General features: G+C 40.4%; 6 protein-coding genes across 21 annotated transcripts in view; 4 read left to right on the forward strand and 2 right to left on the reverse strand.

Annotated features, from left to right (window-relative positions):
- Positions 1-812: 812 nt before the first annotated feature.
- Positions 813-16384, reverse strand: crtc1a (CREB regulated transcription coactivator 1a). 3 transcript variants are annotated; one of them, XM_058633000.1, is made up of 15 exons: positions 16235-16384; positions 13030-13146; positions 11823-11950; positions 11557-11616; positions 11094-11188; positions 10327-10412; positions 10186-10226; positions 9673-9863; positions 9418-9563; positions 8671-8763; positions 8111-8206; positions 6114-6218; positions 2545-2628; positions 2269-2437; positions 813-1069 (listed from the first exon to the last, which is right to left on the reverse strand). In XM_058633000.1, exons 1-15 carry the CDS (start codon positions 16358-16360, stop codon positions 864-866), a joined length of 1743 nt encoding a protein of 580 aa, XP_058488983.1. In that variant the 5' UTR covers positions 16361-16384; the 3' UTR covers positions 813-863. The 3 variants fall into 3 exon arrangements, with proteins under 3 accessions (XP_058488983.1, XP_058488974.1, XP_058488992.1); XM_058632991.1 differs by having other exon boundaries at positions 8111-8209; XM_058633009.1 differs by lacking the exon at positions 6114-6218 and having other exon boundaries at positions 8111-8209.
- Positions 16385-25140: 8756 nt separating this feature from the next.
- On the reverse strand, positions 25141-27559 carry LOC131466658 (inhibin beta C chain). Its single transcript, XM_058640059.1, has 2 exons — positions 27171-27559; positions 25141-26621 (listed from the first exon to the last, which is right to left on the reverse strand). Exons 1-2 carry the CDS (start codon positions 27511-27513, stop codon positions 25831-25833), a joined length of 1134 nt encoding a protein of 377 aa, XP_058496042.1. The 5' UTR covers positions 27514-27559; the 3' UTR covers positions 25141-25830.
- A 5186-nt stretch (positions 27560-32745) lies between these two features.
- On the forward strand, positions 32746-61756 carry mast3a (microtubule associated serine/threonine kinase 3a). 7 transcript variants are annotated; one of them, XM_058633093.1, is made up of 28 exons: positions 32746-33033; positions 35068-35099; positions 39596-39684; positions 40384-40456; positions 42826-42846; positions 43056-43134; positions 45520-45677; positions 48489-48564; positions 48827-49036; positions 50497-50598; positions 50850-50982; positions 51994-52079; positions 52374-52459; positions 52681-52889; positions 53068-53206; positions 53443-53575; positions 53671-53836; positions 53955-54056; positions 54932-55054; positions 55211-55323; positions 55474-55652; positions 55837-55958; positions 56053-56241; positions 56632-56873; positions 57121-57243; positions 57465-57601; positions 57870-58045; positions 58419-61756. In XM_058633093.1, exons 1-28 carry the CDS (start codon positions 32995-32997, stop codon positions 59282-59284), a joined length of 4203 nt encoding a protein of 1400 aa, XP_058489076.1. In that variant the 5' UTR covers positions 32746-32994; the 3' UTR covers positions 59285-61756. The 7 variants fall into 7 exon arrangements, with proteins under 7 accessions (XP_058489076.1, XP_058489104.1, XP_058489049.1 ...); XM_058633121.1 differs by having other exon boundaries at positions 56650-56873; positions 57873-58045; XM_058633066.1 differs by lacking the exons at positions 32746-33033; positions 35068-35099 and adding an exon at positions 37031-37491.
- A 1323-nt stretch (positions 61757-63079) lies between these two features.
- Positions 63080-92027, forward strand: pik3r2 (phosphoinositide-3-kinase, regulatory subunit 2 (beta)). 2 transcript variants are annotated; one of them, XM_058633133.1, is made up of 16 exons: positions 63080-63338; positions 70612-71487; positions 81476-81568; positions 83493-83567; positions 83918-84070; positions 85556-85766; positions 86190-86275; positions 86366-86468; positions 86621-86719; positions 86814-86994; positions 87206-87325; positions 87546-87688; positions 87791-87967; positions 88064-88135; positions 88515-88685; positions 89012-92027. In XM_058633133.1, exons 2-16 carry the CDS (start codon positions 71169-71171, stop codon positions 89217-89219), a joined length of 2211 nt encoding a protein of 736 aa, XP_058489116.1. In that variant the 5' UTR covers positions 63080-63338; positions 70612-71168; the 3' UTR covers positions 89220-92027. The 2 variants fall into 2 exon arrangements, with proteins under 2 accessions (XP_058489116.1, XP_058489124.1); XM_058633141.1 differs by lacking the exon at positions 63080-63338 and adding an exon at positions 68912-69023.
- A 5967-nt stretch (positions 92028-97994) lies between these two features.
- On the forward strand, positions 97995-101347 carry LOC131456531 (gamma-interferon-inducible lysosomal thiol reductase-like). The gene is made up of 7 exons (XM_058624944.1): positions 97995-98251; positions 99434-99622; positions 99822-99896; positions 100018-100104; positions 100230-100382; positions 100681-100749; positions 101033-101347. Exons 1-7 carry the CDS (start codon positions 98090-98092, stop codon positions 101063-101065), a joined length of 768 nt encoding a protein of 255 aa, XP_058480927.1. The 5' UTR covers positions 97995-98089; the 3' UTR covers positions 101066-101347.
- Positions 101348-102207: 860 nt separating this feature from the next.
- The window catches only part of pde4ca (phosphodiesterase 4C, cAMP-specific a), a 50374-nt gene continuing 8402 nt past the window's right edge, over positions 102208-144179 (forward strand). Inside the window, exons 1-8 of one of the 7 annotated variants that reach the window (XM_058624855.1) lie at positions 102208-102667; positions 103625-103842; positions 140219-140410; positions 141612-141656; positions 142297-142333; positions 142921-142994; positions 143126-143178; positions 143587-143699. In XM_058624855.1, coding sequence (XP_058480838.1) covers positions 102545-102667; positions 103625-103842; positions 140219-140410; positions 141612-141656; positions 142297-142333; positions 142921-142994; positions 143126-143178; positions 143587-143699 — 855 coding nt within the window. In that variant the 5' untranslated portion in view covers positions 102208-102544. Of the gene's footprint in view, positions 102668-103624; positions 103843-109451; positions 110102-114849; positions 115926-124396; positions 125033-140218; positions 140411-141611; positions 141657-142296; positions 142334-142920; positions 142995-143125; positions 143179-143586; positions 143700-144179 lie in introns of those variants that run through there. The other 6 variants (XM_058624864.1, XM_058624874.1, XM_058624901.1 and 3 more) reach the window with 6 other exon arrangements.

A 144179-nucleotide genomic window follows, 5' to 3' on the forward strand; every position in this document is an offset into this window, starting at 1 on the left:
GGATGAACGGATGGATAAAGATGAGCACGCCTCAAAGTCTGACAACAGTAATGTGAACTGTTGACCAAAGCACCTGTGACACAGGACAGACCTCTTTTTTTCTCCCTCACATACGTATGAATCAACTTTGCATCGAAACCAAAACGTCAAGCTCTTAAGGCAAAACAAGTATGCACAGTGATTGTGATCTAATGCATAACTGATGAATGCTTTTTTACCACGTCGAAAAAAAAAAAATCTAAATTCTGTATCACCTAAAAATAACTTAAAACAATGACTCGTCATCATCATCATTATCATCGTCGGCGTCATCACTCGAGTCTTTACAGCTTCGCTCAAATCAAACGGGACCAGAAAGGGACCAGAACTAATATCTGTGCTGAGTGGACTACTGTGAATGACCAGCATGGCACAGAGCAAGGTTAAAATGAGCAGGTGCTTCCTCTGAGTGATTGAGCTGCTGAGATTCTTTGTTAAGGTTTTTGCTCTATGGTCAGTCATGAAAAGAGATGCAGGCTGCTTTTTAGACTCCCTTTAGTAAGTGAAATCAATCAAAATTCGACGGCTGAACCACAAACATAATTCATGCCTAAACAGAGGAGAGGCTGGCAGCAATGTCAATGCATTTTCTTAGAAAAGTCTTTCTTTTGGAAAGCTCTCGTGTGGAGCTCGATTGGGTTGCTTGGTGTGGAATCACTGCTAAAGCACAGACTTTGCCAACGGTTTCCACAAATGTGCTCTGTCTAGTTTTATCATCTCAGATGACAATCCTTCAACACCACCACCGCCACCAACCCCTCCCGCCCTCCCTCCCAGGGCAATAGCTTTCACACACCTGTGCATAAACGTACTGTGTCAAGGGGTTAGAGTCGATCGAGGCGGAATGCGTCCTCCGTGGCGGGGTCAGCGAGGACCATGTCTGGGTCGTTGAGCATGTGCAGTCCGTCGAGCGTCAGCGGGTCGATTTTGAGGTCGTCCAGCGGGAACTGGGAGTCGATATCAAAGCTGACATCTGTGGACAGGCAGCCGGTTAGGTCCTTAGGCAGGCTGGGTGGAGACTCTCCACTCACTGAACAAAGACATGTGGAAAAATAAAGCAATGAATGTTTTTTTTCATTGGTTTTAGATTTTCTTCAACAAACTGTGACTATATTAGGGCTGCAACCATCACTTGATTGATAAACGATTGATGATGATTACGTTCGAGCTGCAGCTCTGTGGATTCTTGTTTTGTGGAGGATGTTAATATTCCGCCTCTGAAACAACGTCACTGCTAAACAACCTGTTTTCATGGGCATTTCTTTGTGCTTTCAAATAAAACGAGTTGTGTGGACAACGGTTTGAATGTAACAAACATTTGTCGTCATTTTAAATGGATTCAATCAAACGGTTATCAGCAACTACATTAGCTGTCAATTCTTTTGAATGGAAACTAATTCTCTGATCTTGAAGGTGCAGTGTGTAACATTCAGGCGGGTTTATTGACAGAAGTTGAAATAGACTACGTCTTTTTTTTATATGTACTTCAGCAAAGAGCCTCGCTTTATGAAGGCCACCATCCTGTGCCTCCACGGTTCTACAGGAGCCCAAAATGGACGTGCATTTCACATTGGGAAGTGGCTGACTATACAAACGAAAACTATTTCTGCCTTCACAACAGAGCAAGTGGGAGAGTGGAAAGAGAGAGAGATGGTGAGCCAAGTCCTTTCTTTTGTTTTGTGCTCTTCAATCTCACCACTAGATGTCACTATTTGATGCAAATTCTTAAGACACCTGACCTTTAAAGTAGCACAATCTTGCTCTCGGGTTCCACCCACATTTGGTAAACGGTGTTGTTTGTTACACCTGCGGGAAAAATACACGTGCATGCATGTGCATTCGTTGACAAGACAACGACACCGCTGAAGCGGTTCAGACCAGCCTATGCATTTTATACATTATTTGAAGGTGGAGATCCTACATCGCTGTTTCTCTGCTCCTCTCTGACGACAAACACAAAGACATTTGAGAACATGGCTATTTTGTGGTTTCAGAAACATTAATATTGTATTCTTCTATATTTTTGGCATTAAGTGGACCAAACAACAGTCAATAATTAAAAAAACAAACAAAAAAAAAGCACGAGTTGCAGCCCTAGATTAAAAAGGGACATGCAAACACACTTCCGTTTACTCTGGGGCTTTACACATCCACACTTTAGATCTCTTTGCTGTAATAGGCCACTTGTGATATAGACTCAAGAAGCCACATAATGAGTTGAAGTAGCACCTGTGAGGATGATATTGGGGATGTTGCCATGGCTACTGTAGCCCAGGTGCTGTGCATCTTGAAGGTTGCAGTGGCCACCACTCAAACCCATCATAAGTGCCTGGGAGTAGTTGAGGGTGGAGGTCTGGTCAGAGCCGATGGGTGTTTCAAACATGTTGAACTGCTCCAACTGGTACTCACAGCAGAAAGAAGTGTGAGTACAGGTTCCGCCGCGACTGCACCATCACATGCGAGCGCAGGGAGAACGCAGAAGTAAACACAGACCCTTGACCGTACCTGTTGTGAGAGCGCACTGGCCTGAATGGACGGGAGCTGCTGGTCATAGAAGTCAGCGAACACGCTGCCCAGTATGGAGTTATGCTGCAAGACGACAACAGACAAAACCTGTTTATTAAACTGCAGGCACTAACGACTACGAATGTAGATGACAAACGAATATCTTGCCTCTCTTCAGATTCAACTGTATCAATTTCTTTTTTTAGAAAAATTACTGTTTACTAGGCTTCAATTTGTGAAACAAGTAGTCATGCGATAACATTTTAAATGTCTGTTTTCACAGTCATTGTTCTTTGTTCTTTTCATTAAAAAATAAATAAAAAATATGCAAACACTTGCACGCAACTGCAGAACAGAACACTTGGATTATTGAAAGGACACAGTCAAAGCAGTCACAACACGGAAACAACAAACTGCTGAAAATCACCTCAACACATCTGGAACTGTGGATGGATATTTTCTTTTTAAAACTTGAGTTTAAACTAAACATTTGAGACTAACTGGGCTCAGACGTGACACACGGCTACAACTGACTGTACTGACGTAAGAGGATGAAATGTACACAGGAGAGAAACATTTACATTGTTGCAGGATGTTTCACAAACATTCAACAGTCCACACGAGAATTTGGAGCCTGCTGTTTTTAATAATGCAGTATTTGCATAACCATATTATAAATATTTCAGTGAGTTACTTATAAGATACCCAAATGACTTTTTACATAAGCAATAAATAAGTAAATACGTAGATTAAAAAATCAGTTTGTTGAAAACTATTCACATGCCAATAAGCTGTTAATGAGGATGGGGTCGTTTCACTATCTCCTCATGAGCTTCCTCTGGTGCTTTGATCAACATGAACCACATGAAATTAAAACCAAAGAATAAAGTGAATGGTTGAGAATATATTCCCTCTGTGACTGTATTCTCCTCCACTGACTCAACGCAGTGCAAGCCGATTCTCTTGAAGTTTCTCGTTTGAGTTCCCTGCGAGAGAACCAGCATCAGAAACTCTCCTGTTTCACTGTGGCCTCTTAATGTATAAGTAATTGGATCATATTCCGAAGCCATGCTCCTCCTCGTTCAAAACCAAATTATCTGTGTGTGCCGCAGATGTCCCCACAGGGCAGAGCAGGATAATGGAGCACACAGCCTGTCAGCTGTGGTTCAGCCAGTGAATAATCTCAGGACTACGAGTGAGCCACTTCAGCTCAGCAAAGGAATTGAGTTGGCTGAGCAAACAGCAGGACAGACGCATACAAATGAACACAAACATACAGCAAAACGTCACTTTCACTCACCATGTTCCTTTTTGGTTGACAACGTCTCAAACATTCAAAATCACACAAGCAAATTCATTCACTCATCGTCTACCGCTTTATCCTCCACATGAGGGTCACGGGGGCCACTGGGGCCAATCCCAGTTGACGCAGGGCAAAAGGTGGGGCCAACACATAGAGACAAACAGCCATTTACTCTCATATTTACACCTACAGTCAATTTACAGTGTCCATTTAATGTAATCTGCATGTTTTTGGACTGTGGGAGGAAACTGGCGTAACTGGACAAGTGCACCCACGTGCACACGAGGAGAACAACTCCACTGTGTGTCCACAGAAGCACATTAAATTAAGCATAAAAATGCTAGATGATTATTATGTTGTCTATTTGTTTGTAAAAAACTAAATTTAACATACATCTTCAAACTGTAGAGCCTGAATTTGCCTCTGTGAAGAGGAAAAAATTTAACATTATTTGTATTTTTCTGTTCGGAGAATGACTTTTTGACATCTGCCCAGAGACTACAGATGGAAAAAAAGCCTATTAGCTATTCTGGCACGATTACAATGTTCACTGTCCCTGTTAAGAAAACCCATAAAATAAACCGTTTGCTGCGTCCTTCATCTGAAAACAGGCGCTGTCAAACAATACTATCAGACGTGACTGAGGGAGCATTTGTGTGTATACAGCAGCAGCGCATATTTATCTCATCAAACTGCTGGACAACTGGTGTTTTTTGAGCAGTAGAATGTACTTCTGAACATTTTAACGGGGGCTTCTTTGTCTTTTCAGTCATACACAAGCATGACTGCAGCTGTCTCATTCACTAACACAATGTTGCCTCGAAAATAAAACAAATGTCTTCCTGTGTGCAGCGATGGAGTATCAATGAGTGACACAGTATCTTTGAATGTAATTTGTTTATAGTTAATGGTTACACACCACATTTTTTAACCTGTAAGTCACCGTTTTATTGACTTAAAAGTACAAGGAGTGGGTGATTTACTGAATCAGACAGAGATTGCCAGTTACCATGTTTACTTTGGGTGTGTTCAGTTTATCTAAAAGCACCACCCAGCCAGTGTGTTGTTTTTTTTGTTCAGCCACAGAAATTCTCTGCAGCTTCTCCCCGAAATCTCCCCTTCGACGCTGATACAAAACCCCACAACGAACACAAATGTCTTATTCACATTCAAAGTGGAGCACACAGTCTAATACAGCAGGACTGCAGAGGAGACATTGGAGACGCAACGCACATACCACAGAAGCAGCAGGAGGGAGGTTAGGGACACAGCTACATCACAACACATCAGTGACACTGTGTGTATTTGAAGGGACTGGCAGTCAGATCTGGGCAAAAGAGGAACTACGGGATTCCCACTGTGTCAGTATTTAACATTAAAACCATCACTGTATAATCCTATCGTAAGGCTGTACAGATTTGTGATTTAAGCGGTAATGTCAGTATTTGACACCAGAAATTCACAGATGTGACCTGCAACCAGGCACCTATTGAATGATAGCAGTTGTCAGTCACTCTGGTATCCACTCATTTGTGCCATGCTTCATCATACAGTTTCCTCTAACTCCTTAGAAAATGTAAGCTGACTGTTAGAAATCAATTGAGACGTATTATCTCAGAGACTAATCCCACTTTTCCCACGACATGGTCCCGGCACGATTTGACACGCCTCGGCGCGGCTCAACTCTACACGGTTTGGTTGTTTTTTCATTGCAATATAGTACCTCCTCAATGTGGGCGGGGTCATCCCAGCACGGCAGGGTTTGTTTGTCACTTGGAACCTCGCCAAAAATACCAGGTACTATCGCTAATGGAAAAGCAAAAGAAAAACGTGCCATGCCGCACAGAGGCGAGTTGTGCCGGGACCATGTGGTGGAAAATCGGCATGATATTCAAATGTTCTTCTTGCAACCAGCGGAGTCGCCCCCTGGTGGCTAACCTGCTATTGCTATCCTACTTCCTAAGTTTCACTTATATACCTATGTCTTATATACAGTCTATGGTACACAGTCATATCAGATTATCTTAATATTATCATATATTATCAATATTTTTTTTTTTAAATAGCTTATCAATATGATTTGAAACATCTTGCACAAGTGCATGAAATAAATTGACATGCTTTACGTTTTTGCCCAGATCTACTTGTGTGGACACAATAAAAGCAGCTGCAGGGGTCAACAGAGTCCGACTAGGCAACCATAGAACTGCGATGCAGGGGACGGTGACGTTTATACGGAGCGAGTTGTTAGTTCACACGCCCTTACTTGAGGTGAGCCTCCAGGTGAGAATCCTTGATTGGAGACAGGGGAGGTTGGCGACTGATTGGCAGACGATCCGACCCTATTGCGGTACTGTTGGAGGGAGGAGGTCTGATACAAGAGGATATGTTTGAGTTATAGTCGACAGAGGAACTGAGGATGTGTGTTGGCGTCTGCGTGTGCTAATGTGCTCATATTAGAATTAAATAGATTTAGATAGGAGTTTGACCAATAGTGGATTTTTTCAGTTTGAAGAATTAGACCCAACAGAGAATTATTTGTGTATTTATTACTACATGGGGGCAGCAGCGGCAAGTATTTGGTTCCTTAAAGGCATCAGCAAAAGGCATTTAGTAAGTTAACTCTATGAAATGAACAAGGTTCGCTGAATGCACCTCGAAGCTCACCATGTGGCAGACTAAACATTACTCACTCTAGCTCTAATGCGCAAATTGATTCAGTCTGCACTGTTTCGTTTCATAGAGTCTGTTGTTTTTATGATTCTTCAGAAGAGAAATATCCCACAGCATAGTTTGTGCTACTAGTCAGCAGATTGTGTAGCCTCCATTCAGAGCAGTGATATGCATCGCCACATGGCAGCTGAGCCAGTGACCGTCAATTCCAATAGGGGTGTAAAATGACTTATCTGAGTCAGTTAATCAACTAAAACTATTAATTGGTTGATTTCTATACCAGTGTTTGCAAATTCTGGTCCACGAGACCCACTGCCCTCTGCAAAAGCCTGGTAGCGACCCATTTATTTCAATCAGGCAGTGGGTCTCGAGGACTGAGAAACACTTGTGTTCTTCCAGCATCAGTTCGAGCAGCAGGAACCCTAATTGCAGGAATCACTGAGTCACTACATTTAATCTTACAACCCCACACAGTTGCGCGAGTTAGGGAAAATAATGTGAATCACTAACACTAAAAGGGTCTAAGGAGATCTGGTTTTCTGTTAGTTCAAAAATCAACAGGACAAGAAAGTAAAAATAAATTCAAAGATAAAACAAAATGGAATTTCTATCCTGATAATTAAATCAAACTTAAATGACCCAACAAACAACAGCGAAATACAGATTTATTATCATGTAATTCAGAGTTTGAGGCGTATCAAATGAAAAAATACCTCTTATCACTCGATATCTAACAGGGGTTCGATTCACCACAGCCCTAATATGTGCATAGATATGTTAGTGGTAGCGCGGGATGTAGAAGTGATGAAGCAGTTCAAGGTTTCTGGATAAAGATAAAAACTAGTGCAATTATAATCACTGCAGTAGCTCTGAACTCTCAAGAAACTGAAAGAAACAATGATATTGTCCATCAGCGTGTTATAACTGAACAGCTAAGATTCACGGGGCTAAAAAGGGAGGGAACATGTTTTTAAACCACTTCTGGAAACAAAGCAGAAAAGAACAGAAGCTCGATGATTGTAGATGAGATGCTTATTCAGGGTTTATTAACACAATGATAGGTCTCCACTGCAGTGGAACTGGGATGAGGGAAAAAGTAGGGCACTTCATTTGTGCAGTAATCCAAACACATTTCTACTGCAACACAAGTAGAGCAGTGAGAGCCAAGATCTGAACGACGCACAGTGCCTTGCAAAAGCATTTACATTCCTTTATGTTTTTGCATTAATCCAGGGTTTTTTAGATCTGCACTAAGCATGCAAAGTAAGACAAATCATGTTTAAACATACATTTGAAATAAGAGAGAAACCACTCACTTATTGCTCTTATTCATCCTTATTTTAAGTGATTTTAGTACTGTCCAGAATAAGTATGAAATATAAGTTTTGACCCACAGATGGGATGTTTTTAACCTGTTACTGAAGCAGACTAAACCACTACTGTGCTCGATTAATAACATTGAACTGTGGCGTGTCCTTCAGTAAAGCAGCGTGTAGTGTGTGTGTGTGTGTGTGTGTGTGTGTGTGTGTGTGTGTGTAATGCCAGCAGGCAGAATCACGTGTGGTGCAGACAGGTGTGTGCGCTGCTCACCGTGCTCATGTCCATGATCATGTTTGTTTGCGAGGACGTGTGGTCGTCTATCGTGGAGCAAGAGTTCACGGTCGACTGGAGCTGGACCGGACTTGTCTGCTGAAAAGAAAAAAGGACAATAGATATTAATGATATACAGTCATTTTATATAGTTTTAATATGAGCTTATCACAAATACAGTCCATCACTCTCTGCTCTTATGCAGTATGCTGACCAGCCACAAATTTCCTCCGGCCATTTACCGTTGGCCTTCAGACAAAGCCAAACAAGGTTATACAAGGCCTAATTTTAACATATTTGACTCACACATCAAAGGGTTAGTTCTAAATCTTTCATTTGTCGTCTTATTGCTTAGCAATATATAGCTGCTCGTGCTTCTTTAGGAGGTTGCATCCTATCATGCATATACCAATCATGTTTCGATTTTGGCAGAACCAGAAAAATGTGATTGTTTTGCTTACTGGACTAATCTTGATATAATATAAATAATCATAATAACAATTCCTTCTTAAATCACAATAAGTCTACATACATATGTCAGCAGTTGAAGTGTTACTTACTTGCTGGTTCTGGTGCGTCTGGGACACCGGCTGCTGGCTAAAGAAGGCATACTGCGACAGCTGCTGCTCAAGGTTCATCGCGTTGATCGCTGCCTGAAAGGAACAACGTGACAGAAAGAGGGATGAAGTTCTCAAACACGGTGAAAACCACTGAGGTATTTCAACCCTGCAAACACGTACGGTACACGTACACGTACACGACATTCTCACTGTCTGGTTTATTTTTGTGGACAGTGAATTAGAATGAAATAAAAAAAAAAATACAACTTTACTTCATTTTCACATCAGCAACAGGAAAAGATTGACAGTGACATTATGAGAGGAGACAATAATAACCGTCTGTAAAACATTATATATTAAATATATATATTAAAAAAACAGCATATCTTCAACTTCCACTTGTAGCCATCTACACTTTAACTCCTCTCTACTGCAGACGCTTGGTTCTCTTCTCCTCTAGTTTTTATCACTTTGCTACAGGTCACTGTTTAACTAAGTCTGCTGTTGAAATGATACGAGGTGCATTTTATTGGGTTGGTGGCTGTGGGTGGCACACCACACCAAAGCAGAAACAGAGTTTGCTGCTCACAAATGAAACGGTCAATAAACAGTGAAGCCAGTACTTCGATTCAACGTTTCCTTAATCTCCGATGACACATCAAGGTCAATCTGTGACTTAATACAGTACAACACATTTCTTTAAGCTTGCGTGGTTCATTTCATTCAGGGTGGAGAGCAGGCCCGTACCTGAGAGAGACTGAGAGGTGGAGAAGAAGGGGAGAGTGTGAGGTTCTGTTGCTGGTGGGAGTCTCCTGTATTCACAATGAGAGGAACCATGTTGTCCTGCCCAGGCTCCATTTCCATGGTTACTGGGGACTGAGAGGCGTTCCCTCCTACCCAGCACACAAACAAACAAAAAAAGAAAAAAAAAGAAAATCATCTTTAACAGCAACTCGTCTGATATGCTGCATTTAATTACAGGGGAATCCCACATTGTCCAACCTTGTGTGTTTGCCAGGATCTGTATGCTGCTGGAGGAGCCGAACGAGGCAGCTGCCGTGTCGTCCGTGTCGAGCGGGGTGGGCAGCGGAGGAGGGAATTGGATGTTGGTCAGGTCAGGCAGAGAACCGCCAGTGTTGAGGGCTGCAGGTTTGAGTGTAGTGGTCAGCTGTTGGTCTGGAGATGGAAATATGCTGCAGAGCACAGGAAGGATGCAGTGAACACGAGAGAAATGTATTCACCTTGTTTTTGTCAGTAATGAAATAAAAGCACAGAAACACTGCGCTGCCTGTGCAGAATACTAAAAATTACTTGAAAATACACTCAAATTAAAGAAGGTTGGCTTCAGTTCAAAGCCATATTTATTCATGCTTATTTAAATTTATGTAAATACACACTTAATTTGAAGCTGATCATGTGCAGCTACAGCTACAACATCACTTCACTGCATTAATAAGGCTTTTGAGTACATATCCACAGGATGACTTAAATTAGAAGATAAAAAAAAACACTCACTTGATTCCGGGAACTTTGCAGGGCTTGGACCTTAAAATGTTCTAAAGGGGAGGGGTGGGAGAAAAACTACAGCTACAGTCTTGTGGAGGAAAAAAACTGCCAGAAAAGAAAACAATTATTTGTGGTGTAAGGATGGTTCACCTTTTTACAGTCCCATTCCTCTTCCTGTCCATCTTCATCAGCCTCTTGTTTAATTGCTTCGGAGCCTGGTACAGTGAGCAGGAGAACTGGGGATTTAAAGACAGAGAAAGAAAGAAAGAAAGAAAGAAAGAAAGAAAGAAAGTAAAATCTCCTTAGTCTCTTGGGTTTACAGATGTCCAGCATGTATGAGCTTATAATAAGCCCAGCCCACGTGTCCTCATTTATTTGTGGACGGACATTCAAAGACAATGCAGTGAGTGCAGTGTCTCCACTTTGAGATTTATGAAAATATAACCAAAGTGCTTCAGAAACTAAACCATATGTCTCACACCGCCATAAACAAAGAAGATCATCAAACACTTAGATTCGCCCTGCTCAATCGGACATTTTCCCTTATCTGAGCGTAAACCTTCACCAAACAGCACATTTTGTGCTGAGTCATTTCAAAGACATAATTGTCCAACTGTTTAACACATATTGCTCTCCCAAAAAGAAGAAATTAACAGCCCAAACATGACTAAAATGCTTTTTGCTTTTTTATCTGTACAATATCCGATCCAGTGATTTTGACCAGTATCGGACCAATACCGATTCCCATCCCTACCTCCATTCCTCCCCGGGCACAGATAAGCGCTGCCCACTGCTCCTGTGCCCGGTTTGTGTGTGTGTGTGTGTGTGTGTGTTCACTTCTGGTGCATAAAATAGGATGGGTTAAATGCAGAGGCCACAGCAACGTCTCAAATGTTATGTTTCTCTTTGACGTGTACCTCGTTTTGGCAGCAGCTCCTGGGATCCTCCGGTGAAAGCGGCCTGCTGAGCAGGTGTCAGTGTGCTCTGGTGCAGAGCTGAGTCAGAGTTTGTCCTGCAGCACAAGGAAGTCACACGGAGGACCGTGAAGTCCAATTAAGGACATTTCCAAATACTGCACTCATATGTGCAAAAATCAAATGAACCGCAAATGTATTATTCCTGTGGCATACAAAGCATTTAAAGCGAAATCTCTTGGTGAGCAAGAACAGCACTCATAACAACATCCAAAACACCAAAGAATAACAACATTTAAGCATTTAATTTAGCTTTTCATTTACCAAAAATATACTTTGGATTGTGTAAGGAAGTGTGTTCTGAGTTTTTCCAGTATCCAAACATGCACGCACACACACACACACACACACACACACACACACACACACAGACAGACTATGTTTCATCCTTAGAGACTTGTCTTACCTCCTCCAGCTGGTATCAGGTGGTGGTGAAAGATACAGTGATCCATATGGACAGCTGTCAATGTGAGATCTCAGGTTAAGACAAATACTGGCGCTGAGGTCTGGCAGCTGGAACATTCATTCCTGTGACTTCATTAAACATGAGCTTGCAGTGCTTAATTATCAAATATGTGTTTGGTCTCCTCAATAATAAACTACTACTCTAAACTATAAACCATCATAACATGATTTTAAAATGAGATGAAGAGGCAGACAACATGGAAGGATATCTGACGTCCATGTTTGTCAACAGACGGGGGTTTTCTGTGGGGCGACGTCATGCGGTTCCGATCCCGGTAGACTCTGTCCACTAACCCATGATGTCGCGTCAATCTATTTGTGTCCAGCACTGATTTCTGACAAGGACAAAAAAACAATTTTAATATTATGTGCCAGTTCAATACGTCATTGCTGTCTGTGACGGTTTCTCTGTTCAGTCCAGACTTTAGTTAGCTTGAAAGTCGTCCTTGTCCCAAGTTGCACTAACCTTGCGTTTGTGAGATCTTACGTCAGATGTTCATGTGAGTCAAGGAAAGAACAAGAACAGAAAGCTTGCAAAAGTAAAAATGTAAACTAAAAGGATCTGGTAAAGTGCCCAATTAGTTCTGTTTAATATCGGCAAAGGTCATCGTGCTGTAGCTTATTCTGGGGAAAGAAAAAAACTCTCACAGTCTATAAAAAAAAGGTTTTATTCAACTTTATCTGATTATTTTTTATTCTTTCTCATAGAAAGGAAAAAGGTTGTTTCCCTTTTTGCACATATGTCATAACAAGATAAGTTGTCCACAGAGATATGTATAATATACTGTATAAATTATGGTTGATTATAAAATAATACAGCTATATTGTTATTGTTTGTGGCACCAATCAAAAAAGTCTATATTTTATTTTGAAATATTAAAAACAAAAGCAAGCAGGTGTCTACAATGTACTTTGCGTGAACATAAATAGATAATAAATAAATAAATAAATAAATAAATAAATAAATACATACATACTGTATATGTCCACACACACAGCTTGTGGTGTAACTTGACTGCAAGTATAACAAATGATTTATTTAAGTGCCGGTCTGCAATGCATAACATTCGGTTGTGGGATATAATTAGGGTCAAACAGTTTACTGTCAAATCAAATTCGTAATTTGAAACAACGAAAAGCTTGTTCTGTGTTACATGCCAATGCTTTTGTATCTTTAGGCTCCATCCTTGCATTACTGTAGTAATAAATCATATTGTCATCTGGTAATAAGACATCACATTTTACATCTATTACGCAGTAAATATTGAACTTAATCTTCTCTTTAGAAGATTAAGTATGTACAGAAGAGGATTATCTGCTCTCCTGTACAACCAAACCTAACACAAATGAAATGTTGTGCACCTCAGCTGTTTTCTAAACTCCGTATAAAAGTCCAGAAATACCCGCTGCTCACCTGAAAAGGCCCATCAACGGTGCTGTTTCCGATCTGATTGACGTTTGGCAAAGACCCTCCGTAGTACTGGCCTCTGTTCTGTCCCAGCTGCAGATACTGGGTCGACTGTAGCTGTAACTGGAAACACAACAACGGCAGCTGAGGCACCATGAAATGACGTGAACTCAACAAAAAAAATAATAATAAAAAAATAAATCAGCCGCAGCAAATTCATGCTCTGGTGACGTGAACTGTTTACAGGAAAACAGCAAAGAAGATATTGTTGTTATTACCAGTGAGAGCCACTGCGAGCGTCTTACACTCTTAAACTCATCAAACCTCAATTGCAACGGTGTGATTATACACTACAGACGGTGACCCTGCAGTATAATACTGAAACCACAATACTGACCCATGTTGTCTTTATTAGCACAGTGTGTGAGGTGGCAAAATAACAGGAAATGACACGTTCATATAGCTCCAGTTGAAAATAGATGCGTTCTTGCAAACTTTCTGGCTAATACTAACCTGTTAGGGCTGCACGATACTATCGACAGGATATCGGTATTGGCAGATATTGGCTTTAGCCCTTAAAACCGAGTGTATGGCTGACGACACGTTTGCACAAGCGCACTTTGCATCGCCCTAGTTACACGACGGTTTGTGGCATCGGAAAATTCCAGTGGTTTCTGAAAGCTGAGAAGTTTCCCGTCAAAGCCAGTGTGTGGTTACTGCGGTAATTTCACTTGCGCTGTTGCAGGAAGCCAGAGAATCCGCATCTTTGTCGCCAGAGAGGTGAGAGTTGGAAAAACACCTGGAAACCTTTTTGGTTTTCTTTATTTTAAATTGTTAAAACAGTATTTCAACGTGCAGTAAATTGTAAATAACTGCCAGAGATAGGAAGTTATTCGGGGAAAATGGCCAAAAGCACTTACTCACAGGACATTCTTCATGTCGAGCGAGACGGGTACAACAGAAACAGTACACTAATAAAACGAGACCTGCACTGACACTGGATACAAAGAAACGTTACAAAGTCTGCCTAACACTGTGAGGCAAAAATGGAACTGAAGCACTGCGGAGGGAATTTGGCATTGACTGAACTTGCACTTTCAATGAGTCTAAACTCCCTAAAGCCTTGTGAAGGCTTTAATTTCAAAACAAACTCCAGTTCCATGTCCTAAAAGAGAACTCTGTAATCGTTCAATTAAATCCTCTCATGCAGACCCTCTGCTCACTGTTGGCAAGGTAGAAAATCTAATAAAAACCATTACTATGCGGTGCATCGGCGGTGTATTTTGATAAGCCTCAGACCTCAGACTGTGTTTGTTTAAATACATGTAAACCTACTCTGTTGACAAAAGGCTGCCTGCAGTAACATCCCAGGATCAGGAAGAGGCCACGACTAATCTTTGTAAACAGCAAGACAGGTACAGAGAGCAGAGAGACAAATGCTGAAGGGCTGACGGAGTCAACGGAGCCGGCTGAAACTCGACACCCAACGACCACTACTCACTCGTCTAAATTTGGCTCACACAAGAGCCTCCTATATTTGTGTATTCGTTAAGAAAAACGATAGGACTGAAGCCATTAAGAGGAGGAAACTCCTATTCTACGGTGTACATGTGCTATAGCAACTGGCTCATCCATTAGTTGATGTGAAACTTAAACTATACTTGTCTGGTCGATTCAGTGTCAGAAAATGGTGGAAAACTTGGATTTCATCCAAAAGAAGACATCCACAAATGTCTTGTATAGAAAATAATCATATTTAAGAAGCTGGAATCGGAGTAAAAATCGGAATTTGGTTATTTCGGTTTACGCTTTTCGCTTCACAGATTTTTGCCCTGTCACAGCAATGTTTACTATTATTTTTAAAGGTCCAGTGTGTAAGAATTAGTGCCATCTGGTGGTGAGACTGCAGATTGTAACAGACAGAGAACTCCTCTGTTCACTCCTCCCTGGGGTGTCAGGGAACTACGGTGGCCTTCATGTGCCATGTAGAATGTCCATTTGAGCTGCCGTAGAAACATGCTGAGCTCTGAAAAGGGCTACAGAAACCAAAACATTTTTTTGGAAAGCAGTTATTAAATTCAATTTAATAACTATTTAATTCTATTCAATTTCTGCCACGAAAAACTTTAAAAAAGGCCATATTTTGTTTACATAACAATGTATAGAAGAGTGAGTTCACAGCGGGATAATGATGGAGAAAGCTACGTTAAGAAACGCTCCATCCACGTTCAATACATACTTAATGCAATCCTGCACTTTTAACTTTTCACGTTGACTTTTTTTAGTTTTCTTCCGTTAGACAGATATCGTGATGTATCGCTACATGATTGCCGTGCGGTATATTGATCATCGCGGAATCGCTGTATCGTGATATTATCGGTATCGTGGACCGCGTACAGCGGGGTACCCTGTGATTCCCACCCCTAATAGGAGCGGCAGGAACAAACCCTCTTTTTTCACATGCACATTCCACTTCCACTCTATCAGCACACCATAATATAAGAGTATGAGCAGCAGCACTGCAGTAGCTCCGTGTCCACAGAGCATCTGCCCATCAGCTGCAGCAGCTGCCACAGCCCTGTCTGCCTCCATGTCGGATTTATTTTGGAGGCCTGTGCTGCATGTGGCTTATAGTCCTCATAATCTGGGCCTTCATCTTTGGTGTAAATGTCACCCATGCTGCAGTGAGCGCGGAGCACACAGGAAACTGTCACACAAGTTTGTACCAAACCACAGTGCACAGAGGACCAGACACACATTCACATGCAAACATTTAAATAATAACATTTTTTTCTTTAAATAATAATAATACTACACGCATGATGCTTGGTTTTGTGCGCGCGACGAGGAGACAGTCAGAGATGCAGGTGAACGCGCGCTGTCAAATACGCGCGCACGCCCCTTTAGCGTGGGACAAGGAAAAAAAAAAAATACAGCAACAACTTTTTCAGACGAGGGTCCATTTGGACATGACAGCAGCGTCTCCTCCTGCCAGCTCCGTCCCTCTGTCCCCGCAGAGGAGGAGGAGAAGGAGGAGGAGGGGGTAACAGCTGGCAGCAGGAGGCGTCGTTTGTTATTGTTTACCTCCTCTGCCCTGGCTGCGTGCTACAAACGCATATCTGACAGCTCGCTAAAAACAAACGGAGAAGAGGAGGTGGGGGAGGAGAAGGAGGAGGACGGGGTTAATCACAGGAGGAGCGGCGTAACTTACCCTCGCTGCCCGCGTAATGCTGAGCTCCTTCATCACCTCCTCGAAGGCCGCCGTCTCCTCCGCCTGCTTCTGGGTGTGCAGCGCGATCTTCTCGCTGAATTTCCGCGGATTGTTCGCAGTCGCCATGTTTCGCTCTTGTGCTCCGCTCTCTCTCACTGGCCAGTGTCAAGGTAACCGCAGTGAGGGAACCTCCACTTCCGGTTAGAGACGCTCAGCGAACCACCATTTAAAGGGATAGTTCAGAGTGCTTGTTGATGTAAAAGCAGAGGTGTCAAACTCGTGGCCCGCGGGCCACATGTGGCCCTCCAATCAATTGGATGTGGGCCACCACTAGAGCTGAACATTTAAGCAATTTACAGTATTTCTTAAACTATTGTAATAGTCTTTATACCTGTTTAAATAAGAAGGCACTTGACCACATTCAGGTCGTCCAGAACTCAGAACTGCAAGGCTTTTAACTGGCTTTTAACACAAAAGGGCTCATATCATGCCTGTTTTAGCCTCCCGTCACTGGCCACCAGTGAATTTTACAAACCATTTTAAAATCTTGACCCTAACTTTTAGAGCGTTGCATGGTCGAACTCCTCCATGCATCTCTGACCTGCTACAGCTTCACACCCAGTCTGAGGTCAGCAGGTCCATGATACATACATACATGATCTGGCAAACAAAGAAGAAGAACAGCCAAAGAAGAAGATTCTCACAAAAGAATGAACTCATGGATTAATAATAAATAAAAGTCATCCTACTTTAATAAGTCATAATGAAATCGTACTTTGTTTTTAATTTGTTTTATTGAATTGGTTAAAGGGTAATCACACTGTGATGAAAGCCTATCAGAGCAGTTTAAACTAATTTAATCTGACCTGCAGTCACTGCAGTTGAATATAGATATTATTCATTATTATATAATATAGATAAATTAAACACTGAATATGTTTTAATATTTAATATTTATCTTATCAGTATCATAGTATATATTTATTTTAAAATCATATTAATGATATTCAACTTTAATATTTATTTATTGCCCATGGCTTTTTTTTTCTCCTTCTCAAAATCAACTGTGCCAGTTGCGGAAGATACGTTTGTGCTTTTATTTTGAAGCCCAAACCGTTGTGTCTCCGGTGCGTGTTGACACGTCGCTGCACGGAGGCGCACCGCACAACTGGACTGCGGAACAACCGCAAAATCAGCTACATTTTTAGCAGAATATTCACATAGACCTCAAGTTGTTGTTATAACTGTGTTTGTTGTTATTTCATATGTGACCTTTCTTAGACGTTGAAGTGATGCTGTGGAATATGACAGTCAGTGACGTCACATGATGGATCGTAAATGATGACGAGACAATGTTTATTCATCCTTTATTCATTTATTTAAATTGGGAAGGGCCACTGGAAGCATCCAGACATGTCACATAGAAAAAAGACACTAACGTAACATATAAAAACAGGAACAAACACTGATGATACAGAACAAAGCTTACACACAGTGGAAACAACACACAGGAAAAAGTCCCACATTGACCAAACTGGATCACAAAACAACAAAAAGCAAGTTGTCCAATGTCATTGCCGGTAAGAACCCAGCGTGAAATTGATCTGTATTTAAAGCTGAATATGAACAAATGTTATGCCTGTCAGCTCCAAGGCACTCCCAGTATAGCAGTGTTTATATCTTTACTTATAAAAACAGAGTAGAGAGAGATGTCTAAACAGGTTGGAGTGTGACGGAAAACACAAAGAAGGGCCGACTTGAAGTTTCAAAAGTGAAGTCGTTCAGCAGTTTGACAACTGATAAATGCTCCTCACCGGCAGGTCAGTCAGGTCTGATAGGACACAAGACACACAGCATACAGTACATAAGGCTACAACGTGTGTGTTTACATCCGGGTATATCCTGGTTTGCTTTGTTTATCAATTAAAAACTGTTTCCAGCTGATTGCTCGCACCTGCCTCCATGTTTTTTTGAGAAGAACCAGTTTTCAAAATCTGACATGATTTTAAAAACGTGGGAAACCACAGACACAACGAGCTTTGAAATGCTTAGAAGATCTAGACGATCCAGCAAAGGCACAGGACCACACCCTTGGTGTTTAATCAAATGACTTCAGAGAGGAGATTCCAGGGATTTGGGATCTCACAGAAACTCGTGTGATGTAACGTGACTGCAGAATGTAAACAGACATGTCTCCGTTCAGTTGTGATATGTCTCCAAGGACAAATTAAACAACCATACTGTTGCTATAAATCCACAAGTTTGACCTCTTTTCGAGGTTTGTGGTGATGGTGTTCACATTCATCCTCTCCACATTGTGGGCAGCCCGGTCAACTTGATTATTGTGATGTTCTGTTCACGCCCCAATCCCGGGTTCAGTTTAATGCTCATGATTTGAAATCAGGAAGACTCTGATGCGTCCAATGACGTTAAAATCACGTTTGTTAATCCCTCACACTACAGGACACTCTGCTAATCTGTTCACGTCAGCCTAAAAGCAGAAGGCACCCACGATTGTCTGAAGGACCAGATTGCGACCGAAATCTGGCCAATTATCGTCTCGTGTGGGGTAGACTTTAGCTCACTGGCCTTTTCCTCTGTGGACTGAATTCACCTTCCTGCTCTGACTTGGTCTAAATTCTCCTGACATGAAAATGGTCCAGGTAGCATCAGAGTCTGCTTCCTCTGGGGTTGCGAGTGCACACATGCTGACCGATGATAAATGGTGTCACAACACAGTCTCTCCTCCTGCTTTGCAGCAGAATGCCCACACAGCGTGAATGGACTGCACTTCATTAATGCACGGACAAATGAGCTTTCAGTGGAGAGTTAAAAAAAAGAGAAGGGGGGGGGGGGGTTGCTTGTTATTCTCGCCTTTCCTCCCAGTGAATGATGTGATAAATGCATCACATTCAAGAACAAGAAGTTTATCTGCATGTTCACTCTTGTTTCCTGAAAGCAGGCGGTGGTGTTTTTCACAGCCAGGAAACCAGCTGCACACTGTAGAACTGAAAGGCCAGTGAGTTTCTACACTTGTTATACACGAACACCAGATTGTGCGTGTTCAATTTGAAATTTGAACAGTATAACACATATTTATTTGTACAAATAACATTTGATTGAGATTGGTCTAAATGTCCAAAAAACAGGCCAAAAAATGGAAACTTATGTACAGGCCATTTTTTTTTTTCAATCTCTCCTCTCTGGTGACAAAGACGCTGATTCTCCGGCGTCCTCCAACAATACTTAATGTACGTAATTAATACGTAATTGCAGTAATACAAATTGCACTTTAAAGGCTTAATAATCTTTATCTTACACAGATGGTTGTATGTGGCCCTGTGATGGACTGGTTACCTGTCCAGGGTGAACCCTGCCTTTCCCCCTATGTCAGCTGGGATTGGCACCAGTGGCCCCATGACCCTCATGTGGAGGATAAATCACCAGACACTGAATAAATAAATGAATTAAAGAATCTTGTGCAGACACCCTGCAGGGACCTTTCCCGCATAGCAAATAGCAACACCTTTCACTTCACTTTTTCAGTCAAACTCATACCAGGACGCTGACGTTTTGTTTTATCTTTACACCACAAACCACAATTTTCAGCCACTTTGGCACACCGCAGTACTATTTGTGTTGTGAAGTAAATGTATATGAAGTCTGTTCTCAATGCCTGCAATCAGCAAGGAAACCATAATATTGGAGCTTTCCAGCAACAAAGGCAAACTACCTGGGGCCCTTAAGCTGAGGAGGGGCCCCTGAGAACAGCTGATTACATTTGTCCATAGCAACAAAAAATTTTTGAGAACCCCCTTAAATACTACAAGTGGTTATGTAGAGGCTGCATTGACACCCTGGTCCCTTTTGCCTGGGGCTCCCAGAGTCCCTTGAAACACCAGTGGTTGGATGTTGATATTATACATCATTTTTACATGTTGAAAACCCACAATTCATGTTCCGCTCTTGATTTTAAAATGAGTCCTTTATCAGTCCTGCAGGGGAAATTCCTTCTCTGCATTTAACCTCATCCGGCAACCCTCCGGTTACAAGCCAAGTTCCCTTTCCACTTGGCCATGGGTGGCAGCTATCAACATTAAGTACATTGTTTACACTGGCAAGTCCAACAATGAAGTAATATAACACACTAAAGCAATATAATAATTCTATTCTGGTCAAATAAAGAATACAGGAAAGTTAGGTTATGTGTAGTCTAGATTGGTGCTAGATTGAGAGGTACTGTCTTGGAAACGGGGGCTCCTCTCTCGCCGGGGAGCAGCAGGCACCATGCTGGGGACTTGGTTGGTTCCTGGGCCTCCGGACTCCTCCTGGGAACTCTGGTTCTATTTCTCCTTCCTGGTGGCTGATCCTGGGCGGGCACCCCTCTTCCTGGTCTTCTGAAGGGACAGATGCATGGCTGTATCTAGGATTGCTGGCCTCCCCTGCCCTGTGAGACTCGTGACCCTGTGAGCTGACCCTACACTGTCGTAATATCCCCCGCTCTGATTCCCAACCACATCCAATGACAATTCCCATACACACACACATACTGACGCACACGATCACACACAAACACTCATTCTGCTCCGTAATCAAATTCAAATTGCTACAGCCGTTGTAGCTGCAGTTAACCTTTCTTTATGTGGTTGTTAATAATAATTATCGTTGTTGTAATTAGCGTTTATTGTTTCGTATTAATGTCAGCGTTGTTACTGTCATTGTATTGTATTATGTTGTTAACCCCTACCTGTACTGGCTATGGTCTCTCTCTCTTTCTCTTTTATGGGAAGTGAAACCGACTGCAGGGGGAGGTAAAGGTCTGGTTTTAGGACGTGCAGGAGGATTTAAGAAAGTAACATAATGTATGTATTTGAAAGAGTTTACATTTTACAACCCACAAAACACACTTCCTTCTGTTTGGAATCAACCGTCTTATCATGATCATGATAATCCTATTTCATATAATCTTATCCTATTTCAGTGCCCACGGTTGGAAACTTATCTCTTGAGTCACAAAGTTTAATATAGGGGAAACAAAATAGTCTTTCTTTTTTTTTAGAGCTTGTTCAGGATATTCTATACTTTCATTTCTCACTTGCATTATTTAAAGAAAAAGGGGAACTTTGCAAAAGTGAGGAGTTGAAGAGAAACTTCCTGACTTCACTCACAGCTCAGACCTTCAACCACAACGTTGGAACCTTGTTTGGTAAGATCAGTGCTTTTCAATGGAAATGAAACTATTATTGTAATATAGTAATATCAGACAATTGTTCAAACATTTCAGATATTGTAAAAATGTCCAGGCCCTTTTTGAGTTATTAGTTGCTAGACATGTTTTAATGTAAATTGTTACACAGTTTAATTTTTACTTTATTTTACAGATCATGAATGTCAATGGCACCCAGGAGAATGGTAACAATGAGGACCTTGCGGGCTCTTTAGCTCTGAATATAGGTCTCCCACTCTTCTTTTTCATATTCGTGTTAGTGGCTGGCGTCATTTTGTACAAGTACCAGGATAAAGTGAGGAATGTGATGGAGTCTGCACGAAGTAAACGCCAGAAAAAGAAGGATGATTCCCATCACTCTACCAGTGTGGCCTCAGAACACTCAGCACTGCACATCCCCATCTATGAAAACGTGACTTCTCAAAAGCCCGGCTACAGCAGGGAGCCACAAACCCACAGCAGGTAAGATTCTGTGTCAGGACTCACAGCCTAGAGACAGCCACTTTATTAGGTACACTGTACATCTGATAAACTATCAGTCGTAGCATTCAGTCGTGTTGAGAGATGGTCATCTGCAAATTGATTGTAATTAAAGGTGGTTATTTATTTAAGTTATTGCTGCCATTTTCACCCAGAGAATCTGCATCTCAATGGATATTTTCTCTTTTTCAGACCAACTATGGTGGTGAGTGAAAATGACAGTAAATCACCGGTCTCTTAAAAAAACATGCCAAGTTCAAAGTCATTTAATTCATCTTGCTTCCCCATTCTGATGCTTAGTCATCTTGACTATGACTACGCACTTAAATGCATTATATTTCTATTTCTGTGAATGAAAGCCGTTGAACATGTGTACCTAATGAAGTGGCAGGAAAGTGTGTATTTAGCAGAGAGGAAACGTTCATTCTGAAATGTCCTTTTGTGTCAGTACATCTGTCCAAAAAGAGAACAAATGAGGAAACAATGTGCATGAAGTAAAAATGAACCCCGCTTTGCTCAAGCATGTTGTAATATACTGTGTTTATTCCCACGACTTGGCTGACATCAGCTGGGGATTTCCGTTGTTTAATAAGCTTTAAAGTCCATTCAGCTCATAAATCAGTGCTGAAGTTTTTCCTCTGAGAAGGAATGGAAACTGGGCAGTGGGAGTCCACACACTTACATGTCCAGTGTCATTTTCAACAGAGAAGCACTTTTATGATTTGAACACCATCCACTGAACTCACTGATCTCCCGTAGGTTGCCCAGTGACCCTGAAGAGGATTTGTACTTGCAGTGTGACATACCAAATGATGCCATATACAGCAATGACCCGCAGTGCAACCTCGTCATCCTCCAAAACTCCAAAGAAGAGGATGTGTACATTATTCCAGATTCATGATCGGAAAAATACGTACGTGTAAGAGTCTGTATGTGAGTTTGCATGTTCTCCCCGTGTGTGCGTGGGTTTTCTCCGGGTTCGCCAGTTTCCTCCCACAGTCCAAAGACATGCAATATGGGGATTAAGGAAATTGGACACTCTAAATTGACAGTTAGTGCGAGAGTGTGAATGGTTATTTGTCTCTATATGTCCCCTGTGATGGACCAGTGACCTGTCCAGGGTGTGAGCCCGTCTTTCACCTTGTGTCAGCTGTGATTGGCACCAGCGACCCCCGCGACCCTGATGTGGAGGATAAATCAGTAGAAGATGGATGAATGGATGGTTTCTGTATGTTGGAATACTTCAGTCGTTGTAAACCATCAACCAAGTCTGTGCTACAAATCTTCATTGTTACAAGTTAAAAAAACATGTTGCTGTTGCTTTTTAAGGTACAAACGTACACATCATATTTTACTTGTACATGTATTGTTATTGTGGATTATCACTTACATTAGGGATAAAATTATGTGTGCAAGTTGTGCACAGATCAGATTATGACCATGTTGAACACATTTTGACAAAGACCCAGGGTAATATGTTTGCAGATTTGATCTGATTGCTTTCTCTTTGTACGTCTGAATTTTATGTTGATCTTTAAAGTAAATGTAGACATTTTAGACATGTATTATGTTCTGCTCTCCCTTCTGATGGCAGCACATCTCTTTTAATCTCCTTTATTTCCCTTAATTATGTAATATCATCACTTGTTAATCTTGTATGTTGCATGTTACATAATGATGCACATGCTTAGTCAGTACATAGATATGTGTGAATTTACTGTATATACATGGGAGGGTTTAAAGTATCGTTTGTTGTAGAAAACATAGCATTACCAAACTACAACTTACTCATTAATGATTATTAATATATGTGATCAGTGACACTTTGACATTGGAGAATTTGAATAAAACCCTGAACTTAACTGATATAGGTTACTATAATTTGCATATCTGATGTTTTGGATAACATTTTTATTATTATTATTATTATTGTTATTATTATTGTTGTTATTATTATTATTATTATTATTATTGTTATTATTATTAGTTTATTGCCAGTCACAAATATAAACACATGAATCTGTTAAAAATGTAAAATAATTATTTAATTGTAATAATTATACTTTGCCACAATTTCTGTCCAGAATATAATTTTTCTGTTAAATTCCACAAATCAAGGGAATATGTAATGCAAAATAGGCAATAAGTTTATATAATAACAACACAAAACAACTGAAGCAGATAATTTTTTTTTTTGTGGCTTATCAGAGACAACATACTGTGCAGAGAGGATGTGAAAGTTTTCATGATCATGTTGCAGAACAAAAACTTTGTCTTATGGCGCAGAAGAAACTGTCAGATCATTGGACGGGAACCACACACCGACCATTTTCTGTTCCTGTTAGTGGGAATTTGATGAACAGTTCTAAGCGTGAAGATTAAAACCTGGAAGAAGCCAAATACAGCAGGCCAGAGAGTTCTTAGATTACACACAGAAGAGTTTGATAAATATTGTTCAATAACAGCAGGTGTGTTTGCAGCTGTGATTAACCCTTGGAACTTTCCATTACTATGTTTAACCTTACAGTATATACAGAGTGTTTTATATCCTTTTTTTCAGGACACCTAGGCAATCTGATGAGAAAAAAAGTCATTTTCACCAACTATATAAACACACCTGCGCAAAAAGGACTTTTCAATTTAGGAAATAATGTTAAAAATTGGATTGAATTTGTGGAATGTGGAAACATGTCACGGTTCAAAGTTCACTTGGCTCGTTTTTATGAACAAAAAGAAAAGAAAAACAGTCTATTATTGCTACTTTATATCACTACTAAAAATGTGACATAATATGAATCATAACTTTGACTTAACAAATAAGATGACAAAAAAAGACATAGACATTTTTTAAAGCCTGAATATTCGACCTATAAACACCCCCCCCAGGATGTCAATACAAGGAGTTGTGTATTATTCCCATGGCAATTTACGATGGATGCTCATGCAGGGTTAATTGCCCTTTAATTTATCTGCCTATTTATTCAGTTTTAAGACTTTTAAGATGCAAAAACTCCCTCTTTCTCAGCTCTTTCAGTCCCATCCTTGAGCTCCTGTCACTAAACAGACACATGATGACCTGCTTTGAAAATTAATTTGATCATATCTCTACATGCTGATTTCTCAAACACACCCTGACCTTCTTGTAATCTAAGGTGGATGAATGTGTTTCCGTCAAGAAAAGGACAAGCGTGAGAAAAGGTCATGTGAGTGTATTTATTATGAAATGTACATGTGGATACATTCAAGTGCAACACTTCCGTCAGCATCAATCGGAGCATCTATTTGGACATTTTGTTGAGTGAAATGTTGAAGACGACAAATCTTAATCTGAACCACGTGCCTTGTAAACAGAGCTGGACCGAGCATTTATTGGACCCTAAGCAGAATTTGATTTGATTCTCCTTCCCACCACCAAAAACAATCGACTATTGTCAATAACTGATCAATCAATCACTGTATGAAGGCCGCGACCAGCGTTGGTTTTCAAGTATGATAATGCTCTCTTGTGAGACATAGAGTAACAAGTGTATGCGTAGGGCCAGCTCTTCTCATAAGACAATATAATACTTTAAAAAACGACATTAGAATGAAATAGTAACGTATATAATATATGGTAACTGTAAAAACCAAAATGACACAAATAGGACTATAAATATAACTTAAAATAAATAATGCCAAACAAAACAGTGACTCAGCAGTAACATGGTTTCATCTTCAAAAGAGAAAAGAAACTTAACAATAAAAAAACTTAATAATAAAAAAATGCTTCTGTTCAAAAACACTGTCACCTTTCCTTTCACCACGTAACATTTTCTTCCCCCAATGGAAAAACAAAAACCACCCCAAAGATTAAGGCCTACAGGAAGTAGCATGGATAACCTTCCTTCCCTCAAGCGCAGTGACATTTACTGACAATAAAGTCATCAAAGGGTGTCAGTTTTAACTTTCCCTTGCTGTCGTAGTGCATGAGAACCATGGGCTCGTAGGCCGCCGGCACACAGCAGGGCCGAGGTGTCCCTCCTTGGGTGATCTGGTGCAGCCGTGACTTCACCTGCGTGTGCATGCTGGCTGGTTTGTAGTTGTGGGGGCATGTGCCGTCGCAGAAATGCATCGTGTACTCGGTTGGGGCCACGACCCAGTCTGTCCAGCCGATTTCTTTGAAGGACACTGTGACTGACTTCCTGCAGCACCACCCCTGCTCATCACAGTCATCCTCTTTGTTGGAGCGTCGCATCCTCTGTGCTGCTTTGGGCTGCATGAGGCCTAAGGCCAGAGAAATGATGGGGTCTGCTTTGAGGGCGTCGCTGTCAACTACAGCCACACCCACATCCACAACCAGCCGCTGACCATCATCGCCTCTCATCCACTCCTCCACCTCAGGGCTGAGGTCCAACACCACGTCTCCAGAATCTCCAGAGACATTTACATGCACCACAGAGTCTGCATGTGTCCAAACAGCCAAGTTCGTCGACCTCATGCCAGTCGCTTTAACTCTAATGTCTCGATTTACCTCAGGCTGAACTGTTGTGGGTTGATTCAGGTTCAGCCTGGTGATTTTCAGTTCTGCTGAAACTAGTGTCATTTGAGCGTGGATGTGTGAGTTTTTATGGAAAACAGCTCTGTACCACTGTCGAGCAGGTTGTGGGCGTTCTCCCCTCCAAGGCACTTTTGCCGCCTCCACTAAAACACACACATTAAAAAAAAACACACACACACACATCATTAGACACAAACTAATTATGTTCTGTAATGATTTCACTATTTAGGAAATGACCGGGCGTGGAACAGCTATAAGAGCAGAGAACCAGTGGAAACATACCTTCATGTCATTTGTGGACTTCCTATCTTAGACATTAATAACAAAATGTGTTCAAAGAGTAACGCGGTGTGACAGGTGTGCCTGTCACGCTGACGGCTTCTGAAAGATTGTAGGAATGTGTTTTGCTTTGACTGTGTCTATTTTCTAACAATCGCATATGTAAAACCTCTGGAGGTAAATTCCATGAAGTCTGAGATCTTTACCTGGAGCAACTCCTGTATATAGTTACACAAGTTATGTATACACCGGTACAATAGCCTCTGTCTGTGCTTGTGCAAGAATAACTCGTCATGTTCCCTCCTACCCCCCACTGAGACTTATCAAACTCCACATCCGACATTCAAGTGTGGCAGTGGTTAAATTATAGGCGCGATGTTTTCAGCTTCCCCTTTCTTAAACAAATATCTCACCTGTGGCTGGAAAGAGAAGTGTAGAAACTGTGGATTGCCTGGTTTCACTCATCAGCAGGCTGGAATTTCTTCTCTTCTCTCTTAGTTTTTCCCTGTAGAGCTGATACATCTTCCTCAGCTCCTGGTCAGTGGCCTTTTGTTTGATCTTGGGCTCCCTGTCCGTACCCAATGAGCTGAGGATCCCCATCTTCACTGCCTCCAAAAGCTGGGCCTTCTGGTTGTCCGCCCTGTCCCCAGCAGGAGGTGTGCTTCTGTGGGCTACATGAGGCCAACTCTCCCCTGAGCTGGAGAGGCAGACGACGAGCAACAGCACGCAGGAGATGAGCGGATGGATGGAGAACATGGTGAGCCTGTCAGGTGGATTACGTTGGAGAGCGCTGCAGCGCAGTGAATTGGGTTGGTCCAAGTTATGAATGAAATTCCCTACTTGCTTTTATTTATAGAGCCTTTGTGTTGCCACACCCCTCTTCAGTCAGGTGAGTCAGGTAAGCCTGTGATGGGCTCAGCCAGGGCCATGCTGTATGTCATGTGGCAATTTTTAGCTGCAGTGTGTTAAGTGTCAATAAATAAGGACTATAGAATTTGAAATATGTGACCTGAATGTAGAATTATGGGCTACTTTTATCAGTGCACTGTGGGAACAGAAATGACAAATGGAAGAGGGTGTGATTTCACCACAGCACGCGTGTCACTTCATTTATTCATCAAATTATTTACTATATGTTTCACATGGACCAGTTCCCGGGAAAGGGACAATGGGTAATTACATGTACATTAGCTTTTTTTCAGGGCTATTCGGTTATGATGATGCGGTTGTTCATCCTACAGCTGTGTTTCTGTCCGCTGTTCCGTTGTAACACTGTTCAGTCCGCTCAGAGTTTGTTCATGTGCCAGAAAGTTGACAAAACCTGGGAGTCCCCCATGTTTCAAACCTATTTAACACACACGGGAACGAACAACTAATGGCAAATCAAGAATGATTAAAATGTCACAGCTTCTTCCAAAGACTGTAGAATTTGAAATATGTGACCTTAATGTAGAATGATCAGCTCCTTTTAAGTCATGGTGCACCGGGGGAACAGAAAAGACAAGTGGAAGAGACATAAGATAAGATATTGTAAACTTTATTTATCCTCATTGGTGAAATTCACTTGTTACAGCAGCAAAATGAGACGACACAAAACAAGCAAGGGATTAAGGAAAGGGAAAAGAGAAAAAAGGACTGTAGGTTATGTGCATTATGTACAATAGAAAGTTATGGACATTATATACATGGATGATAAAATGTCTCTGGATGAGATTTAGTGATATCACCTCAGCACGCGTGTCACTTCATCAAATAAATTACCATGTGTTTTACATGGACCAGTTCCCGGGAAAGAGACAATGGGTAATTACAGGTATACATTAGCTTTTTTTCAGGGCTATTCGGTTATGATAATGCGCTTGTTCATCCTACAGCTGTGTTTCTGTCCTATTGTAACACTGTTCAGTCCGCTCAGAGTTTGTTCATGTGTCAGAAAGTTGACAAAACCTGGGAGTCCCCCATCTTTCAGACCTACATTTAACACACACGGGAAAGAACAACTGATAAAATGTCACTGTCTTCCAAAGCCAGTCCAGAGAGGATTGAGCTATGCTGACAGCCTGATAGATGCATCTGTCACTATTTTCATTGTAATCGCATCATCACACAACTGATGTGAGGAGCTTGTTAGAGATCAAACGCAGCGCTCTTTTTTTTCTTTAAAAAAAAAAAAAAAGATTAAAATACACTGAAAATGCATGCAACAGTGCAAATCGCACTGTCATCTTTATGAAAGTGCGGCTGCGTCAGAACAACCAAAGAGACCAAAGAGCAAAAACCTCAGGTGACAACTGCCTCTGCACAATTGAGTTATCAGCCTATTATGTGAAAATCTGAACGACTATCAGTGCACTGTGCGATTACAAAGCAGTTTCCTCTCACTGTTACGTGTTCGTCTGTGGCACTGACCCTATTCTTTTTTCTTTCTTTTTTTTACATTGAATTAAAGTCTCATTCACAGCAGCTGCTGACTAATAAAACTTTTTTTCTGGAGTGGGAAATAACGAAACAATAGAGTATTGTGACATTCTGAGAGACAATATATCTTTGTAACATGATACTGATGGGGGGTTATCGAAGGTGAAAACAAACACTTTACATTATCACTCGGTATGCAACTGCAATGTGATATTAAATAATGAAGCAAGATAAAAATGACGCACAAACCTAAGAATAAGTGCAGGCTGGTCATTAAATGTTATCATTGAAAACAAAGGAGAAATAAGAGGTCATGAAACTGTCAACAAAACCAAAACATAAATGTATTATTGTTATTATTTTCATGACGAATGGTTTACTTTTTAGACAACGCTCGACAGAGGAGACAAAAACCTTAACTTACCCGAGACAGAATGTAATTAAAATGTTTCTTTTCTTATTTTCAAATAATCAACTTTTAACCGTTTGGTGCACATTAAAAGTCGAACAATCTGAGAAACTGATACGTAACTTTTCAGTGACAGTGTGACACTGCGTGTGTGAAATTCTCCGCGGTGAGTCACCGAGGTGATGAAACAATCATGTGCCCTGCCGGGTGAGCCTACCTTGCACGTTGGAAGTGTGTGAAAGGTTCAGAGTGACTCATGCAAACTGGCATTGTTGTTTCGACTCTCATGTAAGACTCATTTTCATTCCACCGGCTCGTCGCTCTTTCATCACTCGAAAGAAACAAATAGGGGAAAAACCACAAAGTGCACTTGCAGGGAGAGTGGAGAAACAGTAGTGAATTTAAAAAAAGAAAAAGAAAAAAGAAGCTGACTGGTGTCCTGCAATGCAGTGATGGTCCTGCAATGCTAATTCCGCACCTTTTAGACCCACTCGTAGGGGGACGGGACCTCATTCCCAGAATGTAAACAGTGTCCGCCATTTTTGCTAACAGTTACACTAACAGGACCAAGTGTCACTGGTGATGAAGATTTTTCTCAACTCAGAGGAAACTGAGGTTTGGAAGCACAATCTTTCAAAGATCTGTGAAAGTATTCCTTTAATGTTTCATCGTTTCTGTCCATGAACGCATGCTTGTCACGAACGAAGGTGGCTCCATTCTCTTTATCACGATGGGTCAGTGGCCCATCAGAGGGATTCTGAAACTGTTATTATAAGTTCAAAAAAAAAAAGCATACTGTTGCTTTAAAAATAGACCAAGAAGAGGATGACAGCACATTGCATCAGTGTGGCAGTTGCACTGCAGTGATGTTCTGTCTGAGGGTTGGACAAGCTGCTACAAGAGGATGTGAGATAAGTCTGAACGCATACATTAAACGTCAATCGTATTTATCAAAAGTTTGAATTATGTTTTAGATGTTTATTTGTTGCTTGGCACTGTAGCTGGCAGTATCACATCATGGTTGAGTGTCAACCCCCAGCAGATGAGCACAGATAAAGACGTGTGATTCAGGTAACGGAATGGTGAATGGTGACCTGACCACTGAAGGAACGCATGTTAGACTTCCCTAAGGCAAAAGACATGTAGTTTACTCTCAGATCACTTGACTATGATGCATTACACTGAATGGTCCTTGTGGAATTACTGCTTTATAACGCCAAATATGTGTTGCCTACCACAGCTTTAATGTGATTAGTTTGGGGAACTTGAGGAGAAGTTGCCTCAGTTCTTCTGTGGTGTATTTCTCAGCAGCTTCTGTCTCTTATGTCAGACTGTGCACTTAAAAAAAAAAACTTTAACAGAGGGCTTTCGCGCTGTTGATTAAAGTGTCTGTGGTAAATGCAGATATAAGTATTTTTTTCTTTCCCCACCATCCAATTATTTGTTCTCTGTTCATTGGTTATGTCAAACAATTTTTCATTCCTCTCCTGTTTGACCATACTAGGATTTTGGACTTGCAAAAACACATAGAACATGTATAACACATAGTTGGATTGTGCCCTCTAGTGGCCCTAGAGCTCCAGTACAGAAATGGAGTCACAGTGAGCCTGGAAGACTTCAATATAAGGACTTTATATTGGAGTCAAGATGACAGTTAGTTTACAATTAGTTTAACAAGTATTGTGAACCTCAAGGTTTCATTTTGTTCTATTCTATTCTATGTGTTATTTAATCTCCAAATGTTGTAGAAAGAGAAAGATGACTTCCATGTCTGGTTTGTTCCATTAATGAAGCTGCGGCAGTAGAAGATGACCTATGCTGGATCACACGGACGTTAAATGAATTTGATGAAAAACAAGGTCAAGTAATATTGTTATTATTGTAATATTTTATTACTTTTATTACTTATATTATTTTTATATTTATATGTAAATATTCATGGACAGGAAAAGATACCGTTCAATATGGCTGCACACAGGACACACTTAAGAGAGAGCAACTTAGGAAAAGAAAATGTCACTGTTCATCATCATCATCATCATCATCATTATCATTATTATGATTGTTATTATCATTATTATTATTATTATTATTATTAGTAATAATAATAATAATAATAATAATAATAATAATGCTTTATCATTATTGTTTTCTACTCGAGATTTGGTCACAAATACTACGTCTCATATTCAGATCTGAAACTATTGTTTGGTAACAAATACAGAGCAGTCAAAACAAAACAGTTGCAGTCAGACACACGTCTTGTCTTCTGAAAATGCTTCATTTCCAAGACATTTAATTTCAAACTGTTTGTGAACTTCAAAGGAGAACAAGAGAGGATTCATGTCCGCCTGGCTTACATAAAGCGACATGGGACAGCACAGGACAAGAGACACCCCATTGTTATCACGATACTGCCAGGCACCAGGCACAGATCAATCACTGCTATTCAGCTCAGCTTTAGAGAACAATTGTTCTGAAGGCTTCACTCCTCCAGACAGACGCTGGCATTTGAATTCATCTGAACACTCGCTCACTCACTAACTCACTCAGTGAATACATGTGTTATTATCTTATTTACGTGCACAGCCATTCTTATTGGGACACTGTATCGTACAATATCCCAAACTAATCCATAACCAGTTCATGCCTAACCCTAACCTTAACCTAAATAGTTAGGTTCTGCCTCATTAGGACCAGGTTTTGGTCTCCAGGAGGACTACTGGTCCTGTGCTTGTGCCAGTACACACTCACACTGGTTTTCATGACTTCAGAGGACATTACATTCATTTCCTTGAGACTCACTCTATAATTGCTACTGGCCTAATCCTAAACCCTGACCTTGACCTTAACCTTAATTTAACCCTGACCTCGGCCTGACTTTAAAACATGCCTTCTCCTAAAAATGAGAAATGGTAATTTACGGTCACATTAAAAGTCACATTATAGGGACTGTGTGTAAACAAATTCAGATCCCCACAACATAAGCAATACCGGATGCACACACACACACACACACACACAAGTACGCGCGCGCACACGCACACGCATCAACAGTGAAACCAGGATTGTGTCTGTTGTCAACAGCTTGCCTCAAGATCTAATGTACAGAGACCGACCCTCCTCCGCCCCGTGCTCCTCCTGCTCCTGTTCCTGCTCCTCCTGCTCCTTGTCCTCCCCATCAGGTGATCAGCTAGGCTGGAGTGCCTGACCACCTTCTGTGGGCAGGTCGACCAGCTTGGGTGCACACACACACACACACACACAGGGTGGGGTGGAGGGAGAAGAGGAAGAGGAGGAGGTGGCGATGAAGCATTGCTCCCCGGTGAGAGGAGATCGCGGCGCGCAGCATGGGCTGACTGACTGACTGACTGACTGATCCGGGATCTGTTTTTCAATTGTCTTCAGCGATGGATGAGCCGAATATCCTGAGACGCCGCGGTCTACAGGTAAAGTAACACTTGTGCTCGTTCATTTCTGGGCGAATGGGATGATGTTGATGTGGTGGATGATGAGTCTGTGCGATTGTGTTGCTTCGGATTGGAGTGAGAAATGTAGGAGCTGATATTTTCATGAAAATACATAGCATTAACCCTTTCCTCTCCTCATGACAACGGTGTCGGCTGGACTGTTATGATTGTTCTGTTACATGGAGACCACTCCTGACAACAAACACAAGGACTGTGTGAAATGGATGATGATGCCAAGTATAAATTATATTTTCAGTGGCAGCAGAGCTTTACTTTTCATTTTGGGGGCTCCTCATTGGTGCTTTGGTGGATCTGGTTGCCTTGGTGATAAGAGCACAAAAAGACAGGGTTCCTTGACATCCCTTTAATCTTCTCCATGGCACCGTCTTTATCTCACAGATAGATCCATGTGTGGGAATAATCAAGTCCCACCGTTATTTCACGCATAAATGAAGAAGTGAAATACCTCATTATCTTATGGAGGAGGTGATGTGTTGTGTTGGTGAGTCTGTCCGTCCATTCATTTACACTAATTACTTTCCTTTTCAACAACATTCATTTGCAATGCATAAGAGCAGAGCTTTACTAATAATGTACATGATGAGTCCTGTAAATCCTTATGATGTGAAATAGACACAACACAGCCTTAAGTGTTAAGTGTAAAAGGTGAATTGATGTGGTCTCATTAGTGATTACACATCATTTTAGGCACGGTGCCTTGTTTTTCCATGTGACTGTGTGCATTCACTGTCGGAGAGGCAGCGTCATTAGGAGATATGGGTGATTTCCACATGAAAGAGGATGAAATTTGTGCCGCAAAAATACTTCTTTTTCATCTGAGTGCCAGCATTGACTAGCCTTCAAATCATGATTGACAATGACAGTTTGTTTTTTAGTTCCCTGAGCTCAAATGCATGTGTGGATTTCTACATCATTGCTCTTATATGACAAGAGTTATGCAAGAAACTAGGCCGTGCTGAATCTCATGACATTTACGCTGCACTGAAATGAGGATAAGTGGAATTGATGAAGGAAGCATTCAGGGAACGTCGTCTGGCAATAGGGTGTAGCTTCCTGCTGGACAATACAGTAGTTCAACAACAATATAATGCAATATGATGTTGTCAGTGGAAATGTGACAAAGATTCAATATATACGGATATAACGTTATATTGCACAAACACAGCGGTATAAGACAGGAACTCAATTTACCTGATGTGTGAAATGTGTCTATGTTTAACTAGTGTTTTTTGTTTTCATTCAATAAAATGGTTTAAAACCACACTCAAACGTTTACTCTCAAGTAAAAATCAATCTTTAATCAGCTGACAATGAACGTGATAATTGTCAATATCAACTGGTTTTTAAATGTTAATTGCACCATATCACCGGCCCTACTTTTATCAGTCCAAAAAGGTTCATCCTGTCTACTTGGTTATATCGTTGAGTTTAAGTTTCGTTCAGTCAGAGAGTCAAAAAACCTTATTTTTGTGTCTGACCGAAGGAAACTTAAGTTCAATGCCCTCAGTCAAAACACCATATTCCTTGTTTGTTTTACCCTAAGGAAACAATGTGTGCTCTTATAAAAACAGAAAGTTAAAGGAAAATACACAAATATTGACGTTTTACTAGGGATGGGACGGTGCCACTTTTTTGTGTCCGGTACGGATACAGATATCGCAAACGAGTTATTTCAAACTCATCATTCTCCAACTGTGTAACAAATATTGTTCTCACAAAAAGAATTAATAAACTGCCTTACAGTCTGTGCATAGTGAAGCATGTGATATGAAGGATTTTTGGATTGTATCAGATTTTTACATATTTATCTGTCTGATATCTGATCCAGTATCTAAACGATACCGATATTGACCGATACAATTCCCATCCCTACTATTTACTATATCCTGTCAGTCATCTCCAAACAATAAACACTTACATACTTATAGGAATAAGTGATATCTTAGAAATAGAAAAAAATAAAAGTTTACTTTCACATCTCTTCTATTCCAGAAAGAACTCAGTCTTCCTCGCAGGGGAAATGTGTAAGTATCAACTGACTTATTATGTGTCTCTTACGTGTCTCCTTTTGTCCCCCTCCCTCCTCTTCCAGTCAGATCAGCCTGGTGTCAGTCACTTGTCAGCTTTGTTGTGCATGCAAGTCTTAGTTTACCAGTCTCACTGTTCAGACAGGTTTTACCTAAATGGAGATCAGAGGAAGACAGGAAGGTGCAGAAGGTTCTAATGTTTCTGTATAACTGAGGTAAAAGCTATACTGTAGAAAATATTTACAATAATTTACATTTTATTTGAAGTGTACCCATAGAGGGGACACTAAAAACTCAATTAGAATTTTATTGTTATTTTATGTTAACATTTAGATTTAACATTTTGGTGTAACATTTAATATTTAATATATGTATACATATAAGTTACCAAACGTTTGCTGTAAATGTGGTAAAAGGTGACATTAAAAACACTGTTTTAAACACGGTTTGAATTTAAATGTTATTCAAAATGTTAGGTTCAGTGTGAGCCACTTAACAAACGGAACCTCATACCTCACTGCTTAAAATCCATGCCTATTGTGATACCCGAACCAGTTTTCCCTTTGGCTGCAACGGCTGATAATCATGTGATGGTAATGTATTTGAATATTTCAAGTGAGCAAGCAAGCTGAGCCGGCTCTCATGGTTAAATGCCGAGTGTTGTTGTTTCCTCCATCGTTTCCTGCTCAGAATTCAGAAGTATTCAGCTGGTGATCAACCTGGATTGTACACTGTAGTATACAGATTATTATATTCTTGGGGGAGGTGTCTCTTTCAGGATGACATCAGTCTGTTCAGGGACTTTCCCTTGTCCTGGTTTAATAGTAAAAAAAAAACAAAAAAACCCAGTAACATCTTTTTCCTTCCTCTAAGATATTTGAGACAAGGAAATGATCATGATATATCCAGTATATGAGATGAAAACCTTATATGAATGGATCAACAAAGTAATTCTGATTCTGAATAGAATATAATTAGAATATCTTATTCAGAGTAAAGCGGGTAGTCAGATCATTGGTGTCGATAGAAAGTAATTATTGACATGCCGCAGGACAGTTGATCGAATTTAACACTAATTTAGCACTGTAGACATGGATGATGATGTGTTATTGCTGAATTATAAAATGTTAAGTTTAAATCATCATGTAAAATAGCCTTGCATTTGAAACAAACTTATCTGGGTTGTAAATTGGAAGAAACCTTATAACTACTGTATATAGGAACTTGTGTTGTCAAGTGAAACTCATAGGATGATCTCAATTCTACCCAAAAATATAACGTTTAAGGTTGCTCAAAACTGACAGCTGTAACCAATGTGTGATTCTGAATGTAATGTTTTATTAGCAGCCCATGCAAACATCAAATTCAGAATCAGGTTTCATTCAAAAAGTCAGTAGTCAGATTGTTGTTGTCAATATGTAAACTAATCACTGAAATGTCCCAAGCCAGTTTGGTAATTCAGCAATGTGGCCTGAAATTATGATCTGTTATTGCTGAATATGAAACATCTCATGTATAGATCGCCCTGCATTTCAGACTGTCATATTTGGTTGATAAAAGGTGTCACATACAGTAAGAACGTGCTCTGCACTTGGAAAAAAACAATCTGACCTGGCGACAAGAATGAAACTTTCAACACCACTCGAAATTGACAGCTGTTAAACTGGCAAAACTTGCTGTGTGCATTTTACCCTTACATGTATTGTTTTGTTTTATGGTAAATAGAATTAGAACCATGCCTGCCGTTAGTTTTTGTTGTTGTTTTTACACAAACATCAGAAACACACAACTCTTAGTCTTCAAGGATTGTAATCTGTGCATATGGTTGGCTCATACGTGTTGTCGTGGCTGTCCCAATAATTCCCATAGCGCATGAAGGCATCATTAGTATCTCCGCCCTCCGGCTCGCGCTGACGCGTCTGCGCAGTGCAGCACTTAGGGTTGCTGTCTACGGAAAGTTTGTATCATTTGATGGTGTCCTGAAGCAAATTCTCCCCGACATTGCGGTGTGCCGCTCAGGACTGACCGTGCTTGGGGAAATACGCGGCCGATAGCATGGCAGTGGAGCGGAGCGGCCATGGCACTTCCACTCGCGCACTACCACAGAGATAGCTCCCATGCTGTGGGGTCCGTTTGTACCGAAGCTGAATGGAGTTTCTGCTGTTGGACACCTCGTACTGGCCTAGCTAGCACCTAGCACTAACAACAACTCCTCTCCCGGAGAGACTGCCACACGATGCTCCCGTTGTAACGACACATTATTTTTTAATTCTCCGGACTGGCTTTAATCAGTCACCACCACCATGTCTGACCAAAGCTACTACTGGACCGTGTTGCCGAGTTACAAGTCTAGTTTTGTGACTGGGGCCATGATGAAAAGATCCAAAGGGTGAACACAACACGTCTTGTTTCTATACCTTTATGTGTGTGTGTGTGTGTGTATGTATTTTTCCCCTCAATAACGGAGACTACCTCGATATGTCTGGAAAGTGTCCTTTGTCCGCACTTGTCATCGGTTCACAGCAGAGCTGTTGCCACCCACAGGGAGGCAAACACTGCAATTTGTCGAACGTGTGTGTGGAGATCATTTGATTCTCAGCACGTAAACGCAACACCCCGCTGTGCTGGGTGTTAGTATCAGCTCAGATTGATAGTGCACCCTATGTGTCTGGTATATCCGCCCTAGTTTTGGTTTTCGACCGAGAAACGTGGCCATTGTAGTGTTCTGTCTGTGTGTGTGTGTGTGTGTGTGCACAGACTGCATTGTCTGCCCTCGCTGTCGCATAAAACGACACAAAAAGTGTCTGTGCCAATCGATTCACTGATATGGTTAGCGGTACAGTAATGTGCTTTCATTTAGGATGTATCATCTGCCTTCATGAAGTGGAGGAGGAAAATGTTACTTCTTCTGTAAGTGCATTAAGTGAGCGACTAGATAGATGGATAGATTATACAATTAATCTATTGAGCTTTCATTTACTAATGAATGCCCTGCAGTTTATACAAAGTGTACATTGCACAGCATTACTTTGGCTGGATCTCGGTGAATAAATGCAGACAGTTCACCATGAGCAGACAAGTCAAACTTGCCTTTATCTTAATGACCTAATTTCAACATGCCACACTGCCTGCAACACACCACACACAACAAGCCACTATTGTTTTTGTCAAATATGAGTAGCTTAATCACTGGTAACTGTTGATTAGGCTCACATGGTCATGTTGTAATACAGTGATGCTTTCATGCCTTCTCTGTTTAGACTCTATGGTGTCAAAAGGTCGGTTGTTTGTTTGGTGATAAGAAAAAAAAAAGAGTGTTAGCTCCCAGAGGGTGCACTGATGTGTGTAGAACCCATGCATATAAAATCATACAGAGAGTTAAAATGAAATTTGATCTTTAAAGTAACTGCATCACACAGTAACTACACAGACATCTATGAGGGCAAGTCACAGTCCGAGAAAAGCTGCTCAGCAGGATTGAGGAAGAATAAAATTACCACTTGATTTTGCATTGAAACGCTAAACGGTAACAAAGATGACTGCTGGTCATCACAGCAACATACCAGTAACAAATCTACAGTTCAGTTATTACAATACATTACAGAAGTAACTCATCTTTTGACACTGTGTCATTGAAATTTGTAAATTGTAAGCTTTTAAATGTTGACATGTTTATAAAAAGCCACTGATTAAAGCTGCATTAGCTATGACTCTTTGACCAATGAGATCATTGATTAGTTTGCCAATGGATCTGTTAATGTAGGGATAAAAATATTGTGTAAATCAATGGCGATGTCTGTAAAAGAACATTCATATGTGATGACCTTGAAAATAATCTCTCTGCATCATTGTATTTAAAAAGCCAAGGTTGTTTCATCGAAGAAGATGCTGTCAACAGTACACACAGATGCCTGCCATAATCTAGAATAGAATATCACTTTATTAATACCCCAAGGGGGACATTACTTATCTTATAGCAGCAGAAAGAAAATAATGAACAGGTGATATACGAGATAAGATGGAAATGTGGAAGGAAATTCCTGCAGACACCTCAAACATGTTAGGCTCTACACTGATTCTTTGTTGAAATAATACAGCACATTGCTCATATCGGTGTTTATGGAATAGAGCATTTATTTTTGGTATTTTCATTGTCTGAATCGCCTTTATAGTAAGACCCAGTAGAAAAGCCACAGAAACAGGTACAAATGATACTCTGCTGTATGTTATGTGATTGTATGTTTGTAATATAAACATGTTTGTAGCTAGATACAGTATGTATGGACACACCATTGCTAGTGCCAACACAGCTGTCACCAGTGTTTACCTTTTTTAACTGCCAGCAGCCACAGTTGATGGGTTGACCATGTTTTATTTTAACTGTTTACTGCACTGATAGTGGACTGATAATAACCCTTTGCCTGCAGCTCATTGTGTTTGTGACTGAATAGGCAAATGTTTTATCTCCTCTGTTTGTTTACCTTCTCTCACAGTTCCCGTAACAACAAGAGAAGGAGTTTGGCGGTCGGGACCACGTCGCCCACGCTCTCACGACCGCTCTCACCTCTCCCACTCGCTACAGGTACTTGTGTTGTTTTTACTCCTGTGTCTGCTCGGCTCATTGTGTGATGTTGTTTTCACAATTAGAGTTAAGGTTCACAGGGTTCACTGCATGTAGATTAGATCACATGAAAAGCGGATAAGTGACTGAGATGAGCTGACAGGAAACCACTGTATTGGATTTTTGTCTTGTGTACTGTATTTGCCTTTAGCGTTGTGTTTGCTTGATGCTGCATGTCACATGGTTAGTGCTGGTTTCCTTCTGGTCACCATCCACCTTTAAATGCTGTTTGATTTTTTTTGATTTTTTTTTAATGTCCCTTCCTTCTAGCTACTCATTGCTGGATCCTACCGAGAGTCATTCATTCTATGTTTTATATTATTCATCAATTTTTTTTAATGTGATTTTGATCTTGGAGACTGGTGTGAAAAAACGAGTTTACGATGTAATGTGATCAACAACAGGACTATTGATGTCTTCTAAAACTAAGGTTCTTTGATTAAGCAAGAGAGGGGCCTTGTTAACCCCTGACTGTATTGCTGTAGTCAAGTTAAACAGCTTCAGCTCGAAACATAAAATGAAAAACAACTGTAGAATTCACGATTAGGATCAGTGAACATATTCCAAAGTGAATGTAAAAGGAGGAGTGAGCCAGTGAACTGATTCAGCACACCAGTCATGCATCTTACAGCTTATGATATTGTGTTTTTGTTTCTTCAGCTGGCAGCAGCCCCTCAGAAAGCCCTAGAAATGTCTCTGCCAGCACCTCTGCCAACTTCCAGTTTGCCCGCAGGTAAGAATGACCTTTTTATTATGGATTTAGTCCAAAGTAGTGTCGCTTTGAATCAGTTAAAACATATTGCATTGAAGACACAGACCAGTTTACAATATACAATGACCTACTTGGTGGGGCTGGAAGATGAATCAATTTAATGAATTAATTCAAACAAATGGATGAATTAGGATGATTTTTTTTGTTAATGTAATTGTGAGGCTCCTGTAATTTATATTCGTGCAGCACTACAGGTTGACAGGTTTGTTGTAGCACCTTCAGTTTTGTCAGCCATGGCAGACAAGTTCTCGGAAATATCTCACTGTGCATAGTCAGATATGTGATTTAAATTGGCCAGTCAGCAGAGCCATCAAGTAGAAAATCATTGTTTGGGTTTTTAAAAAGTAAATCTATGTTATTTGGAGAAACCAAGTTTGAAGGTAATTAAATGACACGGTCATATTACATCTTTATCTGATCACCTTCCCTGACTAGAACATGGTGTTGACGTTGTGAAATTCACTACAGCTGAAGTTTAGACTGAATAAATAAATAAATGTCAGTGAGTCACAGGTAACTGTTTTATTTTTGACCAGGAGGAGTAAAACTCCTCCAAGTTAAAACCATCCCTCAACAACTTAAATAGAGCATCCAGTCTGTTTCTCCTTGGCTCTATAGCCTTTTGAATAAATATACAAAAATAAGACTTGTGGGGGTGTCTGAGGGCAACTGAATATCATGGATTATGAGCATGTCCTGGCTTGTTCTCTTTTGCCCCTCTAGTAGAAATAAGAGCTGAAATGCCCATGGGCCAATTGCTGGACATGGATCTAGGCAATTCTAAAGCCAATTAGGGCAGCAATCAGTGTACAAACACACACTATTTACCCAGAACTCGTGTGTTTATGGGTAAAAGTGTCAGAGCTTGCCCTGTAATCATGCTTCATGCTGTTCATAGTCTCGCTAGAATTTAAAAGAACAGTGCATACCACTGATCCAGGAGAAGGGAATTGTATGTTGTTTACTTGTTAGTAATGAGGCTGTGGCATAAAAACAGCACCACAGCTCATTCCAAAGGAGGTGGTTACAAAAATAACTTTAATGCTGCTTATCTAAATTATCACGAGTAATGAATTAGCATTAATATTGCAGTGCGCAGTATAGCATATTGCACCATAAGCTCAGGGATGGAGAGGGGTCTCCTCTCGGTAGAGTTGCTCTGCATGAGCCTGCATGACTCATCTAAATTTATTGAGACTTTTTGAAGCTGCCAGTGTGGAGACAGATGCTGTGACTGCACTTTTGAGAACTCCACTGGGTTTATTTGATGTTCATACAAGCTGTATAGCTATGCTGTTTGTGCAATTATTTTTTCCTGTAAACATGGAAAAGCCATACACGGAATAGCTTTGTTCACGCAAGTAATTAAAAAAAAAAAAGTCCTTTAAATGCAAATGAAGTAAAAACATGGCACACAAGCATCCCAAGGGTGAGGTATAATCGTTTAGCTGCAACTCCCTCCTCACCATTAAAAAGCTTTTTTTAACCTTGGGGTGTGACGACGGCCAAGAAGCTGACTCCAAAGAAGTGTTTTTCCTTTTACACCTGAAGGCAGTGATTCTAACCTCAATTTAAATCCAGGTTTTAAACACGTCTTTTATCCCCTTAAGCTGTAAAGGACCTTTCAACAATCTAGTATCCGTAGTAAATGAAGTGTTAAATGAATAGTATTAGCACACACATTGCATATGAACCAGGTGCAAAAACACACATCTTTTATACCTCATTAATCCCCAGAACTCCAAGCAGAACAATCAAATTGTGTCATTGTGTCACCTCTGATTTAGCCGGGAACTGGAATCTGCGAGAAAAACATTTGACATTGCAGATTTAAGCAGGGAAAGAATTTGGGCCATGCCTTCATCGTGCCGCACTACATAGAAAGTTAGGGGACAGTGGTGATGGAGTCACTGTACGGGTGGAATTTTCACAAGGTCGCAATTTTCTGTGTGTAGTTGTGATCTGTCTAGATTTGTCATGCTGTAAACTCTATGCTCTTTGTAACATTTGTTAAGAAAGGTGCTATGCTAATAAAGATAGTGTTATTATTATTATTATGAGTGTATTTTGGATGTGTCTATAATGAGTCACAAGATTTATGTCTGTGGTGCAGTATGATAGCACCTTGGCAGGCATTTACCCACAGCAGCACTGGCAGCAGCAGATTGTCACAAGCTGTGAGCTGTGACAGTCAAACGGGACGATGACTGTGTCGGCCAGACTCCCCATTAAAAACACTTTTGTTTTCTCTCTCACTTTGTGTGTCACCCTGCTCTTTTCCCCATCTCCCTCCTTCCCCATTTATGTCTGCCTCTTTTGCATCTTTGCAGCCAACTGGCCCGTACTGAAAGGTAAGATAATGGATGAGAATGTGTCTGTATTTTTAGTTTAATTAAAAATGGGTATAAAAGGATGAAAGGGAAGATTCTAAGTGTTTTTTGTAGGGCCTAGCTTTTTTTTTTTTTTTTTTTTAAAAGAAAAAAATAAGTTTAAAGTGAATTAGATTTGATGTAATATCTAGTGACTAGTGAACAGTGTTTAACTTGTTTGTTTTTTGCAGAACGGATGGACGAAGGTGGTCTGTGGCATCAGTTCCCTCATCTGGATACTGCACTAATGCACCCAGTTCATCAGTATCTGTAAGCTGTCTGTGTCTCTGTGTAATCCTCTTCTTTTGTCCTTACTCTGTCACTCTATCTTTGCTTTGACGGTTTGTCAACATCTCTTCACCTCCTTTCATGGGAGCATTTAGCTTTCTGTTACGCTTATTTATACTTACTGTCGTTTTACCATTCAATAAATCTGTCTATAGTTAACTAGATTTAATTAAGATTTAGTTGTTGTTTAGAGTAGAACAGAATCATTGTCACATGATGATGGAGAGCTGTGAACTTCCAGCGCTCACTTTGATCTTCACTGATTGATTAGAAGGGCAAATTTGATCAAAGGGAAGCAAATGTCTAGATTCAGCACACAACCCCCCACAATATCTCATTATTTGTTCAAAACATTTGAAAAAAGCTAATAAAATAGCTTCAGAAATTTGATTTATTGAGTAAGTTTAAACTTTCATAATACAATGTCTTTTCAATGTTAGTTAGAATATCACACGATCTGGCTCTGTTTATAAGAATTTGTGTCTTTAACTAAATTTTGTTGGGTTCCATTATCAGAAATAGATAAGAGTATAGATTTTGCACCTAAATATTTATGAAACTTATCTCAATAATTTACAGTGAACAAGAGAAAAGTGTATTTTGTTGCGAGAACAGTTTGAAAAATGCTTTCATACCTAAAAACATAAGTTCCTGTTGGACTCGTGTGTATCTGATGTTGATACGTTTCAGCCTCTGCTCTAAAGAAACAAATGTTAATGTTTATGGGTGGTGATGGTTTTATTTAGAAAACATTTTCAGTGGTTATTTCTTAAGATGGACCTTGTAGCAACTGTAGAGTTTCACTTACCCACTGAGTGCATTCTCAGAAGCAGACAGAAAACACTTACATGATGGTACGTTCAGCAGCAGCTGACTCATACTAAACAGCTGACTCAAAATGGATGTAATGTGACTCAACTATAATGGGATATATCCAGTGATGATGCATCCTCCCATCCCCCTGCTATTTATCCAACTTTCCGCCACGAAGAGGAAATAAGAATTATTCCTCAGATGCCTTTCCCAGAGTTTTCTGGGAATAGTTTACTGGAAACTTGCAACTATTGTGAGTTTTATATTTTATGACAATTAAAGTGCATAGCTTTAACAATAAGAAGTATTTGTATGGCTAATTTTAACAGAAAAAGTTGTGATATTAAAGAGATTAGAGTGGGTTAGGGTGTGACCATGTTGAAGAAATAAATTACTTGGTGAAACGATTCAAGCTGTTATTTGAAAGCCCCTTCACATCTAAGGGAAAGTACAGGAATGACACGTCTAATCACTAAAATAACACAGGTCTTGTTGAAATTCATGCTCACTCTTTCCTGCATGATGTCACAAATGAGAAGAGGGGACTTAACTGCTTTTCTTGTGTTCCCCCTCCGCTTTTCCTTTTGGGAAAAAAAATCAGAGGAAGGGAGGGCGTTGAGTTGCCCAGCTACACCCATCAGTTATTTGTTGAAGGTTTCTGTGGTGATTATCTTGAGACTTTGTCTTTGGAGTCATTACTGAAACTGCAGTTGGTTGTAGAAAAACAATACCCAGCTCCTCTGTCACGGCTGTAATTTTGTATGGCCAACCACATGGCTTGGAGTCAGTGAGGTCAGCCTTCCTCACACAATGCCCCTTTCAGGCTCACTTTCAGTGAGGTCTTTATACTGCCCTCACTCGATTCTGACATGTCTCTGGTTTCCTCCTCAGGGAGTCTTGCTCCACATGTTTTTAACACTTATTTACGTCCCTTTTTTCTTCTTCTTAATTTTTCAGTATTTCTGTTTCTTTTTCCTGTCAGTTTTCCTTTTCCTCTCTTTTGGGCTTTTCTCTTTTCCCCAGCCAAACAAGCCGCTCTTCCTTTCGCTCTTCTTTCAGTGAAACACAAGATCCCAGCCAGATGGGAGTTCTCATAAATTCCTGCGTGTCACACATTTTGGCTTAGAAAGAGAAAACAAATGCATGCACAGCCAACACAACAGCTGCTGCAGCCTTCCTCTGGCCACACTGCGACGGGAGAGGAAAAGACCTCCTTCAGGGACATGGAACACTAAATCTCACATAGTCTCTTTTTTAAAAGTGAAAAAGGAGATTTGTGAAATGTTTAAGTCAGTGCTGCCTCTCTCAAAATCCACCTTTTTAAGGATTGCTTTGAAATGTAAATCTATGGCGGAACACAAAAGCATTTAATATATTCAAACAAATGAGTGAATAAAACTAGACAAAAAGTTAGTAATTCAAGTAAGGCAGTACACAACTAATTAGCTGACTGTTTTAGAATTTAAAATTAATGTCAGTTCTTCTTCGCCCTTTTCCCCATCTCTTTGTAAATCCCCTCTCTCTTTATCCCCTGTGTGATTTTTTCCTTCCCAGTCTTCTTCTTCCCAGGAATTATTGCACCAGTTGCCCTTCCAACCCACACAAGATGATCTCCACTTCCTGTTCAAACATTTCCGGAGTACGGAGAGTGTGGCAGACGAGGAAGGAGCACACTCCCCACACCCTGTCCGAGTCCGCTCACGCAGTCTCAGGTAGCTATACCGTCCAGGTGTATGGACGCTTTGCTTTTGTTACACTAACGTTTCCACAACACGTCACTGCAAGAGGTGGTCATCTCATAAGAGTAGTTAGATTTGATGCAGCACAACTCTTAACAAATAATTATTTTGTATAGTATAACTACGAATAACAGAATTTGGGTGACACTGCCATATGCTACTGGCAACTGGTAAAACTGTCGTATTTTATTAGTGTTGCAGTGTGCAATAGAGTGGAGGAGCTTCTTTTTCTTCTTTTGGCTTCTCCCTTTAGGGGTCGCCACAGCAGTTCATCTGCCTCCATCTTGCCTTATCCCTTGTGTCCTTGTGATCTGCTGACTTCAAACCCCACTCTCAAACTAGTCCCTACTTAGCCAAGCCCCTGATCAGCAATTCACGGAGTGTGAATAATATAATACACCCAGGGTCATGGGTCATGGCATGACTGCCTTAAGTAAAAGTGGCTTATTTCTGCTTTTGATATTGCTGGACATGCGCAGAAACCTGGAGGGTGCAGGAGCAAAAATGGTCTGGAGACTTTAATAGGAACTCAGAAGGGAGCAATATGAACTTGAACTGCTGAGTGTGTAGAAGAAGAATAGAAAAATATATATATTGTTTTAAATTATACTAATATAGATATATGACATTAACAGACATGAGAGAGGAAGGTGAGTTTGTTTACAATACAGGCTACAGGCAGTGTAGCTTCTTTTTCCATTTCTGTGCATCTCAAAGTTGGTTATTCTGATTAGGCACTTGATGCACGTCAACGTTGGATTACTTATTTTTATTTCCCATGTAAACGGGGAACTTCAACATCAACTTTACTGTCATGTGTACTCTAGACAGTAACACCCAGTACAATTTAAAATCTTATTCTGTGACCTCCAACTAACCTAAAATAGTCGTTAGACGAGTGCACAGAGATGTCAGCCATGGAGGTTGTAATTTCTAATGAGAATGATTTTAATCAGAAATGTGCACCTTTAAACATAGCTACTTACTTGTTATTCCTCAGGCCCAGCTCAGCTAAATGCTTATGATGCTGCGTTGCTGTTGTTCCACTGAGCTTGGAACATACTTTTTAAAGTTGCACGGCAATCAAGCAATTTCACATTTGGTAAAATAGTTTTTCTCTACCAGGAAATGAACAAATTAGACCTAATGTTCCGTAGCCTCTTTAATAGATTTTTATTTTTTTTTAAAGGAAATACTTGCTCAGCAGATTTGAATATGGTAGAATCATTATTTTATGTGGTTGTGGAAAACAAAGCCCTCTGTATTGGTTACTGATAATCCCCTGGATTAAAATTCCAAATTATTAGAATTTCTCATCAAACAATCCGTCTAAATATCTATTTCGAGGTTGCACTAGACTTTTGATGGGTTGTGGAGGGTGTGGACACATCTTGATGTTTTTCCCTGTCACCTGCTCCCGCCTGTGCCACGTAAGCAACGTCTGTTTACTGCTCCATGTTTATAGAAGGGATTGTTGTCTACACGAAGGTAATAGGTTACACGCAGGATGTGTTTACAAGAGGGCTTTATCTTCAGTCTTTGAGCAAACATCTTAACTTATTGGTTTCTAATTTGAAGTTGATTTAATAATAATGTAGGCTTGGCAGCTCTTCAAATGTAGAAAAAAAATGTAGGTGTATATCCAGTGTATAAACATTGTTTCTCAGGTTTGTTTAGTTGACCACCCGCATGATCAGCTGTTCACAGAGGAAACATGAGAGACCAGAAAACACTTAAACAGTTACATCACAGAGAAAACTACACCAGTAAAATTTGACTGTGTGGCATATTAAAATATTGTAATTGATATTTGCAGTGCTTTTAAACACTATCTAAATTACTGCACAGACTCTGAAAATAGATGAATGACTGTTACTCAAATAGCTCTAGTGGGTGTGTAAATCATTTCTTATTGCCCCGGAATAGTTTTCATGGGGCTAAAGGTTGCACTTGCGCTCAGATAAAGTGACATTGCATGTGCAACTGTTTTGGTTAGCCAGAAATAGACATAGTAAATGATCTGTATTTATACAATGCTGTTCTAGTCCTAATGACCACTGAAAGCTGCCACAGCTTTTGCCATTCACCCACATTCACCCACATTCACTCACACTTTCATGCAGCGCATTTTCCATCGCACATCTTTCATCCACACTCACACGCTGCCGGCACAGCCATGAGGAGAAATGCAGGGTTAGTTGTCTTGCCCAAGGAGACACATCGGCATGTAAACTAGTTGAGCCGAACCCACAGCCGTCCACTTGAAAGACAATTCACTCTACCACTGAGCTACTGCACATGTTGATATTGTTATTTGTAGTGTATGCTGTAAAGGGGTCACCCAGACCTTCTATATTTAACACGTGGTGACAGTTCATTGATTTGTATCGTGTTCGGGCAGTCGCCCCCCCCTCGTAACCGAAGCCCTGAGCACGTAACACATGTGGTCACTGACACTGCAGATGGTCTGAATCACATCAGGGTCATTTTCAAACATGCTGCGTTTTATGACTAGGGGCATCAGTAAACACTCTCAGTTGTGATTTACTCATAGAGAAACAATAAAACAATTTTGTGTTGCTTTAAGGACAGTATTGTCACTGTTGTTATTTCACTGCATCAGTTTACCATTATTTATTGATTCATTGTTGCTTGACCAAATACCTAACTTAAAGCTTGTTCTTTTTAAAGGTATCCAAATGTACAAGCTATTTAATGAAGTATCTCATAATTGTTTTCCTTCTGCCTTTCTGATCAATTTTCTTTTGTCTGGTTCTTTTCCAGCCCTGGACGGACCTGTGGAACCTTTGACAATGAGATTGTCATGATGAACCATGTTTACAAAGAACGCTTTCCTAAGGTACAGTTGGTACTCTTTTGCCTTCTCTCTTTCTGCATTCAATAAATATCCTCAGTACTGCTAAAGTATCTGCATGCAAAAGGACAATCCACAAATGTCTGCCTGAGCTTTTACACACCCGGAAATCAGGACAGGATATTTTAAAGCTCCCGGCAAAGTCAAAATCTTTTGGTCACTCACCAAAGGGACTTATAAGAGTCAACACAATGACACCATTCTGACACCATTTTGAATGAAGTCTTCCATCTTGGTCGTTTTCTAGGCGACAGCCCAGATGGAGGGTCGGCTGCTCGACATCATTGCTGAGTGTTCTCCAGGCACTGCTCTGCCCCTAGCTGATGGGGTGCTTGGATTTATTCAGCACCAGCTGCTGGAGCTTGCCAGAGACTGTCTGGACAAGTCCCAGAATGGCCTGGTCACCTCCATGTACTTTGTGGAGCTGCAGGAGAAGCTGGAGAAGTTGCTGCATGAGGTGAGTTTAAAAAAAAATTGGACTTAAAGAAATCTCCACTGGAATATTGCATAGTGTACTGGCCCCTAATATTTAATTTCATGCCTACCGTACAAACCTGATGGGGCAAGTATTATGGTCAAGCGTTGCTTCAGTTGGTCAGGTCTAGTTTTAGCAATATTTTTGTACCCAAAAAGGTTGGTTGATTATGTAAATATACCGAATGACCAGGTTTTTGGGGGGCACATTTCAAGATGACAGTGCCAGGATTTATCTGGCACAAATGAAAGGGTATGAGTCATAATTTTCACACATGGCTTGGCCACCACAAAGTCCAGACCTCATCCCCATTGAGAATCTTTGGGATGTGTTGGAGAAAATCCAGAGACAGAGGTCCAACTCACACCTCATACATTAAAAAAAAAAAATCAATGCATCTGTGGTTTGAAAAAATAATAAAATAAAATGTAATGTTGCATAAGCTTATCAAAACAGTGCAGTGGCTGATAAATATGCATCAAATGACATAATAAATCTAATACAGGCCCAACAGAATATTGTGATATTCAGTTTTGCTTGTTTATTATTATTATTATTTATTTGTAGCCATACTGTGAATGCTGAATGGAATTCCATTGGTGCTGATGTATTGTCATTTTCCATTATGACATAGATTTTTATAGTGCTTTATTATATAATCATGTATTACGTAACCTTTCCACCAACAGTTCTATTGCAGCAAATGCTGCCTCCTGCAAAATAGATTACAGCCTCTGCTCCAGTCTCAGTTTCAGGATTTCTTTTTTTAACTCCTAAAATGTGGATAAAATGAATAATAATTTAGCCATGACTTCATTTTTAATGGGTCATTTCAGTTATTTTTGTGTTCTTCCAGTATGTGAGCAGCTTTATTTATCTATAATTTCAGCTAAACCACATTTCTGTAATTATATTTTCATCTTGGTATTGAAAATAATTTCTCATCTTAGTTATTTTAAGCAAATGTTCCCATATGCTCATGCAATGTTTTAATTTAAACATGTGGTTCCTAGTTTTTCCTTTGGATTTATGCAGTAGTTGCTCTTTCACAAACAGCTTGTTAAAAAAACATCCTATAGCCCTGACTTTGAACTCTCACTGACACCTCTGCAACACAGTCGACAAATATATTGTTTAATCAAGGCAAGTCAATGTTAGACTAAGATATGCAGAAAATGACACTGACAAAGTATTTTCTGTTATTTATTAATCTGGAAAGGCAAGGCAGCATAAATGAACATAGATCCATTGTGTATAAATGTCAGCCACGATCCTCTGAATCAACAACAGATAATGTTAGAAGATTAAATGGATGCTGAACAAATGTGAGCGACTGTAAGATTACAGGCGGCCTCTGTGCAGGAGCCGTGCTGCCTTATGGCTGCTGCCAATTTGATAACGGCCCAGTAGTAATCCGTCATCATTTGTAATTTCCTGGTCAGGCTTATGAGCGTTCAGAGAGCGAGGAGGTCCCCATCATCACCAAACTGGTCAAGAAGATCCTCATCATCATTTCCAGGCCTGCCAGGCTCCTGGAGTGTCTGGTAAGAATCATTTGCAAACTAAGTAGTGATTATATGTGACGCAATGTCAGTGTTAATGTTCACCAACTTATAATAACAGTAATAGCAATAATAGTAAACATTACAGTTGTTGTTTTTTTGCAGTGATAATAACACAGTTGTTGTTGGATTTAACAAATAATCGAATTTGATTTGTTGGATAAGTGAAGATTATGATTGATCAAACACTAAATGGATTTTTGGTTGTTTGTGTATTTGTTCCTCTTCACTAGGAGTTTGATCCGGAAGAGTTTTACCAACGTTTAGAAGTTGCAGAAGGTCAAGCCAAGGTGGGCCACGTCATTAAGCCTGATATCCCCAAATACATCATCAGCCAGCTCGGCCTCAACAGGGATCCCTTGGAAGGTGCACTACCGACTCATTTCTTTGGTTTTGTCATCCACATTACATTGTCTGTTTCTATATCAATATTTTCTTAAAGTTTAAAACTATTGTGCCTAACTTTTAAATTAAGCAATTGTCTATCACCTTCAGATAAATTCACTCACCGCTAATTAGGCCTTTTCACTCCACACGACTCTCTGTGTTTCTCAGTATATTATTATTTTGTTCTTGTGTCACATGGTAACATTTTCGTGCTGCACACAGATAGTGATTTGTTTTATATCAAAACAGAGGCACAGCAACATTGAGGTAGTAAATTGAAACGACTGGTTGGAGTTTGACTAGATAAATCTAAATGCAAATACAAAGAAGCCTCCCCAAAAAGTTTCAGAAGGGAATTCTATTGCTTTTGATTATCGCTGCTTGCCTCCAAAGAGTGCCAATGCTCCTGCACTGCCACTGTATACACACAAATGTTCCCCTCTGATAGCATTGCCTGACATTTTTCAGATGAAGGATGCAGCATAAAAATAATAAAGACCAAACAGAGCCTAAATAATAACATCACCAACAACCGAAATCCCCAAAAGTTGTACACTGGACTGGGTTTCTGTGCTAGATACGTTTGACAGTCTTTTTTTTTTTTGTGTTCCTGATTTCATCAGTTCAATCTGCTGTGTATTCTATTGAGTAAAACACATTTGTACTATTATAACTGATCACATAAAGAACAACTAAAAGACAATATAAAGATATCTGTAAAACCATGTTCAGAAATCCCCCTGATTTTCCCCAATCTAAATCCCTGCTTTTTTTAGACTCACAAGTTGTGTCTTTGCTCTGTTTCATTAAATCTTCTCCACTGCTGTAAGTCAGCACAAATTACATTATGAAATAATAATGCTATCAATTATCTGATTATTGTTTTATTGAGCATCATTAGTTCGGGGAGACATTTGAGTTAACATTAGCTTTCCTCATTTGAGCTGATTAAAGATAAATGGAGTTTAATTTGCATTGTTGCTTTTACAGAGATGGTCCATCTGGAGCAGACGAGCCCAAGTCACAGGTCGGCCAGTAGAGATTCTGATGACACCGGAGAGACAACACCCACACAGGTATAAACTTACCTTATGGCGTTGAGACCTAATTAATTGTATTGAAATGGGTTTAAACTAATAAACATTGGTGGGTTAATTAATCTTAAAGGCAGTGGAAGGTGTACTGAATAAATATAAAACACAAAATGGAATTAAACAACAAGAAAAGTGTTGATTAGATTAAGTTTAATTGATGAATGGAGCATTTGTTCTTCTTGAAATGATCTCTGCGAAATCATGGCTTCATGCTCCTCAGAAGTAATTAGAAGTAACTAGGTAATGTCCTGTTATTTTTGGATGTGTGTGATTCAGAGCCGAGCAGCATGCACCCCTCCTCGCAGGAAACCACTGGAGAGTGACTTTGAGACCATCAAACTCATCAGCAACGGTGCCTATGGGTAAGACAGACTTCTTTGTTTGTGATTGGCTGACTCATTTGACAATAAATACATTTTCATTTAACCAAAACATTTTCTTACCAGTAAATAAACCTCATCTCCCCCCCCCCCCCCCCCCCCAATATAATCTTTCAGTGCATCTCCTCACATCTGTCATTTCCTTACGACCTTTTATTTGTTCTGTGCTTTCACACATGTCTCTTCACCCCTTGTGACCTCAGTGCTGTGTTCCTGGTGCGCCACAAGGACACTCGGCAACGCTTTGCCATGAAGAAGATAAACCGGCAGAACCTGATTCTTAGGAACCAGATCCAGCAAGTGTTTGTGGAGCGGGACATCCTCACTTTTGCTGAAAACCCATTTGTGGTTTCTATGTTCTGCTCTTTTGAGACACGGAGGCACCTGTGCATGGTCATGGAGTATGTGGAAGGTAGGCTTGGTCAGATGTTTCCACATTGAATCGTTTTGTCCTTCCAATGTTTACTTGCCAGTGAATGGCTGTTCTGTAACTAATTAATGAACTACTTTTAATCTTGTTCTCCTTTCCCTGTCACTCATGAAAACTGATCTCACAGTGTCCGTCATGTTGTTCTTGTTTGTCCTTCAAGGTGGGGATTGTGCAAACCTCTTGAAGAACATTGGTCCTCTGCCTGTGGACATGACGCGCATGTACTTTGCAGAGACTGTCCTGGCATTGGAGTACCTTCACAACTACGGCATCGTACACAGAGACCTCAAACCAGACAAGTGAGTCTTCAAACCCACAGATGGAACATTTTTATTTTTTTCTATCTTTGCTTTTAGGGAGCACCTCACTTCTTTCAAAATGTCATTATTGTTAGACTTGCTATCAGATCAGAATGGTTTCTATGAACTTGAAGCTGAGTTAACTGAAATATTCTGCCTTTTGTTTGTTACACTGAATCTGAGATAGTGTTTGATGTACCATTTAACCGTTTTGTGTTTCCTTCCTTCTTTTGTAGTTTGTTAATCACCTCTATGGGCCACATTAAGCTGACAGACTTTGGATTGTCAAAGATTGGTCTCATGAATATGACCACCAACTTATATGAAGGACACATTGAGAAAGATACCAGAGAGTTTATTGACAAACAGGTTTGTCTATTTTCCGTTACATTTTGTCTCAGTTTCCGTGGTCGTGTCTATGACTTTACGTAACATGGACGTTCTCATGTTTTTCCTCTCCACAGGTGTGTGGGACTCCAGAATACATTGCTCCAGAAGTGATCCTGAGGCAAGGCTATGGAAAGCCTGTGGACTGGTGGGCCATGGGCATAATCCTGTATGAGTTCCTGGTGGGCTGTGTGCCTTTCTTTGGAGACACACCAGAGCAGCTTTTTGGTCAGGTGGTTAATGGTACGTGCCAAGCACATTTGATGCATTCGTATTGTTCATTTTTCTTTGCAGTTCATTTTTTGTTTTGATCCCTGGACACATTTAAATTGAAAATACTATTATGTGCTTCTGTGTCCAGATGATATCATCTGGCCAGATGGGGAAGACGCTCTGCCAGCTGATGCCCAGGACCTTATCACCCGACTGTTGCGACAGAGTCCACTGGAACGAGTAGGAACAGGTTGGTGGCAGTGTGATTCATGATTGGTTATTGGATAATGGTGTCTGGATGAAGCCTGCTGGGTCCCAGGTTGCACAGCAGTGTGACATTCTGCTGGCCAGGAAGAGGCACAAATACACTTGTCACTGTATCCTGTTCTATGTTCACAATGATGAGGCTTGTTATGGCATTGAACTAGACAAAGGGGTTATTAGTCAGGTGTGTAGAGTTATATAGTTTTGAATACATTTGCACATACATTTGTAAATTCTAAAAAAAAAAAAGTGCACTTCCTGTAAAAGAAGAAGAAAAAAATGCTGTATCCGCCTTAAACTGATCACTGTCCACTGCTATACACAACTTTGTAAAAAGACAGACAGACACTGGCACTGAAAACGTACCAGAGTTAATTACTTCTCTTCTTCTCTCTGGTGCAGACAGTCATTTTTGTTGATACATTTAATCAAAATTATGCTGTTTTAGGTTCACATCAAAACTGTAATTGTGACAGTGACCATATTTACAGATTGATTAATAGTTCAAGTCATTTCTTAAGCAAGTATTATGAATGTTAATGGTCCCAGATTTCTGGTCTTTGAGATTAGGTAATTTAATATTTTGGACTTTGGATCAGCACAAGCAGCAGCTTCTGCAAAAGGATACTGTGATGGTTCGTTTTATTTACCGTTTAACCACATTGTAAATAATACACCCTTAATCAAGATTGTTTTTACAGTCATTCTTAGTTGCAGCTCAAGGGGCAAACATTCTAATCAATACATTCAGCACTCAGAATATAAATAGGGGTAATACCAGAGGTGGTACTCCTCATGTTGGCAGATGAGTGACTGTAAACCAGGCCGTACCCCACAAATTTTGTCTTGTGTCTTCTCCAGGTGGAACTGCTGAGGTGAAGATGCACACGTTCTTCATGGGTCTGGACTGGAACGGGCTCCTAAGGCAGAAAGCTGAATTCATCCCCCAGCTCGAGACCGAAGATGACACCAGTTATTTTGACAGTACGTGGATTACACAAATCTAAAGGGTCAAATGTGATTTAGCATGAACTTGCCAAACTACGTGGAAAAATGAATCTCCATCTGTGCACGGTGATGCATCATAATAATTTCAAGTAGGATCAAGTCTTTTATTCTTAATTCTTTTTATTCTTACAGCTCGATCAGAGCGCTATTGTCACACGGGCTCAGATGAGGATGATGAAACCAACGATGATGAATCATCACTGGAGCTCCGACAGTTTTCCTCTGTGGCACACCGCTTCAGCAAGGTATTTGTTTTGGGTCTGTTTACTTATCCTCACACAACTCAATGTTACACACATGCAAATGCAGTGTAATTCTCCATGACACTACAGAGATCTAGGAGAAATGTTTTTACGGAGAGCAAAGATTCACCACAGTTTCTGTTAAAACTCTAGGTGTACAGCAGCACAGAGCACCTGTCCACCTCCACGCCATCCAATCAGAGCCTTTCGTCGTCGGAGCGAAGTCACAGCGAGGAGAAGGAGGAGCGCTGGGAAGGCAGGGGAATCCTCTCTCCTGGCGATGGGCACAAACACTTGGCTGGAGACAGGAGGGCAGATGGGCACAGGGGGAGGTGAGAGCATGAAACCTCAGAGAATGTCGTCCTATTATGAGAAGAAAAATGACTGTCCTCCATTTTAACATTTTCTCTAATGCAACAGAGCTCTGCTTATTTATTTTTCTGCAGTTGACCGGGAAAGCACAGCTGTTTACTTGTAATTCTTGATAAAAAAATATATTTGTATTGCTGTTTACAGTCTGCGTCCTCGTGCCTCATCCAGCTCCTCTCAGTCAGAGCGCAGTGCCAGCCCTCTGGTGATGAACAGCACCCAAAGCCTCGACATCATGCCTCGCTTTGCCATCTCTGCAGAAGAAGAGGGTAAGAACAATAAACACAGGCACTTGTGTATTAGGTTTATTAATATCTCCTGCTGGTTTGCAGTTGTTAAACTCTTCATGTTTTATGATCACAGATGGGATGGTTTCCAACCTGCGGCGTATTCGTCTCCGGAGCAACAGCACAGGGACCAGGCCTTCATTCAGGAGAGGGGCATCCCGACGAATTGCTCACCAGCTGGAGACTCCAGAGAAACCCAAATCCCAAGCTGGCAAAGTTCCCAAATCTGCCTCTGTTTCTGGCCTTTCTCTCATCATCACTCCAGGTAGATAATCATTTGCACATGGAAACAAAGTACAACTTCTTCTCTTTTTATTCCACATTCTTGTTCCCATTGAAACTTCAACATTGATTTGATTACTCAAGTTCCAGCCCAAAATACCTTTGATTAATCTTTTGGAAGAGTATAAACTGACTGTTTGCTTAAACGTATCATGTGTTTATAGTGCCCTCTACAGCCCAATTCTGTGTAATTTACACAAGAATTATACAAACAAAAAGACAACTTTATACATAAAGTTTATACAGTTTTTAGTATTTTTATTATTATAGTTTGTTAGACATAGTTTATCAATGCTAATTTCCAAAAGTATTGGTGCATACTGATGTAGCACTCACTATCCATAAACATTTAACTGATGACCTTACTGATTAGCAGCCTTCCCTCATCCAGATGACTCGGCAGGTCCTCCCACAAGTCCCAAATCTTCTTTGTCCCTGTCGTCAAACCCGTCATCCAGAGACTCGTCACCGAGCCGGGACCTGAGTGTCAGCGTCAGCTGCCTCAGGCCTCCTGTGGTCATCCTCAGCTCTGGGAAGAGGTTTGGCTTTGCTCTGCGAGCAATCAGGGTCTACATGGGAGACAGCGATGTCTACACGGTCCACCATATGGTCTGGGTACGTGTGCTCCTCATCTCAGGTTTAGTTCCTCAACATTCAACATTCAACTCTCTGTCTCTTTAAAACAACCTACATGTACAGCTATCGTGACCGGCATTCTGTTGTGATTCTGTGAATCCATTAGTATTTTAAATTTTGTGTGTCTTTGAAACTAAAATACTGGCTAATGGCACTTGTCTGTAACACTAATAGCAGAGTAGATGGTTGCTGAACCAGTCATTTTAAATCTGCTTTGTGTCCACAGTGTGTTGAGGAGGGCAGTCCGGCACAGGAGGCAGGATTGAGGGCGGGTGACCTCATCACTCACGTCAACGGGGAATCTGTCCAGGGACTCGTCCACACTGAGGTGGTGGAGCTCCTGCTCAAGGTAAGAGAGTTTGAATTTATTTTGTTGTTGTTTGTTTCTGTTTTTATTCATATTTTGTGTATTGCTATGTAGCTGAACAGAAAATATCCAAAATGTCTTTTTATTACATAAGGCTCTAAATTATATCCTATGCTGATCTAAAGAAACAGTAACAACATGTAATTTGTGGCTCTTTTTCTGCCTTGTAAATAGTTATTTATGTAACGATCTGTTGTGAACAGAGTGGCAATAGGGTGACCTTACAGACGACTCCACTGGAGAACACTTCTATCAAGGTGGGCCCTGCGAGAAAGGCGAGCTACAAGGCCAAAATGGCCCGACGCAGCAAGAAGAGTAAAAGGAAGGATGGACAGGACAGGTACATGAAGAATGAAGTCTTACCCACCACTTTACAGTTTGACATTTGCAGCTCCCGTCTGACATTTCCATTAGATTTCAGTTAAACTTCACTTTGCCAGACAACAATCCTATTTTCATTTTTATGAGACAAGCATGTTTCAGACACAATTCCAGTAGTTAGAAATCTTTGCTCAATGTGTCCTTGTATTTTTGTGTTGGCATGAATACAGTTCAGAGGAAAGAAATAGACTGAACACAGGTCTTACCTCCGTTTTTGTCTTTTTCAGCAGGCGACGTAGCATCTTGAAGAAGCTGTCCAAGCCTCCACCCATGCAGAGCAGTCGTAGCTTCTCTTCAGGGTTCCACCAGTCATCTAGTGATAGCCTCTCTGGTTCCCCCACACAGAGTCTCTCTCCTGGTCCTTCCACACCTTGCCGCTCTCCTGCTCCTGACCATTCTGGAGGTGGGTGAAGATGAATTATTTTGTTTACTAAAACCTCTTTCTCACACACCTGTTTCTTGAAACTGGGAAAAACTGCAAAAAAAGACAACATTTCCATTGCCAGTGGTTGGTCTGCCCCCTGGTGTAAACAAACTGGAAACAAAACCATTAGGGAGAAGAAACACCATAGATCTCAGTTATAATCTCATGGTGGTTTCTAATTTGAATCTTTTACTTTGGTTTCCTCATTGAATCAATTGTTCAGATGATGAAATAAAAAATATTGAATGATCTCCTGTTTTAAAAAAGCAAGGTGCTGTTGGAAGCCAGCACCAATAAAAACCTCAAACTCAAAACATACTGATGAACAGTTTTGCTTTTCTTTCTCTGTCAGATTCAAGCTCTTCTCCTTGCTCCAGTTCCCCCAACTCACCTGTACCACAGCCCCGCCCCAGTTCCCTACACGTTCTGGGTCGCTACAGCAAAGCTGGCCGCTGCAAGTCCACTAGCAGTATTCCTCCTTCACCGCTGGCCTGCATCCCACCTCCCCAGCCTCTCTCCCCCCAGTGTTCTCCATCCTGCCTCCCCAGTCACCCCAAGTCCCTTCAGGGTTTCCATGGCAAAACATTATCCCCTCCCACGATTGCACGCCACTCGGTGCGTCCCCGAAGTGCAGAACCACCACGGTCACCCCTCCTCAAAAGGGTACAGTCAGCAGAGAAGCTGACGGGAGACAAGATGACTGGAGGGTACCACGCAGAAAGGAAGGCCTACAGCACTCGCCGCCACACCATGGAGGTGCCATTGTCTGAGAGGGAGGGGCTGGAAGACTTGGAGGGAGACACCGCCACAGGGTTTGTCTGTGTTGGTGAGCACGGTCGTCAGGGGCTTTACATTGGAGGACAGAGAGGCCACCAAGACACAGCGAGTGGAGGCGGCGAGCATCATCGTTCTACTGCCTCGCCACAACATCGTGGAGGCAGCCATCACTCCAAGGAAGTGGTGGTGATGAGGAAGCTGGCTCTGTCCGAGCGCAGGGACTCTTTCAAGAAACAGGAGGCTGTGCAGGAAGTGAATTTTGACGACTTGGAGGAGACGGAGGTGACACCAAGCGCAGCGTTTCCTGTCACACTGCCGAAAGCATTCAAGGCTTCCTGGATCAATTCGGCCCCGGCTGAATCCGGTGAGAAGCTGGAAGGAAGACGATCACAGGGTACAACAGCACAACAGAAAGCCAAGCCAAAAGACAAGGGGTTTTAGTTTTTCACTTTGCCAGAGATGGTGGGCCATGTCTATGACCTACTACTGTACCTAAGTCTGAAAACCTTGTGTCCAGAAAACTGTGATTATAAACATCAGAAGCAACTGCTTGAAGACAGAAGAACAAATTCAAATCAAAGTTAGTTTTTTTTTGTTGCTGGTTCTCAGTAAATGTATGCATCCTGCAACACTGTTAACAGAACAATGACTGCCAAACTGTGTTTACTTCCTAGTTGCTTGTTTTCTCTTTTGATTCTCAAATCACTGTGGCACCAGTAACTGATGAATTATGTAAATAGTTTTTGTTTCAATTGAAGAAACTTATTTATGATTTTTTTTATGCTCACTATGTTTTTTCAGTTGTTGAAAATGCCTTTGGATGTTTCTGATCTGTTCTTATTTCAGGAGTTTGCACAAACGAAAAAGCCACGCAACAACTTCTCAGTGGGATTTCATACATGGTGCATCAAAGAGAAGTTTACATCAGTCAATATGTCGTTATTCTTTACCACACTGCCTCTCTGGAAAGCAGGTGTTCACACTGAGTCTTTGAAAGTCCTCCAGCATACTGTATTGTAGTATTTAAAAAAAAAAATGACATCCATTCTGTGGTGGTAAACATTTGTACTCATGGATCTTGAAAACAAACTTGACATAAATATTTAAAAGAACAAGATATGAACATCATAATATTTAGCAATTGGTGCCAAAGCAGACATTGGATCCATTTAAAAGAGATACTGTAGTGGTACATAAATAAACTTAATGCATGTATGGACTTAACTGCTACTTGCTGTCTATCCTGTTTGGGAGAAAATGCATCATGATTGACTCTCCTCTTGCATAACCTAACCAACACACAAGGCCTGTTGCCTTTGACGTTGAATACCATGTTGAATGAAGCCTCCGTCCAGTAACCGTAAAACAGATGATCTCTTACCCTGTGGCATCCAAATACTGTACACTTCAATTTTACTTCATACGTTATCTCAAGGCACTGTACATAATAAGGCAGAAACCTTTACAATATCTCAGAGAGAAATGAAAGCCAACAGTTGACACAATGAGCAAGTGCTAGACAACAGTGGAGAGAAAATATTCTTAACAGGAAGAAACATCTGACAGACCCAGACTCAAAGATGTGCAGCCATCTGCCTCGACCGGTTGGGGTGAAAGGAAAAATGGGGGACAGAAAGGGGTCGGAGAGAACAGTGGTTTCAACAAACAAAATGGCTCTCTAGGCTGTTTTTTTTAGTTTTTTTTTAAATGTGTATTAAGAATGAATGTTTACGATTTAGCAACAATATTTGTGTGGACTTGTCATGTTTTTTTTGTTAAATTATAATGAAAAACATAACAAGTGAATTCATTCAGAAGCCCTCAATGGATGTAGGAATGAGTCCAGGTGATAATCTCCTTTTTTTTGTATATTTTGATATGGAAACAGTCTTGTTGCAGTACTAATAACCTATGCTGTTGATGTATATTGTATAAACAACGGTGGACCTTATAGCAGCTGTAGGTGGTGGTGTTTTGAAAGTGACCTTGTAGGGATAGATGACTGTAATAATGTGCAATGCCACTGAAGTGGCATGGTCTTAATCTCTTGTTTGTATCAACCTTGATGTGCATGATTCAACTTCTAGTATAATTTCCCCCACAATTTTATTGCACATTTTAGGGAATTTATTTTTTGAGATTGATGTTATTAGCCTCATCTGATCAGTCTTGTTCTTGTAAGTGAGGAAGGAGATATCAACATAAGGGATTTGGGTTTCCACTTTTTATTTTTTGTTCCTTTTTAAAAAAAACAAAAAAACATTCATTCAAGAACTGACTGAATCGGCAACAACAAGATGCTCACAGTCTTATTTCATAGTCATTTGTGACACAAAAGTAAGGTGTCATGTTTGAGGTTTAATGATGGCACACATCTTTGTGTAATGCAGAGGAAACTTGAGTACAGGGATTTCTAGGATTATGATAATGGTTACTGTTCACATTAGTACAGTAAATGGACATTAGTTCACTGTATTTTGGGTAAAAAGAAAAACAGGTCTCCCTGGTATTTTTCATTGAATTTCTGCAATATACTCCATATATGTACAACGAATTTAATGTTTTAATGTTTGTTCTGCATCAACACCAAAACGTATCTCTTGCAGCACCATCATCTCATACTAGCGTTAATCACACATCGAACCGAAGCATCACAGGAAACGTATTTTGCCTGTTTGTGTGTGTGTGTGTGTGTGTGTTTGAGTGAGTGAGTGTCACATAGTTCATGTCATTCTCAACATTTGCCACACTTGTTTTTAGCATAGTTGTGTGTTGAAGTTGTGGCTCCTTTCTTAACCCGTGAAATTCTTACCATGTGGGTATCTGGTTCCGACCAGTACAAGATTGTCTGTTTTTGTATTGTCTTCACAGTGCTTGAAATAAATGAATTGCAGAGGACTCAAACATCCAGGATGACAACGTGTTTGTGTCATTTGTGTCATCTCACACAGCAATCACAATCCTTATATGTATTGCAAGTTGTGTGTTTTCCTTTTGTTAACTCGTTAACATATGTTCTACCATAGTGATAATATATTTTATTTATGTCATGTTTATTTAAAAGGCACAGACCATATTATTGAATATCAGTATAAAATACATATGTAAATATGCAGAGTTATGTCTGCCATCCCTTTGCAGGTGACATGCAGTTGAAAAATGGCCATTGATCTTCCAATTTTATTATATACATATACATATTTTTATATATAAGGTTATTTTGCCTGACCCGGCTTTGCAACCTGGTTGGAATAAGGGTCCTTCTGCATAGAGTTTACATGTTCTCCCTGTGTATGCGTGGGTTTTCTCCGGGTTCTCCAGTTTCCTCCCACAGCACATTTCAAAGCCATTACAACGTGTTTTACAGAAACACAAATAATGAATAAAAGAGTCAAACAAAGAAATGGTGGACAGTTACAAGTTCCTGGGCTTGCATCTCAACAATAAACTTGACTGGTCAAATAACACTGAGGCCCTCTACAGGAGGAGACAGAGCAGGTTGTTCTTTATGAGGAGGCTCCACATGCTACACATGTTTTACCAACCTGAGGTGGTGTCAGTGTGATCGTCTTGCGACACCAACAAGCTGGTGAAGAAGGCCAGCTCTGTGGAGGGGATGTAGCTGGACAGTGAATAAATAAATGTTATACTTTTACTACTTTATCGTTGTTACTCATTACTACCAAATACATTTTTTTTACCTGTATTTATATAGCACTTTTCTAGTCTTGACGATCTCTCATAGCCATTCACACACTGCAACATGGGGTTAAGTGTCTTGCTCAAGGACACATATAGACTAGCAGAGTCAGGAATTGAACCCACAACCTTTCCGTTGAAAGTGACAGTTGACAACTAACTCTTACTAGTAATACTTTTACTTTTTATATTAGAAAATGACTTTTGATACTTAAGTACAGAAAATGTCATATACCTTCAGACTTTTTACTTAAGTAATATTATAAAAAGTGACTTCTACAAAAGTCATTTTCTGGTAAGATACAAGTATCCCTTTTAGGTACAAGACTGGCATTTGGACAGATTATGAATGGTTATTGAAATTGAAAGGTTATTGTTGCTGAAACTAATGCTGAAATCAGTCAAAAGTAAATGAAATGTGATGGAAAAGCAAATGTTTATGTCAAATGTCCCTCCCTCCCTCCTCCCCCAATGATCGTTCGGGCTTCACCGGCAGACTTCGGCTCTGTCCGCCCTCTTCATATTAGTTCCCACGCACCCTCCTTCCCTGCGCCGTGCTGAGCTGGAAAATGGCTGTGTAGTGGAGCTGGAGAACGGGGAAAAAAAGGGGGAAGAAAGAAAGAGCGAGAAGGGAAGCGACATAAGAAGTGGACCGTGGACCGTTTACTGGAAGTTCAGTGCACACCGAGGAGCTACGGTCCCCAGTCAAGCCGCACACACGGACGCTCATCTGCCACCTGGAAACGTTAAAGCGCCGCAGCCGAAAAAGTGCGAGGAGTCAAGAAAATATCCGCGGGTGAGTTTTTCCAACTTACTGCACATTATTTCCAGTACAGCGAGGCAGCGACGGCCACTGTACTGGAAAATGGTGGAAGCGCCGCAAGTGTGCTCTCCGCACGCAGCTCCACGCTGTCCACTCGCCCTTGGTTTTAACTTTTAGACTCAAGTTTGTGTCCCGTTTTGTTCGCTTTATTTGCTCCATTAAACACATTACGCTAACGTGTAGTTTGTATTCTTAGCTGCATGTTGCTCAGCGCTCGTCGACAGTTGACTTGTGTCTCCCGTTAAGTGACTGAAAAGACCACGTTAGTCTCAAAGTGTACTTTTTATTATTTTTATTAAGAATAATACTTTTCAATATTGACATATATGACACATGGGACTTGAAATAAAGTTGTAGACTTAGTTTCCAAGGTTTTTTAAATGAAGACTACATATTTAAGAGTTGTTTTTGTTGTTATGTTTGCTTTAGACGAGGGAACGTGTACTGCAAGAGTCATAAAGCAGTCTCTGGCTTATGCCTGTGCACAACACTGCTAGTTTGTGTTACACTACATTGACTGCTGACATGTAGTGTGTGAAGGCCCAACATTGCTGAAGGCCTGACATGTTAGGTGTGTGTTGAGTGTTATGCATACATGCACCAAACAGTTAGTGGAAATGCATAATTAGACAAACAACTCAACAATGTGGAGACCCCCCCCCCCCCCCTCTCTCTTTTTAGTACTGAATTTAGGGTGATGCAACATTCGATTTGGGATGATATGAGCTTTTAGCCTGTCATAATTATCCTGACTAAAAATAAAGACTACTAATAATGGCTGCAACACACTGAAATCTGCATTTTTATTAGTAAACGTAAAAATGGAAAACAAGAATCTTAAATAATATCATTACAAACTAGAGAAAGCACTCACAACCTTTGCCAAGGCCACTATGATTCTCACAGCAGTCGGTTTCCATCAATCCCACAATCGGTGATGGGGAGCAGCAACAAAACGTCCTTTCCTCACTCTTTTGATCTCGCTCGGTGCTCTTTATTAGTTGCATTTAGTTGGAAATGCACATTGTCTTTATTGAATTTTAAAAAATTCCGTTAAGATTTGTGTTGTCCTTATCTGACCCACCAATTTAATCAAAAATCACCTTTAACTTTTTAGTTGGTTATGCTGCCCTCAATCAAACACCGGAAACAGGTGTATGTAGACCATTTTTTATCCTCCTTAGAAGTAATTCGTTTTGACAGTCTTGTCCCTATTCATTGACAAACAAAATTGATTTGCTTTAATACTTAATTTTAACGATTCACCCAGTTAAACTATTTGAAAGATGCTATCTGTGTCTTGCTATGTGAACTACGCAGCAAAAAAAGGCTTCTGGTATTATCAGCTGGTGCAGAGTTTGGAGATTTGTCAGATTCGATGAAATTTGTCTTTGTGTTTAGTCATAATGGCTTAACATGGATTTAGACTAGTGTTCTAAACCTGCAGAGGTGTTTAATAAATACTGAAGTCATCTTTCACTGTTGAGCCTTGTGACACAGTTGACTTTTTCAGAACAGTGTCGTCTTAGTGCTGCATAATCTTCAGAGCAGCTGTTTCTGTTTAGTAAAGCAAACTTTTTAGTGCGACCAAGGATGGACAGAATTCATGGTAGCGTAATTAAAATGATAAAATGCAGACGCTTGAGTTAGAGGCTGAAAAAAAACAACTCCTTGCAAGCTTCTATGTTGTTGGCCTGTCCTTCCCGTCTGTGGCGCAGTAGATTTTTCAGTTCCATGTGGACAGATGGCCCGAGGCCAGGCTGCATGCGTGGTGGCTCTGTAGTCAACTCCTCATCAGCAGGGCTGTAAAGGGCCAACACATATGAAAAGCTTTAAAGAAATAAGTGTGACCATAGTGTAAACATCTGAAGTTTGGTCAGTGCTTTTATTTGCCTCTGTAAATGTCATTTAAGGACAACATAAAACTTTGGATCACACAAATCCCTAAACTGAGTCTCTGAGACATACAGCAGTGTTTAGCCCAGCATTTTTTATCCCTTTATAAAAAAGTACGAAGCTAAGACTTCATGCTTAAACACATTAACCCTTCAGCTCTTGTTGAAAAATTATCACACACAGCTGTAGGGAGAACCGCTGCTGATATGAGGCCTGGATTTGCCGTGGCATGTTTCTCTTCAGACCTTTGATGATTTAGCAGAAATTTTACACTGACCTAAATAAATGTGACTGATAATACTGATAATTCTGAGAAAGTCTCAGTGACTGATGCTATGGTAGGGGTCAAACATAATTGAAGTTTAACACCTGCCTGAGTCTGTAGAGAAACTTGTGTTTGTTTTCTGACGATAGATTTACAGTAAATTGTTGCACATGTGTATTAAGGTTTTGTGTATGTACATATGATATATGATATATGATATATGACATATTATCAATTATAGATATCAGTATTGGACTCAAGAAATGCATCTATTGTTTTTGTTTTTTTTCCTCCCAGTAAATGCTTTCAGTCGCTGCATTTGAATTCCTGGTTTACATAATGTAATGATTTTAGGATATTACAGAGAAGAGAAGCAGCCTCCAAAATGTTGCTAGTATGAAGGTTGAAGTTCAGTTGTATTGTGTGGAATCTCATATTATTGGACCTTTATTTATTTATTTATTTATTTTTTATTTTTTTTAAATGATCTATAGTGCCAAAAAATGTTGCAAGAACAGTTTTGTCCAAGGGACTGCAGAGGTTCAAAATATGTTTGTAAAATAATGTCATTTTATATAATGTTCATGCCACTACCAGAATATGTTGTACCTATAGACCATATACACTGTAAAAAAATTTAACGTAATTACATTAGAACTCAGAACTGGGTGCGATGTCACTCTCCAGTCCACTGCGTTCCAGTTGAGAAGTCAGTAAAAAACCATGAGTCATGTTCGGTTTGGTACAGTGTGGTACGGTTTGGAATGGTAAAGTCCTGGGTCAGGCTTGCTTTTTGACTGACAACAGTGGCTTTTACTTGGTAGGCGGGGTGTGCGTTGTGTCTGATGGCCAATGCAAAAAATATGTACTGTTCTGTACTGAACTGTACCATACCACTCCGTGGAAACACAGCCATGGAAGCCTAGCCATTGTTAGCGATAACGCTCTACATGGTATCTTACAGTTAAAATCAAATCAAAGGTAGTTCAGATTCTTAACTACCAGTTGCCACTTGGGTGTACTTTATCTTCCTGTGGTAGTTTTTGATATTTGTAAGCAATGTTGTTGTCGATGTTGTTTTATGGGTTGTCTTACACATATGGAGTCTATGGTGGGGGAAGGGTGCAGGGTCCTCAAAGGCGACAGGGGCAAATGTGAGCCTGTTGGGGAATGATATACATAGACACTTCTGTATTTCCCATTGAATACTGTATAATATATGTGTGGTGTTTCCATTAGAATGTTTTACTGTACAAACATTACATAACCAATAAAGAAGACATCACTATCGCTTAGCCCTCGTCAACTATTTGGTCAACAGTCGGATCTTGTATAAAGCTCTGATCGTTGTGATTGGACAATAAACACACATGCAATGCGCTGTCATGTGCAAACCAAGAGTGACCAATACGCAGAGATACGCATGCTAATGTAAAGTCTAATGTATAATTGGAGAAATGTAAAATGAAATTGTGATTCCGCTGCAACATAATTTTTTGGTAATGTCAGTGAAGCTACTTGAACTGAAACTGAAGTGATTAAGAGAGCTGTAGGGCAAAAGGCACTCTGCATGTCTCTACAATGGAGCAGCAACTCAAAACACTTAGATTTTGAGATGTGTTAAAGGCGCATCATGGGTTTTTTTTTCCTTCTCCGGTTCTGAATAACTACATTCATGTCGCCACCAGATCTAAACATCTGTTATAATAATGACATAGAGATATTCACCTAGGACTACTATGATTCACGTTCATGTGACGTTTACACGTGAAAGCCCTGCACTCCAGGTTCCAATTACATATAATTTATACTATTGTAGGTGTCACCTAAATATCTCTATTTTCTGTTTTAGTTTTTTTTTTTTAATCTACTACTACTGTACTATTTGCATGAATAAGATGTAGTGAAGATGAAGCACCTTTGTCTGCAAAAGGCTCAGTATTTTAAATTCTTTGGACAGAGAATATTTAGTATTTGTTTTGTTTTTTATCTATCAGCAGTTTATCAATTTATTTTCTGGTTATTGTTCATATCTATTGTTACATACATTATATACTGTTCATTTACTGAATACAATATGTATTTTTTTTTATTAATTAATTTGTTAAATGATTGTCTGATAATGCAGCAGGTCAGCCTGCCGTTCCTTCATCTGTTGGAGCAACAGTCTAAACCATTAGTGTTTTTAATACTCTATATAAAACAGAAATGCAGCAAATTGTCATAGAGAACCATTGTTTTTCCTTTTAAAAAAAAAACAACAACAATTAATCGATTTTCATTTACCACCAAAACTACCTACCTTCATGTTTTAAAATCAATCCATAAATAAATAATAGTTATTTACCCAAGAAAGAGTTTTGACTTTTTTATAATGTTCCTATTTCTTTTTTAAAAAGATTCAACACATTTTTCTCTTTTTGTACAAAAAACCCCAAATACATCATGTCATGCCACTGCACTGCCTGAGTGTTACGTGACTCATGGGATTGGCTCCAGCCTTCCATTTTTACATGTCATGTTTTTCATCATCATCATCGTCCTCTTTTAGTTTAATTTACTTTAACCCACAATTTCATCAAAGGTGATAAAGAATGACCAAAGTGACACAAATGAAAAAAGTCAAGTGTGTGGGAAACGGTGGAGATGTTTGATCACTGCCTAGATACATTTTCTAATATTAGAACATTTCCTTGATTTGCCCGGCTTCTGTGGTGACTGAGGAGCACATGGCCAGAGCAGCAGCCAATCAGAGTGCACAGTCATCTTTCCCTCTCTCTAGCAACAGTGAGTTGCTTGCTGCCTATTCATTAATTATTTTCCTGTGGTCTCACTCAGCCGCTTGGACTCTGCTGATAGTGCTCTGTCTCTCTCAGTCTCACTGATTTTTCACTGCTTTCTGTTGCTGTCTGCTCTGACAGAATAAAAAAAGAAATCTTTCAAAAAAAAGGGATGGATCCATTGAGGCTGAGCTTTCCAGCTGCTGCTTCTCTGAGCTGTGAGCTACCACAGCACTATCAGACCAGGACCATAACAGAGACGACTCTACACTCACCTCGTAGGACTTTTTCTGCTTTAGTACTAAATAATAAAGAAGGATTACAGAAAAAGAGCACTCCCCACGCACAGTTTTTTGTTCTACATCGTCTTCATCTTGTTTTTGCTTCTTTTCTGCACCGATGCTCTGACTGTAAACAAATCAAACATTGCAACTGGAGAATAAGGACTGAGCCTTTTTGCTTGCCGAGGATGGGGGGGGGTTGTCAGTTGGAGGCAGGACTCTGTGTGTTTTTTTGGAGGGGGGTGGCAGGTGGAGAGAGGAAGGAGGGGGGTTTAGGGTTGGGGGGGGGTGGGCATGGTGGTGTGAGGATTGCGGGCTGTGGTTGGGTATGCCAGTGCCACGTGTCTAGCCTGGCACCTCTTGCTTCTCGACTCGAAGGATGTTGGACTGAGCGTCTGGCTTAGCCTGTCGGGCTTCTCTCTAAACCAAAAGTGGGGTGAGTGTTGTACTCTGCTGCATTCTGTTGTCATGATAACTCTTAAATCTTTTTTTGTTTGTAAAAAGATGATATTCTTACGTACGAAGGACTGCAGTGAATGTTTGCTCGCTTTCTGAATGTGGTGGACGGAGAGAGAATAATCTAGACTTGGATTTCGAAAGCATGCACTTAAGTATTCAGAGATGCAAAACGGAGGTGTATGTTCATTTTGCTTCAGCTTTTACCTGTTTTTATTTAAGCATCTGCAATGCATCACTGAAAGCACTGTGCATTCAGATATGTTTTTGAAGTGATTGCACAACATCAGGCCTCACAAACCAGGCCTTTGGTTATTTGGATTTGGACATTTTAGGAAATTGCCCCAAATAGCTTCTTACTCCTGACATAGAAAAGCAAAACTTCGCCTCCCCATCTACCTGCTTCGTCCCCTCACTGACATAATTTGATCCCGTCCAGAGAGGTTAACGTTACACTTGTCCTCGGTTTGGGCCACAGACCACAGATGTCGTACTTAATCTGGAAAACCTAATCTCTCCTTTGATCGCTCCCTGTCTCTTGTGCCAGTTATGCCCTGTATATTCCTTTCTTAAATCTCAGATGAAAACCAGATTAACAAACTTTCCATATCTCACCATGGACATCATAATCTAGGTATTTAGATTTTTGTGATTTCTGTATCGAGTGTCTGATGAATTTTTACACGGCGATAAAATTCATTCTTTTGGAATCGTAATGTTGCCGTTATCCAGGCATATTTGCGTACTTTTGCTTCGCCTTTTACTGGGCCTATCATCTTCATCAAATTTGATGCGGTTCCGTCACTCCTCACCATTGACCTTTTGCTGTATGCGAGCACCATGATATGATTGAGTAGGAGTATTATTTTATTTAAATTCAAGTGTTGTTTGTATGATATTGTGCTCGTCTTTGTTCTTTTCAGTTGACTGTGCATTTGGTTTTCTCATGCAGAAAAATCTTAGCACACTATGATTTAGGTTTTTGACAGAATGAAGCCCGAAATATTTTCGAGGCAACACAGAGCTGCCTTTTTTTTCTCTCATGCAGAGAGAACTTTTAAAAAAAAGGTTTGAGTAAATTATGGTTGCCCTACAGCAGCGGTGCAGGTCTTAGTTTCCTATGCATGCACACATGAAAATATATCCTTAAAATTCTTTCAGTACTGCTAATCGTTAATGTTTTTGTATAAGTTGAAGGGACATCAATTTCACAAGAAAAACTTCCCTGTGATGCATCAGTTAAGGCTTTGAGGGTGTGAATGTAGAATGGAGGGAATGGGGGCTCCTGTCCAGGGACCCAGTGTGCTGTTGGTTATGACGCAGCAGCATCATCCGATCTCTCCGTCCTAACCGAAGACTGCACAAATGCACGGAGCTGCTGCAGTTCGCCATTTTCATGCACGGCTTTGAGCTTTGTTTCACATAGATATGGGCGCTTTACTTGTGGCTATTTATCAAAGAGAATTTACCTGTTATGACGAATCACTAATTTTTCACAGTTTTGGTTTTATTATTGTTTTTTTTTCCAGACTAAATTGTAATATTTTTTGTGTTTTTATGTTGTGCAGGTCGGTCGAAACCCCGTCCAGAACATGTGGGAGCCAGAGAGAACGGAAGAGGATTAAAGACCATCCCACTCTGCTGCTCGTCTCCCAATCCGACCGCTTGATTTCCCCGCAACACGGGGCCTTCAACTAGCAAAGTCTTTTTCCCGGCTCTTCCAACAGCACCAAGCCAGCAGGTTTTCGCTGCTTGAAAGAGCATGTTGCCAATGCTCTCCCTCTGCTCCATCATCTGGCTCAACCGAGGAATCAAGCTGAGGAAATTGCACCAGTCCACCAACACCGGTCAGGTCTGAAACTGCTGCAGCCATAGACATAACAGCAGAACGCCATCTTGTCCACTTTTGAAAATGCTCCTAAGCTTCGGGTGACTCCTCCTCCTCCTCCCATTATTCCCCTACCCCTTCCCCCAAAACAAACTTACCTCCAACACCAGAATTTAGTCTCAACCGCCTTTCCGGTTCTGAGGAGGATTTTTGTTACCCTGTTGTTGCAGTGGCACTTAGGCTGCACCATCTAATCCTCTTTTTAGAGGCCATTTTGACTTTTGTCTCCATAACAAAATGGCGGCAGAGGATTTTCAGTACCGTGCTCTCTATGCATTTACCAAGGACCAGGAAGAGGACTTGGACTTGCATCCTGGTGATCTTCTCACAGTCAGCAAGGCCACTCTGTTGTCCATGGAGAACTACCAGGAGGGCTGTGAGGAGCAACCAGAGTGCCTGGGCTGGCTCTTCGGGTACAACGAGCATACCAGGCAGAGAGGAGACTTCCCAGGGACTTATGTCGAATATGTGGGCCCTGTCAAGATGACTCACCCATCGAGTCAACCAAGGTCCCAGCGACCACTACCCGCTCCTCCCAGACCAGAATCATCTCAAGGTAAGGATCCTTTAAGTAGAAGATGTCTGTCCACTTGGTTGGGGCTGAACTGGCTGCCTTTGCGGTGCATGACGCCTACGTCACTGATCTGTTTCACTCACCTGTTGTCCAAACACGGAGTGTGCCTACAGCAGGGCTGCTTCTGTTTTACATTACATAATACAATTTAAATGACTGTCAATCCTCCATTGTTATGAACTCATTCCTATGATGCCGTCTATGTATCCATCTGTCCTCCTAATATTTTACAGTAAAAGCTTTGTTGAAAAATGAATGCATTCCGGGATCTCAAACACTGGAGTGCTTTGACTGTGAAATGGGTACGGAGCGCGTCGCGTCTGTGAGCAGATACAGACATTGACATGTGTGGTGAATGATAATATCCACTGTGTATTTTGCTGTAAAGTTCACGCAGCTCACAGAAAAACTAGGAAAGAGCGCTGTTCACAGAAAGAGCAGCACGGGTCACACGCGTGAGGCACCGCTCCTATGTGCCAAAATGAAAAGCATGATGTTCTGCGACACCGATGCTCTCACGCTTCCCCGATATTCACTGTGAAGACGCACTGTAGCGCTGTCATTTTCAATATATTATTATAAAGTTTATAATAAGCTCACGGCACAAAAACTTTTAATTTTATAATTGAAGTTTTCTATGAGAAACCTGAATCGTATTCTAACGAAAATTATATTATGATATTGATAATAAGCAATGAGTTATTGTACAGAACATTTAATGTGCATTTCTTTTTAAAAGAAAATCTTCTCAGTTGTCTTTATCCATTTTCCTACTCGGTTGCATATTTTCAATATGTATATTCAGTATGGTCACATTGTGCTTCATTTCCGGATCTGCATCTGTCTTTATGTCTGAGTGACATTTTTACAGCCCATGCACAGAGTGGTGTAAAGGTCCTATTTTTTCCCCCCTCTGATTGTTATTTTTCTACTTTTCGTCCTGTTCTCCCCAAACAGTAGCATTTTTGGTGACCTGAACACGTATGAAAACTCAAGAAACCAAAATTCAGAACCGCCCAAATATGTCGTAATTTACCTTCAACTTTTCTCTGCCGTTTTTTTAGTTCTAGTTAAATGTTTTATTTTTCCTCCACTGTATGTGAATGTAGACGATACCACGCACAATCTGCCTAGCGCAGATCGAAAGGTAGATGAGATTCCTTGCCACAGTTGCCACGACAACCCGGAGCAAAAGCGAGGGGAAGGAAGGAGGAAATTACATCTTTCTCGTATGTCCAGTTTCCCGGGTTAGAGGCAGTGCACAGCTGCGTTGGCCTCCGTCCAGCTTTCCCCTGTTTTTTGAAAATAAATTTTATTTTTTATTTCTTTCAGGAAGAAACTGAATGTCTAATAAAGGTATACTAACTTCTTTTGTTGTTGTAAAACAATGAAACTTACTTGCAAACAATCAATATTTTTGCACAATCTTAACAATCAACACAGTCATTGCGCTGATGATCCCAACTGAATATTGAATTTTTAATGGTGATTCGTTGAGTAACCTGGATAAATAATTTCAAATAACTAACAATGTCCCTTTTTAATTAATGTCATAAGCCTCGGCTCTTTGCAGCCACCACATAACTGACTCAACAACCTACTGGACTCTCTTGTGTTTGTCTCTGTCATTTGTATCTGGTCTAATCTGCACAAAAATCCATGCAGCTCCTTCAACTCTGCTTAACTGACTCTGCTCAACTGTGAGTAAATAATTGTGCAGACAGGAGGGGCTGCAAAGACTGATTTCAGCTCTGTTAAATCCAAAAAAGAAAGATATTAATGGCATTTTTTGGCGCAAAAAACAGTTCCCTTACATTTGAACAGAGACTAATGTTTCGATAGGTGTGTTCGTATTTTGTGCAAATGGAGAGTTTTGCATTTTTTCCCTGAGAGATAAGTGCTCTGTTCTTTCACACCTCTCTTCGCTCCTGTGACTCCGGGCATGTCTGATATTTATTCATGGTGGTAAGTGCCTGCTTTCAGCTACGACGGTGTCCAAGTCAAACATTGACATGGCATGGATTGGGCAACTTAAGCAAGCTCACCTCCGAGTAAAAACTATGATTTGTTAGCAAGGATCTTCTACTCTACCAAGATTTCCATGATTTCTCCTCATTTGGTTTTGGCTTCAGGTGGTTAATTTATTGCTTCCTTCTATGGGATGCCAGAGGCAAAGATGCACAGGGCCAAAACAGATAAATAATTTCTTTTAGATTATTCTTCATCTAAAAGCATGCATTTGTCTTCTGTCAAAGACTGTATTCTCTGCAAATCCCCTGTGCTTTTTTTTTTTATGACAAATGGGCTAAGTACCACTCTGAGCACGTAGGCTGTGAACTCTGAATTACCTCTGGTTGAGCCAACTGGCTATTCATCGAGTACAACAAAGTACACTGGGCCTCATTCAAATTCATTAGTTGGAATTCATTTCACAGTATTTTTTTTTTTTCTCTTAAAAGTCCTAAAAACAGGGTATATCATAGTCGCAGCTCAAATGTAGATAATACAGTGTCTAGAGTTCTTATCAAATAATCTAAGCAATGATATAAAAACATGAAGAGTGAAGAGAATGTGCACACGGCCACTCCTTTAACTTTCTCCAGCAGGAGCAGGTGAGAAGGACAACAGTTCTCTTGATTTGACAGGCACTGAGACAAACCAGTTGGGCAGCAGGCGTTACTGTCTGATTTGGAAAGAAAAGGGGTAGAAGAAGCAAAAGAGATGAGTGGGAAGTGAGGTGAGAAGTGGGATGGGGGGTGGGGTTATTTTACAAATATCATCTTCGTTTCCCCGAAGGTGTGAATAGATCTATTGTTAGTGTGGCCCATTTACTATTCACAGGGATCGTAATATTTGGTATCAAGGTGCAGCACCGTGTTCTGGTGGTCAGGGAAGGTGTTAAATCCAAGTGTCCATCCATCCTTTCACGTATGGTTAAAACTTGGGTAAACACGTGTGATGTCAGAACCCACAAACACAAATCTTAGCAGTGTATTTGCCCTTTAGAAGAAAAGAGAAAGTAAGTCTGTGAGGTGACTGCTTTTTTAAACACCAGCACAAAAAGCACAATAGTAGATGAAATGCATAAAGTAAAAAAAATAAAAATCTGTTTTTATGCAGCAACCTGGTAGCTGTAAAACCCACATTTACATGCAGCTGCCTGGTTATCAGATTTCTACTCAACCCCCAACAATACATTTGAACCAAGACTGGAACATTTTTCCTTTTTCTTTTTTTGTGTGTGTGTGTGCAAGTACCAGCTCTGCAGTGTCAGAGTAGTGGGAGATTGTGTATTTAGACTAGTCTTATTTTCAGGTTTAGTTTGATTTAATAATTTTAAAAACAGAAATAAACCTCTGTGCACTGTGAACTAGCACTACAGTGCAGTGATATTCAGTTTGACGTCTTTTTCCCCAAGTAAAACTCTGCGTGGCAGAAACATTACCGTTAATCGTGTTTTTCTTAATCTCATACTGATTTGAAGTAAATGGTGTTTCTCGTTTGTATTTCAGAAATCTGGTCACTGCAGTATGTCGACAACAACGCAGCTGCTTAAGTTCATAAAAAATGTTCCAATAATGAAAAATGAAAGAGTTCTATTTTGTTCTTGGGTTTATGTTCTGTGTGTTTTAGGCGTTGTTTTCTGCAAAGTTGGACCAAAAATAATTTTCGTTCTCCAGATACAATTGCAAAACCTTACTCAACTTGCAGCAGAAATAATTGTACAAAAACCCAGAGGTTTTTTTTTTTTCCCTTCCCTCGTTTCGGTCTCTCCTCTCTTTGGCCTCACTTTAACTGCCTGCTGAAGTGAACCATGGCTTGGCATTTTTGCAAACTCCTCCCTTCGTATTCCCTCTCTCATTGCTGCCCCTCCCCTCACCCCCCTGCCCCCCACCCCCTCCCGTCCTCCCTCCCTTATTCACATACACGTCTGATACTGTCTCTGGGCAGCAATAAACCATGTTAGCAGGGCCAGTTCTCAGAAAGGAGAGGCCTCCACTCACTCTCCGCTCCCTGTGCCTTACCAGGAAAACACTTTCAAAGAACCCATGGAGGGGCTGGGATGGGTGGGAGAGCGGCTGAGCACTACCGAAAGAGAATGGGAAGGAGATATGGAGAGGCTGGAAAGGGTGGGAGACGAGTGTAAGCCGAGGCCACAGCCAACTGCAAATATAGGAACCAGCTGTAATTGGTTTCTCTTCTGACAGTTGCATTATTCTCTTGGACTTTTACCAAAACTTTAGCATGTTATAATTTATGAAGCTGTAGAAAATGTTATCCCTGGAGCTTTCAGAACGCAACGCATTTAGGCATGAAGTATTCTTAATGAAATATTAATCGTTTGAGCAAGCCACCAACTCACTAAAGTACAGATTGTACGGTTGCTTGTTGAAAGCAGGGGTGAAACAAAGTGGCCGTCTTTGATTCAGCAGAACGATAACAGTAGAGCATTTAGTGTTGATAATTACAAATCATGAGTGTATGAACGAATTGATGTATTTGGACAAATAAAAAAAAAAAGTCGTAGAAACCAAATGAAGAGCTCTAACTAAGCTGAAAAGGAAATAAAATACCCTCATTGTTCTGTGTCTGTAAGGAGTAGGAAAAAACCTATCTAGCCCTACCCTCTATTTACTTAACTTAAATGGCAAACATTGTGAAGCTTCCTGTTATATAATTATTTAAACTACTCCAAAAAATCGGGAAACAAGTACGATAAGAGAGAAACATTCATAGTGAGGTCATCTAAACAACATGTTCCATTATATATCCATTCAGTTTGTTGTTTCTGAACAGCTGTTTAAACTTATTCAATGATGTCCATATTTAAAGCACATTATTCAGATTTTTCCCTCAGTTGAAACCTTCGGATATTGATGGTAATAGTTTGGGTTTTAGCTTTGAACATAATATGTGTAAATTTGAAATGGGCCAGATCTTTAAATTTAAGTTTTCAGTTTAACGAAGAGTGGGTTAGTTATTTCTTGTAGACTTGTTTTACAGAAGCAGCGTCTGTTTCATCCAAAGGGCAAATCTCCAGCTCTGCCTTATAGTGCACATTGATGGGAAAAGCAGTTATTTTCATTGTACTGAATCATTAGAATCCATTCATTAAAAAGATTTGTTCACCGATTTGTTCTTCCTGCATGACGAGCGCAACAGTCACTGAACTGAAATACGGGTTGTGATTTGGCTCGCGATCGCCAGCTTTCTTTAAATCCACCAGACTCCTCTGTTAAATATTGAGATTTCAGAATGTTCCTTGCTAAATGTTGGAGATGAATGCTTGTTTTCAGACTTTTTTAAGTTTTGTTTTTTTGTGTGTTTTTAAACTGAACTACAGTTTGGTATTGTTCTTGGATTGGCTGAGGCTGATTCTGACAGCTTACTACAGGACAATGCTGGTGTGACGACACTTAAATGCCTGTTCTTTTCTTTCAGGCATACTGCACATAAACATATACAGCTGTACGTATATATACATTATGTCCTTTGGATAATTTTTAGGTCCTGATCATGATACTAAAGCATCATGTAACAACAGTCTCTAGAACACCACACAAATGAATCAACCATGAAATGGTTGTTTTTATGTAATATATTGTTATTTTATCAATCTATTTTCCAGCATGCAAATTGGAGACTGGGCCTGTTTTTAAGAAGAAACATTATTATTATTATTATTTTTTTTTACACTGAGTACATCTCAACCTTACATGTTTTATACCACATTTCTGCATCAATATCTTGCGCGAGTGGAGCCAGTAGGCCTGTATGACCACGTCCAGCATTGGGAGGGGATCATGCATGTTTGACATGGTCGCAGGGGCTCAGTTGTACACGTGTAGCTTTGAAGCATGTTATGACAGAAGAGTCGATAGTGTCTGTTTATGATGCATTGCCTTGGATGCAGTGAAGACATGCAGCATTGAAACCTGACCAGCAGCATACACACCGTTACACACCATCCGTGAGCCAGACACCAACTGGCCTTGTCAACACTGCACACAAGGAACACATGCTTGGTGTAAACAGCATGGTTCAAATATGTTTTAATAGATGTTCCCCAGATTTGTCAATAAAGAGATTTATTTGCATTTTGGCTTTAAATACTTGCATATGGAGGCCAATTAAATACGGGAAGCTCAGAGAGCTCTTCTGTGGGAATTTTAATTGTAAGAATCAGCCATTCACTGATGATGGTAAATTGAATTAGGCAAAACTCAGGCTACAGCTAATATGAACCACACATTTGACTCCCTTTGTGGGATTTGTTGTCAATTAGAATGAAAGTGTTTAGAATATTTAGTCAATTATTTTAAAAAATAGTTTTCTCTTGCAGAATCCTAATATTTCTACAGGCTTGATGAACAGAAACAGCTAAAAGTAACAGTTGCCAATTTACCACAAATGATTTTATTTTTGTTTATCAGTGTTATCTGCAATCCAGGGTTTTGAAACGAGATTTCTTTTTTGTTTATTTTCTCTTTTATCATTTGAAAGCTCATGTTTGTGCTGTATCCTGTTTTCCCTGTCCTGTGAGGCTCTGTTAATTTTGGACCAGTGATTTATTTATTTTCCTACAGCAGTAACTTGGTGAACACTGAGTAGACAAAGCTAAAAATACTTTGTTTTCTACTTGGCCTGATTGTATTTTTCTTATTATTAGCAGGGGCGGCTAAACGTAGCAGACTTTTGGTTTAAGGAGGAGAATATAATCACAATTATCAATGCTACCAAATGGAAATTGAATCATAATACAAAGTTAATCTGCCAATTATTTCCCTCAAATTGTGAATCAATACCCTAATATTTTAATGTTATTTACCCCCAATAAAGGACTTAACATGTTAGAAAAGAAGTGGCATTTTAACTACATATCATAGCTACAGTTTAATAAGACGTCAACATAAAATCGGCATCAGAGTTAAAGTGAAAATCCCTCTGAGGTTTGATTAGACTGGTGAAATCCTGTGAATGAATGAACACAATATCTCTGCACATGGAGAAGCTTCATTCTGTCACACAGCTCTGAGAGGGAGAATGCCGCAGAGCCAGCTACATATTACATAAGCATACTGATGCAGGAGATAGAGAGCAAATATTTAGCTTTGCATAGCTTTCCTTCGTTCAGCCTACTTTTGCCTGACTGCCACTTGCCTTAGAGACAGGATCTGCAACTTTCTTCTGACCTTCACACACTCTACTTCATGTTTGGACAGCAAACACATGGCACATAGGTTTGTGAGTCATCTCTCTTTGGCAGATGTTGTTGAATGACTCGGTTTGATTAGGACTTTTCTTCCAAGACGTTTCAAAACAAGGTCATGAGACTCGGCTGTGAATCCATGCATTATTTAGACTAACTTTGAATGCACCAGGACACACTTGATAAAATGTGAGTGCAAAACTAGTGCAACAATTCCTTGAATACCTCTTTATATCTCTGACTCTCTCTCACTCACTCACTCACTCACTCACTCACTCACTCACTCACTCACTCACTCACTCACTCACTCTCTCCCTCCCTTCCACTGACTACCTTGCAGGACATGTCAAGTCATATGTCTGTCTCTTCACTTGTCGTCTGCCAAGGAAGTGGTTCTAATTGACTAAGGAGTTGCTGCTACTTTACCCCCAACCCCACTTTCTCGCTCTCTCCCTTGTCTCGTATCATTCCAGTGCCCAGACAGTTCCGACTGCTTTGCCAGAGAAAAGAAAGCATCCGTCTTTGCATGAAAGCCAAAGTTTGACTTGTTCTCTTTTCAAACAGAGAGAGAAATATACAGCAAAATACCATGTTTGTAGGAGTGAGTACATATTCATCATCTTCTTGGAAAAAATAAAATATGTCAATTCCTTCTTGTATGAGGATATTTTTTACTTATTTTGTGCTGGCAGTTGATGGAATGAAAGAAATAATAAAAACAGCCAAATTAATTAATTTTTAATTTATATAAACTGTTAATTGGGACACCAACTCGGAGCATGAACAACACTTGGATGTCATTCCATTCATAGGGTTTTTTTCTGACTTATAAAGTTGAGCTGGGCAACATATTTTGTCCCCCACTGAACAATTAATCTATAAATACTTTACAGCAGGATGCTAATCAAGTGATCTCGGAGAACTAGAGTTGTGTACCTCTGTTCACAGCCCTGGGAAAACGGGCCAGTGACGGGAGACTTGGACCAATCACACGGCAGTTCAAAGAGAGAGACACAGACACGATGTTAGAAAATATTGCATTATTGTGTTATTCAAACTTAAACCAGACTTGTAACATGTTGGTCTGACTGAAGTTTGACAATGCAGTTGGGAGTCAAATTACTTCTGCATGTATATGTTCGGCTGGACCCAAATTGGCCAACACGCCTGCTCTGTGACATAAAAGTTCAACTGGAAACCCCCTCAATTCTGAAATGGGTGTATTTTGCAACCTAGCATGGTAGAGGAATTACACATACGTCATTTTACACATACGCTGGTGCTTGTTTACTGAGACAAGAATGGCGAAGTTGAGCTACAACCCCAGCTTAACCTTAAGTTTGGATGGAAATGTGCTGATAAACATAGGTCGGAGTGCTGAGCAAACAAGTCACATAATATTATACACTAGTTAATGATGGTGTCCTGCTGATAGCAGATGCAGATCAGATTAAATGCTGATAAAAGCAATTGCCAATTGTGTATTGTTTGGTGTTTAAAATGTATAAAATAATAACTGCACTGCACATCACAGAAATGGAGCTGGAGACACGGCCATGGCTAAGTTTCAGACAGATGGAGAAAGACGGTGAAAAAAGGGAAAGCTGAAAGAGAAAGATTTAATGAAACTTGAGTAAAAGACCAGGAGAGAGGAAAACAATAAGAGAAAGTCCTGCAAGAGCAAGAATGAGAGAGAGCACGTTAGTGAGAGAGTGAGGGCTGGAGACATCCAGGGAGACTGAGAACAAGAACCAGAGAGGGTGTGTGTGCGTGTGTGTGTGTGTGTGTGTGTGTGTGTGTGTGTGTGTGTGTAAAAGACGGGGACGGAATGTGCTGACGCGGCGCTTCTTGTTTGAACTCCTCAAATTAATAATCAGCAGCGGTTTAGCCGAGCTGTGCCAGGAACAGGCGCCTACTGCCAAGCCCCGGCCAGGCCAGGCCCTCCCTGCTCCCAGCATTTCCCCCTACCTCCCCCTCCTCAGACCCCAGCTCACAGCTCTGCTTTGGGACGAATAGGAGGCGCTGCCTGCCTGCCCGCCCGCCCGCCCGCCCGTCCAGGTCGGGTCTGGTCTGGCGCACTGCCACAGGGCTTTTGCTTGTTCAGGAGTTTTGATTAAATCCTTTATTGTGCTCCACTCACGCAAAGAGCTAAGGTGAAACACTGAGCAGGACAGAACGGAGGGGAGAAGAGAAAGCAAGAGGGGAGAGAAGAAAAGGCAAAATAGGGGAGGGGAGCGAGGGAGGGAAATGGGATCTCTTTTTTTTTCTCTTTTGCTTTCTCCTTTTTCTTTCGCACTGAAAAGATGTTTGATTTAGTCTGTAGGGAGTTGTAAAGTAGATAAAGTTTTTTGCTTGGCATCAGCAGTTATTTGTGACCTTTTTTTATTTTTACTCATAAGGGTAATGCCTATTTTCATTCGTTTGTACTTTTACCAAATCTGCTCCCCTGGTTTTATTATTTTTCCTATCATTTTTCTCATAAGCTACACTTCCAGACTACAAACACAGGATCCTCTCTGTTTTAATTACATTTGAAAGGTTTTCGTTATATCACTTTGCAAAAAAACAGGTTTGCTTCTTGGCAACTATTTAGTGTTCTTCACAAATTGTATATGCAGTGTAACAAACAATATTACATGCACAGTCTGTATATCTCCAACTGCTCCTTGTTAACTGTTCCCTTGTCAGTGCTGCAGCCCCCTGGGGTCTTTCAGAGGCTTTGTGCCAGAAGTGTAACAGTGATTTGTGTTGTTGTTTCAGCTGTTTCTGTGCTGGACCTGAGTGAGCAGTTCACACCACCAGAGACGGCTCCCCCGGCTCTCATCGGCCTGATCCAAGCCATAGAGAAGAGAGGTATATCCATGTCAGCCAGCCATCGTATCCGTCTGTCCCACTGATTCTCTCTGTCCACCTCCCCGCCTTTCGTCTACGTGCAACTGTCTCCTTCCCACCATCTGCCTCTTGCTCTCATGCCAGCAGTTGCACAAGTGTAGATCTATAGACATGTGAGTGCAGTCACACAGTCACACAGATGTAGAAGAGCAAGCACCAGATCATGCACACTCTCATTTGGTGAGAGACTCCATGTAGTTTTTTTTCTACATGGAGTGTGGGTTTAAGTCAGAGGAACTTTCTTTCATTTTTGTCTCACTGAGAATCCTGTAGAGTGGGTTTGATTCACACTAACTTATTAACAAATAGTGGTCAGTGGGACTCCCATTCCCCCCCCCCCTTTTTAATTTTAATTTAATATGGTTATGGCGACAAATTGTGAAAAGATTCATAATGCCATGGCAAATTCCTTCCACACAATACACTTCAGTTTACTGTGAAATAAATAAAATCTGTCAATTGAAAGATTGGGGTTCACTGAATATTTGGCATTTTGAAGGAATGAAAGGATTAACTGATTATCAAAAGAACTGATTCTATTCACACATGTGCACGTATGCCAACATTAACATATATGCAAATAACATTTGCATGCGTTTAAAGTACAGAACTTGTTCCTGTTTGCAGTTTATGCTTTATACTAATCTCTGCTTCTATTGTACGACGTACTGTGCCATTTTATACAGTATTTACACAGTTAATGACAAGAAGAAAGTTTATCTCTATAGATTTTTAATAGTTGTTTTCTTGGAGTTCAAGTTTTTCGATAGCTGTAAAACACATGTATATAAGATTGGTGGTAATCTTCCTTTTTGCAGGGTGAGTGTCAGTTAAGGGTGAATCTGCTGGTTGTGGGGGAAATGTATTTGATGTATAATGTCAGTAAACATTTTCCTGAGGGTTTAATGGTCTTACTCATTAGTTTCAGGTCTTCTTCAATAGAAAATGATATCTGTGATGATAATTTTATACAAAAATGGTGTAACAGTTGAAATAATAACTACTTATCTTGCACATTATGTTAAAGGCAGAGTTTAAGAACAGAGTGTCTGAGACACCCACCAAAATTCTTCTTACACTTGTAAATAGTGAAACATGTCAATGTTAGAGGGGCGGCAGGATGTCTACCTTTGAATGTAAATACCGTAATGTAGCAGAAATACTGAACTATTCCCCAGTGTTTGATGCACACACACACTCTGTCTGCATGGTGTGGCTTTCACAACTACCTGAGACTGTCCTGTCCCAAGGAATTGTCTCCTAGATGGAAGCTGTCTAGACCCAGTATTTCTAAAAGTGTGTGTGTGTGTGTGTGAGGAATTTCAGTCATTCAGAGTAAAAAAAAAAAAGGAATATTTTCCCAGGTTGTATAAAATCTTTCTCTCCCTCACGGAACAATCTGCTGAAAAGAATCTTGTAATGCAGTATTTTAGTTTAGACAATTTATAATGTCTGTGCTGTCTGGCATTCAGAGTCACTAAATGAAACCCACGTTTTCCACAATAAAAGAAGAAGGAAAAAAAACACCAGGGAACATTGGTTGGCTCTATTTTATAACATTTGACAGACCACTGGATTAGTTACGTCTTGAAATAACTGCTTTGTCATGTACAGGTTGTTGTTACGTTGTCCAACTGGTGATAAAATGTCTGTGTTGAGTGTCTGCAAATGTTATTGTTTAACATTAGCATAGAGTCATTCACCTCATTAGAGTGATCTATTAGTTGCCTGACTTCCATATGCATTTTATATCGGCTTCATTTCTTGCTGTTTGAGTTTCTACTTTGCTCTTCTGGACTGTGTTTTTTCTTTTGTGATTAGACTAGGTTTCTGTATACCTGTGGACTGTGAACTTCAAAGCGGTTGCATTTTCTTTCTTTTTCAGGTCTGGACACCAAGACCTTGTACAGGACGGTCGGCTCCTCTGGCTCCGAAAGCCCAGTGTACAGTCTCAGCTCTGGTGAGTCCATTTGATAATAAATTGTTTAGTATATACTGCACCATACTGTACACATGCTCCTTTTACCTGAACCTTCCTATTTCTAATTTTACAATATGTATATTAACAGCATGTATATGTGTATGTTTAATCCATTCACTTTTCCTGCCCTCTTTAGCCCGTCTGGCCTGGTTTGAACTCCTTAGTCCTGCTTCTTAAAAGTTACAGGATTCCTAAATTGTAATGAAAGTGTCCAAAATGAATAAATTAAAATATCTTTTTGTATAAAGAATTGGTTGATTTATATTGGTCAAAGTTTCCCTGATCTTGCCTTTAAATCTTTTTGTATGCTGTTTTTCTTTGTGGTCCAGAGAGTGAAGCGTGTCAGAAAGATGTAGGTTACCTCTCTGAGTGTGTCCTGAACTACCTGAGAGAGCTCCCGTCACCTGTCATCCCTGCCTGCATCTACCCTCACCTCCAAACTGTTGTCACCCTGCAGCAGCAGGTCCTGCAACAGTCAGCAGGTACTGTAGACTTCCTTATGAGGAAGTGCTCCAGCTTCACACTTGTATTGCTTGGACATAACTTTGTCCTATTAGGACAGGTTTTCAACTCTTATGTGTTGTTTACAGAAGTGGCTCAGGGTTTCATTGATGCAAATCAATTGGAACTCAGGATGAAAAATGGTAAACAAATGTGGTGATTGATTAAAAAAAGAAAGTACCGTAGTATTTTTTAACACATAGTTCCACTAAAGATCCAGTGTGTAACTCTCAAGGAATTCCGAATAAGTGCCACAACTTTACTCACCACACTCCACCACTACTCAGTTGCTACAAAGTGTTTATCTAAAACCTGGACTGCTGAGTGTTCAGGTTTCTTTGCAGTGGAGTCTAGCTTTTGTGGGGGGCTTCTTCTCATATGAAGCCATACTCCAAAATTGCTTTTACCAGTGCTATGATGCTGTTGTGCATCCTCCTAGTCTCGGTCGATCGTGACAGAAAACAAATCACTGACTGTCTGCAGCATGTGAATGTTGTCAGGCGTCATAAGCTGATGACAGTGTGTCCTCCATAGTGATTCAGCAGTGGTGCTAGATTAATGAGCACTGCTGCTAAACTTTTACCATCATTAATATCAGTGGACCCACTAACAATTATAACTTGGAAATTAAGACAAAAAGAAATAACCTGCAATTATTTTTAGGCGACCCTCATGAGGACGATAAAGTGGTAGACGCTGGATTTTTAGGCCATTTAATTTAAAACTAATTTATTCTGAACGAATATTGGTTGTGCTTCCTCATCCTCATGGACAGAGGCACAGCTGTCCACACGCTGCTGATCATTTCTTTAGTGGAATCTCTGTGGTCATAATCAGCATTGTGTGAAGTCATTTGGAAATGGCATGAATGTAACTGAGATTTCTTTGTATTTAAAGGTTACACATTACAGCTTTAAGTAGATCTTTGTTGAAGCAGGTGAAGTAAGTTCATTCTGCTGATATTTTTCTTGAATGAAATGGAAAGAAGCATGAGAGGGGGAAGTGTATTGTGCATTATAGTGGAATAGCACAAAAAAAGCCATAAAAACAAGCTGTGTGCTGGTGATCTTGTGTGAGTGGAAGAAAAAAAAAAAAAGTGCTTAAATGGTGGTAATTTTAGAATTACATGAGGCCTAAACTGAGCCTTGTATGCTGGTGATTGAGGTCAGTCACATGTCAGCGCTGAGAGAATAGAGTCAAGTGTTGAGAGACGGATGAGCTCAATGAGGCATGTTAGCAATGCTTGAGCGGATTCTCCTGTGTATAAAGGATTCCATGATTTAATTTCTGATTCACACTGGTCCTATTTGCAGTAACAATCATTGTCCTCATTGAAAATACATTGTCATTACTCAAAGTATTCTCATGTGGCAAAATCTGACTGTATAATTGACATTGTAGACATATTTATTCAGTGTGGGATTTCGTGTGTGCATGTGTCATGTTTATTTGAATCACTCTTCCAGATGGTGCGGTAGCTGGTAGCCATGACAGAGAGGTTAGCCTGGTCCTCGAAAGCTCCACTACAGTCCCTCTCCATAACTGCCTCACCCTTCAATACCTCCTCACTCACCTGGCTAAGGTCACCCAGGTGCAGGCCAGCAATGGCCTGGACACACACACACTGGGAAAGATCTTCGGACCATTGCTCATACGGACAGGCCCCTCCACCCCTTGGTAAATCATTTTCTTGTGTGTGAAGTTGAAATGATTTGTTCTGTGAGCTGTTACACCTGGTATTAACATCTGTCCTGACAGATCCAATCACATGAAGACAGCGTTATGTACAACTGTTGACACTTTGCATTAAAATACATCTTTCTCTGATGCGTCCTGAGGATAAATTGCGTTCACACATATCATCTCCAAATGTGTTTTCTATGAACGGATCTTAGTATATCAAGACATTGAGGTTCACACTGGTACTTGGAGCTGTCAGCATTTGTTCAGATCACTCAGGATGGATGAGAATTACCAGGTCTGATTAGGGTTCCGAGCTGCTGCAGTATCTAGTCTGGATCAGCTTAATATGCCAGCCGGTGTAATGTTGAAATGTTGATTGGGATCGATTACTTAATTCATTTATTGGTTGATTTGCAGGTTATCACTTGATGAGAAGTTCCCTGCCCTTGTGGTGGAGAGGTTGTTGATAGAGAAAACCATGGAGCAGGACCTCACTCCTCCAGGTGCCCTTTTTATAATCAAGGCCTGCAAAGAGACATTTCATGCATTTACATGTTTCCCGGGTTTCACTGTGTGTGTGTGTGTGTTTGTAGTTCTTCCAGCAAAGCCAGTCAAGTCAAAAATGGCACCATTAGCCAAGACGGACACAAGCAGCCTGCTGAATGATGCTGAATGGTACTGGGGAGAAATCTCTAGGTAAAGCATGAAAGCAAACGATTACTGTGAAGAAAGATTTTTCCATCTTTGTTAAGTTTTCTGTCTTTTGAGAAAAGGGCAGTCTCATAATTATTAAGATGTTGTGATCAAAGCTGAGTTGGCAGTAATGAAGTATGCTGCTGTATTTACAGAGAGGAAGTGAACGAGAAGCTGCGAGACACTCCAGACGGCACCTTTCTGGTGCGGGATGCCTCCAGTAAACTAGAGGGCGAGTACACGCTCACCCTCAGGTAAAGCTCCACCTCTAGTTTAAACCTTCCCTAAACTGACTGTGTACAGCTAAACTGGTTCTAAATCTCCTGTGGCTCCTGTCTCCCCCTGCAGGAAAGGAGGGAACAACAAGCTCATAAAGATTTACCACAGAGACGGGACGTACGGCTTCTCAGAGCCTCTAACCTTCCTGACTGTAGTGGAGCTCATCAATCACTACCGCCATGAGTCCCTGGCCCAGTACAACGCCAAACTGGACACCAGGCTTTTGTACCCCATCTCCAAATACCAGCAGGTTGGTGAAGCTGCAGATTTTGTCACTATTTGTAACATGAGTTGTCAAATTCACTTCCCGGTATTGAATCGTGGAAATCCTCAGCAACGAAGTTGACCTCGTTATTTTTTTTAGGAATAATGACAAGCACATTGTGCTTGAGATCTGTTTAATTATGTTATTCATTAAACTGTCGTTGATGTCACGCTCATCTGCTGTTTCCATGTCTCAGCTGGTGAAGGAGAACAGCATAGAGGAGGTGGGAGAGCAGCTGAAGGTTTATCATGAGCAGTTCCAGGAGAAGAGCCGCGAGTACGACTGTCTGTACGAGGAATACACACGCACCTCACAGGTAGGTGTTCACCACATATAGATACTGAACACACATCATTTTAAAATGTATCTCACTTATTTGGCAAGCTGTTAAATGCACAGTGATTTGGTATTAGAGAATTTTATCCACTTCATTTGGATGGAAAATAAATGTGTGGGTTTGAGCAGCATGAGGCTGAATGAAATACAACACAGATCTGGACAGTCATAGTTTTTCTTCATCTCCTTTTACTCGACAGGAGCTGCAGATGAAGCGCACAGCCATTGAAGCCTTCAATGAGACCATCAAGATCTTTGAGGAGCAGTGTGAGACTCAGGAGCGTTACAGCAGGGAGTCTTTGGAGCGGTTTCAGCGTGAAGGCAACGAAAAGGAGATACAAAAGTAGGTTTTTGCACAAACTCAAAGTTGCACTAAATGAATGCATTTTGTTTTGCTGCTAAATATTTCATACATAGACCTAAATGTATAATTCTCTTGGATCAGGATCCAAAGCAACTCGGAGCGTTTGAAATCTCGCGTGAAGGAGATCCATGACAGCAAGCGAAAACTGGAGCAGGACCTCAGACAGCAGGTCTCCGACAACAGAGAGATTGACAAGAAGATGAACAGCCTCAAGCCGGATCTCATGCAGCTCCGCAAGATCAGAGACCAGTATTTGATGTGAGGGGGGTTTGAAATACACACTCGCACAAACTCTAAAACAAGCATCAGACGTGTCTGTTCAGCGTTAAACCTGTGCTGCTCCTGACTTTGCAGATGGCTGACACAGAAGGGGACAAGACAGAAGAAGATCAATGAATGGCTGGGCATAAAGAACGATGTTGATGAGTAAGTGTTTCAAATGAAGCAGTGCCTGAGAAAATAGTTTGGGTGCCGTCGCATGTGGATTTACTTGCGGCTGCTGACGTTATCATCAGATGTCGCATTAGAAGTTTTACCGGCTCATCTCATAGCCAAGTCACTTCAACAGTACCTGAAGGTCTTCTCTAGTTTTATTTGCAACAAAGTGGAAAAAAAACATGGAGATGCTTTGGTGGTGTTATTTTTTAAAATTTAGTCCGATGTAATATGATTTAGTGAAACTTCACTCCGATGTTTACACGTCATTAAAAAAGTCCAGGTTAAGACGAGACTAACGCAAGAATACATGTTTTCTAACATCATGTAAACATACTGAGGTGTTTGCTGCGTTCTTCTTCCTCTTCAGCTCCTACTCGCTCGAGGAAGATGAAGGCTCACCCCACCACGATGAGTGTACCTGGTATGTTGGTGACATCAAACGAACCCAGGCTGAGGACATGCTGAGAGGCAAATGTGACGGAACCTTCCTCATCCGTGAGAGCCAGTCGCAGAAGGGCTCGTATGCCTGTTCTGTAGTGTACGTTTGTTTTCCTTTTCTGTTTTTATCTCATGAGCTTTTCACACTAATAGTGGGGTTTTGTGGACTAAATTTTTTTTTTTTTTTTGACAATTTGTGAAATACTCAAATGAATTGATATCATTCATGTCTGTATGGTAAGTCTGCAGTCAGAAGCTAACTAGAAAGACTAGAAACAAGGCAGTAATGAAAAAAGTGCACATTTTGCGCTACAGAAAATGTACAAACACACAATTGGGAGAGTTGTCCTGCCTTTAGGCCGTACCACTATTGATTTTAGGACAATGTAGATCATCTGTAAACATGAAGACTGTCCTTCTTTTCAGTGTTGAGGGGGACACCAAGCACTGTGTCATCTACAAGACGGCCACAGGTTATGGATTTGCTGAGCCCTACAATCTGTATTCATCCCTCAAAGACCTGGTTCTCCACTACAAAAACGTCTCCTTGGTCCAACACAATGACCACCTGAATGTAAATCTAGCCTACCCAGTCCTGGCCTGCTCTCAGAACCAGAACCAGCACTCCAGATGAATTTGCCACCAGCAGCGTTGGACGCCTACCAGGGTGGGGAAAACTACATTTTCACTCGGATGCACTGTGGAAAAAAAAAATTCACTCCTGAACAATGTTCATGTGGTCAAAATGGCGGCCAAAAGAGACTCGACAGCCACCATTTAAAATCCACACGTTTGGCTGGAGCCTGGTGCTTATTTCACACACTGACCCCAGTCCAGTAAAGAGCACTCCCTGCGAGCTAACAGCATGGCTTCAAAATTAGAACACCGCTAAAGGTAACTAAAGCACTGTACAGTTAGCCTGGCTGATGCGTCGACAAGAGTGTCACATTAGCCAGCCGTCACTGTACAGTGTGCGTGTACAGTGTGAGAAAATATCTTTGGTACAGAGAAACTAAATGTGTCAAAAGAAGATACAAAATAAGCACACAAAAATATGTGTGGAAAGATGGAACGGGATGATGGTACAATTTATATGAGGCACTATTGTTGTTTTTTTGTTCTCTTTTTTTGCCTTGAACACGTGATGAGTGTCCATAGACAAAGGCCCAATCTGTCAACCCCAGACTGCCTGCAAACTCTGTAGACCAGGGGTGCCCTATACGTCAATCGCGATATACCCTTATTTTGAAATGCCCATACGGCTACACAGGAAGTAACGGCAGTATATGTCCATAGCTTGAGGCAGTTGTTATGCCGTGTGAGGCGAGCGGCACCTTCGGACAGTTCACGGAACGTACGACACTGACTTCCCTCCAAAAATATCTACATATATACATATATGTAGATCATTTTGACTTGGTCTTTTTAAAAGTAGCTCCCAAGCTGAAAAAGTGTGGGCACCCCTGCTGTAGACAAAAGCCTGAGCTGTCATCCACTACATGGACTGGAACCAGGCTGCTCGCATCACACCTACAAGCGGCTGAGGGATTGTGGACCCAGGATGGGTGGGTGGGGGTTGGGGGGGTTTGTCAGTGGAGCCTGGGGCGAAGAAGAGGAGGAGGAGGGAGAAACTGCTGGGGCTTGTTTAAGTGCCATAGCAATAGCTTTGAATGACCACAAGCCTGTGTCACGAGAACAAGGAAGGGGGCACGTTTAGGTTGATGGAAAGAAGGACGGAGGGAACGAGCGCCTGTCGACATAGACAAAGCTACAGCTTTAAAAATACACACGTAGGTATATATTTTTATGAAATGATCTTTATTTCCAACTGCTTTGGCTTGTCTCTCTCTCTCTCTCTCTCTCTCTCAGCGTGGCCTCCTTTTTAATTGACGAGGTACGACATACAGTAAATACTGTATATCAAGGTAGAAATGCATGCGACACATTTTGTATATTGTGAATATAGAAGTACTTTTTAATCACAATACACTAGATGGAGAGGTGCATTGATAAATGCAGTTCCACTTAATTCATGTTTCCATTTAAATGGAACTTGTGGAAAGATTCCTTTTGTCTGTCTTTCAGTCTTCGTTTTTTTCCCCATCCTGTTAAATACTGTAGCACCTGTAGCCGTTGACTTAAGGCTTAACTGTTAGTGCTTGTCGTGAGTGTCTCGTCTCTACACGCTAAAGACACTTGCAGAGCATCAATCTATGTGATTTTTGTATCTTCGGTACTGTATTTGCTTCGTCTCTAGTTTAGATTGGATTGATTTAGCGGTACAGCGTCCTTGCAGATGTTTTATTGTTTTTGTTTTGTTTTGGGGTTGTTGTTTTTGTTTTTTAAATCTGATTTGCTCGCGGTACTTCTTACCCCTCGTGCTGGACTGTTCATTTCATCAGAAGCTTGACTTACAGAGCTGTAGAACATTGGTGTACAAAAAGAGAGAGTACGCGGTAATATAACTTGTACAGTATATTTCAGACGCACATGCGGACCGTGCGTGTGATTTGTTTTTGTTGTTGTTTTTATAAAGTTTAACCGCTGTGTCTCTTTGTTTTCAGACTATTTGCTATGCTCTTAGAATCTGTTTAAGGATGCACAGTATCCAACTAATGTGAGCCAAATGAAGGATGTATTTTCATGTAGCAAGAAGGAGAAAGACAGAACCCGTCTTTGTGCCATCCAGCATGGTTTCTGTGGTCTGAGAGATTATCAAGTACGATGTGCATGGAGTAGTCCTTCGTTTGGATAGTGTTCTTTTTTTTCTTTTTTTTTATTAGGTGGTTGATAATTGTGCTTTTTGTAGAGTATATACAGAATGATGCGTGGTGAATGTAGTAGTACTATGATACTGTAGTACTATGCGCACCATAGTCATGTGGGGGATAGTACATTTTAAGATGTACAGTGCTCAGAGAATTTCCTCTTGTTCACTTGGCTTAGCTTCTGCTCACAATACAGCTACTTTGTGTCAAACGCAGGATTAAGCAGCGCTTAATGTTTGGTTGATGGAATCCGGGCGTCACATGACGTCACTTTTTTAAACAGAATTATGACATTTAGAAGAATATTCTCACAGTTCATAGATATAGTAGGCTCACTTTTGCTATAAAGAAAGGTATTTTTGGAGAAAGGTAATGAAGAGTTCATGCGTCATTGGCAGTATAACGTTTTAGACAAAAAAAGAAGAAAGAAATGCACTGCTTTTTTAACACAGTAAAGAGTTACATGCATTTATTTTTGGTGAGGAGGGTTAAAAGTTGTTGGGTTGCTCCTAAAAGCTGATTTCATAATACTCGTGCGTATGGTGAAAGTAAATCTTTGGTTCATATTAAGCCCACGTTTAAACTATTGACAGATTCACAGAGTTCAGGTAGCAGCATTTTCCACTCGACACACCGGTGTGATATATATTAAAAAAAAAAAAATGTAACTCAGCCTGAAAAGTTAAAATCATTTTAATTTCAGTCAGGACGAATCAGTTGTACTGTACTTTGCACAAGTAGAAATCCCTAGAATTTGATTCTGATGCTTCTAGTTAGAGGGCTATTTAAAAAAAAAAAAAAAAGGGAGAGAGAGAACAATTAGACGACAATTAGAAGTGCCTTTTTAGTCATTGTGATGAGCTTGTTCTCCCTCGCTATCATCACTGGATGACATCACTTTGCTCCACAAGATGGTGCCGTCACCACACATGCTGCGTGCCGCGGTTCACACGTCTGCTCAGCTGTTGTGTGTGTGTGTGTGTTTGTGTGTGTGATATAGATAGAGAGTGACAGGTTGTAGTTGTGCCTATTTGTTGTTACATTTATATAATTGTTACATATTCCTTCTCTATATTTTGGGGCTATACAACAGCAGGGTGCGCTCTCTCTCTCATCAAACTTCCTTTTTTTTTCTCTCTTGATAAAACTCAGTTAAGATAGAAATGTGAAGTGTACATATCCACCACCCAGTTGTTCTAAAGCTCATTTTGATAAGCTCTCACGTTGATGCATGTCTCACATCTCTCAGTGTTTTGTGGTAAGAGTCCGTCGTTCCTGTCGTGGACACTCGCCACCGCTCATACATCCATTAATCCAGTTTGTTGGACCAACACGTGCACTTTTGTCCTCTCTTCTTCCACACGTCACTCCAGACAGTGTCTCGAACACACAGCAACCATACAACTGACACACGCTGGTGTTTTCAAGTCTTTCCGTACAGCACATCAGGAGCGAAAGACGTTGTTTTTCTTTCTTTCTTATCTTTTTGTTTCGCAGTCAAACAGCGGTCGTGTCGTTTTGATGTTTTTGTAGAAAACTCTTATGCAATTTTATGTCCGTTTAGCGAAAGTGTTCAATTTAACGAGACAAATCAACACAAATTTTTCTAAATGGTCACTTCATCCCAATTACTATAGTCATTTTTTGTACACACTTTCAGCAGCATATAAACATGTTTGTTTTTAACTTTGAGACTGAAGATCATCCCAATACGTGTTTTTTTTGTTTTTTTGGTGGGTTGGGATTTCCACAGTGACTAAAACAATGTTCCCAAAAAGGATTTGCAGATCTGCAGTTGACTTTTTGAAAAGTAACTTTAAAATATTGTTACATGTTTTATGTCCACTGTATGTGGAGACAATTTAAATATGTATCTCACTGTATGGCCGTGGAACCAGGTGCGTGGATAGATACCACTAGGAAAAAGTGAAATGTCGGGAGGTTTTTGGGGGCGATGTGGCTAAATCAGTCCTTATTGGCAAGGTTCCATTTATTTCACGAAAGGTCAACTTGTTTCAGTGAGTGACACAATCCGTGTGGTTCTGCTTTATTTGAATTTACCTTAATTTAATTTAATATAAGAATAGAAAAGTGGGGCCGAGTCATTTTAATACAGCAGTTGTTTGTTTTTTTTGCAGTGTACTTCTACACTATGATCTGCCATATATGCCATGTACATCAGGTTTAATAGCTAGAAGTAATGTATAACGTAAGTAGCAATGAAGCTCGTTCCCGCCGTGGGACGTGTGCGGAACAGTGAGAAGATGAAGACTTTTATTAGACGCGTGTCTCTGAAACTCAAAGCTTTTCATCTCGCGAAATTCTTAAGTATGCATTTGTGTCAGAGCTTCGAAGTAAAAACGGGATTAAAAAAAAAAACACAAACATTTTTCTACATAACACGTGATAATTCAAGAAATAAAAATATTTTTTCATCAGCTTTGGTACACTGTTAATTATATATATATCTATATATATATATATATATATATATATATATATATATATATATATAGATATAGATATATATCTATATCTCTTGAAATGGCCTCACACACAAAGCACATCTTTCACTGACTATAAGATCACATTATATTAGGTGTCTATTGAAGAATGCGATACATACTAGAGAATAAATATTTTGAAATATATTCTAAGATATCTATATTTTTGGATTATGTAATAATTCTGGTTTGGGTCACGCTTGAAACAAATCGGACAGAGGTTTTTGATGTGAACTCGATCTTTAGACTTGCTCCACACGGGTGCTTTGTATTCGAGCAGTTATTGAAACGCAAGCGTTTTTTTTTTGTTTTTTTTTACTAATCGGCTGCAGTGAGCGTAACCGCAAGCGACAAAACACTTTTGTGGTTACAGTTGATCCACGTACATGTAATCTATCGCGCATGAATATCAGGTGCATTCAGAAGATGAAGCCAGCTCATGTATGTGTTGATATTTACAGAGCTATATGTTAAATGCAGTCATGGCTGTTTTGCATTTATTGAATATTAGAAGAGTTGTTTTGTTTTGAACATGAGAAACCTGTTTTTTTGTCGTATGGAAGTTTCTGGCTTTTGTGAGTGGAGGCAGTGTTAAAAAAAAAAGAAGAGACGTACTTGGAACGATGCCACACAGATCCACCACAGATTGAACACCAACGCTGTAAAAGTCGACTGTAGAAGTTACCACTGTAACTTCCTTGGGTGGAACTCTGTGTTTGGCTTAAGTGGAAGTAAAAAAAAACAACAACCATAGTAAAAACTGTAAATCTGACAGAAATGGTACATGATTCAACGGTTCATGATCACTCCTATGTGCAGATTTGTGTACATGGAACAATGATGGCATTAGAAAGTGTTCTTTTTATGGTGCCTGAGTATAAATAATTTTTATTTTTGGCTTTTTAAAAAAGCTAATAGAGTTGTCTGTCCATGTGTTGGTTATTGCTTTGTTTGTTTGTTTATATCTGTTAATGATAACCTTACAGAGCCTATAAAGAAAAAATAAGCTAGCTTGAATATTTTTCCTCCATGCAGAAAAAAAAAATACAAATGTTTACAGTATGTAATTAACCAAATGGTAAATATGCGTTTGAGAATCAATCTGTCCCACCCTCAAAGTGGTCGCGATGGATTGATTTATATTTCTCGATTTCCTCTGTCATTTTAAACTTGAACATGTTATGAATGCTTTTTTTTGTTTGTTTTGTTTTATTCTGTTTTTCTTGCTCTTAATTTGTACTTGTGACATCAGTGCTCCCTCAGTGTCAAAGTAATAACTCTTAAGAAAGTTGCTCAACAAGATTAATTTGTCCATAATACGTATATATTTATCGTTCTTGTTCACTTTCTACCTGCTGACTACTTCACCGTACACTGAGCCTTGTATGCGCAGGACTGGTGTTGCCGTTTCATCTTTTGCTGTTTTATATTCAATCGTTCAATCGACTCAATTGAAAGAACATTTAAAGGGTTACTTCTAGCGTCATGTAAAACTAAAACAGTGTACCATGTGGTGAACATGCATGTGCACAAATACAGTACTTCAGGAAAGATATTGTCTTTTTTCTTAATTTTGCACTACGTATCAAATAATTCTGAAATGCAAAGGCTAATCATTCATTAGACCAAAACGCATCCAATAATATTCTCAGCTTGTTTTTGACTTCCTGCCTGTTTCCAGTCAATGAGTTTGTTTCTTTTATTTTTTTTGACTCTAGGTTTGATGTGATGCAGTGTGTTTCACTGGTGTACAGTAGTTCATAGTCAGGATCCATCTCTGAATGTGAGAAGAATGAGTGAGTGCTCCACGTGGAGACGAGCTGAGCAGCAACATTTCTGCTGCTCTTCTGTTGTTTCCCGGTCAATCGGCAGCGACGGATACTTTTCTCAGTTTTATAATGTGGTCTTTTCCCTCTTGTCAAACATGTTGAATGGAAATGGATGGGGCAGATAAAGCTACTCTACACCAAAGTGCAATTGAACGTTGAGGGAGCACTGTTGTGTCACACAGTCGAGGCCTGTTAGTAGTTGTTGTGCCCACTCCCTATGCACGGAAACCTGGTTCTTTCTTCTCTTCCCTTGTGATGTCCTTCCTGCGTTGGTCTGTCATAATTCAGATGCAACATTTCTTTCCCGTGTACAGCTTGCTTCAGAGATGTTTGTCCTCAGAAAGGTTCTCTTTCATCTGTACGGTTCTTTCTTTATGCTGATGCAATGATTTTAAAAGACAATAAAAGACTTAAAATGGAGCGTGCTCTCATGACCCCGGGTTTTTTTTTTCCTGCTTCATCATCATGTTGAGTTAATCATCCCCGTGTCACACTTCAAGTCATGTCCTTGTTGTTCCCTGGCTGACGAAAACATCATTTAATTGGAGTCACTTTACAGGTACAGAGTTTTTGACCTGTGCTTATAGAGATGGTCTTCTGAGGCCTTGGTTTAATGACTGGTTATTTGAGTCACTGTTGCCTTTCTGTCGTTTCTGAACATCTCTGTAAACTCTCGAGATGGTTTTGTGTTTGAAAATCCCAGTAGATGAGCAGTTACTCTGGCACCAACAACCATGTCCTATTTAATGTCACTTAAATCGTCTTCCTTCTCCATTATGATGCTCAATTTGAACCGTAGCGGGTCATCTCGACCATGTCAAGCATATTTACATGCTGATCGTCAATGTAATCACCCTTGTGTGTCTATTTTTTACTTGTGTTGTGTTTCTTTTAAATCAAATTTTGTGTTGTTTTGTTTTACAGCCGCTTTTTCCCTCTCCCTCAAAAGCCCCCCCCTGCTTTTTGCCAGGCCACAGTTGTACATAAGCATTTTGTTCTGTCTGGTTAAATAAAGGTTAAATACAAATGAAAAGTAAAATGTAAAATATGCCACGTCGTAGGCTAATGTAATAAAACAAAAACACACACACCACTTAACTATGACAGACTTTTAACAAAATAAAGACAAACCGGGAAGTGGCAGAGAGGAAGCAGAGTGAATCACACACTTGTTTTTTTGGAGGGTGTGAGCTGGGTAGTGTGAATGTTCTTGAGCAACTTAGGGAACAGCGGTGAGAAATCCCATTGCCTCAGTCTGAGGATGATCATGAGACTTCATTTCTTTCTTCTGTGGAAGAAGAAAGAACCCCCCCCCCCCCCCCCCCCCAGAGGAAAAAGCATGGGTGTAAATAATTCAAACGATTGATGGCTGAGTTCCATTTAGCTTCTTCACTTTCAGGGTGCATGCTGACACTCGGGCTGCCCGTCGGAGTCAAGAGTCCTTCCTGAACCGAGGACAGACTCTCTCCTAACATCCTGGACGTGTACAAATGGAACAGCAGAGCAGACGTACGTCACTGCATCGCTGACTGATGAACTGCTCTCGAAACATCAACTTGATAGAAAAGTTGAGCACATTATGTTTCATATAATCCAGCAGTTGTTTATGAGAAGTAGGTACGTCAGCTGTCCGGTGTGTAACATTTAGGGGAGGATTGAGTGGTAGAAATGGAATAAACTACCCATCAGTATGTTTATACGAGTGTATCATCGCTGAATTCGAGCTGTTTCACTATTAATAACATTTATCTGTTTGCTTTACACTCTTGCCTTTGCAGCAAGAAGACCCAGGTTCACGGCCCGGTCAAAACGAGGGCCTTTCTGCATCCACTCTCACGCCGCGAGTGAGAGAGTGGATGGTTGTTTGTCTCCATGTGGCCCTGTGATGGACTGGTGACCTCTCCAGGGTGAACCCCGCTGTCGTGACCCTCATGTGGAGGATAACACGGAAGAAGATGGGTTGTCGGTTCAATTCCTGGCTCTGCTAGTCTGTATGTGTCCTTGAGCAAGACACTTTACCCCATGTTGCAGCGTGTGAATGGATATGAAAGATCAGACTAGAAAATCGCTATATAAATATAGACCATTACCAACTCTTCTTCTAATGGTTTTATTTGGTAGAAACAAAGATAGTTAGAGGAAATGTAGTGAAGTAAAAGCTGCTGAATTGTGTACTTTTGTACTGGTTACAATTGAGTTGTTGATATGTGCTAGAGACTTGACGGCAGCTTCGAGGTGGAACTCTGCTGGTAACAGGTGACGCGCCGTGGTCACATGACCAGGGAACCAATCATAATTGAAAAGGTGGAGCTTTATTTGAAGCAGCAGTAGCAGCAGCACTGTAGCTAAGTGTAGTCGTGTTGTGAAGTCAGTGTTGTGTTGCCGCTGCATTTAAAGATAAAGATGAAGTCTCCTGTGCTGCTGCTGCTGCTGTTAGTAACCGTGTGTTTGAAGAGTCAGTGCTGCGCTCTGTCTCTGTCTGTGTCTCCGTCTTCATCTTCATCTTCATGCTCCCTCCCTCCATCACAGTGGTGCTCGTCTCTGGACTCAGCCTCTCGCTGCGGGGTAAGTTAACTTCAGCTCATGAGGTCAAACAACAACAAGACGTTATGTTCTGTTGGTCAGTGTTTAACCTCCGTGTGAGTGTCGTTAAACCGGTGAACCGGTTAAACCGCCTGGAAACCACTCAATATCTTAAAGGGACAGTTAAAGAGACTATTGTTGAGAATACTGTTTCTGGTTTCTTTGCTCCACATAACACATACATCATTAAAAGTGTATAAAGTTGGGTTGTGGGCAAAACAAGACATATTTGAACAGTTACAGCCCTAGTGTGACGTATTGAATTCATTTAGATTGCAGTACCCATTTAAAACTCTAGGTGCGTTTTGTACATTCATCCCCTGATGAGCAACATACATGAAGTAGCTGCTACTGCTACCTCAAATTTATAGCATTATATAAACTCACTAACAGACTGTACTTCTGAACACAGCTTCTATATATATATGTATATGTGTATATATATGTGTGTATGTGTATATATATATGTGTGTGTATATATATGTATATGTATGTATATATATATATATATATATATATATACATATACATATATATATATATATATATATATATATATATAACGTATGACGGTAAAGGGTTATCTGAATTATACAGAAAAACCGTAGTAGAGAGAGGGATGTAAACATGGTGCAGAGTCATTGTACAGTGTGATGCCTTGAGGAAGGAGATTTCTCATCACACTTCCCCAGTGGAGGTGTAACAGTACAGTATGTTGGCAGGTGAGGTGTTGGTTGTGGTGTTCGTTTGTTCTCCATTCATTTATTGTCAGTTTCCCCCGAAAACCAACACACCCAAATGAACCGTTTGATCAGCGAGCTGCACTCACTGACACGATTAAACCATGTGGAAAAACAAACAAACCCAGAATGAGGAAGTGAAATGTTCAGAAACATGACTCAATCTGAGTCTGTGGTGTTTTTTTACAACATTAGTAACTTTAGTCCCTCATCAGTATCTTTGCTGACACATGATAGTGTCACATGTTTACACACCATGAGTGGTTCAGCTGATTTAAATTTGGCATCAAGTTACATTGGTATTATATATTGATTTTGGAAAAGTCTGGACCCAAATCACTGGCGAGTCACCTCCTGTAACATGTGTGAACAGCTATAGAGATCAAACTGAAGTCCACCTCTCCACTTTTGCTCCCTTGTGCAGGTTTTGAAGCAGTGCCTTGCGTCTATCTTCACCAGGTCCAAGCAGACCGTTGATGCAGTCGAGGTCGGGCTTTACTACGAGAGTCTATGTCCCGGCTGCAGACTTTTCCTCAGCACCATGCTCTTCCCCACTTGGGTCTTGCTGCAGGACATCATGACCGTAACTCTGGTGCCTTACGGAAACGCTGCGGTAGGTCGTGGGATTATACTTTCATCACACAAGAGAGGCAGACGGGAAAGTAAAATCCACAATAAATAGAGCCTAACATAGTCAGAATATAAGCATATAGGCATATATGTATGTATGTATGTATGTATGTATATATATATATATATATATATACACCGCGGCTGTTAATCTGTAGCATTTTCCTCACCCCCAACTCCAGGAGAGACCTGATGGGCAGAAGTATGTTTATGACTGTCAGCATGGAGAACAAGAATGTCTGGGCAACATGATTGAGGTAAAGTTGCATCCCCTCTAAAAATATGATGGGAAGCATTGAAGATAATCACATTGCCTTGTGTTTTATTCTACTTTGATATACAGTACGTGTATAATGGTGTGTATGTTCTGCCTTTTAGACGTGTTTGTTAAACATGACAGAAAGTGCTTTCCCCATCATCTTCTGTATGGAATCCTCAGCTGATGTCATCAAGTCGGCCACGAGTGTAAGGAAACGTGTGTTTGTGTGTCGGCCATTAAGCTCTAATCGTCTGTTTTACTACCTCCCTTTTTTCCAAGACATCAACATATTCTTTCACTGCAGCTATTGGATGTTTGTTTGTTTTTGTAGTGTGTGGAAATATACGACCCCGATCTGAGCTTGGACAAACTCAAGAGCTGTGTGACGGGGGATCAGGGAAACCAGCTGATGCATCTGAATGCCATGAAGACCAAAGCGCTGAACCCCCCGCACAAATATGTGCCCTGGGTGACCATTAATGGGGTAAGAGTCTTACCCCAGTGTCTTAAGACCAGGTCCACACTGGATGCATCTGTTATTAAATTATCTTTCACCACAGTTTCAGCATCTACACTTTCTGTTCCTATTTGAAAGTAAAATCATTCAAGTGTTACATTTTTCCTGTTTTAAGTGTGCAGTGACAGGGCCACTGGAGATAGAAGTCAGTTCCCCTTCTTCTTCTTCTTCTAATAAATTCCAGTAGGCTGTTCACTGAGAGGATAAATGGCGCCCTCCTTGTTTTTTTACAGTCGTTAGGAAACTCATTCTTCTTCATTTGCAGGAGCACACAGAAGATCTTCAGGATCAAGCCATGGATTCTCTCTTCACTCTGGTGTGCAACATGTACAAGGTACAGTTGTTGTTAATCACATCTCGTCACACACAGGCTGTGGTTCAAGTGTTATCTGTTAACTTGTTATCTTTCAAGTGGAAGGTCGTCTGAGTTGATGTCTGTGCAGGCAGTTGATACATAGACATGTGATTGGAATACAGTAAATACAACCACCTTGACATCTGCCATTTAGTACAGTTGCACTCTGGGTATTTTACAATTATGAATATCCATTATTTCTTTATTTGCCTGGACTTCTAATAACCTATTTCTGTTTCTTTTTCTTTTTTTTTTTTTGCAGGGCCCTAAACCTCCGGCCTGTGGAGGAAAGTAGAGACACTAAAAAGCTACAGCCGTAAGGATGAAGGAGCAGTGCAGCACTAGCCGTTCCACATGCTCTCCTCCAGGTGTGGCCTGGCCTAAAATGGCCTATAATGAAAGATATATTTTTTTAATTTGTGATTTTACAATTTCTTTTCTAAAGGGAAGACTCGATGGCCTCAACTCGATGGCCACCATTTAAAATGACCAAATTATAAATGCACTGAATACTAACTGAGAATTGTCTCGTTATTGAAAGGTAAAAACTGAAACAATTAAAAACATGTTTGTCTCATTCTGCCTCTGGGTTTGATAATGAAGGTTCTTGGCTTAATTCTCTCCACGTACTAATGAAAGGTTCAGTGGTGCAGTTCATCCATTCTCATCATTGTTAAGATGAAGTTCAGTGTTTATGTGGGGACATAAATTGTCTTTTTTTAAAGATAATTCAAATTGTGAATGATAAAAATGTTTCTAGCTTGTTATTTTAGGTGGGTAGACTACCACTGCTGGTATAAGTCTTACATTTTTAGTGGGATTATGAATTGGGATCCATCTGTGGGTCCTGACCCAGTCTTTGGGGGACGACTGCAAAATAGATGATGACAATACTGTCCCACAAATTCATCATAACATAATTGCTTGTTTCATGATTCATATTTCGACTGCAGCCAGAAATGCTGCTGCTCTGCTCTTGATGTATATGTTTACTGTTCGATTAGATGGTATTATATCTTATTAGATCTTCTTCTCAGTCCCACTGTCACCTGAGTTTATAAAAGACACAAACGGCATGTTACATAGAGACAGAGGTCATAGAGAAACCTTTTAACGTGGTCTATGATTCTACCATAATGACCATGCAAGTGATTTATTTTTTTATAATTATATGTTATTATTTAGCGAACCAGAGAACCTAACAAAAGGCATAACTGAGAACAACGGTGGGATTAATGAGATAAAACAATGTGACAATGAGTCAATTAAAGTTCACAGTTAGAAAAAGTAAATCATTCAAACTGATGTTTCTGTTGTTGGCTTTTTTACACATATATATTTATATATATGTGTATATGTATATATAAAAAACCTTAAATGGAAAAGTTTTAGGCGACAGAAGTCTAAATGTCTGGATGTTGGTCATGTGATGCTACAGTCTGATAGACACACATGAATAAGGTGCTGTCATGCAGGAAGCTCCACTGCTGCAGTCTCACCTCGCTGCCTACAATCCTTACACTTTGTCACCAATGCTCATTTTACTCATTATGAAAGAAAACATTCTGGTTAAGCTGTCGGCTTTGACAAAGGAAACCTTTAACAAGAAGGAAACAGGAAACGCAACACAATAAAAAACACCTTGTAAGCAATTAATCAACCACCGGTGACTGAGTTAATGGCAGCCGAGTGTTCCTGAGGAGGCGGGTCCATGTGCTTCTTCACTGAGTGACAGCCCAGGGAAGTATTGGTGCCAAAGACTTCTTCATATCTGATGTTAAATGTGGTTCCTGTATCCTCCTCTGTGGTATTTCCTTCCTTGTTGTCTGGTTCCCATGATATAGTAGCAGAAAGTATGAGGAGAAATAACTCATCAAAACTTTTCAACTTCACTGAGGTAAGAGATACTAACAAACCCTTTTTACTGAAGGAAAACATTCAAATACAACAGTCAACACTGTATCCTAGCAGCCTAGATGTCTTGTTTATTTTTACACATTTTTTCAAGATTTATTTATTATTCATTGATTGGTATTGATATCCGATCTCAGACAGGTGTCACAATAGCTTTATACAAATGAACAAGATGGTTTTCTGGTGATTGTTTTGATCACGCTTTGATTTATTGCTCTGTGTTTTTTCTTGTGGACAGATGTTTGTTTTTAACATTTTACAGCAAAAAGATAAATATAAATATACAACATTTGTCTCATGTTTATTGACTTGTGGCAAATATTGAAAGATGTATTCAAACACAAGCCTAATTGTCAGTGATTTCTGTGTCGATATCTTTGTGATTCTGTTCTGGTCAGAAATAAACACGGAGAATGTGCTAACAGTTTATTGGAAGGTGGAACTCCGGAGCAGATGGAGAGATAAGGTCACAGGATGCAGCAGAAAACAAGCTCCGTTGTCTTTTTGCCCCTCAACGTTGCTGACGCTCAAAGACGGCTGCCCTCAGAGCTAAAGCCCAAAATGTCATCTCACTGTGAGCGTCAGGACCCAACATCAGATAAACTTTTCAAAAATAAATGCCACGTGGGCTTTCATAAGGGGTGACACATTTTCTGCCTGTAGATTGCACATGTAACCTTCAGCTATCAAATACGTCTTGACTATTCAAGAAGGTTGACCTCTGTTCCTTTACTGATTCCTGAAACATTTAAGCATGGAAATATAAAAGTCAAGCCCATGGCAAAGGTGCATTAGTAGTTCTAGTATCGAAAATGAAGCGAAAGAAAAAGAGAATGAGCCGTTAACAGCTTTTTCATGATCGATGAAGTCTCATTTGATTTGTTTAAAAATCAAACTTGATCTAACCCTGGTCTTTCTGTCCGTCTCCTCTGCCGACCAGAGACAGTGGGACAGTTGGGAGCAGGCCTCCGGCACCGAGCCTGTGCAGGACACAGATGTCAGGGGTGCTGTGAAGCGCCTCTTCTCGGGCACCTTGCAGCTGCCCAGGCTGTCCTGCAGACCGTCCATGCAGGACAAACCAGAGGTCGCTCCTCCGCACCGCACTATCAAACACTCCCGGAGCCTGGGGACTCTGACCAGCTGCATCACACAGAACTTGTGAGTCACTGATGCTTTTTTTTTATCATCGTCATCTTCCACCAGATTCAGAGGAGCTCATACTCTTCACTAGAATAAACCACATCATTCAGTCTACTAATGGATGTAAAGGTATACTTAGGAAAAACAGTATTAGAATTAGTGTCGTGCTACAACAACTATTTATTTAAATTACAAGACCAGAATCAGACAGTGATTAACTTGAATGTTTCACAACTGTGCATTCATCAATTTATGTTTAACAAATAGAATCAAATCTTTTCTCTGTCCCCTTGTCTGTGAATTAGCACCTTTTGTAGAAATGGAATTTGTAATTGATTCATAATTGAATTGCAAAGTATGAGTAAAATGATGATTAACCCCCATGACTCCGGTACATTAAAGACAACCTTGCAGATCCAAATTTGCTCTAAATTCTGTCTCCTGTGAGTTTCGAGCATTCATCAGTGTCTCATGATGATGATGATGATGGTGATGATGATGATGGTGATGATGGTGATTGAACAGAAGTGTCACTCTGCTCTCTGTCACACTGCTGAACAACTATCACCAGACGCGATCAGACAAGTCATGTTCTTGCAATTTTTCACTGAAAAATCACTGAAGCTGCAGCTGCTACATTTGTTAGTGTGTGTGTGTGTGTGTGTGTGTGTGTGTGTGTGTTAATGAAGCAGACTTTTATTTCTGAGCAGCTGGTTGAGTTTAGGCCTGAGATTTGAATAGTGGTTAGGTTACAGTTAGGGTTAGACATTAACTGGTAATGGTCAAGGTTCGTCTGTCCTAAAGGAATGGAGGTCAATGCGATGTTGTAAGTTGAAGCGCTATGCAAACGTGTGTGTGTGTGTGTGTGTGTCTCACATGTTTAGGGAATGCAAACAGACCTGGTCGACGACATAGGTAATGCATGTCAGAGGAGATCAGATATGTCTGCGTTCTGGACAAAGACACAGTTGTATCACACTCTCCGGCTGTTTTATTCGTGTGCAGCTAACAAATCTTACACAAACCTTTGTCGCTGGTGTGTGTCTGTGCGTAATTGTGTGTGTAATTCACTGTGAAAGGTTATTTGTGAACTATGTTCCACGGGCCATGCTAAGAGATTATGAAATGAAACACTCTCTGCTCACCGATTCAGACTCAGTTCAATTTCATTCAGAAAATGTTGTCCCCTGGGGGCTCATAGGGATTATGATGATAAAACAATGTTTTAAGAACACACTACACAAACTGGTATATGATGTATGCATGTATATTTAATAACATTTCATCTTGCACAGTGATCATATTTAATGTGCTAGTAATCAAGATTTTACAGGTGAGACACTGGAAAAAGGGTTTAGACACTGTGATGATTACACTTTAAATCACTTCTGTTATTACACAGGCTTTAACAATATTACACTGTACTGTTCTAAAGTTTGATTTGTACAGTTAAATGCAGTTTTTCTACAGGAAAATACAGCAAAGTCACAGTAATGTGAAGTTACAATAAATAGTCAATTGGCAGTAACTTACTAAGTTTACAATAAAATAATACAGTAAATAATTTAGATATACACTGAGTAATTGCGTTTGAAAAGAAATACAACTAGGAGCCAGTAACGTGTGAATGTACAGTCAAATATTTTGCTGTCTATGATATATATACTGTAATATATCCCATAAATGTCTCTGTAGCAGCAGGTGTAAAGCAGCACTGACACACAGCAGGAGTCTCTTCACTTGGTTGTGTTGCGTGTCAGAGGAGAGGACCGTGTGTTTGCCTGTTCACAGGCTGATTAGCAAATTTGATGCAGCGCCAGAGAAGTCGTTTATGGGGTGGCATACGTTGTTTAAACCTGATAGTGCCATGTGCTGCGTGCGTCAGGGAGGACATGAACAAAACTTGAACAAAGATATCACTCATTTTGTGTCATATCATATTCATACAGTTTTTTTTTAAAGTCGCTGAGATGTTGTCCTGTGACGACGGAAAAGTATTTACTGTAACATTAAAAAAAAATATGTAAAAATGTTGTGTATATAAAAATACTGTATTTTCATATTTGGGACATTTGCTTTGTGGTTCTTCCAAACTCTACAGGATGAGCCTTGAAATTAAATGAGTGAAGCCAAAGTACTGAAGTAGCAGTAGAGATCCAGTGTGTGAGAAATACTGACACCTAATGGTGAAACTCCCCCACTCAACCTTCCCTTACCTTAGGCTTTTAAAGGCTAAGGTAAGGCAAATAACTTTTGATAGTTCACATAGTTCACAAATAACCTTTCACAGTGAATATATATATATATATATATATATATATATATATATATATATATATGTATACAGTATATACAACTTCTGCCAATAACCCCCCCCAAATGGTACACACAGGACCTGTAAGGCAACACAGAAATGGAGGAAAATGAACGTGACACAGACCAGGATCACTGTCAACCTTCGTAACAGAAGTGCCTCCTGTCAGTTTGGGGATGAAAAGTGTGACATGGACCAGAAAACTGTACTTTACAACGTATGCTGCAGCGCAGGATCTTGAACAGACTCAAACTAAGGCTGACATATAATTTCAACATTTCCTTTTAAACAGTGTAGAGAGAGTCTATAAGAGCCACAAAAAAAGAAGAAAGTACACTGGGTGATGTGGAAAACAACCCCGCACTCGGGTGTTTCAAGAGACTTCTGCATGACACACAAGAAACGGCACCACAAACCAAACCGCTCTCTCCTCTGGTCAAAGCTTGGACACCTTCAATGATGCTCCCCACATCAGGTGTGGATACAGTATGTTGTCCCGGGATGTGTCCCCTTGTCTGTCCTCCTGTCCCCTTTTGATTATGGATACAGAAACCCCCACACATGAGGCCCAAGTTGAAATCATCCTGATTTGGGAGTTGGATCATGAAAGACTGCAGAAAGATAGGTTTTATCTGCAGTGACACAGTGAACAGAGCTCAGTAATACGTCACTGTGTTGCATCACGTTCACGCTCAGTCTCTGTCAGTCACAGGACTGGAATGAAGATGCTTCTGAATCAGGATTTGTTTGGGCCCAGAATCATCTTGTGACTCTTGTGAGCTTGTGAAAGACAGACAGACATCGTTGCTGCGGGGGATTAACGGAAAGCAACAGAGGGGAAAAAAAGGCCAAGATTGTTGCTGTATTTGGTGCTGGCTGCACCATTGTTATGAGTAAAGCCAATATGTTTATTTTTACATGTTCCTCAATCTCTGATGACACATTATGGCCAGTTTATGTCCTAATAAAATACATTTCGTCCGTAAAATCAATTTAAGTGGGAACCACTGAAAATGGCTACAATATAATGAACATAACTGTACCTCAATTTAGTTGTAGTAGTTGAAATGGGAATATTTCTTTTAGTATCAAACAGAATTAGATGTTTAGTTCTGATGTTATGCATCGCTTCAATACAAAGTCTTACTTGTCACAATCACATATAATTACAGTTAATTGTGGACAGTTAGTGTTGCCATAGGTCTGTTGAGTGTGTCTCTGTCTGTCCCTCACAGCAGCGTTGTCTCTGTACCCACGGACGTCTCTGTGGAGCTCCCTGTGTTATAGAGTGCAGATATTGCTATATAGGGACTGTGAATGTATGTAAAATGGCCACGTGCGTCGTGTGTTGTTATTATTATTAGCCACTTGGGGGCAGCAGCACAAGCTGTAAACATATTCCGTCTCTGATTCAGCAGAAATGTGTATACTAACATGTCATTTACATGTCGTTCATTTATAGTTTTGCTAAAAACATGACTGATGAGAGAACTGAGTCTGAGCCTGAGCCCTGGAACCAGAACAATGAGCTAAAAGATGCTAAGAATATGTGAAGTGGTGAAGATTCTCCCTCTATGCACCCCCATCACTGATATTATTAATATATAAGTCATTGATGTGCACAGTGGGCCACACGGTTGGTGCAGTGGTTAGCACTCTTGCCTTTGCAGCAAAAAGACCCAGGTTCGGTCGGAACAAGGGCCTTTCTGCATGGAGTTTGCATGTTCTCCCCTTGTCTGCGTGGTTTCCTCCCACAGTCCAAAAACATGCAGATTTGGGGATTAGGCAAATTGGACACTCTAAATTGAGCGTGAGAGCGGATGGTTGTTTGTCTCTATGTGACCCTGTGATGGACTGGTCTACCCCGCCGATCGCCCTGTCAGCTGAGATTGGCACAGCCTGTGACCCTTATGTGGAGGATAAAGCGGTAGAAGACGGATGGATGGATATCTACAGCTCTAAGTAGAACTTCTCTGTGTGGAGTTGTGTGCATGTTTCCTCGTGGGTTCTCTCCTGGAAGTTGAAGACATGCAGATTTGAGGTAATGCTATATGGTGTCTCTAAACAGAGAGTGGAGGTGAATGGTGATTTGTCTTCATATTTTGGCTCCTTGATTGACTGGCGATCTGTCCAGGATGAACCCTGCCTTTCGCCCAGCGTCCCTCGTCAATGAATAATGAATATACAGCTTTAAAACAGACTTTTGCAGAATGTGTGCCTTGTGTAATGTGTCGCTCTAAAGCCTGAACAGCAAACCTGCGGATCAATGACCGTCAAAGCGGCACTCCAACAAGTAGCACGTTGTGTCATGGAAGTCGTTTCACTGGGACACCGGGACTAAAGGTCATATCCGGGGTTGTACACGGATTTTTCCAGGTCCTGTGAGACATGCTTTGGTGACGATGCTTGACAGACACGGACTTTAATGTAACTAGCTTACAACCGCAGTGATGGTGAAACAAATGCTGCTACTGCAGAACACATACAGCACAGTAGCTACGAGCATATATCCATACAAAGAATCTTTCAAGCCTCGTCTCCCTACCAGCTGTTGGTCATAGGTTCAGTCCTGTGTCAGATGCTCCAGCTCCCTAGGTTATTTCCGTTTCCCCCAGACTTCGTCGGTGTTCATAGCTGTAAGTCGTGTATCACAGGAGGACCTTTTCTCATTTTCTCCCTAACGATAAACAAAGCGCTTGGGTGGGGCTGAAGATGATGTTGCCTGTAGTCATAGATAGAGAGTGCCATCGTGACAGCACCATGCTCTCTCTATAGCTTTTATCTACCTCTACTTTTTATAGTCCGAGGCCCTTCATGTGACTCTTCCTGGTAAGCTCAGAGCATGTGAAAGGCAAAGAGACTGTCTCTCAGGAAATAGGCAGCTCAACAACAAACAGCACCTCAGGGAATAGAGGAAAAGCCTTACTGTGCAAAGTCGGTAAGAGTGAGAGTTAGTAAGAGTGTAGGAGTGATGAGTTTGGAGGGCCAGGCCGGGCGACGGCTTAATGTTTATACAGCAGGAACTTAGAGCGGAAGTAATTATGAAACAATATGCTCGGTAAGATTAGGAATGAAGGAAAGGGGAAGGCAGAGAACTGGAGAGAGAGCAAGAGAGGGAGAGAAACTGAAGGAGGTGATCCGTCATGTTTCTCCTCCCTGTAAATCAGACGTCCATATTTAGTTAGAGAGAGGGAAGGCCTAGGAATAATGTAAACACAGCCTGGGAGAGGGAGGGAGGCGGAGAGAGTACATCAACACTAATGTTCCTGTCTATTGCCCAGTCTGACAGTTTGGTCTTAAGGAAGATACAAGAAAAAACTATTAGGCTTCAAATAAAGATGAAACATGTGACATAGAGGTTATTTCATTGGCTTTTTGGAGGGTTTTTTCTTCTCTTTTTGGACTTTAAAGACAGTTCATTTGTGAGTTTTAACAGCAGAGTGTTGGAGTGGACACAGGCAGGTCCAGGATCTGTTCAAATGTGAGGGAGTGAGGACTGGGACACAGGCAGGAGCTTCACCTGGATTTGGAAAAACAGGACGGATCATAAGCATATGTCATGTCACAAATACGTCACGTACACTTTATTTGAGAGGACCTCGGAAAAAAGCGCTTTAGAGACAATTCCTTGGACCAAAAGTGCCAAGACTGAGCAGAGGAACCAAGCAACCACGTGGCTCCTGGTTTTTATCCGTTCACTATGAACGATCTGCACACTGAAAGCTCTGAGGAAGAGCGGTCTGACGTTGAGGAGAGGCCACAGGAAAGAAGGATGACCAGGCTTCCAATCATTCAACTCATGCCCAGGTCCAAAGCAAGCTCACCAGGAGGATCTCCAAGGAGCTCGCCCAGGGATTCCCCTCGCGGGTCTCCTCGAAACTCCCCAGTTCTCTTCCGAAAGTTGTTGATGAATCGCAGCATCAACCTCCAGAGACGCCGCTTCACACTCGCCCACACGCCCAGGTAGAGTCCACACGTTTGAAATGATGACAAGGCTGTTCCAGTGAATGCACCATGCAAACATTCACCCTTGTTCATATTTCACCATACTCACAACTGCTTCCTCACCTGCACCGCACTGGTCAGGTGAATATTGTCGCAGCTGTGGTGAAGGATGTACAAAATATCCTCCATATACTAACCTAACTTAATGTCTCCATATTCCAAATATGGGTATATTTGTTACTATGCTCCTATTTTAAATATGTGAGCAATGCCTTAGAACTTAGAGCTACAAATGCTTACTTGAGGTTTCTTTTGCACTAAAGTCTGATCACGATACACTTTTTAAAATTTGATATTGATATATATCACAGTATAAATGCAAGGGCGGATAAATAATATGTCGATATCTTTAGGCTATATCTCGATATAGGAGATGTACAGTATGGGGATATAAAGCTGCACACAGGTTGTTTCTCTGGACTCATAAAAGGTTTTCTTTTGAGATGTTTGCACTTATAATAACACAGGATATTTGCCCTGTAAATATGGTCAAATTCTGCTATAACATGAAATTGTAATATAAGATTTGACTATCAATGCATCAGCCTTTAAAACCAGGAAAGGTTATCACAGATACCTTTTTATTATTCAAAATCGAAAAGGATATCTTGTCTCCTGTCACAATATAGACCAGTGATTGTTTTCAGTCCTTTTGTCTTTCATAAAAGCTCTAGTTTGTGTTTCAGTGTGTCTGTTTGTGCTCTTGAGAGCAGAGGAGACAGTTCATGTCTTACTTACTTACTTCTAGCTCTTGTTTGTACCCAAATGTTGAAAAGCACTTATTGTAAGTGGCTTTGGATAAAAGCGTCATGTAATAATGTAATGTCTCATGGCCAGCACTCCCTCCACGCATCTGCACATGTTACATGTATTTTCGGTGTATGTTTGTGCAGGAAGGGAAGCCTATCACACCAGAGAAGTGGTTGCCCTTAAGCCTGTGTTATGAAATTGATCCTGGCCACAAGATGTTCATGTTCTGCTGCATTTCTGCCAACTGAACCACCAGAAGCAATCCAATGTGCTTGAGGGGAAATTCTGCTAAATAAAAACCTCTCATTGTCAGGATTTGAGAGGTCTATACATGGAACAGGTGATATTTAAAAGATGGGACAACAGTTCCAGGAATAGTCCTATTTGGTATTCTGCCCCTTTATCTATGTATTTCAATTTAATGAACACATTCCCCACAGCAGATTTTTAATGACAAGGCAAAGCCTATATTCATAAATGGACATTAGCTGTTATTAGTTTAGTGCTTCGCTTCCTACGACTGGGAATGTTTATTTTTCACAGGTTACCTGTTCGTTTGTTTTTCCACTTCTTTGTCAGACGAGCAGCTCTGTCAGCAGCAAACCAACCATTTTTTAATATCCACACAACAGTGACACACACCGTCTCTTTGTGACTAACTCAACACGGTTAACCCATTTATTTTCTACATTCTTCTCACCCTCTATATTGGCCCGTGCTGTTGTTTGTAAAGAGCACAGCTGTGTTGCTGTGAGCCGGCTCCACGATGGTACCTGGTGATAGCTTCACCTTTATGAGCCCATAATTCCAACGCTAATTAAACATTTACATGGTAAACGTACAGTGTGTCAAGGCAGGAGTCATAGGATCAATTAAACCACACTTTAAGTCCCCAACTTGTTGAAAGATGGGGCCTTTATGCGGGGACGGGTATAGAAACAGAGAGATACTGTATATTTGTTCTTTTTTCCTGTAGGTTTCTTTAAATGAAGCGCCTGTTGTGGAAAGTTGTACAGTGCTGTAAAATCAATTTCCACACACGTCGTCTTGTCAGTGTATACCCTTCGGTCCTCAACACATACACACTTAGATGTAAGTATAAGCAGTTCTCGGTTGTTACAATGTGTTTCCAGCTTGCAAATGTGATGTTGGGTCACATTCACCCCCGTGAAATAAAATTAAAAGCCGGAGGAGAGTTACAGCCAATGCTGTAAAACCCTACACTGCTTTTATTGGCACAAAAACATTCCAAAATAAGCCATTACCCACTAGAAAACTTTGTTTACAGGTTAATTCACCTTTAATAAATGTTGTTTTTTTTAGGATTTAGTGTAACGTTCCTGTTTGATTGATTTTTTGGCCCTTTTTTGAAAACCTAAATATTAAAGGTCAAGAGAATAGTCTAGGAGATTTCAAAGCTCAGTCCGGAATGTGAGATCATTGCGCGATAACGTAGACATTCAACATGTCAGGACTTTTATTATACAGCTCCGAGGTCAAGCCATTAGACGTGTCCCTCTGCCGGGGTATGTGCAGTGTCCCATAATGTCAGTGCTGAAATAAATGGATGGGGATGAGTTATTGCAGGATGACTGGCAACGAGGAGGAATTAAACAAACTGGAGTTCCAGCGGAAAATAAACGTCGCAAGCAGTTCAGATATAGAACATAGCTGCAAAGATATTTTCACTGTGTGTCCACGTTGATTTAATCCTCTGTTTCCACTCATCCAGACATCATGTCAAATGCAAAAAAATGTTCGTATGAGCCATTTTTTGGTCGTTTTTGTCCTGATGTGATTTTATGGGCTGTTAGAGCTTAAATAAACATTATAATTACCACTTTAATTTATATACATGCTCATCTGCAGAAAGGAAGTTTTGGTTTCTAAGATTAATTCAATGAAAGTTAGAAATAAATACATATACTACACATGCAACCATATGATCTAAATGCCAAAGTGTTATCCTAACTCATGTGATATTTTGGCAACACGAATATGACATTAACTGTGTTAAAACCTGCTAATGTAATCTATTTAAATGATATAGTTAGTGAGCAATTCTCATATATATTGTGCTTATATAATTCACTAACATTTCTTTGAGTCGTTTTTGAATGTTTACGCTCCACACAAGGGTGGTGGGGCTAGAGCCGATCCCATCCGACAGTTTAGAGTTTCCAATTAACCTAATCCCATTAATCTGCATGTTTTTTGACTGTGGGAGGAAGTTGGAGAGATCAAACAGGAAGAACATGTTAACTTAACATACTCCACACACACTTCTTGGTCGAACTGGTATCAAACCGGTGACCTTGTTGCTGTGAGGCAACAATGTTAGCCACTGGAAAGTATTATTATTTAAATATATTGTGAATGTACTGAAGAATAATTACTCCCAGTCTGACTTAAGTGTATGTTCTATGTTTAAAATAAGGACACTCACACATTTAACAGATGGAAATCAACGTTGCATTTCCAATGTTTGCCACCAGAGGCCACTATGCTGTGAGGCTGTGGCAGGACAGTTATTGACAGGAAGTTGTGGTTCAGTCTCTCTGATGTTTACCAGTGGAAGAAGAGTTTTGACTCTGTTTTGATAGTGAAGGTTCTGGCCAGTGTGGTGCTGCTGAGAAACATCATTAGTCTTTGTCGCCTAAATGTAATAAACTTGGACTGAGCTTAGTTTAACTATAGGCAGTACAACTATGCAGATGAACCTAAATCACTCTAATTGGTCTCATTATTTCTTAAATATTAAATAGTCTGACATTAGTGCAACGTTAACAACCTCATGAAAAAGTAACATTTTTCATGCTTCATCACCTATTATTGTCTTCACTATTTTCACAGTCACATATTCGTTAAGACCAATGATGATGATGATATTCTATGAATCAGCTGGATTATAGTGTGGCATGAGAGTAGAACTCAATTTGAAAAGATGAAAATTGACTAATCTATTAAAAAAGCACGGATGCTCACATGCGATATTGAAGTATTGAGTGACCGGCATGCGTGTGCTGCTGCAGCCTGGCATGGAAGCAGGCCGGTTACACGAAAACACAAAGTTTGCACACGATCACTACAAGAAGAAAAAAAGCCTGTTTTATCTTCTTTCACTTCACCTCTATTAGTCCCACTTCAACAACCGAAAATACTGTTATTCTCTCTTTATACATCTCTTTCACTCTCGCTCTCTTTCTTCCTCTCTCCAGTGTTGGGCAAGTTACAAACAAAGTGCCATAAGTTACTTATTGCTCATTTAAATATGTAATAATAGTACTTTACCTATTATTTGGTATCAAAGATAATAAGTTAAATTTTTCGTTATATTACTGGACAACAATCGAAAAGTGATGAACGACAACTTACTTTTGAAACTGAATCCCTTTTATTTCATCAGCAGTTAGTCGACAAACTGCAGAACTGCGAACATGGCCGCCTCTCAAAACAAAACAAAATCTAACTGCCATCTTTCACTGTTTTCTGTGACCTGCCATGACCTGCCGCACGTACACAACCTCATAAGATACAATCTGAAGGACAAGAAAAACAAATTGATAAGAGGAACGCAGTCACTCGACTTTACTTTCGATTAAAGGTAGAGCGCGCAGGAATTGTGGGCTGATGTTTGTAAACACTGCTGAGGCAAAGTTGGCCCCAGGGCAGCTCTACCGAGTGATTGTGATTGAGTGGAATTATTTAATACTTTTAATGTTACTATAGTAATAATATACTAAGTAATTAATGTGTTACTGCCCAACTTCCTCTCTCATATCTCATCTCTGGACCAACCCAGCAGCACCCACCCCTCCACAGTCTCTCTCTCTGTCTCTCTCTCTCGCTCTCTCAGGGGAGGTAGTGTTGTTGTTTGTTGTTTTAAGCCTGAGTTTGGTCCCACCGCTCTCAGGAGAGAAGAGGAGGAGAGAGAGCAGAAGTCTTGTTATGGCCCGCTGACAGGGACGACCTGGGACAGCCCACTCCAGGGAGCATTTGATGGGATTATAACACTCTTTCCATCTCACTTTTTCCCCCACTAAGAATAACCCAGTGTGTCGGCTGTGCAGCCTCACAGAAGCGATGGACAGCCCTGTGTCAGTGCCGTTGGACTTGTTTTTTTTAAACAGACAGACACATGTCCAGGGCTGATTGTTGAGGAATTTGCTAGCAGCTCATTTGGAGGAATTCCGACTGACTGTTCCCCTATTCAGGAGTACGAGAACACACAGACACATGCACAAGAGAGGCGTTTCATCCTGGCACGTCTGTGCTGGAGAGCTGGAAGGAGAATGAGTGAGGAACGAGCCCCAGATGAGCGCTGACAGCTGACACCATCCTTAAATTATCTTGATTTGATTTTGGCACCACTGTCAGTGAGATGATACTGAACGGACAAACGTCTCTTAGAGACAAAACTCTTTGCTTTTTTAGGCTGTCCACACACACACACACACACACACACACAAACAAAGTCAAACACCCCCACATGCACACACTCTAGAGAAGCTCTGAACCTTTTTTTTCCTACAAAAACAAACAGACGTAGTCTTATCATCAGGACCAAAAGCTGAGCAGCAAATGAAAGAGTAATACTTACAGCTAATGTGTAGAGTGTAATAAATGCAGCAGGCCTCTCTTATTGTTCCCTTTCATTCACACCCGTGCCAGGTGCAGCTGACAAGACTCTGCACTGATTTCTCCTGTTTTGCATCTTGCCATCATTTTGCATCTGTCACTCTTGGACCTGTTTTTCCTGCACCGTCCTCTCAAAGGGATCTTTCTTCTCAGGAGCACAGATAATGTAAAGGAATTTTGGACAGCTCTCCTCTCTCATTCACGACAGCATGGGGATTTTTGTTGCACCACACATGTCGACTTTGTGCATTTCCCACCTCCCAGAGCTGCTCTTTTGACATTTCTCTGAACTATCCTTGAGCTGTTTATCCACCGTAAAAATGATGAGCAAAGACTTGCGCTTTTCGAGGAAGATGCATGGCAACTTCTCCACGCGTAGACACTCCTGCATTGGGTATGTATGTGATTTTGAGTGAAGGCAGAGTTTTTAATCGTCTTTTACGTGAAGACGTGAAACACAATGATCTGATTATGTGTTTACAGTGGTGTTTTGTCTCAATGTCTACATGATGCTGCATTTATATTTTAAGTTGTGCTCATGCGAGAGGCTCATTTTGATGACAAACACATGTCCACAGTATGGCATTGGTTTGTTTTTGTAATTAAATGATCTGGCACTCTTCAGTCCAGAGGACATTGCTCTTGTGTGCTGGATTTGGCAGTGCAGGCCTCGGGGTGGCATGATGGATCAATGGATCTGTACACCAATATCTCTCCTTGTTAGGCACGGTATGACTGTCATGTGGTCCTCAACTTTTTTGTTTTCACAAGCAGACTGAAGAAATAGTGACACGTTGCTGATCGTGCACAATGATCCATGAGAGCAGCAGAGCATTAGACTCATCTCACGCCTGTTTTCTGTATCACAGAATCACAACTGAGGAAAATTAGATAATGTGTCAAATTCACTTTTTATGGCTTTGGGTGGGAAATTGTGGTTTTTGCAGGCAGGCTGATGTGAATGTTTGACTCAAGTGCAGCTGAAACTTGATACAACTGTGTAGTCAGCATGTGGGATTTAGGGAAGAAAAAAAAACAACCATACAATTTACTCCAGCTCTCATAAGATCCCTGCAGCAGAGTTTGTTACATAAAAGAATTAAAACAGAGACTCAATACATAAATGGGAAGACCAGACGCACACACACACACACACACACACACACACACATGTTCATCAAGAATATCTTCTTCCTCACATTAAAGGGGGAAAAACATCAGACCTTTTTTTCAGGTTAGTGTTCAATATAGTGTTCAAGTTCTCTGAACTCTGGGCATAAGGCATGTGCCTTGCCTCTGTCATTTGTCCTCCTCCAGCCATGAGCCTGATTGAATCATATGAGGAGATCAAAGCAGGAGATTTTAGACCACAGCCAGAAATACTGAAGTACAGAACAGAACAAGCCTCTATTCTCCTCTTACCTGATTTGTGCCTCGCAACTTCGATGATAAAAAAAAAGTGCTGAAACATACTCTTGCATTAGAATGCTTAGATTTTTTTTTTTTTTCACTCTACGCACCAATCAGAACTCTTGTACAGTGAAACTATTACAGCAATACCAGGTTATATTTTGCTTCCTGTAGGCCACCATCTGTGAAATATAAAACTGTTTGTTGTGTTTTAAATCAAACATTTTCCATTGTTTTGGCCAAGCTATTACTCCCTGATTACTGCAGAAACAAGATAGCATTACAATAATATCACATTTCAAAAACGATTATCATGCCATATGGGTATAAATTAAAGAGTTACCATCAAAAGTACTAAATATAAAAGACATCTTTAATGAAAGAATAACTTTACCATGTAACGCAACACACATTCACGTTACACAGCTATGTTCCCCCTCATATTGAAATCCAAAACAAAACATTATTCCAACCTGTTAATGCCTAACTCTACCCTTAACCTAACCACAATTTACCACTTAGCCCTCATCATTACCAGGTTCCTCAGAAATGAGGTTATGTCTCATTACAACCAGGTTTTGGTCTCCATGAGGACTACTGGTCCTGACAAGATGGGTGTTTATGGCAGAACAAGTCCCAAAGAGACGTCAAATACAAGTGTATACACACACACACTCACACATACAAAGCAGTCTCTTGTATTTCAGATGTGTCCATCACAATAGAGACAGCTCTTACCCTCTTCTCTTGTACTAAGAGTACCAGGGCACGATTCTTCCTACCTTATGACTCCCACACACACACACACACACACACACACACACACACACACACACATACTTCTCAACAATGCTTTTTATGGCTCCTCTGGCAGCGTGGTGTACTTTTAAACAACACCGCGTCAGTGCATTTAGCCGAATATGGCTGCAGAAGAGAGCTCTCAGTGGTTATCAGGAGGAGATAGTCAGTGCTGCGCTGACAGTTTAAGAAGATGTCGTTTTTATCTGAAGTAGAGAGAGCGACGGTGAGGGACAGACGCAGCAGCTGAGTGACTGGAAAAAAGAGATCATTTAGACAAAGTGGCTAAAGGCACAGATGAGCGGGTGGTGAAGACGTGATAGAGTGGATGAGAGTTGAGATAGGGCTGCTTTTTGTACCGCAATTGGATGGAGAGGGTGAGACTGAGAGACCGTGAGAAGACTTATTTCACTGATGTGGATGACAAACAAAAAGTGTCAAGGGTATTTTTTTTTTATTTCATAGTTGGTTCATCAAGTCTGCACAGACGGGAACTCTAACAGAACAAATGTTAAGCAGAAGAGTCACAGTTTAGGAGTAAATGTGTTGTTTTCATGTGTTTATCCTTATAGTCATAGCAACCAAATGTGATATAATACCAACTATATGACACCTTTGTCATAAGTTGCATGTAAAGTTATGGCACCAGAATAAATGGGAACACGTCTCAGGATATTGAAATTGCTGTTTCTGTACATTACATCTATACGTTGCTCTATACGACGACAAAAAAGTGTCAAGTGAGGCCAACCAACCAAAGGGCAACAGTGTCAATGTCAGAGGTCCCGTTATAGCTGCCAACCCCCTCCCAAACGCACACCCAGCTTAGTCAATAGGGCCTGTGTGGCTGTGGTGGACTGGCTGCTGTGTGCGTCACTGCTGTACTCCATATTTTCAGCATGACTGATTTCCCCAATTGCCTCCAGAGCCTCATCGATTCCTGAGGCTGGCAGCAACAGCAGCCCGACACAGCACTAATGCTGCTGAAAGTCAAAATGAACAGCTCCACTGTATGAGAGAGAGGACAATAATGAACCATATTCACTTTATCTGAACCTCATAGAGACTGTGGCGGCAGCAAGATTGCACATTCAAAAGGAAACTGAAGGTGTAGTTATTTTTCTCTGATTCTTCTGCCACTTTAGTTGTAAGTAAGTGGCCTGTAAAATTATATTATTTGGTCCAAATTGTCTGATCAGCTTCAACTCAGTTTGATTATATGGCACCAAATCAAAGTTTACATCATCTCTAGGTACGTAAAATAGATTATTTACATACTATATTAACCTATAAAGTGGTACTTGAAGTGGGCTTCACAAAATGATGAAATACAATGTGTTCACTTCAACTTGTATTGTCTGGAAGGAAATTTGATCTCCATATATACACAAATGTACTCCTACCAGGATAAAACAGAAACTGAAATCATTCAATACAACAGCGTAAATAAGCACACTGTCATATTGGCTTATTAAATTAAATATGGAGGAAAGTCTTATTCAGTGCTGAAAGGGCGACTGTTCCCTGTAACCACTAGAGGGGGAAGCTGACTAAATTATACTCAGAGTGCAATGACTGCCTGTTCAGGAAAAACAACAACAACTGTGTAGTGTCTTAATAGAATACAACTTTATCTTTGTAAAAATGGAAACTTGACGCCAAATCTCAGTGCAGGATTTAACTTTCAGTCTCTATCTTTCCTCAGACATCTTTGTTGTGGTTATTAAGGTTTTTGGGGTTTTTTTACCTGAAAATTACAGCTTTAAAATACATTTTTTATGGGTCACTGAACGCCTCCTTAATTTCATTCACATGTTAAGATCAAGATAAATGCTGAACTGAGGTCAGTTAAAAAGTCAGACATCTATTTTTAACTGTGGCGTGTTAACAGCAGCAGCAAAAACCTAAGGTTAAGTTTAGAGTTAATGTCCCCTTAAGTCATAAATGTGTGTGCATACGTGTGAGTGTGCGTGTGTGTGTGTGTGTGTGCGTGCGTGTTGCATTTCCATGTGTGCCAACAAGTCTCTCGTCCTTACGGTCCCCAAACCAGTCCAGACCCAAATCCTTCCGTCATGCTAACAGATGGCAGCCTAATGAATCATGAGGCGACCCACTGACAGCCTTTACTACAGTGCATGCATGACATGACGTTTGACATTACTGAGACTCAGTTAATTATAGGAAGCACCACATGCTGACACCTGGTGCTGCTGCTTTGTTACGTACACAGTGTTTGTACCACAAAGACATTTGTTTTAGTTTGTTTGCTTTTCTCTTGCACGGTGGGAAAGAAGTTCTGTAAACCTGTTTTTCATGTATTTCCAATGTAGACACGGTTTTCACATTATTGCACTGTTTACGTGAGAAAGAATTGTTTTCAAAGAAGAGGTAATTTTGTGGGAATAATTCTTCCTGGAGATCCTCTTACATATGTAGGAATGGGCTTCCCTGCTCGAGTGTGTGTTGGGCTCTTCTGCAGCTGCTTTTTTAAACTCTTGAACTCTTCCGTACCCAACACTCAGTCCCTCAGTATAAACTCTCATGTACATGTGTATATTTATTATTTATTAAGTCTGTTCTGGGTCACAGACTAAATGCAATACATGTTTAACCACACACCAAGACACATTTTCTATTGTCTATTGTAAACAACGTTAAATAAAATACTCACACTAACACACCTATGGCCAAAAATGTCCCCATTGAAACCCATTCAAATCACTCTTTTTGATGCATCATGACAAAAACTTGGCAGTTTAAGGTTTAAAAACATTTATAAATCATCAGGAGAAAATAAAATAATAACAATAATAATTTATCGAATGTTTAAAGCTTCATTTTTTTATGAGCGCATTTTTGTGCTGTAGGTGTGTAATGTAACTGTTTTGAAGGTGCATCGAAGGGATTTCCATTTTAAAATACATAATAATCTGAGATAAACAGGTCTCGTCATACCGTAAATGATTGGATAAACCTTTTTTAGCCTCCAAGCATTAATTTGTTACTTCTTGTTGTTAGACCTGTACCTAAACAATGCATTTCAATACATGTTTCCATTAATATTTCAGACATAAGCAAACACACATTATTCATTTTTAAATATTTTTTAACAATTTAATTAAAAAACAACAACAATTATATTTAAAACATGTAGATGAAGTAAAACCCAAACCAACCATGTTTTTATACTGGGGGAATTGTATTATTTTTATTCAAATATAATTATTGGCAGTGGCCAATACCACAATAAAAATGAATTAGTCAGCTTTTACAAACAAACTGTGTGCACTGACAGGAAACAACTGTGACAAACGGTGCAGCACACTGACTTCAGAGCAGCTCATTATACAGGAATGCTTGCCATGCCTGCATGTAGCCAACACATGATGTCATTAGGCCTCTTGGCACATAATAGACTATTAAAACAACAACCCAGAGGTCAGCTGCAATTGATGATGCCTCCCTATTTTATGAGGTTTAACAGATAAGTTCACCACATCATATCAACCTCAGTTCAGCTCTTTGACTGTCTGAAGGAGAGAAGTGAAGATACTGAGCAGAGGCAAACACTCAATGTCTGTCTTTCTCCCTTCATCCATCTTCCACCACAGTGACGCAGATACATTGAGGACTGTGAAAGTGTCTGTATTACTGCCAAACAATGACTGTTTGTGCACGTGCACGAGTGTGTGTCTGTGTGTGTGTGCGTGCGTGCCTGTGCGTGCGTGTGCGTGCGTGTCCCTTCTAGATAACAGGGGACTTTTGAAAAAATCATTTCTTTAAGGACTTTACTTGTTTAACTACACATGATGAGAACAATTTTCCTGTCATGAAAAAGTGTCAAAAGTGCAGGTCACTGTAAGGTTTTAATTCAAAACATCCTTCATTGAGCTTACGTCAGAGAAACTGTTCTTTCCAGAAGGAATAAATTCTCTCAGTTTTATAAATATGCACGTTGGGCTGGAAAAAGGTTCACTATATATCAAATTGTTTGATAAATGAAAAAGTATACGAAAAAGTGTTTGTCATAAAGAAGTTAAAACCAAATTTCATTTTGTGTTAACCTTCGCTTTGAAAAAAAGAAAGAAAATATTATAATGATAATTATTGATGTCCATAAATGGCATTTTTTATGTGTCCCAACTTCAATATGAAGCAGTGGTTCTATGGTCCTCTAGAAAGGAGCCTGGTTAAAAATACAGCCTATAACCACAAATATTTTCTTACTTTTTCATTTAAATTCTTCCCATTCGTTGTTTCTCTGCCTTACATTTGTCAAGACCAGTGATGCGGGGTGATGCCATTGGTAAATTTGCTAAGTTGAACTTCATCATGCTGCAGAATCTGACTAGTCCATTCCCAGAGATGTTTTTCATGCATAAGAGAAAGCTGGACACCCATTGATTGTTTGCTGTTACACCCGGTGCTCACACAACAGTTACAATACATTTGAATGGAAACCAGGTTGTTGATGTCTTTAGCAAATACTATTGGCATTTTGTGGAACAGTGGAGCTGCTATCGTGTAAAGGTTTGGTTTAGTTTATTTTTACAATTGTTCCAGAGTTAGCTAATAGCTAATTTCCCTCTGCAGTCCCTGGGCAGGCAAACAAAGAACAATTAGGACAGAAAAAGAAAGTAATACATAAGAATTCATAAGAAAACTAAAAGACAGGTTGACAAAGAACAATTTTGACAAAATGACAATACATAAGATGGCCTATCATATCCAAAACAGTAAATAGCTGGCTAACCTACATAGCAGTTAAAAAATTGGACCTGTTTGTCATCTACAATAAATAAAAAATAGTAGTCTGACCTGAAACACGTTAGTGCAATTACATTTATTCACGTTTACACTTTTGAGTGGATTTTAACCGAAGCTTAAGACGTTTAAAGGAAAAGCAGTGCAACAGAGCTGCTGAAGTTAGCCTAAATGCTAACAGTTCATGGGATTATCTTCCACATACAGGAGAAGTATCTATGTATATTTTATATGCATATATTGAAAATGTATCTTTCTTAGTGAAACATGTAACCCGACAAACTAATGTACTTTCAGTTAATGATGTGCTCTGTGGTCTATGAGGGTATACTTTGCTACTAATATACAAGTAGCAAATAAGCCACTCTAATTGTGCCAATTAGAGCACATTGTGTTATTATGCGCAGATTAAATGAACAACATTACCCAGAAGGCACTGGGGCATACTGGCAGTAGGCAAAACACACACTGACCATGAGAAAGCGAAACATTTAGAAGTTAACTCTTTGACATGTGGGTTTCTTCCTCATTACAGAGCTAGTATTATCAGAAGAAATCGAATGTTTCCATAAAATAGATCTGCATATTTGTGGTCATGAGCTATGATTGGACAGGAAAGGTGAAAGGTCAACACATCAAAGTACATGTATAGTATTTTGAATATAATCCTTTGTGCTTGTAGTGTTGGAATGCTTTGTCCCAAGGGCTTGGCGACAACAAAGTGTGCAATCAGAAAACACACCCTCTGTAAATAATAAGAGGTTGTTTCACTCACATAATGGCTCATTTGAACAAAAACCCTTTAACCTGTCAATTCATGGCCTCTATCCAGGTTTGCAATTTGAAGGTTTGATATAAAGGACACTGAGAGGCTTCATGTTTACTTTTAACTTTTCTGCTCTTTTAAAAATACTCTGCCACCTGACTATTTGTGACCTTGCATGCTGGTGTCCGAGGCCTGTGTGTGTGTGTGTCCGTGTGTGTGTTTGTCCATGTTCCTCATTCTCAGCAAGCTCTGTCCCAAGAGCTACTTATTGTAATACCCTATCATACTCATCCTGTTATTAATCCCTTTACCTAACATAGACAAGACATTCCTCTCTCCTCTACACACAAACACACACACACACACACACACACAGACACACACAGTGTGTCTGTGTGTGCCTGGTGTTCCTTATGTTGTGGGGACCTAAATCTGTTTAGACAGTCACATTATGGGGACTTGCCTTCTTTATGGGGACAAAAATCAAGTCCCCATAATCTAGGCAAGGTTAGAGCAAGTCTCCAGGAAATGAATGTAAATGCAATGTCCCCTGAAGTCATGGAAACCAGTGTGTGTGTGTGCATGAGAGAGAGAGTGTTAAATGATTTTGGAGAGGGCAGCAGGAGGAACCAAGCCTGGCTCAGATCCTGCCCCCTTTCTCAGCTCTGACCTCACTCACTAAAACTGTCCCCTACAGTATGCCGCACACACACAAGTCTGCACAGCAGTCGTAGTGAGGACACTCATACACAGCCCCTTACTCTGATCTTAACTTTAACCACCAAGAAGCCCCTTTAGAACCTGAGGACCAGCCAGAATGTCCTCACTTTCGTAAAATGTCCTCGCTCCCTATAGTTTATATGGTTTTTTGGTCCTCAGAACACACAAAATTCAGACACATGCCTACACACACACATAGAGGGAGAGAGAGAGAGAGAGAGAGAGAGAGAGAGAGAGACTACTGTGACAAACTGGAGCAAGTTTGCAGGTAAGGAGAAGACCGGTGTTTTTTCTGTGAATCAAGGTGTAGCAGAGAAAGAGAGAGTGAGAGAGAGAGAGAGAGAGAGAGAGTGAGAGAGAGAGAGAGAGAGAGAGAGGGAGAGAGAGCGAGAGCGCGCGCTGCAATGTAGCGCCACATTTAGACACAGAGCCAAGACAAGATGCGCACTGGAGACGGTTTGAATGATCTGTGCAGAGAGTGGTGAAGACTCAGAACTCAGGTGCTCCGAGAGGAATTCACTCCAAAACATCCACACGTCCACTAAGAAAGTAAGAACGAGAGAAAGCAGACTTTCAGCAGCTGACAGACAGACAGACAGACAGACAGAAGCATGCATTAACCAGCGCCGGTCACACGAGCCGCGTGCGCTGGAGCCAGTGCTGGTGCTGGAGCTGCAGCAGGCGTGAAGCCCAACTCCGCTGCCGGAGGTAATGAGAAGTCCCGGGGGGAGGCAGCGCAGAGCCGGACAGCCCGACCCATCCGCCAGAGAGACGAGGAAGAAGCGGAGGGCTCAGAGCGATGAGAGGGGCCCCAAGCTGAAGAGGAGATCCAAGAGAGGGAGGAGAGCGGAGGAGCCGCCAAGAAGAGGAGGGTGAGGGAGAGTTACTGAGAGAGAGCGGGCTAAAGAAAACATGAGTGTGCCGACGAACTGTGGGTTCTTCTGTTACTCCGTGGAGCGGAGTATTACTGTGAGGAGTGGGAACAAATGGGGATCACCGTGCGCTGTCAACAGACCTATTGACATCATACAGAAACGCAGGCGGTAATTAAGAGCTACATTCATTTACTCACTCTTCTGTCTGTCTCTCCAGTTAAGTGTCTCCTTCTCTCTCTCTTTCTGTCTCTCTCTCTCTCCCTCACACAGACACACACACAGTCATCCAGCATGCTGCACATTGCACTAAATACAGATCAATGCAGTGTATAAATAAATACATACATAAATAAAGCTGATAAGAGCTCTTATTTAGATCAGAGTTTACTTACCTTTGACTAAACGTCGTACAACTGAGGTCACTAACACTTTTTTTTTAAATGTACAAAATGATTTGCATAAACCAAGTTTTAAACTTGTTAAACAGAGAAAAAAGTATACGGTAAAATGGTCACATGGTAAATAATAAATGGTAAATGAGCAAATACGTTATACCACAGTAAAAGGGTAAATGAATTATTTCCCAGCCCAAATTTCCCCTACTAGAAAGAAGAAAATAGTATTAAAATAATATTAAATGACCTGTGGTCTCCTCTACCTGTAACAACTGCTGCATCACTCAAAGTTTCTATCAGCATCCACTGAAACTGTTAATGCAAATGAAAAATCTGATATTCAATGAGATAATGGTATTATCACTGGATATCTGTGGACTGCATACACTCTTTTATCAGCTGTGATATTTACCAAAAAAAACATTATTTTTTTGCCCTTATCATTTATGTTCACATCGACATAAAATCTATATCGTCTTCAACACTTGGACTTTCTGCATTTATACTGATGTATATTTGATTAAGTTGTACAAGCATTTTGCACAATTCCACTATCAACGTGAAATAAAGTCAAATAACACTTAATATACAGGAAACTCTTGTGGATAGGGTTGGTTTAAGTGATTTTTGCTGCAGCTATAACTACCCACCAGCCTGTAATAGGACATCATCTCATTGCAACAATATCAGCCATTTTTGGCTCAAATGCCACTGTTTTTATATGTATATATATATATATATATATATATATATATATATATATACATATATATATGATTTATTTATTGACATCTTTTCCAACATCAGCAGCAACGACATAGTACATGAACCTCCACATGCATGAGTAGAAAAGAACAATGCTTGAAAGTGTGCAACCACGGGGAGAAACCTGTACCACAAAACATCCACAATAATAATAAACACACATCACAACAATTAAATAAAATTGTGTATAATAAAACAATAGAAACAGAAGAAGAAAAACCCCCAAAACAAACTAAAAATAAAACAAGGAAAGGACAAGGAATAGTATTCTACCAGTATGGAGGAGGGTCAAATGCCACTGTTGCTTAATTATGGAATATTCTCACAGGAAAAGTCCACTATAAGTTCTGTCGTCGCACACACGATCCTCAGAGCCAGTGTCAAGGTTGAAGGAGGACGCGGAGATAAAGCAGTGTTTACATTACGTTCTCTTTCTCAGAGAGGATCGTTGTTTATCAGATGTGATGCAGAACATTTCTGAGCTTGGGGGGTTTAAAAGGGCAGTTGTCCTGTCACTTTAATTACCCACAAGTCCCATGCCAGGAAATGTAGCTGACTTCTGCTCTTAAACAAGCATAGATCTCCTCTGTGTACTAAAATTTGAAGTACGGAATTGTTGCACACATAGCTGAACACATCGGAGCTTCAATCACTTCCCATTATGTGCAGCAGTGTTCGCCAAAGAGCGTCAGCTGATGTGTGTGATGTGGAAAGTGTGCAAAGACTGAGTTATGGTATTGATCTTTTGAGTGACCACCAGGGCCGATCGATTCATCGTTTTTAAATCGAAATCGCAAATTGGAAACTCAAAATCTCAAAGGAAGAAAGAAAATAAACATACATAAAGCTTTATAAGACTTCTATTGCTCACCAATATCTGTCAGACAAAATCACAATTAGATATTTTCCCCAAATTGTTCAGCCTTAGTCACTATGAGACATGGGACGATATAGAAATGTTCCCGTCTCGATTATCCTAACCAAAAAAAAAAAAACAGGTATAGCAGTCTTTCTGCACCTTAATTAAAAGATTTATTTAATACAATCATGATGAAAGATGCAGCTCCCCCTTGTGGCAAATACAAAAAACCCACAAGCATAGTATGTGTGTGAGTTGGACAGGATCTTCATGATGTTTTTCTCCATTCTCGATTGTTACGATGAAATACATTTTAGTGCTTTTTATCGCGATGAGCAACAATATCGTATATTGTCCCATCACTACTAAATAAATTAGTCCTTTGTCAGTCCCGCAGGGGAAATTGCTTCTCTGCATTTAACCCATTAACCCACTAGAAACCTTCCTAGAATTAGGAGCAGCAGGCAGCCACTGAGTAATGGGGGTTGGGTTCCTTGCTCAGCCTCAAACAGGCTACCCTTCAGTTACAAACCAAGTTCCCTTTCCACTTGGCCATGGACTACTGTTTCATTCACAGGACACGCAGAGTGCAGGGCGTCTTACCAGTGCCTAATATGAAAAACTAATATATTTAACAAGGAGATAAGAATCAGTAGACAACAGTAATAACACATGGCATAAAAAAAAACCACAATCCTCTTACATATTTATATACTGTATGTAATTTCCTGTCTTTACCTTTATTTTGACCTCTGCGTGTCTCTATTTCCTCCTCATCCCAGACATCCATTTAAAACAAGTAGTGAAGTGGCATCCAGCGAGCTGATGTAGGCACTGAGGCATTCCAGATACTGTAGGTTTTGTGTGTATATCAAATGTTTTGGTGCTCATGAGTGGATCCTCACAGTGGCATAACTGAAGCTAACAGGCAGAACCTGTGGGGGGCCAAGATGTAAATCTGAATCTTCTGACATCAGACACCAAAAAGGTTTTGCGTGCCTCTCCATTAATAACAGAAGACAACAGCAAGACAACACTAACCCTCTGTCCTTAGATGGATATGTGGCACGGGTACAAATACTTTTATGTGCATGTGAGCGCATCACGTACCATATAAACTCAAGTGTTGAATACATCTGTTCTTGATGCGTCCCATATCTCTTCTTTTGAAACGCTGGATCAGCAGTGATGGTTAATTCTGCCCAGTTGTGGTCATAGTTTTCTCCTTTCAACTTTCAGCTGTGAAGTTTAATGCCTGTTTTTTTCCCTCTCGATTTGATTCTCCTAAAAAAAAAATCCAGTAGAAGACAGTAGCAGCATATTGGATTTAAAGTTTTATCCTATGATTTGAGTTTTATGAAATTTTCTTCGGCTATAAAAGTCATCTGTCAGCACATGTACTTGTAGTTTACTTTGTTGGCCAGTGAGGAACAATAAACAAGCTTGACTCTCTACTGCAGTTGTGCTCTGTGGATGGCAACCAACAGGTCAATAAATCCACATTATGTTGAAATGATGTGCAGACACTCATTGTCTCATGAAATGAAATGTCTCAAAAGCAGGACCACGTGACAAAGACATTGTTATTCCCCCAAGTTGACTTTAGTAAAACTCTTGCGTTTCATCTCATCATAAGAATTAGCGGTAACAAATGTCGAGACTGCAGATTGTAACAAATGGAAGACTACGATTACGGACGCCAGTGAACCTTCACATAACGGGAAGGATGACGTTCTTCTTTGTTTGTTTGCGTCGTAAGATCCTTCTTCAAAAGAAGAAATGCATGCTTTGTTTGTTTCTGGAGGTGCAAACATGTTGGCCTTCATAAAGCCCAAAGTTTTACACCCAAATTTAAATTAGTTTTTGACCAGTCTGAATGTGTTAAATCGTCATTCGCACCAGGTTTAAACTCTGCATTGCAAGTTAACGTGCTAATTTCCTCTTTGTCTGCTTAATTTCTGGCAGCTACGCAAAATCGTGCGTCATGGGACAGTGTTCAGTATCTTATATTTCATTAGCTTGATCAAGTGAAAGAGGAACTGAAGTGAAAAAAAAACAACACAACACAAAAATGAAAACCTTGTCACTGAGCTCCATTGTGTTATTGATGCTTTAGTTTTCTTCCTTCAACTGGTTTTGTTTGTGATGCCGTTACTGACGTCAGCATTCACGCACGTCGAGGGGTGAAAAGAAAACGCCTCAGGGCAGAACAACCACTGCTGATGGGAAGTGTGTAAATCAACTTTCTAGCAGGTTCACCCAGGCTCAAAAATTGTGGGTGTTCTACTAAGTGTAAAAGTGGCTTAAAATGCTAAATGATTCTAATTTTACACAAACATACTTATAGGTATATACTTATTGGCATATTTATAGGTGGTATCAACTTCTGCCTATAAACCCTACCCTAAGTGGTTCACACTAGACCTTTGAGTTAGTTTAGAGCAGGGCTATTCAATTACAAACTCAGTTGGGCCGCAAGTCATTTAACTGGGCCAGGCATTTTCTGCAGCCAGTCAGCAGCAGGTGATGACAAATTTAAAATAATGAAAGAACTAGTAATAGACATTATTTTGGTCCTACCTGTCCTTCGTACGCCTCAAAGTGTTTCAAAAGGTGCACAATACAAAAGAACTAACACTTGCTATCAAACCAATCTTTGAGGGACAGTGAAAAGTGGTTCTCTAGTTATTTCTTCAGTTATTTCTTCAGTTATTTCTGGTGGAACCACAGGCTGGGTCACTATGAAGTTGGTTATATGAATAGACCAGGTTTAGAGCATACGTTCACGACTACTTAGATTCTCTTTCAGCCTCAGCTGTTCAGTAAATGTTATAATGTGTCACTCTACATGGTAAATTTGATTATTGTGACGGTTACTCTTGGTCTAGACTTGCTTTCATATAAAGTAGTTTAGTGTACTGTAAATTTTGCTTTTATCTGATTTGATATCTTCTTCGCTGGTGACCACACGAGCAATTGGCCTCATTAGCTCGAGGCACGTTCACTTACAGTCTGCTGTGTGGACCCACACAGGCTGCTAATCTCATGTTCCTAAATGCCGTCTATAAGGCAGGCCAAGAACAAAATGAAGTGGCAGTTGACACAGAGCATTGTGCAAGTTACCACAGCCAGGAAAGCGACGCAAAAATCCTAAAGATTATTTCAAAATCAACCACTGACAGCAAACACAGTTTTATTTGGAGCGTGGGGGGTGAGAGAGTATGATTCATGCAGACGGTAATTTAATATGAAATACAAGCCCTACAAAGATGACAGTGTTGGCAGGTTGCATATAGAGTGAGTTAAGTGAGGTTCAGCTTCAAAAATGCATTTTCTTAGAAACCTAATATTCCTGTCAATTTAACCGGGGAGGAGAGGAGGGGAAAATTGAATCTTTATTACCCTAATTCATCAAAATCACCGAGTGTGAATGTTGGGATACACGTATCGTTTTAGATGCCAGTTCTGTCAAGCAGCACTTTGCTTTTTCCCCCCTGTTACAGATATGTATGTTCATAAACTCTTGTCTTTAAGACAGATGTGCCGTGCCTGTGCCAGAGGTCAGGCACTTATCTACGTTTGCCAGGTCAATGAAGCCAGGATATATGAGCCTAGGTTTTCAGTCACACTTCATGAATCTCCTATTTGTTTTATGAATTTTAAAGCCATCCTTTGCCTTCCACCGAGCATAACTGTCACTGGTCCTGGCAAAGGAAAGCGGGGATTACAGCCAACAAGAATTTTGTCGTAATAGATGTGTCTAAAAGTGTTTCCAAGGCATTTCTTAAATCATCTGTGTCTTCTTATGGTGGTCTGGCGTGCAGTAACCTTCATTTATCTGCCTCACCAACAGATCCGCCAGTGTTAGGTTGCGGGCCTCACACACACAGACATGCGTAGGCTACAGTGTACAGTGTACTGTCATGTAACGTTGGGCTTTTCACGGTTTGTCCGTGCATGAACGCACACACTCAAATTCACTCTCTGGTGCTGGGTCGTGGCTGAGCGTTTGCAGGTGTGCAGAGGTTATGGACTTCATTTCATTTGAGGCTTTTCGCGTCATCTTTAAAAACAGTGTTTTATTTTAACTTATTGTTTATAATCTTGTATTTGTGATATTTTTTATTAAGGTGTGCCTCTTGGCCAGGTCACCCTTGTAAATGAGCTCTCCGTCACTTTTACCTTGTTAAATGTAAAAAAAAAAAAAATAGAATTTTACCACCAGGCTAGATGGGCTTGTCAGACAGAAGTATTTCATAGCGTAATAAGTAATTTTGCATTTTTGTATGTGTCTGTGTATGCATTAGGGCTGGGAACTGCCAAGAATCTGTTAATACAATATGCATCACAATACAGGGCTCACAATTCAGTATACTGTCATACTGTAAACTCAGTGATATAATTTTTTTTTTAGGAAATTGGACCAATTCCAACAGTATAACACTATTATAGCAAAGGAAGTAACATTTGCTTATATCTGTTAAAAAAAATCATATCAGCAGCTAATTCACTGTGTTAAGTGTATGAGAGGCCGTCCTCCCCTCAGTGCAGGCAACTAAACCATGGTGTGTGAGTTTTTTCCCCAAAGACGAGGCCATGGTCTGAGGTGATGATTACAGGCGTCACCGAGGAGTCACAGAGAATACAGTTCACATGAAAGAACTGGACACACACACACAGAGAGAGAGAGAGAGAGAGTACCTTTGTGTTTATTTTTCTGTCTTTTTTACTTTTTGCTGTTAGTTTAGCAAAATAAACTGTTCAGCCTTAATCACAGAGCGCAGACTTAAAAGGAGACAGTGGCGCCACACACACACACACACACACACACACACACACACACTGGGAGAGAGAGAGTTTAATTTACAGAGCAGCTGTTGGTCAGGTGTCTGCCTGATCATGTGTTTGCAAATGAGCACGTTGGTAGAGTGAAAACTTAATTGGCTGTGTAAAGAAATGCACTCTTTATACTCTGGCACATTCATTTTCACAAATAAACTTTAATATATGTGTGTCGTATAATACTGGTAAACCACGTGCACAGCACATGTGCACTGGGTGGAACTAAACTAAGTAACTCTCCTGTCGTCATCATAGAAACAGTGCAGTCTTTCTCACAACGCTAGCTTTTCTATGTTTTGTCTCATTCTTCTCAGTTTACACAAAGCTCAGTAAAGTGCTTCAGTGTTCCTGCCTCTGTTGTGTCAGCTCCATTTCTTCACTTTCTGTCTTTTTGTTGTTGGGTTTTTTTTCTTTTTGCTTGATTCTGAACAATGGTCATACGTTTATTTCACAGTTACTCAACATCTATACTTAACTTTCACTTATGTTTGGTGTGAAACTACGCCACGTCTGAGAGTACTCTCTACTTTCAAATTCAGTGTTACTTTGCTGAATGCTTTGAGGAGGATCTGCAGCATAAATGCAGCACGGAGCTGTTTCCTTCATGTTTTTTAATCAAGGGGGGATTAGTGAGTAACTGAGACAGAGGCACAAACAGGGAGCGCCGGGAGCCAAATCTAATGTGTTTTTGCCACGGAAAACAGTTCAAAGAATAGGTTGACTTTTTTTTTTTGCAAAACACCTAGATATGAAATTTAGGCACCGCGTCTTTGCGAGATGGAAATGGAAAGAACATAGAGTACATTCAGCAAACGCAGCTGTTTAAACACATTTAATAAACATGACGGCCGATCAGATTGTAGCAGGTAAAACAGATCAATCTGTCAGTTTGCTGCATGGCCAAAAAGAAAAAGATTGTTGTCGCAGGAAAGGAGAGGAAGGACAAAACAAACAAAACAGGGTGGTTCTCCCTCTACTGTACTCTATGTGAGGGGCCATGGCAGAAACAACCACACCAAACCACACTGGTCTGACCTAAATGTCATGCAGCGATTCACACACAGAAAATGTCACCGTGAATTGTTCCCAGTGTGCTTTTAAAGCCATAATGGGACCAGACGGACAGTTTCTATAGTTCACTGTATTCTGTTGAGCTAAACGTTGCTCGCGCCGAGCTGCTCATCACATTAGGACAAAACTGATCCTATAACAGAAACTTACAGAAATTTGCCAATGTTTTGGTGAATGCAAGTAGCCTTCTTAACAAAAAATACTGTATATACTGTTTGTCTTGCCATTTCTTTTTGTTTCAATGTAGAAATGTTACATATCATGTCATTATTACGCCAAATCACAGCATACATTGTTCAAGGCAGTTCACATAGTAAGGACGATACCCTACAATATCGTTTTATTCTATACTGTATGTCTGCTTATTGTCAAGTCATATAAATGATTTAAAATGGTCAAAGGAAATGTAACCAGCAAAAACAGTCGGACACCCCGTGTTCGTCCTCCTGCTGTGTAATACTGAAGAGAACATGAGCTGCACAACATAGTCAAAAAAATCATATTCTAATAACTTTTTATAGATGTCGCATTATTATACAATTTTTGCATCTTAACTGTAATTTTCATGACCACACATGATGGGAGGAATGCAGTTTTGTCTTTTGTCTGTCAGAACTTGTTTTCTGTTTGCGCTGATCAGCTGAATAATGCTTTTGTTTTGTGTGTGACCACTCGGCATATCTATTATATTCCTATTCTATTCTATTCTATTCTATTCTATTCTATTCACTGGATGAGATCTGTGTCACGTGTGATAAATGTTGTAAATATCCGTTGAATAAGTGCCTGCCCCAGTGCAGCAGGTTGGCTTTGGCAAAACGATTTCCACGCTCGGCTGTGTCACAGTAAAGACTTGTGGATGATGAATGAATGCTCAGATGACAGCTTGCTCTGCTTTACAGGCCTCTCTTCTCTTTTGCTCATTTTCTCTCTCTCTCTCTCTCTCTCTCTCTCTCTCTCTCTCCCTCTCTCTCTCTCTCTCTCTCTCTCTTGCTCTGCCCCGTAGCTCCTGTATTTTAATGCTCCACAGATGGGACTGACGTCGCCGTGTCAGGCAGTGACGCAGGCACGGTGTCGAGTATCAGGGCCACTGACAGGTTACCATCAATCACACTTAACTGCTCGCCACCTAAAAAACAAATGTGGGGACACACCTCTCTTTATGTTTTTTTTTTTTTTGTTTGTATTTTGTTTTTTTAAGATAATAAAATGCTTTATAATGCCCAAGAGGGTTGACTCAATTCTGGTCATTAGAACATGGTTTAGGGACTGTAACTGTGTGTGTGTGTTTGTCCATATGCATGTGAGCGTGTCTCTGAAGCAGCTTTGAATGAAACCCAGGGTGTCAATGCAGAGGCTAAATTAGGGTGAATCTATTAATCACATCTGATGGAAGCATGTGTTTCAGCTCATTTGGAAGCTCTGACATTTAACATTTGTATCCTGTCACATTTTTGTTTTGTTTTTCAATTCCGGAGGTACATTGATCACAAACCTCTGTGGTCATTCATACCCAGTGGAACACAGGTTGTCTCAGGTCAAGTAAAGTCAAAACACATTGGTCAATAAAACAAATTCAGACGCTGATTGATTGATATCTCCAGTGTGACGATTTAATATAATTTAGTATAATTGGGTTTTTGCACTGCTTTAAAACAACACATTTCACTGCACACCTTTGAGTCTGGTTAATACTCGTGACGATAATTCACAATATGATTTATAAATGAATCAGGAAAACATCAAACATTGACACAAACTGCTGCGTGATATAGAATACATACATGACAATTGACTGTTGATAAAAGAAATAAAACTTGAATATAAATCAAAAAGATTTCTTCAAGAACCAACGTAAAATAAATTGTCAGTGGTTCATTTTCTATCTCTAACAACTGTAATATCTTCAAAATATGTAATATATTCATTGCCAATAGTGAGATCTCCAGGGTCTGTCTCGTGCAATCCCAGTGAAGCCCAGTAGAGGGTGTCTCTCCTCTTCAGTGACTGACTGAACGGCAGCATCAGACATCACTCACCAACAGTTATATGTGGTGTATTGTTGAAAAGCACATGCAACAGTGTTACTATTGTCATTATTTCAATTCAAACTTTGTTTCAGAGTGTGTTGTGTGTTATTTGTGGCAGTAGCAGGAGAGAGAGACGTAGCGTGTGGGCGAGACTGTGAAAAGACACAAAGACAATGGAGTCAGTTTTGAAGCGCGCCCTCTCAGAGAGCCACAGTGTAACTGTGGGAGCTTCCTGTCGAGGTCATGTGCAGAGAGGCAAAGCCTGGGCACTAACCTTTGACCTCTTAAAAACACAAAATGTCTCTGTTAACATATTTAGAATACTTTTCATAATATGAATACTTAGCTGGTATGTTGTTTTTGTTTTATTAATGCATTTTATTCAGTGCTTTAAAAGGTATGTAAAAGCACTTTACAAATTCAAAAAGTAAAACTGGATCAAACATATGTGCAGTTTCTGAGCAGTTGAGGGAGGTCTGGTGTTTGGTGCTTGGGTTGGGTGAAACATATTTTAGGAGGTCAGTCAGGTAGGAGGGGGCAGGGTTATGGAGGGCTTTGTGTAGATGATCAGGGGGATTTTGTCATGAATTTGTTGTTGGATGAGGAGCCAGTGGAAGTCGATCTCAAGTGATGTTTCAGTCTCAGAAAACTTTATTTATCCCACAATGGGCAATTCAGTTTAACAGCTCCCAGCCATAAAATCAAAATACAATATTGAGTAATGTGATGCTGTCTCTGCGGCGGCAGGATTGGGGCAGTTTTAATACACAGGACACAGAATAATATACCAAGTGTGGTTGTCTGCTGCTGTGGTCCTTCTGCTTCAAGGTTGACCTTCAATTGTTGTTATTTTAATTAATATTGCCTTTCTGTCATTTCAAACCAGTCTAGGCTTCTTTGACCTCTGGCATCAATAAGGCACTTTCTTCCAGAGAACTGCTGCTCACTTGATATTTTTTCTTTTTCAGGTTCTGTGTTAAAATCCCAGTAGGTTAGTGGTCTCTGAAGTTCTCAGACCAACCAGTTTGGCACCATCTACCATGCCACAGTCAAAATCACTTAAATCTTCCCCATTCTGATTCTTGATTTGAACTTCAGGAGATCATCTTGACCATGTCCGCATGCTTAAAAGCATGGATTTCCTTCAATTTGATTGAACAAGCTGTTCAACTGGTGTACCTAACAAAGTGGCTATTTCTGTTGTATTCAGTAGTAAAATACAAATTCTGTCACATACAAACTTCCCTCAAGCCCATGTTACATCTATTGCTGCTATAATGAAATTAGTGATTCAGCTGTTACTTCAATATTCATGACCATTCATCTTATCTGATCTTTTATGTGATGAGACTTTAGTGTATTTACAAGATAAGATAAAAAAATAATACTTTAATATGATGCTATGATATAATACACATGTAAATGCATTACACAACAAATAACATAATAAGTGCTTTAAAAGGAAGACAAAGTATGCTTTTATCTTTCAATTCATTGTTCATTTGGATCCCAATCAGTTGCAACAAGGGCAACAAATATTCTTGCAACTGTATTTATTATTCATACGGTTTGATTTATAAACGTTGTGATTGTTCCAATGGGAATCTTGTGAGGCAGCTTATTGATGCAACAATATAACTACATTGTGTCTGAGTGTGTGTGAGTGAAAGATAAAGAGTCCAGTGTGATGCATAAGTCAGGACTCTGTTCACTACCCTCCACTGAACTCAGCTGAGTGAGAGAGAGCGAGAGACAGATGGAAGAAAACTGGAAGGGAAATCACACGGAGGGAAAGACGTGGGCGATATTTTGATCTGTGGTCTAATTTTAGCTCAGTGTCGCCTTCAAATAGAAACTTCTTCATGAATATTCATGACTGGAGGGAAGAATCTGCTGCTCAGAGGGAGAAGACAGGGATGGGGGAGGTCTCTGTACGCTACCTGAAAGTCTATTTTTAGCTGCGTCGCTGCCTCTTTCGGTCTATTCCCGATGCACATGGAGGCTAAATTTAGCTGCACAGGGACAGAAGCTTGGTGCGAAAACAAAAATAGAAACGGATTTATGGTCAGAGAGCACACAGAGGCAGCAGAGGTGCAACACCATCAGGGAACAAAGGAAGAAAACAAGAGATGCTATAAAGAATGGGGGTCAAGCGCTGAGCTATATGCCCTTGTAGTGCCTGAGAAAGCACGATTTGTGTTCAGTGATGGTACATTGCCATACAGTGATGCTCATCACGTGCATCATTTACATGTACAATCTCAGAATTTTACTATAAACCTCTCATTTAGCCTCACCATACACATGCAGCCAGATACACATTTGTACATATGAGTGTGAGAAAATATAGATCCACTAATATTTTATATGATACTATATCGATTCTTTGATATTGACATATTCTTGTGTGTATTTCTGACAAAAACCTCTGCCCAGTAGTTAGCAACAGGCTTTTAGGCATTAGACCCTTTCTCCCTCCTTTCAGTTTCAAGCCACAGTCACACAAATTGCACTAAAGGCCTTAATGAACGTGTCTCAGAAAAGTTTTGTACTCTCTTCCTCTTCTTTTTGACCTTTTTAACCATGGCCCTGCTCCCTCTCACCCCTCCTCGCCTCCCTCTGACTCGTCTCCTTGGCTGTGTGCGAATGTCTGAATCAGTCACATGAATGGAGGGAAGGCGACTTCTGTTCTGATGTAACAGTAACACACCAATGTCTGGGGCTCATGCAGCATCCTAGCGCTGCACATGAATGAATGGGATGGTTTCATGCTGCTGTTGTTGTGTCCAATTTAGAAGCTGTATTATTCACTCGTTATTCATTAGTCATTTTTCATTCAAATGTGTGTTTCAGTGCTATTTAGGTAAGTGGTGGAATGGATGCAGTAATTAGTTCAATGTATCGGCACAACAATTTACACTAACAATCATTGTTGGCTCGTGATCCTATGAGGTTAGCATTTATAGATTTGAATGGATTATTTTAAAAATATTGTATGTACTGGCATTTATACTCTAACTGAGGATATGTTATAGTGGACAAAAATGTTAATGCCATATCTAAATCCATACAGTGCCCACATTTAAGAGCAGATAGTGTGGTTGTGAATGTGGTAAACATTACAGTTGGCAAACCTTAGCATTATTAGCACTGTGTCTTAGCAAGCTAATGTTAACATTTAGCTTTAAGCTGCTAAGTACACCCTCACAGCTAGTATTTTATGATCAAATACAGATGAAGTGAACATGATAAACATTACAGCTGCTAAACATCATCTAAACAAATATTAGAATCAATTTAGAACATTAAGAACATTTCAGCAAGCTTACATTAGCATTTAGCCCGAAGCTGCTGTGTGCCTAAGAACAAGTAACACTTGTTTTTATTGTGAGTATTAGTCTGTCTTCTCTCATCCCAAATAAGGATTTATTAAATTGTGACAAGGGGTTGTTTTTGTCACAAAGTTCAAACATTTAAAACAAGAGAATAGTATAAATAAGCTAATTCAGATGAGCTAATATGTTTTCTTGTCTTTGTTATCTTTCATGATTTTTAAGCTCCTTAAATGTTTCTCCATAACAAATAAGTCATTAAAACAGAATCATTTTGGTTTGTGGACAAAACAAAACATCATTATTTCCAGGTTTGACACTGATGAATAGTTTTCTACATTTTCAGACATTTTATGGACGGAACGATAACTCGATTAAACAAGAAAATAAAGGAGAGATGAAACGATTATGAAAATACTCGTTAGTTGCAGCTCTACTTTATTGTCTGGTGTAGACTCTCACAGCTGCACAGTGCATATTCTGCCCTTTCTTTAGATGGGCCTCAGATGTTTTTAATTTTAAACATCATTTCCCCAGCATTGGGCTGTATTCATTTTGATAATATCAAGTGTTTTTGTTAGTGTCTGCATAACCACAATCCTCCACGTTGTGCTCACGGTTGTTTTGCCAAAGTGTGGGTTTCTACTCTGTATCCCCAGACTGTTTAGAAAAGGAGAGGTGTTGCCAAGCAGAGCTGCAGACTGGTAGTGTTTCTGGATTCTCATGTCAAACAGAGGGGCTGTGGGAAAATAGAGCTGTGGATCGAGGCCGGCACGTGCCCAGACTGTGAAGAAGAGCCTCATTCTCTCTATCTCTATGCCTTTATTTGGTGTTTTCTCCACTGTCGTGTTTGATCAGGAGGAACCCCCTCTCACCTGAACACTGTGCTATTTTTAGACTCACACTCACATGACCCCACATCAATAAACTGATGCTAAATTTATCCGTGCTGTTCACTCAGAGCCCACCATGCATACCTCCTCCAAATATTCACACTTCCCTTACACTCTGCTGCATGTCATTATCCAGAGACGGCTTAGCACCTTTAATTAAGTGCACATCATGCTGTCCATGTCCTTTTTTTCCTCCTTGTTATGCTAAGTGCTCATGTTGAGTAGTTGTTATAAGTCCAGCGTCAGTATGAGGCAAATATACAGCCATCAGAATTAGAGGCCATTTTCTGTCTCAGGCTCTCAACAGCCTGTCATTGTGGTTCCAGACGTTTTCCCATCACACATTGTTAAATGCAGTGCTCATTTTAGTCTTCTTTGTGCTGATATAGCACGTCAGGTTTGATAAATGCATTCCCACGTGTTTCACATAGTCATATCCTATTTGTTGCCTGCTTAAATGTGTCATTTTCAGCTCTTATTGTGGTCTTTACTGATTTATAATGGTTACACTTCCTTTTCAGTGACACAATTTCCTGTTGTAGAGATAAAATTGGCTGGATTTTCTTACACACTGATGAAAGCCTGTGATATCTTTAGATTGGAGTACTGTATTTTATACTCTAAAGTCAAATCTTTTAAATGGAGCAGACTCCAATTCTGCTGTGTCTGGTTGTGAGCCTACAAGCCTGCCTGAATCTACGAGAGTAACATTTCCATCACCTAATGAAATCTAAGGCTTGTTCATCTGTTCTCATTGAAGTGTATTTCCTGTAGCAATAACTGAGGGCATCAGGTCAGAGTGTGTATTTCTAATGTTTGTCTACTGCCTGATTCCATCCATCCATCCATCTTTGTCCACTCTATCCATCACATGAGAGTCGCGGGGGGCACTGGTGCCGATCCCAGCTGACAAACAAACATCCACTCTCACACTCAATCCTATGGTCAATTCAGTGTGTCTTATTTGCCTAATTCTTAAATCTGCATGTTTTTAGACTGTGGGAAAAAACGAAGAAAACCCACGCACACAGGGAGAACATGTAAACTCCATACATAAAGGCTCTTGTTCTGACCGGGTTGTGAATCCAGGTCTTCTTACTGCAAAGGCAAGCTAACCACTACATCTGATTCCATAAAACATTTTTCTTTCTTTCTTTTTCTCCACAGTTTTGATGTGGAAAATGGATTATCAGTGGGTCGCAGCCCTCTGGACCCTCAGACCAGCCCTGGCTCTGGTCTGGTCATACAGGCCAACTTTCCCCACAGTCAGCGGCGGGAATCCTTCCTCTACCGCTCTGACTCTGACTTTGACCTTTCACCCAAAGGTCCTTCCAGAAACTCCTCCACTGCCAGTGACCTGTAAGTTCATTTCAACCACACTGTTCCATGATACTGAAGCAATATATATTTTCCTTGTTTTATTCAAGAGCATGTCAACCTTCTCCCTACAGAATCTTCCACAGCTTCTCAGTCAATCTCAATTATTCTCACATTCTCCATATTTGAAGACAACAATTTAAAAAAAGTTCAGAAATAACATTCATGACTCTGCTGTTACTTGGTCATATTGCATAAGTTTAAAACTATATTGCTTAGCTTTTAAATGTAGACAAGTGTCTGTTACATTCAAATAATTGGCGAATGAGTTCACTCATCAAACATCAGCAAAAAAATAAATGAATCACTAAAAGTTATGCACCGTGGCTTTAAGTCTTTAGTGTCCCATTTGCTTTGCTTTAGGTCATACACAAAATTAATGGACACAGTGTATATACTGTACTGTACTGTACTGTACTGTACGTTATATGTATGCACTGTGTGCTGTGCTGTGTATATGTCCACTGTCGAATCTCAACAGTATATTCACGAGGGAAGCATCAGACGTCCAAGACTTTCCTATGCAGGGGATTCCAGTATAGAATTACATTAAAATGCCCTCAAACATAAATAAAGACATGTCTTTCTCTACTTGTTTATCTTTCTTGTGCCGAGAGGCTTCCCCATTGAACGGCTCACATGGTTTACTGGTTTTAGGGTTGGCTGCCTTATAAGCAGCAGCAAATAGTTGTGGTCTAAACTGTATTTGCAAATTTGAAAGTAGTCTCTTTGGCATTTCCCTTGAGGGACCTCTGAAGCCAAAGGGCTTCAGTTTAGGTGATGCAGTGCTCGTGCTTTCAATGCCCTGTTTATGGATGTTTCAAAGCAAAGAGACTGATAAGAAGGGTTGTTGTCCGAGGATTTTAGTCTTATATAGGTGGTATGATAGGACATAAAAAAAGGAAAGACAAACAAAAAACAGCAGTACTGTGTACAAGCATCTGCTTCTCTTCGTCAGATGTACTTGGACTGGGTAGTGAAAAGAAAATACTTTTCTACCTGTTATACCTATTTTTTTTATCCTTTTTTCTTTTTTGATTATGAAAATGTTTCAGTTACGTCCCAAAGCTAGGAACCCTTCCCCCCCCACACACGCAAGCTTCATGTTGTCCAAACACCTTTACATTTGTAAAGTAAGCAGCCACAGTTGTCCTCATCGACTCTTACCTATCTGTTTTTTAAGGGAAGAGAGCTTGAAGCACTGGGAAGTCAACTGGTTGTCATCTCGGTGAGAAGAACATGATAAAACTTAGATTTGATGAAAACACTGACTCTGTCCCCCCTGAATTCCTCTCCTGCATTCACTCTAAATGGTTTCATGGCCATTTCCTTCCTCCACCACCACCACCCCTTACAAACATGACTAAATATCCAACACCTCACCTTTGACCCTTGTTGAACACCCATTAAACACCGGTACTGTTAGGTTTGTGTTTGCATGTAACACTTTATCAGAACCAACCAAGTTTAACAACACACTCTGGTCTTATACACCAGCTCATGCCTATGTCACAAACCTCTCTACCTTCCCCAAGTCCATTTCTTGACCAACCCTCTCATAAGCATTGCATGGCATATTTATTTATTTAGTATGTAGCTTCTTTTATTTAACAGGAATTATTTTTAAAAGGGAGCAATGAATGAGAATATTTTAAAAATAAAACATGATAGCAATTGATGTCCACATGATACCTCTTTTATACTGATTTTTTAAAACAAATTTTTTTCTAGTTTTGTTTGTTTAGCACACATGAAATATGAACATGGTTATAGACATCTATGTAGGTAAAGATGGTCCTCCACTCAGTGTTTCCCATGTGTTTGATGCCTTTTTCCTCCTGTGTGTTCTGCTCCGTTTTGTATTGCAGACACACAGAAGACATGATCGTCACACCCTTTGCTCAGGTGAGTGATTTCACACTTAACCCACCTCTGACAATTCACCAGAAGGTCAAATGAATCAAAACATTAGGTTCACTTGTTAGCTGAAAAAACAAATTCTAAACTGCAGACGGTTGGAGACTGAGCTTTACTGCTCCACTGGAACAGCCCTCAGCATTGTATTGGCCCTGCGACAGCATCAGACATCCCGCTGGTGCTGCCTGGCTCTTGCGTGGAATGTGCGTCACACTTGTGCTCACTTTACACTGAGGAAGGAGCAGTGAATCCAATACTGCTGGATCATGCTGTTTAAATTTGCATACTGGCAGAGGGAACTTTTATATGGGTTGAACACTGGATACCCCGCAAGCTCTGTCTTGTATGCTGAGTCAGTGTTTGGCTGCAAATGCAGTCAAAGACGCGACATACTGTGGAGGAGGGCTCGTTTTGGGGAATGCCTCTGTGTGCAGTTTCAGCTCTGAAGATGAGAGCAACGGTATTTGGTTTCAAAGCCTGCTTTGAAAAGCATTTGATTTATGTATTCAAATAGAAGTGCAAATAAAAATGTTACATCACATACAATATGATGAACCACTCTTCATATTTTGCAGGTCCTGGCCAGCCTGAGGACAGTTCGTAGTAACTTTGCCATCATAACTGGCCAGCAAGACCGGCCGGCCAGCAAGTATGTTATGATGAAAATGCTCCTGGTTGCTTGAAGAACTAAATTTTTTTTTTATCTCATCATGTCAGTTGACGATCACAGCTGCAGTTGAAGTCTCTTTACTGACTGTGGTTGTTCTCATGTGTCTACAGGACACGATCCTCAGGAAGCAACCCACCATCCATGTGCAAGACCAGCCTTGCAGGTTGGTGCTGCTATTAGAAGGCTATTATTATTAACTTTCCATAATTCCATAATCACTAGTAGTCAGAAATATGTAGAACATTAAATTAATGTTATTCATTAATATAAAATCCAGTGTGGGAAAGAATTTACATCACACAGTGTAAGAATGCTCCCTTATGAGTATGAATGAATGATTTCAGTTGCATTCATATAAAAGGTAAACATAAAGCAATACTTTTATTAATCAGAATACATTTATTATCCCGAAGGAAATTGTTTAGTAAAGTAAAGTCATAACTGGAGTGAATGTACTTCCACAACACTTCTCCCAAGTCGCTTTCAAACAAGAACGACACAATCGCATCCCAATTTAAGTTACAAGAGCTGAATCCATCCAATAATGCCTTCTTGTGTGTATCTGGTGCAGAGGAGCCACACCAGCAGCTGGCTGTAGAGACTCTGGACGAGCTGGATTGGTGTCTGGAGCAGCTAGAGACGCTGAAAACTCGTCACTCTGTCAGTGAGATGGCATCAAATAAGGTACTTCAACATGAATACACACATATACACACCAGTGGACATACACAACACGCTGTTCAGTTCACATTCACACATTTCAGTGCACCTACTCTGGTTAAGTCATCGTCGAATAATTATATTATGTTGTACAAGTCAGGAGAGACTGAAGTTGCCGCTTCTGATGAAAATGTGCCCAAAAAAATGCCCAGAATTCAGCAGTAAATGTCATTTAATGAAATGATCATTTCCCTTTTCAAATGAAAAGTATAGTAGTATTTTTTATTGAAAATGAGAATAGTAATATAATAATAAAACATGATTTTCATTTTAATACATTTGGACTTGACTCCAACTCTGCAGCACTATGCTCAAGGACTGTGTGTGTGATGTTCTGTGAGTGCATGTAGCTTTTACTGCTCCGTAAACAAAGCTGTACAATCACTTATACAGAGATTATATCATAGAAATATGAATAGAATACCTGCTGATGGGAAGGGGGGA

The sequence above is a fragment of the Solea solea genome, chromosome 1, assembly GCF_958295425.1.
Source record: "Solea solea chromosome 1, fSolSol10.1, whole genome shotgun sequence".
NCBI lineage: Eukaryota > Metazoa > Chordata > Actinopteri > Pleuronectiformes > Soleidae > Solea > Solea solea.

What these genes read in the sequence shown, in the direction of transcription:
- crtc1a (XM_058632991.1), bottom strand. Translation starts at nt 16,360, where the DNA reads ATGGCGACTGCGAACAATCCGCGGAAATTCAGCGAGAAGATCGCGCTG. An exon ending in GCATTACGCGGGCAGCGAGG is followed by an intron (nt 13,147 to 16,234) that starts GTAAGTTACGCC and finishes TTGTGTTTCCAG; the next exon opens with TTACAGCTACAGTCGACCCA. An exon ending in AGACGCACCAGAACCAGCAA is followed by an intron (nt 8,210 to 8,670) that starts GTAAGTAACACT and finishes TTTTCTTTTCAG; the next exon opens with CAGACAAGTCCGGTCCAGCT.
- LOC131466658 (XM_058640059.1), bottom strand. Translation starts at nt 27,513, where the DNA reads ATGTTCTCCATCCATCCGCTCATCTCCTGCGTGCTGTTGCTCGTCGTC. An exon ending in ACTTCTCTTTCCAGCCACAG is followed by an intron (nt 26,622 to 27,170) that starts GTGAGATATTTG and finishes TGTGTGTTTTAG; the next exon opens with TGGAGGCGGCAAAAGTGCCT.
- mast3a (XM_058633066.1), top strand. Translation starts at nt 37,406, where the DNA reads ATGTCTGACCAAAGCTACTACTGGACCGTGTTGCCGAGTTACAAGTCT. An exon ending in GGTCATGGAGTATGTGGAAG is followed by an intron (nt 52,890 to 53,067) that starts GTAGGCTTGGTC and finishes TTGTCCTTCAAG; the next exon opens with GTGGGGATTGTGCAAACCTC. An exon ending in ACTGGAACGAGTAGGAACAG is followed by an intron (nt 54,057 to 54,931) that starts GTTGGTGGCAGT and finishes TGTCTTCTCCAG; the next exon opens with GTGGAACTGCTGAGGTGAAG.
- pik3r2 (XM_058633133.1), top strand. Translation starts at nt 71,169, where the DNA reads ATGGCGGCAGAGGATTTTCAGTACCGTGCTCTCTATGCATTTACCAAG. An exon ending in GCAGGACCTCACTCCTCCAG is followed by an intron (nt 86,276 to 86,365) that starts GTGCCCTTTTTA and finishes GTGTGTTTGTAG; the next exon opens with TTCTTCCAGCAAAGCCAGTC. An exon ending in TCGTATGCCTGTTCTGTAGT is followed by an intron (nt 88,686 to 89,011) that starts GTACGTTTGTTT and finishes CCTTCTTTTCAG; the next exon opens with TGTTGAGGGGGACACCAAGC.
- LOC131456531 (XM_058624944.1), top strand. Translation starts at nt 98,090, where the DNA reads ATGAAGTCTCCTGTGCTGCTGCTGCTGCTGTTAGTAACCGTGTGTTTG. An exon ending in GTCTGGGCAACATGATTGAG is followed by an intron (nt 99,897 to 100,017) that starts GTAAAGTTGCAT and finishes TCTGCCTTTTAG; the next exon opens with ACGTGTTTGTTAAACATGAC. An exon ending in CCTGGGTGACCATTAATGGG is followed by an intron (nt 100,383 to 100,680) that starts GTAAGAGTCTTA and finishes CTTCATTTGCAG; the next exon opens with GAGCACACAGAAGATCTTCA.